Source organism: Dermochelys coriacea, chromosome 20 (assembly GCF_009764565.3).
Source record: "Dermochelys coriacea isolate rDerCor1 chromosome 20, rDerCor1.pri.v4, whole genome shotgun sequence".
NCBI lineage: Eukaryota > Metazoa > Chordata > Testudines > Dermochelyidae > Dermochelys > Dermochelys coriacea.
In genome coordinates, this window is record NC_050087.2 from 10,436,088 (window position 1) to 10,557,983 (window position 121,896).

Sequence of the window (121,896 nt, forward strand, 5' to 3'; positions counted from 1 at the left end):
GTGCAGACGCCATACCACGGCAAGCATGGAACCCGCTCAGCTAACTGTCACCGTATGTCTCCTGGGTGCTGGCGGACATGGTACTGCATTGCTACACAGCAGCAGTTTATTGCCTTTGGCAGCAGACAGTGCAGTATGATGGTTAGCTGTCGTCGACATAGTCCTGGGTGCTCTTTTAACCGGACGCCTGAGCAAACATGGGAGTGACTCAGCCAGGTCATTTCCCTTGTTTCGTCTCATGGTGATTGAGTCCTACCGGCAGTGCGCTGTCTTTTAATCTGCAGCTAGCAGAAGACGATGGCCAGTAGTCATACTGCACTGTCTTCTGCCGAGCACCCAGGAGGTGACGATGGCTAGCGGTCGTACTGCACAGTCTGCTGCCAGCATGATGTATAAAGATAGATGAAGTGGCTCAAAACAAGAAATAGACCAGATTTGTTTTGTATTCATTTTCCCCTCCCTCCCTCTGTGAAATCAACGGCCTGCTAAACCTAGTTTTGAGTTCTGTCCTTGAGGCGGCCATTCAGTTTCTCACAAAGCCACCCCATTTGTTGATTTTAATTCCCTGTAAGCCAACCCTGTAAGCCATGTGATCAGTCGCCCCTCCCTCCGTCAGGGCAACAGCAGATAATCGTTCCGTGCCTTTTTTCTGTGCAGATGTCATACCACGGCAAGCATGGAGCCCACTCAGATCACTTTGGCAATTAGGAGCACATTAAACAACACACGCATTATCCAGCAGTATATGCAGCACCAGAACCTGGCAAAGCGAAACCAAGTGAGTAAGTGATGTCAGCACGGTGACGAGAGTGATGAGGACATGGACACAGACTTCTCCCAAAGCATGGGCCTTGGCAATGTGGGCATCATGGTGCTAATGGGGCAGGTTCATGTGGTGGAACGCTGATTCTGGGCTCGGGAAACAAGCACAGACTGGTGGGACCGCATAGTGTTGCAGGTCTGGGACGATTCCCAGTGGCTCCGAAACTTTTGCATGTGTAAGGACATTTTCATGGAACTTTGTGACTTGCTTTCCCCTGCCCTGAGGCGCAAGAATACCAAGATGAGAGCAGCCCTCACAGTTGAGAAGCGAGTGGCAATAGCCCTGTGGAAGCTTGCAACGTCAGACAGCTACTGGTCAGTCGGGAATCAGTTTGGAGTGGGCAAATCTACTGTGGGGGCTGCTGTGATCAAGTAGCCAACGCAATCAAAGATCTGCTGATAGCAAGGGTAGCGACCGGGGAAATGTGCAGGTCATAGTGGATGGCTTTGCTGCAATGGGATTCCCTAACTGGGTGGGGCCATAGATGGAACCCATATACCTATCTTGGCAACAGAGCACCAAGCCAGTGAGTACATAAACCGCAAGGGGTACTTTTCAATAGTGCTGCAAGCACTGGTGGATCACAAGGGACGTTTCACCAACATCAATGTGGGATGGCTGGGAAAGGTACATGACGCTCGCATCTTCAGGAACTCTGGTCTGTTTCAAAAGCTGCAGGAAGGGACTTTCTTCCCAGACCAGAAAATAACCATTGGGGATGTTGAAATGCCTATAGTTATCCTTGGGGACCCAGCCTACCCCTTAATGCCATGGCTCATGAAGCCATACATAGGCAGCCTGGAGAATAGTCAGGAGCTGTTCAATTACAGGCTGAGCAAGTGCAGAATGGTGGTAGAATGTGTATTTGGATGTTTAAAAGTGAGCTGGTGCAGTTTACTGACTTGATTAGAAACCAATATTCCCACTGTTATTACTGCTTGCTGTGCGCTCCACAATATCTGTGAGAGTAAGGGGGAGACGTTTATGGCAGGATGGGAGATTGAGGCAAATCTTCTGGCTGCTGGTTACGCACAGCCAGACACCAGAGTGCTTAGAAGAGCACAGGAGGGTGTGGTGTGCATCAGAAAAGTTCTGAAAACCAGTTTCAAGACTGGCCAGGCTACAGTGTGAAAGTTCTGTTTGTTTCTCCTTGATGAAAGCCACGGCCCTTGGTTCACTCTACTTCCCTGTAAGCTAACCACCCTCCCCACCACCCTTCGATCACCGCTTGCAGAGGCAATAAAGTCATTGTTGCTTCACATTCATTTATGCATTCTTTATTAATTCATCACACAAATAGGGGGATAATTACCAGAATAGCCCAGGAGGGGTGGTGGAGGAGGGAAGGACAAGGCCACACAGCACTTTAAAAGTTTAAAACTTATTGAATGCCAGCCTTCTGTTACTTGGGCAATCCTCTGTGGTGGAGTGGCTGGGTGGCCAGAGGCCTCCTCACCCCGTTCTTGGGCGTCTGGGTGAGGAGGCTATGGAACTTGGGGAGGAGGGTGGTTGGTACAAAGGGGCTGTAGTGGCGGTCTGTGCTCTTGCTGCCTTTCCTGCAGCTCAACCATACTCTGGAGCATATTAGTTTGATCGTCCAGCAGCCTCAGCATTGAATCCTGCCTCCTCTCATCATGCTGCCGCCACCTTTCAGCTTCAGCCCTCTCTTCAGCCCGCCACCTCTCCTCCTGGTCATTTTGTGCTTTCCTGCACTCTGACATTGTCTGCCTCCATGCATTCATCTGTGCTCTGTCAGTGTGGGAGGACAGCATGAGCTCAGAGAACATTTCATCGCGAGTGTGTTTTTTTCGCCTTCTAATCTTTGCTAGTCTCTGGAAAGGAGAGGATCTTGTGATCCTTGAATCACATGCAGCTGGTGGAGAAAAAAAAAGGGACAGTGGTATTTGAAAAGACACATTTTATAGAACAATGGGTACACTCTTTCACAGTAAACCTTGCTGTTAACATTACATATATAGCACATGTGCTTTCGTTACAAGGTTGCATTTTGCCTCCCCCCACCGCGTGGCTAACAACGGGGAACATTTCTGTTCAGCCATAGGCAAACAGCCCAACAGGAACGGGCACCTCTGAATGTCCCCTTAAGAAAAGCACCCTATTTCAACCAGGTGACCATGAATGATATCACTCTCCTGAGGATAACACAGAGAGATAAAGAACGGATGTTGTTTGAACGCCAGCAAACATATACTGCAATGCTTTGTTCTACAATGATTCCCGAGTACGTGCTACTAGCCTTGAGTGGTAAAGTGTCCTACCATGGTGGATGGAATAAGGCTGCCCTCCCCAGAAACCTTTTGCAAAGGCTTTGAGAGTATATCCAGGAGAGCCACGAATGCCAGAGCAAATTAATCATTAAACATGCTGGCTTTTAAACCTTGTATAGTATTTAAAAGGTACATTCACCAGAGGTCCCTTCTCCGCCTGGTGGGTCCGGGAGGCAACCTTGGGTGAGTTCGGAGGGTACTGGCTCCAGCTACAGGGTGAGAAACAGTTCCTGGCTGTCGGGAAAACTGGTTTCTCTGCTTGTTTGCTGTGAGCTATCTACAACCTCATCATCATCGTCTTCCTCATCCCGAAAACCTGCTTCCGTGTTGCCTCCCTCTCCATTGAAAGAGTCAAACAACACGGCTGGGGTAGTGGTGGCTGAACCCCCTAAAATGGCATGCAGCTCATCATAGAAGCGGCATGTATGGGGCTCTGACCCGGAGGGGCCGTTCACCTCTCTGGTTTTCTGGTAGGCTTGCCTGAGCTCCTTAAGTTTCATGTGGCACTGCTTCGGGTCCCTGTTATGGCCTTTGTCCTTCATGCCCTGGGAGATTTTCATAAATGTTTTGGCATTTTGATAACTGGAACGTAGTTCTGATAGCACGGATTCCTCTCCCCATACAGCAATCAGATCCTGTACCGCCCATTCGGTCCATGCTGGAGCTCTTTTGCGATTCTGGGACTCCATCATGGTCACCTCTGCTGATGAGCTCTGCATGGTCACCTGCAGCTTGCCACCTGACCAAACAGGAAATTGAAATTCAAAAGTTTGCAGGCCTTTTCCTTTCTACCTGGTCAGTGCATCTGAGTTGAGAGTGCTGTCCAGAGCGGTCACAATGGAGCACTCTGGGGTAGCTCCTGGAGGCCAATACCATCTAATTGCGTCCACAGTACCCCAAATTCGACCCAGCAAAACCGATTTCAGCACTAATCCCCTTGTCGGGGGTGGAGTAAGGAAATCGATTTTAAGAGCCCTTTAAGTTGAAAAAAAGGGCTTCATCATGTGGACGGGTGCAGGGTTACATCGATTTCATGCTGCTAAATTCGACCTCAACGCCTAGTGTAGACCAGGGCTTAGAGTAAAGGGGCAGACACCCAGGATAAATTGGTAGATTTAATTTTTCAGAAAAGGGCAACTAAAATGATTAATAGGGGTTTGGAACGGGTCACATATGAGGAGAGATTAAAGAGGCTCGGACTTTTCATCTTGGAAAAGAGGAGACTATGGGGGGGGGATATGATAGAGGTCTATAAAATCATGAGTGATGTGGAGAAAGTGAATAAGGAAAAGTTATTTACTTGTTCCCATAATATAAGAACTAGGGGCCACCAAATGAAATTAATGGGCAGCAGGTTTAAAACAAATAAAAGGAAGTTCTTCTTCACTCAGCACTCAGTCAACCTGTGGAACTCCTTACCTGAGAAGGTTGTGAAGGCTAGGACTATAAAAGGGTTTAAAAGAGAACTGGATAAATTCATGGAGGTTAAGTCCATTAATGGCTATTAGCCAGGATGGGTAAGGAATGGTGTCCCTAGACTCTGTTTGTCAGAGGGTGGAGATGGATGGCAGGAGAGAGATCACTAGATCATTACCTGTTAGGTTCACTCCCTCTGGGTCACCTGGCATTGGCCACTGTCGGTAGGCAGGATACTGGGCTGGATGGACCTTTGGTCTGACCCAGTATGGCCATTCTTATGTTCTTATGTTAATTCTTTGCAGTTGCACTGACGACTGTGTGGGAAAAATGTCCAGGGTAAGTAGAAGCTGCCGCTGAATCAGCTGACTTGTATGTACAGGCAAGACTGTTCAGAGAGAGAAAGCCCAAAAGAGAAGAGCAAAAACATGTCCCCGGTTTGTCCCTGGGAAGATGAAGGGCAGTGGAGAGTACCAGAAAATCATCAACCAGTCTCCTCCTGGTAATCCTTCCCAGACCTCTACCACAGGACAGTCCAAGAAAGTGTTCCTCATGTGACCCCACTGAACAGATTAGAAACAATTGCCCTAAGCAAGGGGAATCCAAGTTCACACTCCATTCCACCCATATTAATGTGCTGTCATAAAATACAGGACCTTCCAAGGTACCTGAGGGGGTCCTGAGGAATTTTGTAAGGACTGACCCATTGGAGGTTGGCAATGAATTTACTAAACTTCCAAGGTGAATGGCAAAGAATTCCAAGGTTGGAGAGACACTGGCATCCAGATTTCTCTGGTCAGGAAAACCGACATGCTCCCTGGGGAAAATGTAAAATGAGTTGAATCACTTTGCCTTTTGCCTAAGTGCAGTTGGAGTGGGAAGATCTAAAAGGCATCTTAAAGGCTGGATAGCACTGCAACAGAGGTGCTAATTAAGACTGATATTCTGACTGTGTCCAAAGCTGATAATATAGTACCTGTCATAAATATAAAGTGAAGGATAAACACGTTTAAATCCCTCCTGGCCAGAGGAAAAACTGTTTCATCTGTAAAGGGTTAAGAAGCTAGGATAACCTCGCTGGCACCTGACTAAAATGACCAATGAGGAGACAAGATACTTTCAAAGCTGGAGCGGGGGGAGAAACAAAGGCTCTCTCTGTCTGTGTGATGCTTTTGCTGGGACCAGAAAAGGAATGGAGTCTTAGAACTTAGTAAGTAATCTAGTTAGATATGCCTTAGATTCTGTTTTGTTTAAATGGCTGATAAAATAAGCTGTGGTGGATGGAATGTATATTCCTGTTTTTGTGTCTTTTTGTAACTTAAGGTTTTGCCTAGAGGGATTCTCTATGTTTTGAATCTGATTACCTTGTAAGGTATTTACCATCCTGATTTTACAGAGGTGATTCTTTTATTTTTTTCTTCAATTAAAATTCTTCTTTTAAGAACCTGAATGCTTTTTCATTGTTCTTAAGATCCAAGGGTTTGGGTTTGTGTTCACCTATGCAAATTGGTGAGGATTTTCATAGATTCATAGATACTAAGGTCAGAAGGGACCATTCTGATCATCTAGTCTGACCTCCTGCACAGTGCAGGCCACAGAATCTCACCCACACACTCCTATGAAAAACCTCACCCATATCTGAGCTATTGAAGTCCTTAAATCATGGTTTAAAGACTTCAAGGAGCAGAGAAGCCTCCCTCAAGTCAACCGTGCCCCATGCTACAGAGGAAGGCGAAAAACCTCCAGGGCCTCTCCAATCTGCCCTGGAGGAAAATTCCTTCCCGACCCCAAATATGGCGATCAGCTAAACCCTGAGCATATGGGCAAGATTCACCAGCCACATACTACAGAAAATTCTTTCCTGGGTAACTCAGATCCCATCCATCTAATATCCCATCTCAGGGGATTTGGCCTATTTACCCTGAATATTTAAAGATCAATTACTTACCAAAATCCCATTATCCCATCATACCATCTCCTCCATAAACTTATCGAGTAGAATCTTAAAACCAGATAGATCTTTTGCCCCCACTGCTTCCCTTGGAAGGCTATTCCAAAACTTCACTCCTCTGATGGTTAAAAACCTTCATCTGATTTCAAGTCTAAACTTCCTGGTGGCCAGTTTATACCCATTTGTTCTTGTGTCCACATTGGTGCTGAGCTGAAATAATTCCTCTCCCTCTCCTGTATTTATCCCTCTGATATATTTATAGAGAGCAATCATATCTCCCCTCAGCCTTCTTTTAGTTAGGCTAAACAAGCCAAGCTCCTTAAGTCTCCTTTCATAAGACAAGTTTTCCATTCCTCGGATCATCCTAGTAGCCCTTCTCTGTACCTGCTCCAGCTTGAATTCATCCTTTTTAAACATGGGAGACCAGAACTGCACACAGTATTCTAGGGGAGGTCTCACCAGTGCCTTGTATAACGGTACTAAAACCTCCTTATCCCTACTGGAAATGCCTCTCCTGATGCATCCCAAAACCGCATTAGCTTTTTTCACAGCCATATCACATTGGCAGCTCATAGTCATCCTATGATCAACCAATACTCCACGGTCCTTCTCCTCTTCCATTACTTCTAATTGATGCGTCCCCAATTTATAACTAAAATTCTTGTTATTAATCCCTAAATGCATAACCTTACACTTCTCACTATTAAATTTCATCCTATTACTATTACTCCAGTTTACAAGGTCATCCAGATCCTCCTGTATAATATCCCGATCCTTCTCCGAATTGGCAATACCTCCCAGCTTTGTATTGTCTGCAAACTTTATTAGCACACTCCCACTTTTTGTGCCAAGGTCAGTAATAAAAAGATTAAATAAGATTGGTCCCAAAACCGATCCCTGAGGAACTCCACTGGTAACCTCCCTCCAACCTGACAGTTCGCCTTTCAGTAGGACCCATTGCAGTCTCCCCTTTAACCAATTCCTTATCCACCTTTTGATGTTCATATTGATCCCCATCATCTCCAATTTAACTAATAATTCCCCATGTGGCACGGTATCAAATGCCTTACTGAAATCTAGGTAAATTAGATCCACTGCATTTCCTTTATCTAAAAAATCTGTTACCTTTTCAAAAAAGGAGATTAGGTTGGTTTGGCATGATCTACCTTTTGTAATACCATGTTGTATTTTGTTCCATTTACCATTGACTTCAATGTCCTTAACTAATTTCTCCTTCAAAGTTTTTTCCAGGACCTTGCATACTACAGATGTCAAACTAACTGGCCTGTAGTTACCCGGATCACTTTTTTTTCCTTTCTTAAAAATAGGAACTATATTAGCAATTCTCCAATCATTCGGTACTACTCCTGAGTTTACAGATTCATTAAAAATTCTTGCTAATGGGCTTGCAATTTCAGGTGCCAATTCCTTTAATATTCTTGGATGAAGATTATCTGGGCCCCCCAATTTAGTCCCATTAAGCTGTTTCAGTTTCGCTTCTACCTCAGATATGGTAATATCTACCTCCATATCCTCATTCCCATTTGTCATGCTACCATTATCCCTAAGATCCTCTTTAGCCTTATTAAAGACTGAGGCAAAGTATTTGTTTAGATATTGGGCCATGCCTAGATTATCTTTAACCTCCACTCCATCCTCAGTGTTAAGCGGCCCCACTTCTTCTTTCTTAGTTTTCTTTTTATTTATATGGCTATAGAACTTTTTACTATTGGTTTTAATTCCCTTTGCAAGGTCCAACTCTACTCGACTTTTAGCCCGTCTCATTTTATCCCTACATGTTCTGACCTCAATTAGGTAGCTTTCCTTGCTGATCCCTCCCATCTTCCACTCCCTGTATGCTTTCTGCTTCTTCTTAATCACCTCTCTAAGATGCTTGCTCATCCAGCTTGGTCTACAACTCCTTCCTATGAATTTTTTCCCCTTTCTTGGGATACAAGCTTCCGATAGCTTCTGCAGCTTTGATTTAAAGTAATCCCAGGCCTCCTCTACCTTTAGTTCCATAAATTCTTCAGTCCAATCCACTTCCCTAACTAATTTCCTTAAGTTTTGAAAGTCAGCCCTTTTGAAATCAAAAACCTTAGTTGCAGATTTATTTTTGTTAATCCTTCCATTTAGTTTGAACTGAATTAGCTCATGATCACTTGAGCCAAGATTGTCCCCTACAACCATTTCTTCTATGAGGTCCTCGCTACTCACCAAAATTAAATCTAAAATGGCATCCCCTCTAGTCGGTTCAGCAACTACTTGATGAAGGAATCCATCAGCTATCGCATCTAGGAAAATCTGAGCCCTATTATTATTACTAGCACTGGTCCTCCAGTCTATATCTGGGAAGTTAAAGTCTCCCATGATCATGCAGTTTCCATTAGTATTTACTTGATTAAAGACATTAAAAAGGGCTCTATCCATATCCAAATTAGATCCCGGAGGTCTATAGCACACCCCAAGCACTATCGTAGGAGAGGCTTTACTAGTTTTCTTCCCCAATATAATTTTTGCCCACACGGACTCTGTCTTATCCATTGCATCGCTTCTTATTTCTTTACATTCTACCTCATCATTGATATACAATGCTACTCCACCACCTTTACCTTTATTTCTGTCTTTCCTAAACAGCACATACCCTTCAATACCTGTAGTCCAGTCATGACTACTATTCCACCATGTTTCTGTTATCCCTATAATATCTGGTTTCACTTCCTGCACCAGTAGCTCTAGTTCCTCCATTTTATTACCTAGGCTTCTCGCATTGGTGTACAAACATCTTAATTTTTGCTGTTTTGCCTCGCTCACATTTTGTACCCTAGTAGGCACAGTCATTCTACAGCCAGTATAACCTATTAGATTAGTATCCACTCCGCCCTCACTCCTTATATACATTCTTCTACCCACAGCTGTATCCTTTCTTACTTCGTCTTCTTCCCTCTCAATGCTAAAATCTGGCGTGGAGATTTCCTGGACATCTCCCATCCATCTCCCCCTAATTCCTAGTTTAAAGCTCTCTTTATCAGTTGTGCCAGCCTCGATCCTAGAAGTCTATTTCCTTCCCTACTCAGATGAAGAGTAGCCTTTCATCAAGCCTTCCCCAGGAAAGGGGGTGTAGGGTTTGGGGAGGATTTTGTGGGGAAAGACGTTTCCAAGCGGGCTCTTTCCCTGTTATATATTTGTTAGACGCTTGGTGGTGGCAGCAATAAAGTCCAAGGGCAAAAGGTAAAATAGTTTGTACCTTGGGGAAGTTTTAACCTAAGCTGGTAAAAGTAAGCTTAGGAGGTTTTCATGCAGGTCCCCACATCTGTACCCTAGAGTTCAGAGTGGGGAAGGAACCTTGACATGGTGGCAGAGCAGTGGGATTAACTTGAAATCATTTTGAGATCAATTTGAGATTTTTTGAACCAGAAGCACAGACTTTTTAAAAGGAAATTTTTTTTTTCCCTTGGGCTGCTGGAAATCAAGTTTTAAGCTGAAAGCAGTTACAGGTGTTTTTGTCTCTGCTTGGGGGCCAGAGCAGAGACAAAAGGGAATTGTCTTTTGTGAGCTGGAGTTTTCTCTACCTAAAGGCAGGGTAGTTAACCTCCTGCAGGGAAATTCACAAGTCTTCACAGACCTGAAGTTGTTTTTTACCTAAGAGCAACTAGAGGGGTTTTCTGTCTATTTGCCTGGAGACAAAGGTGTTAGTTTTTTTTTAAAAAGGATTTTTCTGTAGGCTGACAATCACTATCAGAGAATATAGGTATCATATTACAGCACAGCAAAATTTTACAAGCCAAGGTTTTTTTGTTTATTTGTTTGTTTTATTTCTAACTCTCGGGTGTAAAGTTAGTTAAAAACAGAGAGGCAAACATGACAGAGCCCAAAACAGAAACAGCCAAAGAGGCTGCCCACAGGAGAGCTATGGAGGCAAAGGAAAAAGAAATGGAGGAACAGGAAAAAGCCCAAAAGAGGCTGCCCACAAGAGAGATATGGAGACAAAGGAAAAAGAATGGAAGCATGCTGAAGAGGAAAGGGAGGCTGCCCACAGGAGAGCTATGGAGACAAGGGAAAAAGAAATGAAGCATACACTGGAGATGGAGAAGGCAAAGGCTCAGCAGAATAGAAATCCTTTTCCAGGTACCGCTTCACATCCCAGAAAGTTCCCCACATACAAGGCAGGCAACGATACCGAGGCCTTTGTAGAAAACTTCAAAAGGGCCTGCCCTTGGGTACAGCATCTCTACAGGCCAATATATGGTAGAGCTGAGGCTGCAGCTCAGTGGACCCTTAACTAAGGTGGTGGCTGAAATGCCTAACGAACACATGAACAAGTATGAACTGTTTAAAACCAAGGCAAAAGTCAGAATGGGGCTAACACCCGAGCATTCCTGTCGGCGGTTCAGAGCCCTAAGGTGGAAACCAGACGTGTCATTTACCCGACATGCCTACCACATTGTGAAACATTGGGATGCCTGGATATCAGGAGCAAGTGTTAAATCTCCAGAAGATTTGCCCTTCCTAATGCAAATGGAGCAGTTCTTAGAAGGTGTTCCTGAGGAAATAGAAAGGTACATCCTAGATGAGAAGCCCAAAACTGTAATTGAGGCGGGGGAGGTTGAAGCCAAATGGGTGGAGGTGGCAGAAAAGAAAAAAACTGGTCGTAGTTGGAGCGGATACCAGAAGGGACTACCTCAGACCACACCCTACTACCGGGGGCAGCCCAAGGTCCCAACTACCCCCCAAGGAACCCTCCAGACATCTTATCATCCCGCCACACCATTCTCCAGCAACCCATCTCTCCCCAGTGACCCGTCAGCTGGACGATGTTTTAAATGTAATGAGCCAGGGCATGTGAAGGCCAACTGCCCCAAGAACCCCAACAGATTACAATTCATTGCACCAGAATCACACCAGAGGTCCTCAGGCCCAGATACCTCCCACATACCCTCGGAGTGGAGGAAAACTGTGAGTGTGGGCGGGAAGAAGGTCACCGCGTGGAGGGACACCGGAGCACAAGAGTCAACTATCCATGCTTCCTTAGTGGACCCCAATTTAATTGACCCAGAGATCCAAGTGACAATTCAACCCTTCAAGTCCAACTCTTTCAATTTGCCTACAGCCAAGTTGCCTATCCAGTACAAGGGCTGGTCAGGAACGTGGACTTTTGCAGTCTATTTTGATTATCCCATCCCCATGCTGTTGGGGGAAGACTTGGCCAATCATGTGAAGCTAGCCAAGAGGGTGAGAATGGTCAACCGCAGCCAGGCTAAGCAAGCCGTCACACCTAGCTCTGTTCCGGAAACTTCTACCAGGACCCGGTCAGAGGTGATGGACCTGGACCCCAGGCCAACATCTGCAACAGCAGTAGTGGATCCAGTCCCAGAGACCCAGACAGAGCCAGTCCCAGAACCGGAACTGGAGGCAGCCGATAACCCTACACAAGAGGCTCAGCCAGAGCCTGAACCCCAACATAGTGCACCAGTGGAAAGCGGTTCACAGTCAACAGAAACAGCCCCATCCCCTACATCGCTTCCAGAGGGACCAAGCCTAGGTCTACAATCCAATGAGGAACTGATGTCTCCAGCATCAAGGGAACAGTTCCAGACCGAACAGGAAGCAGATGAAAACCTCCAGAGAGCTTGGACGGCAGCATGGAGCAACCCACTGCCTCTCAAATCTTCTAATCGATACAGGTTTGTTGTAGAAAGAGGACTTTTATACAAGAAAACTCTTTCTGGTGGACACCAGGAAGACTGGCAGCCTCAGAGATAGTTGGTAGTTCTAACTAAGTACCAGGTAAAGCTCTTGGGCTTGGCCACGATCATCCTAGTAGCCATGCTGGGGTGAACAGGAACTAAGACCGGTTGGGGAGGTCATTCCACTGGGAGAGAATGGGCAAGGATGTTTCTACCTATGTCCGGTCTTGTGAGGTATGCCAAAGAGTGGGAAAATCCCAAGACCAGGTCAAAGCCCCTCTCCAGCCACTTGCCATCATTGAAGTTCCATTTCAGCGAGTAGCTGTGGATATTCTGGGTCCTTTTCCAAAAAAGACACCCAGACGGAAGCAGTACATAGTGACTTTCATGGATTTTGCCACCCGATGGCCAGAAGCAGTAGCTCTAAGCAACACCAGGGCTAAAAGTGTGTGCCAGGCACTAGCAGACATTTTTGCCAGGTTAGGTTGGCCCTCTGACATCCTCACAGATACAGGAACTAATTTCCTGGCTGGAACTATGGAAAGCCTTTGGGAAGCTCATGGGGTAAATCACTTGGTTGCCACCCCTTACCATCATCAAACAAATGGCCTGGTGGAGAAATTTAATGGGACTTTTGGTGCCATGAAACGTAAATTCGTAAATGAGCACTCCAATGATTGGGACCTAGTGTTTCAGCAGTTGCTCTTTGCCTACAGAGCTGTATCACATCCCAGTTTAGGGTTTTCACCATTTGAACTTGTATATGGCTGCGAGGTTAAGGGGCCATTACAGTTGGCGAAGCAGCAATGGGAAGGGTTTACACCTTCTCCAGGAACTAACATTCTGGACTTTGTAACCAATCTACAAAACACCCTCCGAATCTCTTTAGCCCTTGCTAAAGAAAACCTAAAGGATGCTCAAAAAGAGCAAAAAGCCTGGTATGATAAACATGCCAGAGAGCGTTCCTTCGAAGTAGGAGACCAGGTCATGGTCTCAAAGGCACTCCAGACCCATAAAATGGAAGCGTCGTGGGAAGGGCCATTCACGGTTCAGGAGCGCCTAGGAGCTGTTAATTATCTCATAGCATTCCCCACCTTCAACCGAAAGCCTAAGGTATACTATATTAATTCTCTAAAGCCCTTTTATTCCAGAGAATTGAAGGTTTGTCAGTTTACAGCCCAGGGAAGAGATGACGCTGAGTGGCCTGAAGGTGTCTACTACGAAGGGAAAAGTGTTGGTGGATTGAAAGAGGTGAACCTCTCCATGACCCTTGGGTGTATGCAGTGACAGCAGATCAAGGAGCTGTGCACTAGCTATGCACCGATGTTCTCAGCCACGCCAGGACTAACTGAATGGGCATACCACTCCATTGACACAGGTAATGCTCAACCAATTAAAGTCCAACCTTACCGGATGTCTCCTCATGCTAAAACTGCTATAGAATGGGAGATCCAGGATATGCTACAGATGGGTGTAATCTGCCCCTCTGGCAGTGCATGGGCATCTCTAGTGGTTCTAGTTCCCAAACCAGATGGGAAGATACGTTTTTGCTTGGACTACCGTAAGATAAATGCTGTAACTCACCCAGACAGCTATCCAACGCCATGCACAGATGAACTATTAGAGAAACGGGGACGGGCCCAGTTCATCTCTACCTTGGACTTAACCAAGGTGTACTGGCAGGTACCGCTAGATGAGTCCGCCAAGGAAAGGTCAGCCTTCACCACACGTCGGGCTGTATGAATTTAATGTACTTCCTTTCGGGCTGTGGAATGCATCCGCCACCTTCCAAAGACTTGTAGATGGTCTCCTAGCGGGATTAGGAGAATATGTCATCGCCTACCTTGACGATGTGGCCATATTTTCGGATTCCTGGGCAGAACACCTGCAACATCTACAAAAAGTCTTTGAGCACATAAGGGAGGCAGGACTAACTGTTAAGGCTAAGAAGTGTCAAATAGGCCTAAACAGAGTGACTTACCTTGGACACCAGGTGGATCAAGGAACTATCAACCCCCTACAGGTCAAAGTAGATGCTATCCAAAAGTGGCCTGTCCCAAAGTCAAAGAAACAGGTCCAATCCTTCTTAGGCTTGGTTGGATATTACAGGCGATTTGTACCGTAATACAGCCAAATCGCCACCCTACTGACAGACCTAACCAAAAAGAAACAGCCAAATGCCATTCAGTGGACCGAAGAGTGTCAAAAGCTTTTAACCAGCTTAAAGCAACACTCATGTCTGACCCTGTGCTAAGGACCCCAGACTTTGACAAACCGTTCCTAGTAACCATAGATGCATCCGAGTGTGGTGTGGGAGCAGTTTTAATGCAGGAAGGACCAGATCAAGAATTCCATCCTGTTGTGTTTCTCAGCAAGAAGTTGTCTGAGAGGGAAAGCCACTAGTCAGTCAGTGAAAAAGAATGTTACGCCATTGTCTACGTTCTGGAAAAGCTACGCCCATATGTTTGGGGACGGTGTTTCCAGCTGCAAACCGACCATGCTGCGCTACAGTGGCTTCATACCGCCACGGGAAAGAACAAAAAACTTATTCGGTGGAGTTTAGCTCTCCAAGATTTTGATTTCGACATACAACACATCTCAGGAGCATCTAACAAAGTGGCTGATGCCCTCTCCCTTGAAAGTTTCCCAGAATCAACTGGTTAAAATCGTCCTTGAGATGTGGAAAATATTGTTAGTCTTTATATACTTGGTAGTATATTTAGAGGTGCATGTGTCTTATTAACGCTGTTTTCCCCTAGAGCTCCAGGAAGAAATCACAGCCAGCGTTTCACCCGATCTGTGATTTGGGGGGCGTGTCATAAATATAAAGGGAAGGGTAAACACCTTTAAATCCCTCTTTTCACCTGTAAAGTGTTAAGAAGCTAGGATAACCTCACTGGCACCTGACTAAAATGACCAATGAGGAGACAAGATACTTTCAAAGCTGGAGCGGGGGGAGAAACAAAGGGTTCTCTCTGTCTGTATGATGCTTTTGCCGGGAACAGAAAAGGAATGGAGTTTTAGAACTTAGTAACTAATCTAGCTAGATATGCGTTAGATTCTGTTTTGTTTAAATGGCTGATAAAATAAGCTGTGCTGAATGGAATGGATATTCCTGTTTTTGTGTCTTTTTGTAACTTAAGGTTTTGCCTAGAGGGATTCTCTATGTTTTGAATCTGATTACCCTGTAAGATATTTACCATCCTGATTTTAGAGAGATGATTCTTTTACTTTTTCTTCAATTAAATTTTTTCTTTTAAGAACCTGATTGCTTTTTCATTGTTCTTAAGATCCAAGGGTTTTGGTCTGTGTTCACTTATGCAAATTGGTGAGGATTTTTATCAAGCCTTCCCCAGGAAAGGGGGTGTCGGGTTTGGGGAGGATTTTGGGGGGAAAGACATTTCCAAGTGGGCTCTTTCCCTGTTATATATTTGTTAGATGCCTGGTGGTGGCAGCAATAAAGTCCAAGGGCAAAAGGTAAAATAGTTTGTACCTTGGGGAAATTTTAATCTAAGCTGGTAAAAATAAGATTAGGGGGTTTTCATGCAGGTCCCCACATCTGTACCCTAGAGTTCAGAGTGGGGAAGGAACCTTGACAGGATCATATGGCTCTTTTGTCCCAGAAGGGGACTGCAAAAACAGAGAATTAGCTGTAGGGGGTGGGGACATTTCTTGCCCAGTTTGGCAAAGAAGTGCAGTATGCCTCCAGAAACGGAGGGGGAGGTGACAGCAGGTAAAACTTTGCAGCAGAACAGAGAGCAGACCCATCCCTAGAAAGCATAAGGGGCATGAATCATCTTCAGCGGTTTAGCAAGTAGGGGAGACTGGGAAAGGTTTGTGGAAGAGGAGGGAAGGATGTACAGAGAAACTCCCATGGGAAAGAAGAATGGGGCTGAGAAGTTTTACAAGTAACTGATTGTGCACCTGTTAAGCATTGTTAGCCCACAACTGTCCTTTTGCAGGTTACTTGGGGTCATGGAGGACATAGGAAAGGTTAAAAGGAATTTTTATTGGCCAGGTATTCAAAATGAGGGAAAGAAACATTGCAGGTCTTGTGACTTAGGTCAGAAGCAGAGCCCACAAAGCTCCCCTACAGCCCTGACCTGTAATCAAGGAGGCATATTTTAGGGTGGCAATGAATATTGTGGGCCTTATGCCCTGGCCAAACCAAAGGGGAAAGTAGTATATTTTGGTGGTAGTGGATTATGCCACCAGATAGCCAGAAGCAGTTTCTCGAGCTAATATAGAGGCTGACACAGTGGCAGAAGGCCCTTTTACTATTCTCAGCTGAGTAGGTTTTCCTAAGATTTTGTCAGATTATGAGTCAAATGTCATGTCCCCGATATTCAGTGAATTATGGAGGATATGTGGTGTCAAACAGCTGAGGGTTGCCCCATGGTTTGGTGGAAAGGCTCCACGGGACACGGAAATCTATGCAGGGAATGTATGCAGACAAAACGGTACGTGGCTGGGATAAAATGTTACCCACAGAAGTTCCTCAGGAGTCCTCAGGATTTGTTCTGACTTGATCTCATGTATGGGAGAAAGGTGAGAGGGCCCCTGGATCACATCAGGGACTCCTTGGAAGCTGGCACAGAGACAGAGTAGGAACCAGTGACTGAAAATGTACAGGAGTTGAGAAAGGAATTGAGGGGGATAATGGAAGTGGCTTAAACTAATCTAATGAAGAGCAAAAACACTCAAAGGCTTGGTCTGATCAAAATGCTTGTGAATTCTCATTTGACGTGGAGACTTGGTGCTTGTGCTACTGCCTGTAAAAAGGCATCAAATGCAAAACTCACGGGAGGGACATTCTGATGGTGTGGAAAGAGAGATTAAGGTCATGTACCAGGTACAGAAACAAGGTTGCCCCACTGACTCTGCACATAAATAGACTTCAAGCTTGCCACAGTCGAGGAACCATTGTGAATATGATTGGTTGTGCTGGGGGGAAAGTGGTCTGGGAGAACGCACTGCCTTGATTTGATGGCTGAATACCAAGTGGTTTTCATCAAGTGAGAGCACTGAGAGATATGTAAAGAGTTAATACAGACCGGAAAGGCAAAGCCACAAGCAGGTATCAGTGCTTTATCTGTGACAGGGCTTGCCAGGGCTCTCCCCTGGCACCTCTGGGCTTGGCAGTTCATAGCCTCAGTGCCTCTGGGCTTGCTGCATCAGTTATGAATGTACCAAAAAATTACTTGAGCCCCGAGAGCTAATTGCTTGAGCCCCAGCACCTCTTTCATTACAAATTAAGCACTGGCTGGTATTCTCTAGCATGTCAGGAAAGACTCATACAATGGCCATAAGATCAACACTGTGGCATGCCAGCCTGCACCAAGCAGGGCATACCGAGCTACTGATAAAGTAAAGGAACAAATTCACAAAGTAATCCAGAGTATGCTGGATATGGGGATAAATAGAGAGGCTGCCTGCTCCTGGGCCTCACTATTGTGTTGCCTCCTAAAAAAAGTAAGACTGTAAAGTTTTGTGATGATTATAGAAAGCTTAATACTGTCACAGTTCCTGCTGCACATCCTACACCTAGACGCAATGACATATTAGTGTGTCGTGCTGTTCAGGACACCCAGAACTGAGAGCTACTGTGTTAACTCTGCTTCAGCAAGAGAGAGCTTTGCTGGAGATTAGACTGTGCGTCAGCTCCCTGACACACCAGCCTGTCTGCCTCACCAGTCAGCTTCTCAAGACTCTGCCATTTTTAGCCTCTCGTCGTAGGGAACCTACATTGCACATTAGTTCCTGAGTTCCCCAGAGATGTCCCCCTGCAGTGTCCAGCCCCCTCCCGGAACACTCACACAAGTTAGTAAGTTTGTTGCTCTATTAAAGAAACAATACACTGCAACCCATTAATTTAACTGGGGGCTGAGTGACAACCCTTCTTATTTCAATCATAGCACTGTGCTGGTTTATATCAAAAGTAATACAAGCTTATTAAAGAAAAAAAGACATAGGGTTAAGTGATACCAAGTACAAAGCATAAAGATAAAAAGGGTTACAAGCCAACCAAAGTAAAAATACACTTCTGAGACTAAGACCTGATTTCAGTCTCTTATTCAAAGATGTGTTTTTCCAGCATGAATGGTTGACCAGACTCTCTGGCCAGGAGCTTTCACAGAACTCAAAGTGCTCAGTTCCTTTGTATCCTCAGGTAAAAGATAACTTAGGAGTTCGCACTCCCTCTCTTAATAGTCCAATGACCCTTTGAAATGTATTCTTCTGAGAGGTAGCCCCAGATAAACTTTCTTTTCCCTGCGGGTGTGAATGCCGGGCTGTCTGGTGCAGCCTCTATGCTATCACAGAATCATAGAAGATTAGAATTGGAAGAGACCTCAGGAGGTATCTAGTCCAACCCCCTGCTCAAAGTAGGACCAACCCCAACTAAATCATCCCAGCCAGGGCTTTGTCAAACCTGACCTTAAAAACCTCTAAGGATGGAGATTCCACCACCTCCCTAGGGAACCATTCCAGTGCTTCACCACCCTCCTAGTGAAAGAGTGTTTCCTAATATCCAACCTAGACCTCCCACACTGCAACTTGAGATCATTGCTCCATGTTCTGTCATCTGCCACCACTGAGAACAGTCTAGCTCCATCCTCATTGGAACCCCCCTTCAGGTAGATGAAGGCACCCCAACACACACAAGCCACCCCCACTGCACAGCACCCAACAAACCCCCCACTGCCTAGCAGTCCAACACACAAACCTCCCCCACTGCCCAGCGCCCCCCATCCCCTCACAGCCCAGCACCCTCCACAGACCTCCCAGAGCCTCACTCCCCATGCCCTGCCCCCCAGCCACACTCACCGGCCCTGCTGACCCAGCACAGAGCAGGGATTCCCCCTCCCAGCACAGTCCTAGGGGGCAGAACAGCTGAAGCCTGGGAGCACAGAGCAGTCCCATCCCCTGGGGCCCCACCCAGCCCTTCCTGCTGGCGCTGGTGCCTGTGGTGGAGAGGAGGTGTTATCCTTGTAGAGGCGGGGCAGCCACCGACATCCCCAGCCCACTACTTCTGCAGAGCGGGCCCTACAGCCCGCCCGGGTGATTTACAATCATTTGGGACCTCCCCAGATCGCCAGGAGTTTTCAAAGATAATGGCCTGTCTTCTCCCTGCTGGTGATTTTTACAATGCAAGTGATCTCTTCCTGTAACCTCTGATATACATGAATAGCCCATTGCATTTGGCCACAACTGTTTTGAAGTCTTGGTCTTTTCTCTTTGTCCAGAGAAAACCTTTAAACAACTCCCCCTAACATGCCTAGTTTAAACACCTTTTAGTCACATATTTCCAGCCCATCTGTAAAGTTCTTTGAGGGTTAACTGTACATACATCATGCAAGAATATTAATGATCAACAACTTATTAGTTTTCCAATGATATCTGACATGCCTTCTTTTGGGTAACTATTATGACAACGAAAAAAGAAAAGGAGTACTTGTGGCAACTTAGAGACTAACAAATTTATTTGAGCGTAAGCTTTCGTGAGCTACAGCTCACTTCATCAGTGACAATGGTGTGCCAGCTGGCATTGGGGTGCTCTTAGGGTCACAGTTAGATATTTTGGGCAAAGCAAAATACCTGAGCATGATAGGCCTGGTTAAAGGTGATTAGCAGGTTCCTTCAGACAGCAATGCACAGAAAAAAATCTTCTTTTATTACTGACGTGGAACAGTATGAGTCAAGATGTTTCCTTTTGGGTTAATTCATACAGGGAGCACTTTTCAGAGGCTCATCAATCAGTTGTTAAACAATTACAAGACTTTGCATGATCTTATATCGATGATATAGCTTTATTTAGCTGCTCTTGGTCAGATCACAAGAAGCACTTGGGAATTGTGTTGACAAACTTTGAGAGGTGCCGATCTTACTGTAAAGGCATCCAAATGCAAAATAGGAGTTGCCAAGGTTCCTTATTTGGGACACTGGATAGGGAGTGGCCAGATCTCTCCTGATCCCTTGCCAGTGGAAGCTATTATCAATTGGCCAAGCAGCAGGTCCCATCTTTCATAGTATTGCTTAGCTATTACCACTGAAAACTGTGCATGGATTCAGTTACTATGATAGGGGTGCTCAGAGGACCATGTACCTAGCTGTTAGCATACCTGACTTCCAACCCCTTGCTTTCCTGGCAGAGGTGCCTGGTTCCTGACCTTAGACCAAGAACCTTCCAGCCTCTACTCACATCTGGGCCTCAACCCTTAAGGGGGACCTGGCCCTCCCTCTCCACTGGGTCCCAGAAACATGGCCCTGTGGGAAGCAACTTGGCTGGGTCCTCCCAACAGGGAGTCTAAGTCCACTGCCCTGGGCTACTTCCTATCCATGTCCCTTCAGTTTGGGGCATGGCCCATTGTGACCGGGTCCCAGGGGGTCCATGCTGAGATTGCTCAATTAGGGCAAACTGCAAAGAATGGGGCAGATAATCCCCAAAGCTGGTGGTTATTCTAATACTTAGATCCACCAAGCTAGCAACAAAACAGCTTTTACAATACCCTGAAGTCAATACACAGTTCCCCTAAAGCAACCCGGCCTTGAGCTCCCACCCAGACAGCCATGTCAAATATGATGAGGATTACTGAAAATCTTGTTCATCATGTAAAAAGTTCTACCAATCCCAAAGGATTGGCAGACACAGTGCGGCCAGAAGGCAGGGGATGGTTCTCTGGAGGGTCTGGGGATGGGGGTGATCTCTGTGTGTTGGGGCACTAGGAAGTGGGGGTTCTGTGTGGGGTGCTAGGCAGTTGTGGTGGGGCTGTGGGCATGGGGGTGCTGGGCAAGGGGGTGGTGTGCAGGGCACTGGGGATTTGTGGCAGGGTCTGGGGGGGCTCTGGCCATAGGGAATCGGGGTGCTGTTCCGATACTGAGTGGGGGATGGGGGTGGCACAGCATGGATCCACCCCTGAGGGAAGGGGCATACTGGCAGCAAAGGGCCAGGCAGGCCATTGTGCATCTGGCTACTGCCAGTTTGTAAATAGTGCCCTCGCACTGGGCTGGGCAGAGCGGGGCCACCCCTGCCATGCCATGCTCCTGGCTGGCTCCTCGCTCTTGGGACCAACCCCCACCTAACACCATGCTCCATTGTCCCCATGGGGGCCCACAAATATGTTTGGCGCCAGACCCACAAAAGGTTAATCCATTCCTGCCCTTTGCACCCAGCTCCACTGATACCACTGGTCCCTGTTTGTGATTGCAGCCACCAAAATCGACCTGGCTCTTTGCAAACATTTACTTTCTGATAGTGTTCCCTGTATCATGGCCCAGCCCTGCATGGGGCAGACACCGCAAAGGGTCCAGCTCAGCAAAGGGTCCAGAGGGGTTTGTCTAGGAGGTAGTTGTGTCACTCTCGCGCCTGCACAGGGGATGGGCTGGGCCTGCCCTGCGCAGGGGAGAGCATAACATGCTTATCTCCCAGCCAAACCCCCTCTGGACCCTTTGCTGAGCTCCACACCCTACTTCTGCATGGCCCCACCCCCACAGTAAGATTATCAGCGGAGTGGGGTAGTGACAGGCTGCCCTGAAGAGTCCTGCGATCCTTCACCTACTGCCCGCTGGCACCTGCAGATGCTTTGAAAAGCCCCTGACCTGGAGCAATCCACAGCAGGCAGAGCTGCCCTGGCAGCATGAAAGCCCGTCTGGGAACTGTTTGCCCCATGAGAACATGGGGTTTGCACCCCCTTTGCTATTTCCAGCCCGTAGATTTTGGCCAGGGGCTGAGACTAGGGTTGCTAACTCTGACTGAAGCTATTCCGAAAGATTATTTTTTTTCCAACATGACATCATGTCATTTTCTTAAAATATCCTATTAAAATCTCCTGGATGGCTTTCAATAGTCATCGGGAGATCAATGCCGATTCCGGGAGACTCCAGGCCAATCCTGAAGGGTTGGCAACCCTAGCTGAGGCTTGGTTAATCAAGACACAAGATTTGTTTCCCAATTAAACAGAATCAGCATGGGGTAGAAGTAGCACTGAGCCTGGGGTTGGGGTGCAATGGCTCCATGTCTGACACCAGAGACTGAACTAGGGACCTCCCCAGCTAAACATGGGAGCTGCTACTGTGAGAGGCAGAGGTCCAGGCTGCCTAGTGGTAACCATAACCCATCTCCTGTGTGGGTCAGGCATGGGGGCCTGTAACACACTAGTGGGTTCCCTAGGCAGCTGGGTGTTGTCTGCATGGCTGCGTCTTGGCATTTCCAAGACCCATGTGCCGGGGCACTCTTTGCTGCTCCAGTGAGAGCAGAGACTCCAAACGCAAGGGGAAGGGCAGGAGGCCAGCAACAGATGCCTTGTCTGTATGGTAACGACTCACCAGCTATACAGCGGCAGGGCCTTTCCATCCTTCACTCTCCTATTCCCAGAGTGCCTCTTGCCACAGCAAAGCCCCCCCCATCTCCATGATCTGACAGACCCGAGTCTCCTACCTCCCCAGCTTGAGGCTGCTGAGAGCATCCTGGTTAGTATTTACCTCTCCACTGTCTCCTTGGCATGACCCATGGTTCAGAGACACAGAAACAGATTGGTTTTGCCAGAAAATGTCTAGTGCCCTGCCATTAGTGCCATCGCTGGGGTAGATTAGCATTAAGCAGGGTTATTACAGTAATACCAAGGGAGCAGCCCCATTGCAACAGGTGCTGCACAGAGAGAGGAGCAGCTAGCTGCTGCCCCCAGGAGTTCATAGCTCACACAGCAGATGGGAGAAAGGAAGGGTCATTGCCCCATTTTCAGGTGGGAAAACGAGGCCCTGAGAGATTGGGTGACTTGCCCATGGTCACATAGGGAGGCTGCAGCAGAACTGGGAGTAGACTTGGCATCCTGGCCCAGCCCCACAAACCCATCCATCCTCAAGATGACTCCCTTCCCTCATGCACAGCATGAGCCAGGCTCCTTGCCTCCTTCCACATGCCCTTGCTCCATAGTTCATAAGGCCTCCCGCTTTCCCTGGATCCCCTAAGGGCCTTGCTTACACGTGCTGCAGCCCTGACCTCTTGCGGCCCATCTGGGCTGGGGAACCAGCCGGCTGTGGGGCCAATTGTGATGACATCCCTGCCCCCAAGGCGATGGATTGAGACCACTGTCTCTTGGCTCAGCAAAGGCTTCCTGGAGCCTGAGCCATGCTGCCCCTCGATGCCTGGAGACTAGGAAAGACTCTGTGCTCTCCCTGCACCCTCCGGGCAGGCAGACCGTGCCGCCCTTGCTGGATCAGGAACTGTTGCGCCCTGCGCTAGGTGGGTGGATGCACTGAGGAGAGCACACCATGCTGCAGGCAGCCAGCCAGCCAGCCAGCTCCCTGGGGGCTGATCTCTGAGAGCAAATGCTCTCCCCCAGCATCAAGCCAGAACCAGCCCGGGAGAGGCCATGCTGCCACAGCACCTGCCTGGCCACCAGAGGGCCCATGTTGTCCCAGGTGGCACTGAGCCATATGAGTGGGAGCTGCCCTGAGCATGGAACTCAGTGACCCTGAGCCCTGGTCTACACTAGGCGTTGAGGTCGAAATTAGCAGCATTAAATCGATGTAACTCTGCACCCGTCCACATGACAAAGCCCTTTTTTTCAACTTAAAGGGCTCTTAAAATCGATTTCCTTACTCCACCCCCGACAAGGGGATTAGAGCTGAAATCGGTTTTGCTGGGTCGAATTTGGGGTACTGTGGATGCAATTAGATGGTATTGGCCTCCGAGAGCTATCCCAGAGTGCTCCGTTGTGACCGCTCTGGACAGCGCTCTCAACTCAGATGCACTGACCAGGTAGAAAGGAAAAGGCCCGCAAACTTTTGAATTTCAATTTCCTGTTTGGCCAGTGTGGCAAGCTGCAGGTGACCATGCAGAGCTCATCAGCAGAGGTGACCATGATGGAGTCCCAGAATCGCAAAAGAGCTCCAGCATGGACCGAACGGGAGGTACGGGATCTGATCACTGTATGGGAGAGGAATCCGTGCTATCAGAACTATGTTCCAGTTTTCAAAATGCCAAAACATTTATGAAAATCTCCCAGGGCATGAATGACAGAGGCCATAACAGGGACCCGAAGCAGTGCCGCATGAAACTTAAGGAGCTCAGGCAAGCCTAAGAGAAAACCAGAGAGGCGAATGACCACTCCGGGTCAGAGCCCCAAACATAGAAAATCATAGAATCATAGAACATCAGGGTTGGAAGGGACCTCAGGAGGTCATCTAGTCCAACCCCCTGCTCAAAGCAGGACCAATCCCCAATTTTTGCCCCAGATCCCTAAATGGCCCCCTCAAGGATTGAACTCACAACCCTGGGTTTAGCAGGCCAATGCTCAAACCACCGAGCTATCCCTCCCCCCATGCCGCTTCTATGATGAGCTGCATGCCATTTTAGGGGGTTCAGCCACCACTACCCCAGCCGTGTTGTTTGACTCCTTCAATGGAGATGGAGGCAACACGGAAGCAGGTTTTGGGGACGAGGAAGATGATGATGATGAGGTTGTAGATAGCTCACAGCAAACAAGCGGAGAAACCAGTTTTCCCGACAGCCAGGAACTGTTTCTCACCCTGGCCCTGGAGCCAGTACCCTCCAAACCCACCCAAGGCTGCCTCCCGGACCCACCAGGCAGAAAAGGGACCTCTGGTGAGTGTACCTTTTAAAATACTATACAAGGTTAAAAGCCAGCATGTTTAAGGATTAATTTGCCCTGGCATTTGTGACTCTCCTGGATATACTCCCAAAACCTTTGCAAAAGGTTTCTGGGGAGGGCAGCCTTATTCCATCCACCATGGTAGGACACTTTACCACTCCAGGCCAGTAGCACATACTCGGGAATCATTGTAGAACAAAGCATTGCAGTGTATGTTTGCTGGCGTTCAAACAACATCCATTCTTTATCTCTGTATTATCCTCAGGAGAATGATATCATTCATGGTCACTTGGTTGAAATAGGGTGCTTTTCTTAAGGGGACATTCAGAGGTGCCCGTTCCTGCTGGGCTGTTTGCCTATGGCTGAACAGAAATGTTCCCTGCTGTTAGCCACACGGTGGGGGGAGGCAAAATGTGACCTTGTAACGAAAGCACATGTGCTATGTATGTAATGTTAACAGCAAGGTTTACCATGAAAGAGTGTACCCATTGTTCTATAAAATGTGTCCTTTCAAATACCACTGTCCCTTTTTTTTTCTCCACCAGCTGCACGTGTTTCAACGATCACAGGATCTTCTCCTTCCCAGAGGCTAGCGAAGATTAGAAGACGAAAAAAACGCACTCGCGATGAAATGTTCTCTGAGCTCATGCTGTCCTCCCACACTGACAGAGCACAGACGAATGCATGGAGGCAGACAATGTCAGAGTGCAGGAAAGCACAAAATGACCGGGAGGAGAGGTGGTGGGCTGAAGAGAGTAAGTGGAGGGCTGAAGAGAGGGCTGAAGCTGAAAGGTGGCGGCAGCATGATGAGAGGAGGCAGGATTCAATGCTGAGGCTGCTGGACGATCAAACTAATATGCTCCAGCGTATGGTAGAGCTGCAGGAAAGGCAGTAGGAGCACAGACCGCCGCTGCAGCCCCTGTGTAACCAACCACCCTCCTCCCCAAGTTCCGTAGCCTCCTCACCCAACGCCCAAAAACACGGTGGGGGGGGGCCTCTGGCCACCCAGCCACTCCACCACAGAGGATTGCCCAAGTAACAGAAGGCTGGCATTCAATAAGTTTTAAACTTTTAAAGTGCTGTGTGGCCTTGTCCTTCCCTCCTCCACCACCCCTCCTGGGCTATTCTGGTAATTATCCCCCTATTTGTGTGATGAATTAATAAAGAATGCATGAATGTGAAGCAACAATGACTTTATTGCGGCTGCAAGTAGTGATCGAAGGGAGGTGGGGTGAGTAGTTAGCTTACAGGGAAGTAGAGTGAAGCAAGGGCCGGGGGGTTTCATCAAGGAGAAACAAACAGAACCTTTACACCATAGCCTGGCCAGTAATGAAACTGGTTTTCAAAGCTTCTCTGCTGCACACCGCACCTCCTGTGCTCTTCTAACCACCCTGGTGTCTGGCTGTACGAAACCAGAAGCCAGGTGATTTGCCTCAACCTCCCATCCCACCATAAACGTCTCCCCCTTACTCTCACAGATACTGTGGAGTGCACAGCAAGCAGTAATAACAGTGGGAATATTGGTTTTGCTGAGGTCTAACCGAGTCAGTAAACTGCGCCAGCGTGCTTTTAAACATCCAAATGCACATTCTACCATCATTCTGCACTTGCTCAGCCTACACTTGAACAGCTCCTGATTACTCACCAGGCTGCCTATGTATGGCTTCATGAGCCATGGCATTAAGGGATAGGCTGGGTCCCCAAGGATAACTATAGGCATTTCAACATCCCCTACGGTTATTTTCTAGTCTGGGAAGAAAGTCCCTTCCTGCAGCTGTTGAAACAGACCAGAGTTCCTGAAGACGCGAGCGTCATGTACCTTTCCCGGCCATCCCACGTTGATGTTGGTGAAACATCCCTTGTGATCTACCAGTGCTTGCAGCACTATTGAAAAGTACCCCTTGCAATTTATGTACTCACTGGCTTGGTGCTCCGGTGCCAAGATAGGGATATGGGTTCCGTTAATGGCCCCACCACAGTTAGGGAATCCCATTGTGGCAAAGCCATCCACTATGACCTGCATATTTCCCAGGGTCGCTACCCTTGCTATCAGCAGATCTTTGATTGCGTTGGCTACTTTTATCACAGCAGCCCCCACAGTAGATTTGCCCACTCCAAATTGATTCCCGACTGACCGGTAGCTGTCTGGCGTTGCAAGCTTCCACAGGGCTATTGCCACTCACTTCTCAACTGTGAGGGCTGCTCTCATCTTGGTATTCTTGCGCTTCAGGACAGGGGAAAGCAAGTCACAAAGTTCCATGAAAGTGCCCTTACGCATGCAAAAGTTTCTCAGCCACTGGGAATCGTCCCATACCTGCAACACTATGCAATCCCACCAGTCTGTGCTTGTTTCCTGGGCCCAGAATCGGTGTTCCACCGCATGAGCCTGCCCCATGAGCACCATAATGACCACATTGGCAGGGCACGTGCTTTGAGAGAAGTCTGTGTCCATGTCCTCATCACTGTCGGCACTGCCAGTAGGACTCATTCGGCATGAGACGAAACAAGGGAAATGACCTGGCTGAGTCATTCCCATGTTTGCTCAGGCGCCCGGTTAAAAGAGCATCCAGGACTATGTCCACGACGGCTACCAATCATACTGCACTGTCTGCTGTCAAAAGGCAATAAACTGCTGCTGTGTAGCAATGCAGTACCACATCCGCCAGCACCCAGGAGACATACGGTGACGCTTAGCTGAGTGGGCTCCATGCTTGCCGTGGTATGGCGTCTGCACAGGTAACTCAAGAAAAAAGGCGCAAAACGATTGTCTGCCCTTGCTTTTATGGAGGGAGGGAGGGAATGGGGCCTGACGATATGTACCCAGAACCACCCGCGACAATGTTTTAGCCCCATCAGGCACTGGGATTTCTACCCAGAATTCAAAAGGGCGGTGGAGACTGTGGGAATTGTGGAATAGCTACCCACAGTGCAAAGCTCCGGAAGTCGACTGTTGCCTCGGTACTGTGGACACAGTCCGCCGACTACATGCACTTAAAGCATTTGTGTGGGGACACACACACTCAACTGTATAAAAACGCTTTCTACAAAACCGACTTCTATAAATTCAACCTAATTTCATAGTGTAGACAGACCCTGAGGGAGGGGAGAGGAGGGGAGGGGAAGAATCTGACAGTTAGGGAATCTCACCCCATCACTGCTCTGCTGTCTTTGGGGTGGGGTTACTCCTTCCTCTGCACACAAGGCCTCCAAGGAGAGCCTAGTGGCTGCTCCCCAGATCTCAAGGGGGCCAGGGAGGGGGATCTCTGGGGGAAGGGCTGCTGCTCTGCCTATGGAGGCATTATAGCTCCCAGAGGAGCAGTGCCAACTTCAGCTGAGTGCACTTGAGGCTCCAAGGAAGCCCCAGGAGAGTGACCCCAGGCAGATCAGAACCGGCTCCACAGATCCCATGAGCTGCGGTGCTGGTGTAGGGTGATTAGCACCCAGTGCCACATCTTGTGTATCTGCAGCTCTCCCTGATGGGAGGTTTGGTCAAGCACAGTAAAGTGCAGAATCGGCCCAACCTGGGAGGGGGACATGGGCCTGGAGGGGAAAAGACTCTTCCTGCTACCAGCCATTAATCACCCCGCCCACCTGACTATACTGGGGCACAGTCAGTAGCTATTATACTGAGGCTCAGTGGAACCAGAGTCCCAGAGCAAAGCTCCCTGCAACCTGGCCAGATCCCCATTTCCTTCCTAGTTCTCCCCAGCATCCTTAGCCCTGGCCCTCAGACTCAGCCCTTTCCAGCACCCCCTTCTCCAGCTGTTTCTCCACAGCTCACCTCTGAGGACACAGGGCCTAGTGACACTTGGAGCTGTAAATCCCAGCTTGAGGAGACATCCCGTGCTGGCTCTGATTAGTGTGCTAAAAACAGTGTGACAAGCACAGCTGCCCAAGGATGTGCCTAGTGCCTCCAAGTGTAGACATACCCATAGGGCCTGCAGTGTGGGTGCAGCCGCTTCCATGACGTGGTGTTTAGATGCTGCTTGTAATTATTAGAACTGGGAGCACTAGCTGTTGGGAGTCTGAAAGGACAGGAAACAGGAACGGGGGGAGGCTGAGTGAGAGCTACTGAGGGTGTGGCAGCATCTTGGTAAAGAGGTTTGCACTTTAAAAATAAAGTCCTGTTGAAGTTTGTTAGTAGAATCATAGAATCATAGAATCATAGAATATCAGGGTTGGAAGGGACCCCAGAAGGTCATCTAGTCCAACCCCCTGCTCAAAGCAGGACCAAGTCCCAGTTAAATCATCCCAGCCAGGGCTTTGTCAAGCCTGACCTTAAAAACCTCTAAGGAAGGAGATTCTACCACCTCCCTAGGTAACGCATTCCAGTGTTTCACCACCCTCTTAGTGAAAAAGTTTTTCCTAATATCCAATCTAAACCTCCCCCATTGCAACTTGAGACCATTACTCCTCGTTCTGTCATCTGCTACCATTGAGAACAGTCTAGAGCCATCCTCTTTGAAACCCCCTTTCAGGTAGTTGAAAGCAGCTATCAAATCCCCCCTCATTCTTCTCTTCTGCAGACTAAACAATCCCAGCTCCCTCAGCCTCTCCTCATAAGTCATGTGCTCTAGACCCCTAATCATTTTTGTTGCCCTTCGCTGTACTCTTTCCAATTTATCCACATCCTTCCTGTAGTGTGGGGCCCAAAACTGGACACAGTACTCCAGATGAGGCCTCACCAGTGTCGAATAGAGGGGAACGATCACGTCCCTTGATCTGCTCGCTATGCCCCTACTTATACATCCCAAAATGCCATTGGCCTTCTTGGCAACAAGGGCACACTGCTGACTCATATCCAGCTTCTCGTCCACTGTCACCCCTAGGTCCTTTTCCGCAGAACTGCTGCCGAGCCATTCGGTCCCTAGTCTGTAGCGGTGCATTGGATTCTTCCATCCTAAGTGCAGGACCCTGCATTTATCCTTATTGAACCTCATTAGATTTCTTTTGGCCCAATCCTCCAATTTGTCTAGGTCCTTCTGTATCCTATCCCTCCCCTCCAGCGTATCTACCACTCCTCCCAGTTTAGTATCATCCGCAAATTTGCTGAGAGTGCAATCCACACCATCCTCCAGATCATTTATGAAGATATTGAACAAAACGGGCCCCAGGACCGACCCCTGGGGCACTCCACTTGACACCGGCTGCCAACTAGACATGGAGCCATTGATCACTACCCGTTGAGCCCGACAATCTAGCCAGCTTTCTACCCACCTTATAGTGCATTCATCCAGCCCATACTTCCTTAACTTGCTGACAAGAATGCTGTGGGAGACCGTGTCAAAAGCTTTGCTAAAGTCAAGAAACAATACATCCACTGCTTTCCCTTCATCCACAGAACCAGTACCTTGCTTGGTTGCTACAACACATGAGTGTAGAGCACTAGGCAGGACTTCAGAGGTGCTGCAGGAGGGTCACTGTTGGCCACGTCCATGAGCCAGGCTCTGATCCCAGAATCACCACACTGAAGGCAGAGCAGCTACCAGAGAGGCACATGTGGGTAACAGACCAGAATCGAGCCCCAGACCCGGCACAGGAAGTTTTGCTACATCTCTGTTTATCTGATCATCCTGTATATTCAGTTGGAGGAGGAAAAGCAGTCTAGAGGTGAGAACGGGGGTCTGGAAGTTAGGCCTCCTGGGTTCTTTTTCCTGCTCTCTCTAGCTAATGCACTGACATCATGGAGCTTTTCTAAATGATCCGTTGTTCCGGAGTACAGTGCCCGGGGCATCCTGCGGAGGGCAAAGATGCAGGCCATGGATCTGCAGAGGCGGCAGGGGGAGGGGAGGACAGGGCCCAGGTTAAAGCGACCCCAGCGTGTCCTGCCCTGAGCTATACATCAGCAGGTGGCAGCCTCATCACATCAGGATCCCTCATTGCAGCTCTCTGAGCGGGCAGGAGACAACGGACTCCTGTTCTCCCTGAGAGAGACACAAACCAAACAGCCCTCCCCACTCCCAGAGCTGCTCAGAATCCTCCCCTTGGCACAGAGCTCTCTCACAGGGGCCTGGCAGAGGCATGGTGGAGGGGTTCTGGGTTATGTGTCCTGCAGCCCTTTCCAGGACTGCTTGGTCCAGGCCAGGACATTGGGCAGCACAAGCTGGGTGGGAGGGTCTGGGGTCTGCAGGATGCATATGGTCCTAGCAGCCTCATGCATTCATCCCCGTTGTTCATCCCTACAAGGGAGTGTAACCCTTCTGCCAGTTGGAACCAGCAGCAACTAGGGCCAGGTTCAATATATAGGGGTTCCTTTTCAACAGTACAACACAGAACCATCTCGAGCCCTCGTCCAGTAACCTGGGACAATTACACACCACCCTGGGCACCTCTGAAAGGCAATACTTCCCCACTCACATGCACAGAGTCTGAGTGTAGAAAAGCACTGGGGACCCCGCTCCCACCTGGCAGCGCCCTGCTGACAGCTCCTGGGACCCTGCTCTCCCGCTGGCAGCACCCGGGTCCCTGTGCCCTGCTGACAGGTCCCGGGACCCTGCTCCCTCCATGACAGTTCCTGGGACCCCACTCCCCTCTGTCCCGCTCCCCACTGACAGGTCCCAGGACCTCACTCCCCACTGACAGCTCCCGGGACCCCGCTCCCCCCTGGCAGCACCTGGGACCCCACTAAGCACCAGCAGCACATAGGACCCCACTTCCTCCCGGCAGCACATGGAACCCTGCCCCCAGCATCTCCCAAGACCCTGCTCCCCGCCAGTAGTGCCTGGGACCCTGCTCCCTGTTCACAACACCTGGGACCCTGCCTTTCCCCCTCAGCAGCTCCCAGGATCCTGCTCCCCACCAGCAGTGCCTGGGACCCTGCTCCCTGCTGTCAGCACCTGGGAGTCGGGACCCTGCTCTCCACCAACTTGCAGCCACTGGAAATTCAACATCTCCCCTCAGACTCTCCTGACTGCAGATGCCAGCAGTCACCTCCCCATGCCCGAGCCCCTGCAGAGGCCGGACCGCCCAGTCACAGACAGCGATGTGGCCTTGCCTTGTGTGTGACTGGGGGGGAATAGGGGGATGAGTCACTCACTTTCCCTCTTCTCAGACTTTGCTGTTCAGGAAGCTGCTGCTATTGCACTGGGGACAGTGAAAGGCTTTGTGAGCCCCCCCACCCCATCTCCTCTCAGGTTACTCACAAGATACTGAGTCATGGGCAGCGGTGTGCTAAAATAGTGTGCCTTGGAAGCAAGTCATCACATCATCTAGCCTGTGCCACAGGGACCCTTCTAGGTGTCTGTCTGTCTGTCTATCCCTGTGGTGTGTGTATAGCACCGAGCGCTGTGATGTCTTGGCACACGTGTAAGCAGAGCCCACACACTGTCTCAGACCCGTGCTTAGTCGTAGAAGCATGGTCGTGAACAACCCCTGTAGCCTTGTCACAGCCAGAGGCCAATGGGCTGGGTGCAGCCTGTCCGGCTCAGGGAATCGGGCTTTGCCCGCCCATCCCACCCCTCTGTGCCATAACCCCTGCCTGTGACCGCTGCCCCTGGACGAAGTGCGGGGTCCCTGTGCTGGGCTAGCTCCATGTCCTCCCCTCTGTGCCATAACCCCTGCCTGTGACTGCTGCCCCTGGATGAAGCGTGGGGTCCCTGTGCTGGGCTAGCTCCGTGCCAGCTGCAATTAGCAGTGGCTGCATTAATAATTAGCCAACCTCCTTTATTCCCCTGCTGTTTGGGGAAGGCTTTCTGTGGCCAAAAGCCAGGAGGGAAGGTGTGTATGTGCAAGGGATGCCCTCCTCTTTGCGTCCCTGCCCCATGGAGCCCAGCCTGGCCTGGACCCTGGCAGGGGCTGCGCCATTACAGACACAAGGGAGTCACATCTGTACTGTGCTGCTACCCACCTCTTCACCCCCTCCCCCTCTGCCATGTGCGCCCCCACCCCCTCCAAGTGCTGCCGACCAGGCTCAGCAGGTGCAGGCTCCTGTGGGTTTCTGGGAGTGAGATAGGAACATGGAGGACTGGGAGGTTCTGGCCCCATCCAGAGGAGCAGAGAGCCCCCCTCTGCGCTCTTCACTCTGCCCCGAACTGTCACCAGCACAACAGCCTAGATGTTCTTCAGCCCCTGGGTGACACTGAGAGGGGGCAAAGACCCCAGAGTGAAGCTGCAGACAGGAGGCCTTTAACACTATGACATGGATTCCAGTAGCAGCTAGGGGCCCAAGCTAAGACCAAAGCCCCATTGCACTGGGTGCTGGACAGACAAACAGTCCCTGCCCCAGAGAGTTCACAGTCCAGACAGACAGATGGTGGTGCTCCAGAGCAGGGAGGGACAATAAAGGGGCAGACCTGTGCCCTGGTGGTTCTGTGCCCCATTATAGCCCATCGAGGCCATTACAACCAGGGCATAAGCCCTTGGGAATGCACTAGCCCTCACTACGGCTGCCCAGCAGAGGCAAGCTGCCTCCACCATCTGTGCCCTGGCGCCAGCGCACAGAGGAAGCTGGCTCACCGTGTGCAGAGTGGCTGGGTGCAGTACCCCATACTAGCCTGCACTGGGCTCAGGATTTAACGCCTGGCAAAGAGGTGTGCCATGGTCTGTCAGAGAGCTTCACGCTCAGACTCACATGCAGTCCTGCGCAGATGTGTGTGAATGGAGAGTCACATGCCGGGGTGGGGAGGTTGTTGCGCTAATACGCTCTTCTCTCTTAACTGGATTAGTATCGGCTTGGATTTTTCCATCCCCTTTTTCCTCAGAGAAAGGCTCCTTTCACCAGCCTGGCTGCTAGTCATCCCACGGCCCTGCCTCGCTCCAGGGGGCCTGGCTCAGTGACTCATTGGGAAGATCCTTTTTTGTGAGCTTAGATGTTTCCTCTCTTCTCAGAAATGCCGATTTCTGCACCTTGATCCAAGGTCAGATCCTGCCTGTGATATGGTCCCATGCGCTACCTGAGTGGCACAAGGAGCTCAGAACTGCACCAATCCACACAGAGGAATCCCAGGCCAATAACCGGCTCCCAGTAGATGGTATGACGTCCTACTTGGGCTACCCAGAACAGTGAACCACTGTGTTACCCCTCCCAGCCTCAGCAAGGGAGAGCTGTGCTGCTTGCTCAGCCATGTGTCAGCTCCCAGATGTGCCAGCTGGCCTGCCCCGCCCCACCAGCAAACTCCCCAGGCCTCTGCCAGTCCAAACCTTGCCTTGCAGGTAACAGGCCCCCATTCCTGAGTTCCCTAGATACGTCTCTCTGCAATGCCCAGTCTCTCTCACTGAACACTCACAGAAGTTTGTTGCCTCCAACGACACAGCTCATGCAACAGCCTGTTCGTTTAGCTGCAGACTTACCTTCATTGTAACACACAGCACTGAGCTGGTTTTGTAATAAAACAAGAATAACAAAAAACAGAGGTTTAAGTGATAACAAGTAAGAAAAAAGAAACAGGTATGGTTACAAGTAAAAAATAACAAATAATATGTGACCTGGCGACTAGCGAAGTTACCACAGACCTAAAGGGGGAAGGAGTACAGATTGGGATAAGTAAAAATCACATCAGAGATCTTCTGGCCAATCTGAAGGAATTCAAATCAGTAGGGCCAGATGCTATTCATCCCAGGATGCTGAAGGAATTAGCTGAAGAAATCTCAGAGCCACTGGCAATAATATTTGGAAACTCATGGAGGACAGGAGAGGTCCCGGAAGACTGGAGAAGGGTTAATGGAGTGCCTATCTTTAAAGCGGGGGAAAGGAGGAGCCGAGGAACTTTAGACCAGTCAGCCTGACCTCGCTACCTGGGAAGCTACTACAGCAATGTATAAAACATTCAGTTTGTGACTACCTGGAGGATGAAGGTGATCACTAGCAGCCAGCCTGAATTTACCAAGAACAAATTATGCCAGACCAGCTTGATTTCCTTTGACAGGGAGCTGATTTGGTGGATGGGGGAATGTGGTGAACATAATATAATATACCTGGAATTCAGCAAGGCTTTGGACAGAGTCCCACATGACATTTTGAGAAGTAAGCTGGAGAAATACAGGCTTGGTGGAACTGCCATTAGCTGGATACATAATTAGTTAAACAACCACAAATTAAGGCCTTGTCTACACTACTGCTTAAGTCGACGTAAGTTACGTCACTCAGGGTGGTAAAAAATCCACCCCCTGAGCGACATAACTTACATTGACTTAACGCAGTGTCTACACTGCTATGTCTGCGGGAGACGCTGTCCTGTCAACATAGCTTCCGCCTCTCACTTAAGTGGATTCATTATGTTGATGGGAGAGCACTTGCCCATCAATTTATTGTGTCTTCACCAGACCAGCTAAATCGATGCTCCTGGAGCACTGTTGTCATAATCTGCTTATGTGCTGCCTGCCAAACACATTTTAAGAACATATGTCCAGCACACATCTGCAATTCTTGGTAGACACCCCAAATGTACATCACACAATGATTTTTGGAACCAGCATGTCACGAGTTTATATAGAATACCTTGTATGACACCTTTTAACTACAGATTACGACAACAGTGTGTTGGGGCAATGAGGATGTCAGGCCTGAGGTGAGTTACAGTATAAGGGGCCCTCTACCAGTTGGTATTGATGGGCTCCCAGGATCACAGATTGGTTTAGCTGTGGGTGTGCCAGGGACTGGAGAGGGTGCTGCTGTTACAAGATGGGCTTGGTTAGGACAGCCCTGTGATTGCTCTATAGACACAAGGGACCTCGGGATCGGGGACATGCAAAGGCAGTCCTCCCCTGGGCCCCTGGACCCCTGCTCCCCAGCCAAAGCCAGGGGTCAGGGTCATTCCATGTCAGTATTTGCCAAATGGTATGGATGCTCAGTCTTCAGCCTGACTGTGGGTCAATCGCAAACTGCATGCTTTGAACATTCATAATTTGTGTTGTGTCACTGGTCACCTAAGCCATGTAGTTCTGTTTCTGCTTCATGACTGGATGGCTGGAAATTTTGGAAACAGGAGAACAGCTGCTGACAGATTCCAAATAGAAACGCCTGGGGAGATGGATTTCACTGGTGTGGGGCTGATTTACATAGCTGGGGAGATATGCACAGCAATGGACAAATCCAATGACATCTGTCAGAGCTGATTCCCCATTCTGGCACTTCGAGTGCAGAAAGTGGGGCCTGCAAGGATTCTAAAAATTAATACTGGCCACTCTAGGCTAGTATTAAACTCACAAGGTTACAGTTTCTCTCTGACCTTGGATTGGTAGATGCTGCCACCACCCAAATGCAAAAAACCCCTTTGAAACCAGAAAGGCACACTTGGGAATTCCTTCCTGTGCAGTACCCTCAAGCCCTTTCACTCCACCTCCGGGGAAGAGCTGAGAAAGAAAAACAATGGAAATCAGCTGTTGCCACCAGCTAATTAAACAACATGCACAAACCTCTTAGGACACCAAAAATCCAATCCTGTTCTTAAAAAAGGTACATTGTATTTAAAAACAAAAAGGAAGAAAATACATCTGGAATTTAGGCTTTTGCTAGATTTAAAAAAACCACTTACAAAATTTAAACATCAGTAATAATCTTCTTGAGGTCCAGCTTAAAAGTTACAAGCAAAACAAAAAGCATTTGGGGTTAGCACAGAGGAGTCCACAAGCCAATAAGAAATAACCCTAATCGAGTCTTTCTAGACATTCCCTGATTACTTACATATTTCGGGTTTCAAATTAATAGGGTTGAGGTATGGTTTGATGCTTTTTCATACCTGGTTTTAAAGCTTTTTACAGCAACCTCTCTCCAGAGTACCACAACACACAGACAAAGGGAAGTTTTTTCCCAATTGTAAATAGTTCTAGCCCTCCCATTGGCTCTTTTGATCAAGTGCCCACTCCTTTCCTTTTACCTGTGGGCTTGTTAACCCTTTACAGGTAAAAGCAAGTAGAGAACTGCTACTAAGAGGAATTTTATAGCTAACTGGCTGGGTGGGTGTCCATAAAAGGGAACTACCCCCGGCCCCCTTCATTTATCACAACATCCTAAAACCCCTGAAGCCCTGGGGCTCACAGATGGACCTAGAGATCCCTGGTGGTGCCCTGAACACTCATGCATAGCAAAGAACATGAGCCTGAGAACTGTAGTGGAACCAAGTGAGCCCAGCCCATTCATGGGGGATACAAACCCCACTTTACCTGGAATCTGACCCCTCTCCCTGTGACTCTTCCTCTTAACAACTCACCCAGCACTCCATCCTTTAGTAGCCATTGCACAGGTCTTACTGGGCATCCTCAGTTCTGTCACAGGCAAATTGACGGAGCCAGAGCCTCAGGTGGTACAAATCAGCAGATCCATGAAATAAGGGGAGCTGCACACGTTCACACCAGCAGAGGAGCTGACCCAGTGTTTATGCACTTTATGGCATGTGGGTAAAGAATCTGACATTCAGGTGTCATTTTTTTGGTGATAGAGTTATCCTTGGTTTTGTCCATTGTTAGATCTGGGACAGATCCCTGGCTGGTGTAAATCAGCCCTGCTCTAGTGATTCCAATGGAGTGGTGCAGGAGACAAAGCATTCAGTTCAGATACTGATCGTCCTTCATCAGTCTTTAACATCACCCTCAATACCTGATGCTGCTTCTTCTTCTCCAGACACGTCTCTGGGCCAGGGACCTTCTAGTATGTATGTGTGCAGCCCCTAGCACATTGTACCCATGACTGGGGTCTGGAGGTGCTACGAATAATAAAGAAGACAAAGTGCATCCGACAAAGTGAGTATTCACCCACGAAAGCTTATGTTCCAATACATCTGTTAATCTATAAGGTGCCACAGGACTCTGCCACTTTTAAAGAAGAGTGATGGTTCATTTCCACTGTGACACTTTTTCAATTGCCACCAGTTGCTGCTAGATCTATTTGGAGGATTCTGGCTTAACTTCCAGTAACCTGCCACAGCCCCAGACATCTGGCGATTAGCAGGAGGCAGTCATTTATCCATTGCAGGTCTTCTGCACCTTCCAAGCTGAAAAGCTGCACTTGGAGCCCAGTCTCTGTTGCCCTTCCCCCCCACTCCCTCCCACCCCCACCCCAGGGCTAGTGTTGGTGGAGCTCAAATCTGAAAATCTGATGAAAGTTTTCTAACGTGGGTACCTGAACTTCGACTGAAATCCTGATCTATGCGTCTGTCACGGAGTCCCTGGGCGATGCTCTGGAACTGCTCCCTACGAAGCCAGTCAGGACTCTGGTGAGGTCTCTTCTCTGTGAGCAGACTGTCTGCAGGGAAAAAAGCTCACACAGCTTCCCCCTTCCAGGGTCTGACCTCGGAGCATTCAGCATCCTCTGCCCCTCCGTGTGCTTACCACAGCGAGTCCACCCAGGCAGGGCTCCTGGGGAAGCCAGAGGGTCCTGCACCCCAACTTCACAGTCAGACAGGACTCTCAGCCAGCCAGTAAAACAGAGGTTTATTAGATGACAGGAACATGGTCTAACACAGAGCTTGTAGGTACAGAGAACAGGACCCTTCAGCCGGGTCCATTTTGGGGGGCAGTGAGCCAGACAACCACGTCTGCACTTCACTCCATGTCCCCTGCCAGCCCCCAACTGACTCATCCTCCAGCCCCTCCTCCTCTGGGCTTTGTCCCTTTCCCGGGCCAGGAGGTCACCTGATTCCTTTATTCTCCAACCCTTTAGCTCTCACCTTGCAGGGGAGAAGGGCCCAGACCATCAGCTGCCAGGAGACAGAGTGTCGGCCATTTATGTACACTGGCTCTTTGCTCTGCAACAATTATACCCCCTTATCCCACCACCTAGAGACTTAAGAAATGCATAGGGGAAACTGAGGCATCCCTACAGTATTCAGAGGAAACATTAAGAACAGTCCCACTTCGTCACAGTGTCTGAATCACTAGTCTGATTTACACCTGATCTGCACCCTCAACCCCCACCGAAGGCAATAGGAGCGGTGGGTGCTCAGCACCTTTAAAAAACAGGCCATTTATTTAGGCTCCCAATAGTGGATTTAGATGTCTGAGTTTGAAAATGTTGATCATAAACCCTACAAAACATCTATCTATCCCCATACACATCTAATCTATCTATCCATCTATCTATCTCAGCGGGAATTGGAGCTATCTTTCTTAGTTGTATAAGCATTTGTACTCTGCTCATATTGTAGTAACTGAGCACCTGTTATCTCTGCACATTACTTTGTATTATGGATAATTCAGCAGTACCTTGGAGTCTGTGAATCCCCTACAAATTTGCTCCAACTGTGAGCTCAGATGTGAAAGTGAGTGAAAGTTCATGGCATGTCACAATAACCTGTAACAACAACTATTCATGGGGAAAGGTGCAAAAACAAGATGGACCGACTGCATTAGTACAAACAAAAAAGACTCCTGATATAACTCATGGACTGTGTTAAGATTATGACTGGCAAAGAAGAGGAGTAGAGGACCAGACACAAAATTGGTGTGTCAGAAATTAGGCCTAATTGGTGGACCAAGTGATGAAGGGATGGGCTATTCCACCCATCACTCCCTTCTGGAGTCCTGAAAGAAAGAGACTGGGAGAAAAATTGGCAGCTGGAGCAAGCTGCCCCTCATCTCCTGGGACCCTGCACCTTCATCATCCTGATCCTGAGAGACGTTCTGATCAGACTGGGCCAGAGAGCTGGAGCCAGATGACATCACCACCTTCCCTAGCTGCAACTGACTCCCAAACCTGGGATGTGACACTGTCTCCTCCCCACGCCCCAAATATGTCCTTTTCCTTCCCCATCTTATTTCTTTTTTTCTCCATTTTGTCTATCTAATAAGACTCTGGCTTAGCCACCAAGACTGCAGATTTTGCAACACTGCTGTGAGCCTGTGACCAGACAAAGGCAGCTGAAAGCAGTGTCCTAAACAGGCCAATGCTGGTGCATGTTTGCCAGGTCTCAGAACAGCTGGTAAGACCATGTGCTGGGCCTGGGTTTTTTCAGCAGTGAGGTTGCAAATGAAAGTCAACTTCAGAGACAGAAGCTGCATTTTCTATCTTTGTTGTTCTTTTCAATCCCCCTTTTGTGTGTGTTTGTGTTGTAGGAACCGGGACTGGACTTGAACAACAGCAGCAATGGCAGCTCCAGCCCAGCTCAATTCATTTCTTCTCTTTTCCCCAAAAAGAACAGTTATTACTCTCTTTGATACCATTTAAGAGACTGTCAGACGAGTTTTATTTTTCCTTTCAAAACTCTCTACAGCTAACTGGGAAAGGAACAAGGGATGTTGTTACAATGAAAAGCTTATTAACACTGCATATTTCAAGGCTTTCACTGTTTTTCTTTCTTTTCTGTAACTTTGGTAAAAGGTTAAAAGGTGTGTTTGTCATGGCATTAAGCAGGCTGAGGTCTCTGTATACCAACCCCTGAACCTTGTTTAACACGCTTAAACATTGAACAGTGTTATATTAACACCTTTCAGAGTAGCAGCCGTGTTAGTCTGTATTCGCAAAAAGAAAAGGAGTACTTGTGGCACCTTAGAGACTAACAAATTTATCTGAGCATAAGCTGATGAAGTGAGCTGTAGCTCACGAAAGCTTATGCTTAAATAAATTTGTTAGTCTCTAAGGTGCCACAAGTACTCCTTTTCTTTTTATTAACACCTTTGACTCTTTGGTCCCATAGATTCCATCTAAATTAATACAACACCTCATGGGCTATGGGGAGAACTAGATTGTCTGCACTGGCCTCAACATGTTTGCAACACTTGCAGCTCTGCATTAGGAAACTCACTACAATCCAGTCTCATGCTTCAGGGATTCAGCCAGTGTCCTGCAGGATGCAGGAAGGAATTTCCTCTCCGTGCACAACTGGTCAGATGTATTCTAGAGTTGGTTTTTTGTTTTCATCTTCCTCAGTCTGAAGCATCAGGGATTGGCCCCAGCTGGAGACGGGACACCAGATGGAATTGACCAGTGCTCTGAGCTGATCCAGACAATCTGCCGTCTAGATGCCTGGCTGTTGGTCTTCCTCATATGCTCAAGGTCACACTGATTTGGGGTCAGGAAGGAATTTTCACCCAGGTCAGATTGGCAGGGACCAGGGAGAGCGGAGGGCACCTTCCTCCACAGCATGGTGCGGTTAACATCTGGGCATATCCCATCTAATCAACTCCTTGCCATTGCAGAGGCCTCAGGCATTGGTGGAACCTCGGACTCTGACTGGGGAGCAGAACAGTTTAATCTCCTGAGGACTGAAATGCTTTAGTCTAACCCAAGTTATTGGGCTCCCTACAGGGGTAACTGGGTGGAATGTAATGGCCTGTGCTACACAGGAGGTCAGACTAGGGATCTAATGGTCCCTTCTGGCCTTAAACTCTATGAAACTATTACATCAAACCCACTGTACAGACAAAGAAATTGAGGCACTGGGAGAAAAAGTGACTGACCCAAGGCCACCCAGTACATCAGTGGCAGAGCTGGGAATATTCAAGGATAATGTATTAACTCTGGCTCTTAAAAGACAACTATATTCCCACTATTCCTACACATGGGGTTGGCTTGTCTCCCCCTCACCACTCTCAGCGGCATGCTGGTTGGGTAATGGAGGAGCCCAGCTAGGGAGTCTGGCTGAATCCCTTACTCTTAGTCTGGTAGGGGCAGGCACAAAGCAGAGGCAGTGTGCTCACCCCCTGTGGGTGGCAGTGTGACCTAGTGCATAGAGCACTGGACTCAGGAGACCTGGATTCTATTCCCAGTTCTGTATCTGATTTGCTGTGTATCTTTGGGCAACGCACTGCCTCCCTCTCTGCCTCAGTTTCCTCATCTGTGAAATGGGAATAAATAATATGATCTCATTTGTAAAGTGTTTGAGATCTGCTGATGACATGTGGCTTATTATGATTATCATTCAGTTCGGGGAGGAAACAACTGCTTTCCATTGCAGAAGAGACCCTCTAGTCCCTCCCCATCTCCCTGGGCAGAGATGAGAGTCCTCCCATTGCAGGGCCTGGCTGGGAGCAGCAGAGCTGGAGATGGGAAGGGTGGAGCAATCCAGAGTGATGAATGAGATGCTAGCCAGGGCCTCCCTGTGGTGAGGAGTGTCACACAGCTGTTTGCCTGGTTCGGGGCACAGCTTATGCTCACAGAGGATCAAAGCAGGGGGAGATCACCAGCACAGCCAGGAGCTGCTTGTCAGAAGTTCCCTTTCATATGCAGTGACTGTTAAGCAGGTCCCCCCGCAATTGGCAGCCTTGTACTACAGGACTTGAATAAAAGTTCAAATTACACTGCATGGGAAAGCTTGTGAGGCTGCAAAGTGTGTGTGTGGGGGTGGGGGGACTGAAGCCAAGGGAAGGACAACCAGAGGATGCTACTTACTGCAAGGGGAGGAAGAGGAAGAGGAGGAGGAGGGGCTTGTGGGTGGGCTCAATCCAGGTTTAATTCCTAGCTCTGCTACAAACTCTGTGTGACCTTGCCCAAGTCAGAGCATCTCTCACTGACGTGCGTAAGGTGGTTATGATCCGTCTCTGCTGACAAGTCCTGAGAGGCAGCTGCAGGGGCCATGTCAGTGTTGCAGGGACTGACTGCACTTATAGAGGCCTGTGCTGGCTTGGTGTCAACCCTGAAGAGATTCTTAAGGGGGACAAAAAAGAAAAGGAGTACTTGTGGCACCTTAGAGACTAACAAATTTATTTGAGCATAAGCTTTCGTGAGCTACAGCTCACTTCATCGGATGCATCCGATGAAGTGAGCTGTAGCTCACGAAAGCTTATGCTCAAATAAATTTGTTAGTCTCTAAGGTGCCACAAGTACTCCTTTTCTTTTTTGCAAATACAGACTAACACGGCTGCTACTCTGAAACCTGTTAAGGGGGACAGGAAGACACCAGCTACTGAAAATGGGACTCCCATGAGGAGGGGGCAAAAAAGAGCCCGAGGAGAAAGGGTGATAATACTATACAGTGGGCCTCCATGATGCAGCAGAAGTGTGGCCTGGAATATCTGTAATGGTCCCTTCTGAGCTACCCTTCCTCCCCCTCACTGGAGGAGATGGAGGCAGTAGACCACTCAGCCATGCTGGTGTTTTTCTCTCCCTCCTTGAGGGGCAGCAGAAAAAAAAGGCAGAGAGAGGCAGCACTTGGATTCCCTACTCACGCAGTAGGATGAGCACTGGGCTCAGATCTGCTGCCAGGTAGAATGATTTGGGGGTATGACAAGCAACCAGCATGCCCACCCACTGACACATACCGCTTTCAAGGAGTCAACAATAAGAAGTGATTATTGCCATCAAAATGGACTTTGGGCATCTCAAGCTGGGTGCCCAAAAACAGAGACACCCAAATCACAGACCACTTTGAGAATACTGAGCCCGGTGTGGGCAGTGCCAAGCACCATCGCTTGCCATGGGGCGGCGGCTCAGCTGAGTACCATTACTGGCCAGAGGACTGAGCAGGGTCAGTGGCCTTCTCAGAAGTAAGGGGGGCAGGGGCCCCTGCCACTCTGTGGCCCTGCCCCCTTACTCCTGAGGCTCCGCCCCTGGACTCCCTGCCCAGGGCAAATGGAGGGTCCATGACTCCCCATAGCTGCAAGTGTGGCTCTTACCCCAATTTGGCTCCAGCCAGGGGGCAGGGCCTTGGAACCACAGCCCAGTGATGGTAAGAGCTGTGCAGGCAGCTCTGAGGACCCTCCACCTGCCCTGGGCAGGAAGCCTGGGGGGCAGGGACACGAGCTGGGGGCTGCTGTCAGACCCCCCCACCCTGGGCAGGCAGCAGATCTCCAGCTCCCTAGAGCTGCCCAGGCTCCAGCTGCCAGCCTGCCAGGAGGTGGGGCCTTGGGGGAAATGGGGGGGGGCAGGGAGGCAAAAAGTGTGTGGGCCAGGAGTACTCATTCCCCTTGGGCACCTGCCTCTCAGCAGCCCAGTCACACCCCACTCAACACCTAGGGAGCTGCCATTGCAGCTGGTACACTCTCCTCACATCCCTGCATGTGCGCTGGGAGTAGGCAGCTGCGGACTCGCTGCTGCCAGCTCCGGAAACCAAGGCCTTGAGAACGGAGCGACCCCTGGGGTTACCATAGTTCAAGTTCTCAAGTTCCACTGCCGGGAGGAGGAGAAGATGGAGGGAGCATTTGGGGGGTGCTGGAGAGGTGTCTGTATACTGGGAGGGATATTTGAGGCGTGCTGGAGGGGGTACCTGCGGCAGAGGTATTCATTGGAGATGGGCTCCTAGTGCTGGGGGGGATGGGCTGGATTAATGGGGGAGCCCCAGCTGCTGCTTCTGCTGAGGGGATGCTGCATGTGCGGCTCCTGCTTCCCCCCATTCCCCTATCCCTTTCTCTTCCCCATGCCCTTTCCCCACTGCTCCATCCCCTTCCTCCCCCAACTCTATCCCCCTGCCCCATTCCCCTATCCCCTTGCCCTATCCCATCCCCCTGCCACTTCCCCCCACCTCATCCCCCTTCCCCCATATCCCCCACCACCACCCCCTTGCCCTGCCCTATCCCCCCGTGGGCTCCACTCACCATTGTACAGAAAACATGATAGGACATGTGCACAACGCACATAGAAAGGGAAGACAAGTAGCACTAGGACCCAGGTGCAGAGGCAGGAGAAACAGCTCCGGACCTCCTCCCATGCTCCATCCTCCAGCAATACCCCCCTCAAACTACACCCATGGACTCTGGCTGACCGGGGGTGGGGGGGCTGATGCCACTAGGCCCGATCTTGCTCTGCCCCATTTTTGCACCCTGCTGGCTCTGTGCACTGGGCAGCTGCCCTTCTCACCCCACCCTAGTTACAGCCCTGCCATATGGTACTGGTGGCTTATTACTGTTTAATTTATCAATTTGTTCCAAAGCCTCCTCTACTCACACCTCAGTGTGGAACAGCTCCTCAGATGTGGTATCTAAAAGGACTGGCTCAGGTCTGGAAATCTCCCTCACAGCCTCTGCAGGGAAGATGGATATAAAGAATTCATTTAGTTTCTCTGCAACAGCCTTGTCTTCTTTCTGTGCTCCTTTAGCACCTCAGTCATGCAGTGGCCCCACTGAGTGTTCTTGCTTCTGATGCACTAAAAAAAATTGCCATTAGTTTTCGTGTCTTATGCTAGTTGCTCTTCTCTTTTGGCCTGCCTAATTATGCTTTTACACTTTGATGTGCCAGAGTTTATGCTCCTTTCTATTTTCCTCAGTAGCATTTGACTTCCAATTTTTCAAGGATGCCTTTTTGCCTCTAATGGCCTCTTTCACTCTGTTGTTTAGCCATGGTGGTATTTTTTTGGTCCCCTTCCTGTTTGTTTTTTATTTGGAGTATACATTTTCTTTCAACCTCTATTACAGTGTTTTAAATAGTTTCCATGCAGCTTGCAGGCATTTCACTCTTGTGACTGTTCCTTTTAGTTTCCATTTAACTAGCTTTCTCATTTTTGTGTTGTTCCTTTTTGACCGTTAGATGCATGCTGGCGGGGGGACTAGAGCCCAGCCCCACCCCTTCTGCCCGAGGCCTCACCCCTTCTACGCACTCTGCCAGAGCCCAGAGTCCCCCCTCACTGCAGCCCCCAGTAGCCCTGCCCCAGGCTAGTGACCCCAGCCCCAGAGCGCCCCCAGCCTCCCCCGCAGCCCCGGAGTGGCAGGAGGGCGGGCTGTGCAACCCCAATCTCCCCTGCCCTGGAGTGCCAGGAGGGTGGGTGGTGCGGCCCAGCCCTGAAGCACTGGGAGGGTGGGCTGCACAGCCCTAGCCTCCCGCGCCCCGGAATGCCAGGAGGGTGGGCTGCGCGGCCCAAGCCCAGACCATCCCGGGAGGCTGGAGCCGCGTGGAGCATAAGCAGGAGGGGGGCACTGGGGGCGAAGCATGGGTGGGGCCACGCCTGGCTGTTTGGGGAGGCACAGCCTCCCCAAACCTGTGATACCCATAGCCCATGATTAGATCCTACTGTGTTGGGTTTCTTTGGTATTTCCTCCCCTACAAGGATGTTATGCTTAATCACATTATGGTCACTATTAGTGAGTGGTTCAGCTACATTCACCTCTTGGCCCAGATCCTGTGCGTCACTTAGGACTAAATCAAGAATTGTCTCTCCCCTTGTGGGTTGCAGAACTAGCTGCTCTAAGAAGCAGTCATTTAATGGTGTCTAGAAACTTTAACTGTTCATCCCATCCTGAAGTGACATGTTCCCAGTCAGTATGGGGATAATTGAAATTCCTCATTATTATTGGGTTTTCCTCTCTAATCTCCCTGAGCATCTAACTGTCACCATCCTGATCAGGTGGTCATAGTATATTCCTACTGCTATACTTTTATTATTCAAGCCTGGAATTTCTATGGTACTGTTTGATTCATTTAAGATTTTTACTCTATTTGACTCTACGCTTTCTTTCACATATAGTGCCGCTCCCCTACCAGCATGATCTACTCTGTCATTCCTATATATTTTGCACCCTGGTATTACCGTGTCCCCATAATTATCATTGTTCCCCCAAGTTTCTGTAATGCCTATTATATCAATATCCTCATTTAGTACTAGGCACTCAAGTTCACCCATCTTATTATTTAGACTTCTAGCATTTGTATACGACACTTATAAAATCTGTCAATATTTAGTTGTCTGCCTTCATGTGATGTAACTGAATGGAACTCATTTTCATTTGACTGTTTCTCTTCAGTTCCTACCTGTACTTTATATTCTTGTATTCTCTCCTCTTTAGTAGGATATAGAGAAACCCCTTTAAGGAATTCCCTTAAGGAATATCTCTGTCCAAATCACGTGCTCCTCCACACCCATTGGCTTTCCCCCAGCCTTTTGTTTAAAAACTCCTCTACAACCTTTTTAATTTTCCATGCCAGCAATCTGGTTCCATTTTGGTTTAGGTGTCTGGAGGAATGAGCCTCATTTGGGCAGCACTGAGCGCCAGCACTGGCCGGAGGACTGAGCCCTGTCTGGGCAGCGCTGAGTGCTGTAGCTGGCTGGAGGACTGAGTCCGGTTTGTGTGGCACCATGCGCCATCACTGGCCAGATTGGTCTAAACCCAAAACCTTCCCAATATTTTAATGACACCAGGGCTGTGTCAGAATGCCTGTTTTCTGCCGGGAAAGTCAGGTTGGATTCTGCTCTCTGTTCTCAGCAAAGAGTGTCAGCCCTGGGCTGAGCAGGCCTCTGATACGTCTTCACGACACTTTTGGCCAGACAGAGCATTCAGTGAAAACCCAGTTAGCTGGGAATGTTCTACTCAGCCCCCTGCGCATGTTGCCTCCACACAGCAGGAAAGGGGCCAGCAGCCGAGCAGGTGTAAAGCGGCAAAGCTCCAGGCCCTCACTAGCCCTGTGCCTGGGTACACCAGCTCTGCACTGCCCCAGGAACTGAATTAAAGCCACTAAAACCCGGGCAGCGCTTTACAAGCTCACTCAAAGGGATGTCGGAATGAATCTAACCCTAACTTCCCAAATTGCCGCCCACAGCTCTCTGCTCCCCCACACTCCACCGGCTCACACGGCCAGGGCTCTGTTGGTGTAAAAAGGCCACAATGGCTTGGGAACTGCCAGCCCAAGAGATGCCCTCTCCCTCTCCGTGATGCCTCCAATGTCCAGACACTCTCACCGGTGTGTGTGAGACAGGAGGCTCTGGATTCCCCCAGCACCACTCTGGGCCTGAAATAGCCCTGTATAGGCAGGCAGCAGAGGCCATCTCTTTGGGCAGGAGGTTGTGGGGAGGGGTTTGGGCAGCAGTATGGGGGGGCACCACACACACACAATTCTGCCCCTGTGGAGGTGGTGAGAGAGAGAAATCACACATGCCATGTGACTAGACTGATGATGGGGGTTGCTCAGGAGCTGGAAGAAGAACAGACTGGCCTGGCCTGGATGGGGTGTCCCAAGATGCTGGGGGGAGTCCTGAATAATTGATGTTTTGGTTTGGTGGCCAAACCAAAACCGTCCAACCTCCCCTCCCCAATCATTTTGTGTTAAAAGGTGAACAGACATTAGGTTAAACAAAAACATTTCATTTGTTTGGGTGGGGGAGGGGGGTTTGGGGCCCTTGTTTTGCTTTTTAAAATAATTTGGGGAAAATATCAGCGAAAGACATTGGCTGAATTCCACCCCAAATGCTGTTTAAAGTATGTGTCTGAAAATGGCACCTGGCTCCTCAGGGCAGTTCTGAGGCTGCTGTCCCCCCAGCTCGGAGGCTGCTGTCCCCCAGCTACGCGGCTGCTGTTTCCCCGGTTCTGGGGCTGCTGTCCCCCAGCTCTTGCACCGCAGCCGGGCCCCGCTCTTCCCTCTGCCACACCGCAGGCTCTGCCGATCCCTTGCGGCTTCTGTATCCCGAGATCATAAGAAGCGGCCGATGAACCGGGTCGAAGTGGGGGCCTGATCCTGCACCCCCGCGCCAGCTTGGAACGGGGGCTGCGCTGTCTGCTGGCGCCAAGCTGCTTACATCGCGCCAGGGCGCCCCGCGCCCGGGTGAGGGACTCCCGAGTCGGGGCTGCTCGGCACCATCTTCCCCACCCATTGCAAGGAGCGGCCCCATCACCTCGGGCGGCTGCCGCGGGCTGGGAGGCGGAGGGTTAACGCTCCGGGAAGCGTGTGTGTGTGTGTGTGTGTGTGTGTGTGTGTGAAGGGGAGGGGGCGGCGGGCTGCGCCCGACCAGCCAATAGGCACCGGCTGCTTCTCCAGCTCCCCGGGCGGAGGCACCGGGACTGAGCGGAGACTGGCAGGGGCAACCTGGGCGAGCGCGGCGCGGGGAGCCGAGCGCAGGGCGCGTCCTTCTCTCCCCGCCGCTGTCTCCGGGAGAGCGGAGCTGGAGCCCGCGGCTCCCCCGGCCATGGAGCCCAACAGCCCCCGGAAGATCCAATTCACCGTCCCGCTGCTGGAGCCGCATCTGGACCCGGAGGCAGCCGAGCAGGTGGGTCTGGAGCGGCGCTTTGCTCTGTGGGGGCCGGTTCCGTGGCGATGCGCCCAGGGGAGCGACCCTGCGGGCCCCGGGGCGCGGCAGGGCAGAGCGGGCAGGGCGCGCACGGAGCCTCCTGCGCCCGGGGCTGCCAGCGCCTTCCGGGCAAGGGGCCAGTGGAGCCGGACAGGGCTGGAGACTCAGGCCGGCCTGTCAGAGCCAAGGAAAGGACCCCCCGCCTGCCCGGCCTGGAGGAGCTGCCCGGCCAGGACCCACGTACCTGCGAGGGGCACAGGAGTGGGACGTCGTGGAGGGCTCCGGGGTTTGAGTCGCGGTGTCTAGTGGGACGTTGTATGTGTTGTGGGGGGCACTGGGGTGGGTCAGAGTGTCATGCAGGATGTGTGGTGGGGGGGTTGTCTGGAGTGTTGTGCCGGGTGGGGGGGGGTGTTGTGCCGGGTGTGATGGGGGGCTGTGTGATGGTGTGGTTTGTCTGGGGTGTTATGCCGGGTAGGGGGGTGTTGTGCGGGGTGTGGTGCCCGGTATGGGGCTGTTGTGCCGGGTGGGGGTGTTGTGCGGGGTGTGGTCTTGGGGTGTGTGATGGTGTGTGGTGGTATGGATTGTCTGGGCTGTTGTGCCGGGTGTGTGTGTGGGGGGGTGTTGTGCCGGGTGTGATGGGGGGCTGTGTGATGGTGTGGTTTGTCTGGGGTGTTATGCCGGGTAGGGGGGTGTTGTGCAGGGTGTGGTGCCCGGTATGGGGGTGTTGGTGTTGTGCGGGGTGTGGTGGTGGGGTGTGTGGTGGTATGGATTGTCTGGGGTATTGTACCGGGTGTGTGTGGGGGTGTGTGTTGTGCCGGGTGTGATGGGGGGCTGTGTGATGGTGTGGGTTGTCTGGGATGTTGTGCCGGGTGGGGGATGTTGTGCGGGGTGTGGTTTGTCTGGGGTGTTATGCCGGGTAGGGGGGTGTTGTGCCGGGTGTGGTGCCCGGTATGGGGGTGTTGTGCCGGGTTGGGGTGTTGTGCGGGGTGTGGTCGGTGGCTGTGTGATGGTGCGGGTTGTCTGGGATGTTATGCCGGGTAGGGGCGTGTTGTGCCGGGTGTGGTGCTCGGTATGGGGGTGTTGTGCTGGGTGGGGGTGTTGTGCGGGGTGTGGTGTGTGATGGTGTGTGGTGGTGTGGATTGTCTGGGCTGTTGTGCCGGGTAGGGGGTGTTGTGTGGGGTGTGGATTGTCTGGGCTGTTGTGCCAGGTGCGGGTGGTGTTCGGAGTGTGGTCGGGGGGTGTTAGGGGCCGCTCCCCGCAAGCGCAGCCTGTGAGCTGTGACTGGCACTCCCCTTCGGCTGCCTCCGCCTGGCCGGACGGTCAGACCCAGCTGTTCCCAGCACCTTCCCGTGCCCCGGGCTGCCCGGACGGAGGCAGGGGAGGGTCTCACTGAAGCCCGAGTGAGCCCAGAGCGGCGCGTGGCTCCGCTGGGAGCAGCACCTGGCCCAGCCCGGCTCAGCCCCATGGCCCGTGCACTGGGAATGCCTGGGGCGCTTCACTGTCCCATGCCGGCCCCTCGCGGCTCGGCTCAGCCATGGGCTAGCTCCGCGCAATGGCATCTGGGGAGCCGAGGGGCAGGGTCCAGACTTGTAACGTGTGGCACGTGGTCCTGCCCCTCCCCCCACGACCCCTGCCCGCTGCGTTGCTGAGGCTCCAGCGCTCCCTCCGTTTTGGCTCCTGCTGGCAGGGATCCAGGGCGAGACCTTGGCCCCGAGACCGGGGACGAGGCAGAGACTCTGGCTCACGTTTTTAATCCATCGTGTCCTTACAACATGCTGAGCAGGGGGCTGGGGGCCCAGTGCCCAGGTCCAGCCCCCTTGGGAGTTCTGGGGGGAACAGAGTGGAGCTGGTGGCACCGGCAGGGCTGGCATGGCATGGCTGTGCAGGCAGGGTCAGCACCCTGGGGCGGAGGGCTCACCTCTAGGGGCCTGGACTCTGGCCCAGTTCACTGGGCTAATGGCATCAGATCAACCTAGCACCCAGCCAGCCTTCATGTGACTGCCTTGCAGTAACGGCCCAGCTCCCTTGGCTGCCAGTCCCTATCTGGGCTGGAACAGCAGCGGGATTATGTGTCAACGGAGACCTCGGGAATGAAATGGCAAAGGTCAGGAGAGGGCGTCCTGGTGCATTAGTAACGCTGGGTGTGGAGAGCCTCGGACTGGGCTAGCAGGGGGCTGTGGGTCAGAACTGAGGGGCACTGGCAGAGCTGGGGGAGAGTCCCGGGGTGGCATAGCAGAGGTTGTGGGTTGGGACTGAGGGGCACTGTGTGTGGGAAGTCCCGGGCTAGAATCGCAGTGAGTTTCTATTCCTCCTGGTTGTGGAGAAAAGCTTGAAAATGTGACCCAAGCACAAGTGAAAGGCTCTGGAACCAGAAGGCAACAAAACAGAAACGAGTAGTCATTAATTTAAAAAACAAACAAACAAACATGATTTTCAAGCCAGTCTCACAATTTGGAGAAGCCTGGGGTTGGCCATACCCAGGTGGGGCTATCTCACCTGGGCAGGGACAGGAGGTGTGGCGCAGAGGGGACTGCTCTGACCCCAGAACTACTGGTCATTTGAGGAGTTGCAAAGGCTGGTCTCAGACAGGCAGGCAGCACAGAGCCCAGCTGAGTGGTAGTTACCACCCTGGGCCCTTCCAGTCCTGCCTGCCGTGAGGACGGAGTGGAGATTTTTCTACAGGAACTCCATGCAGTCCAGTGGCTCTCCTTGTGCAGGGCTGAGCATCTTAATCGGTTCCAGGACTGAAGCTCATGAGTTTTCCTCTTGCTACTGGGGACGGCAGCCCCAGTAGTGCATCTTCGTGGTCTGTGTTCCACCAGCAGGATGATACTGGGGAGCCCAAAGAGGTGAGATTGTGAAACACGGGCCCTCTCAGCACCAACTGTCTTGCAGTCACTTCCCAGAGGAGCTAAACACTGTCAGGCGCCATCTGTGTTGCTGCTGCACAGCTCATTTGCAGAGAGGCTCGGAGGAGCTGCTGTAGCATCTTGCCAGCAGCAGCCGGGGTGGAGGCTGGGGTATGTGTTCCCCAGGTAGGTACTTACACACTCTAATCGAGTCACCCCTTTAAGTAGGTCTAGTGGGTTTGAGTGAGGTAAATGGGAGGCAGGACTCCTGGGTTCTAATCCCAGCTTTGGGAAAGGAGTGAGGTCTAGTGGGTTAGAGCAGGGGGCCTGCGAGCCAGGTCTTGTGGGTTCTATTTCTGGCTTGGTCACTGACTCTTTCTGTGATGCTGGGTGAATCCCCGTCCCCTATCCATGCCACAGTTTTTTCTGTCTGTAGATTGGGTTCAGTGACACCTCACAGGCAGGGATCATAGATGTTTGTAAAGAACTAAGGGCCAGGGTTTCAAGTGTGTGGAGCCCCCAGCAGTTCCCACTGAGAACAGCGGAGACTGCCCCTCTCCCTGCCAAAAGCAATGAGAGCTGCTGGGTGCTAGAGGCCCTGGGGAAGCTGGAGCATTGTCCTTGTCATCACACTTTTCATGATCTGTTCATTCCCCTTTGCAGAGTTTTATTTCTGAGTCAGGAGGTCACTTCTCACTAGGCAATGGGCACCGCTGGGTGGGGAGAGGCCCCCAGCTCCCTAAACTCCCCTCTTTAAACCCAAGGGAGCCCCTGAGCTCAGGCAGCTGGCTGAGCTGGGGGGAGCTGCAGAGTCCCTCTCCTGGGCTGGAGGGGAGCAGGCCATGAGCGGGGGGGTTGGGAGGGTCAGGAGGCAGCCTGTTGGGGGCCAGCAGGTAGGAGGCTTCCCAGGAGTGGGGGAATGGGAGGCTGTTTAGAGAGAGAAGGAGGTGAGCAGGGGGGTTGGGCAGAGCGAGGGGTTAGGCTTGGGCAGAATGAGGCAGGGGCAGCAGGGAGGGGGGCACTGGATAATCCAGGGCCTGTCCAGTTGGTTGATAGGAAACATCTGGAGCTGCTGCCTGTGCCATACCATGGGGGTGTATGTGCTGCGGGCGCGTTCATCTCAGTGCTGCGGGTGGCTGCGGCTGGGCAGTGTGGGCTGACTGGCACCCAATGGGGTCAGCAGTGCCGTGCTAAGTAACCCAGCCTCATGCATTGTGCACGTCTCCCAGGCACCATGCGTTCACGCTGGGAACTGCAGTGTCTGAGAGCATCAGCCGAGGGACACAGGGCAGGGTGGGTGATGAAGCTGGTGTGATGCAGGGAGTCAGGCTCCAAGCAGTCTGACCCCTTGGGTGCATGAATACTGCAGGGGGCCATCCCAGGCCAATTCACAGCACTTTAGGGGGATGTGAAACTCTTCTGGGGGCTGCCATCCCGAGCTTCTCCTCAAACCAGAATGAAGTCTTTAGCCCTTATGGCTACAAGATGCCCTCAGAGGTGTGACCTAAGCATCAGGAATGCAGCGTTGTCTGTCTGAGTCTGCAGAGACCCTGGTATGGTCACACTGTGTGAACTGACCCTGTTCCTTCCAAAGGGTGTTGACTCTGGAGAGAAACGACGATGGTTTAAATGTAAGCACTGGTCACTGCTGATCAAAGCAGCTGGCGAAGTGGGAGGATGATTGTGTTATGGAAGGATGGCCCTGTGCAGGGTTTCATGGGGCATCTTGAGGGGGTGGATCATAGTTTGTGGGTGAAGCCTGGGGCATCACAGCTAGCTTTTTTCCCAGTTTGACCCCTGGTTCTGAACATTCGCAGCAGAGACTTAAATCAGGAGTCTCCCGAGATCTATGAGGAGCAAATCTACCAGGAAAGCCAAAGGCAATGAGTGTGGCAGTGACTCATTGCGGGGAAGGAGCTGGCGCATGCTGGGAGAACCTGGGGTCCGAGTGGGATCTCCCTGCTGCGACGAGGAGTTATTGGGGTTGGCTTTGTCTCCTGCCTGGGCAATGGAGCTATGATGCCTCAGCCAAATTTTTCTCCCAGTCCAGTGGCGCTGAGCCCAGGCACAGCCAAGTTATGCCCCCCCATTGAGCTGCCAGGCCTCTCCCTGCCCAGATGTGGGTCCTTCTCAGGAGCTGGTGCAGGAGGGGATGCCCAAGTGCCAGAGCCTCAGTGCCAGAGCCTCCCTTCTTGCTGCGTAGATGCCAGGGGGTTCATACTGTTTGCTCCATATGTGCTTAAAACAACAGAGGTCCAGGTTTGCTCTGCTGGGACATGGTCGAAATAGGGTTATTGGCCAGAAATCCCCATGGAGGCTGCTGTGCTGTCATCCTCCACCCCAGAGGTGGCTGCATTTCATGGTCGCTCATTTCATAAGGGCTTTGCAATGAGGAATGTGAGGTCCTCTTATAAATGTTTGTTCCTAAAATAAATCTCTCTCTTGGTCTGGATTTTGACTGCCCACTGGCAGAGGGTGGGTTAGTGGAGCTGCCCCTGTTTCCCTCAGTCCCTCCCACTCACAGAGGGATAGGAAAATGACCCCATGCCCCAAGATGGGCCCAGGGCAGTGTTTGGATCCAGCCCCAGGCCTGGCTGCACATTCCAGACCCTCCAGAGGCTAGAGTGGGGTCAGATGGGGCTTTGCTTGAGGCTCAACATACTCAGACCTCCAGACAGCCATGGGGGGTCAGCTCTGTGCAGAGGGAGGAGAGGCCCTGCGTGCCATGGAGCCGCCTCCTTGCTGCCCTGGCTTCTGACTCCACTTGGGTCCATCCTGACCCTGCCTGGAGCGTGGGTGCTCCCCTCCCTCTGGGGCATCAGAGGCTGGCTGCTCCCTTTCTACAGTCCTGCAGCTCCTGAGCCCCCATGGTCCCACCAGGGCTGTTACAGCCTGTATCATGCTTCCCCCACTGCCTTCTGGCTCCTGAGCAAGTAGCAGGGCTAGGGAAGGAAGGGGAAGCCCCAGGGATATGGGAGAGACATGGAACCATCAGCTCCTTCCTGCTTCTCCAGCTCCTTAGGAGGGAGCCTTCCCTGATGTACTGGGGTCCCATTCCTCCCAGCAGCAACCCATAATCCCACAGTCACCTAGTGCTAGCAGCAACATGACCCTAAACAGGTGCAACATCAGCCCAGCTCATCCGTCGGGGGCTTGAGAACATAGGTCACAGTGGAGGGGCACTGGCAGAATTGTGAGAGGGGAGCCCAGGGCTGGGTTAGCAGGGGGCGGCAGGTCAGGACTGAGGGGCACTGGCAGAGCCATGTGCATGGCAGGTGGGGGGCACAGGGCTGGGTTAGCAGGCGGCTCTGAGTTGGGACTGAGGGACATCGGCACAGCTGTCAGGTTAGGGTGGGGGTTAAAAGATGGGAAGCAGGATCCATTATTTGAGCCTATGTGTCATGGAAATCCCAATGTCCGTTTGAAAGTTGATGCTAGAATAATTAGCATTGGATTGCACTGAAACCATAATGTTCAGCCAGCGGAGAGGGAGTGGTGAGTCCAGGGAGTGGCTTGGTTGGAGACAATAGCCCCGTTGGCAGTGATGGTGATGAGAGGGGGTGGGGCCTGCTGTTGGTCGAGGATGAAGAGAGAAGGGGGCTGTGCTGCGTTTGGGGCGCGTCGGTTTGCTGGGATCTGGAACTCTGGGAAGTGACGATGCGTTCCTGTATCATAGGGGCTGAGATGTGGATGCAGTGGGAGCCCCTTACTGGGCTGTCCCTGCTCTGCAGCAAGGGGCTGGCACATCGCATCTCTCAATCTTCAGTCTCCCCAGCGTGGACTCACAAAGAGGTGGTTTTGCTGTAGAGGTGTGAAAGCTGCTGGTCACTGCGGTCATTGTTAAAGCCATTGGTGCCAGGGTAACCAGACTCTACAGTACTAGTTGTGCACCAGGCAAACCACAATTTGCAGGCTCCATTTGCCAGGCCCTGTAAGCGCTAGGCCCAGTGGGTCCCATCAATGTCTCAGCCGTGGCTGAGTGAAGGGCATTGGACTAGAGCTGACAGGGAGGGGAAATCCCCTTGGGCCAGTGGCTTTAAACAGTTATGATTCAAAGTAAAACAACAGTGGTTCCTATTTGGCCCCTGGGTGGGAGGGGATAGTCCAGTAGAGGGCTCCTCAGGCCCTGTACTCAGGGTGCCTCCCAATCTCTTCTAGAGCCAAATAGGAGCTTGCTGGTTTCCAGGCCAGGCTCATGAGTTTGTGTCTCTCACTGGGACCCCTCTGCACAGCCTCTGCCCTGTCTCTGCTCTGCGCAGACTCGGGCCCCTGTTGTGATGTCTACCAGTTACAGTCCCTTCACATGCAGTGCCCTGGCTCCTGCTGCAGCCAGCTGTGCACACCATTCTCTGCAGGGCTCCCCTGCTGCTGCCCATTTGCTATGCATCCCATTCCCCACTCTCTCAGAGCCAGGTGACTTCGTGGGCTAGGTTTCCAGGGGAACATCCCTGCCCCCGAAAACCAAACCAAACCCCCTACCCCAAGCAGAGCTCTGACCTCTGACGGAGGAGCCAGAGACCCCATGATGTCTTCTAGGAACTTGGCTGCTGCTATTGAGCATACATAGAAGGCACCCAGACACTGTGCTGGTGGGCAGCAGTATAAAACCATTAGATAGATTGGGGTGTCTGTGGGGACAGACAGGTAGATTTGCCTGGGGCCCTGAATAACTGCTTTGGCACCAGGCTGTGAGAACCCCAGAGCCAGCCCCACCCCAGGCACCAGTCCCTGCCCTGCATCCAGCGCATTATCCTTTGAGCAATTGAGCCAACATGTGCGGTGTGGGGAGCACAGCCCTGCCCCGGACTCTGCACACCCATGCCAGCAGCCAACCAGCAAGCACATGCTAATGCATGCTAATGTGCTGCTGGTTCAGTGCTGGCGCCTGGCTTACTGCCAAGGTGAATGCTCTGATTTGCAACACAAGCCACTGACCCAGCTTTGCTTTCTCCTAGTGATGAACAGGAAAGGCTGCTGCTGCCACCTTTTGCTTTGGGAACTGTGCTAATTAATGCTGCACTTGGCCCCTTTGCGCCCATTGGTTACTTAGGTGCCAAGCAAATGTTCCCATAGAACCCAGCACCGGTGTGACCTGCTCCTTGGGTGAAGGAGCCTGGAGTCTGAGCGCTATCAGAGCAGAGACAGGCCAGGTGGGAGCACCTACTGCATCCACAGCTCCACTCTGAGCCTCGCCCCGGTGCCAGCGACATGCCCTCTCCCGCTGGGACCCTGAGCTGCGTTCAGCCCACGGCCTCTCTGCCTGTTGGTGCTGGCTGTTGTGATAGAGGGTGTGTGGCAGAACTGGGCTGAGACCTGTCACAACTCACTTCAGGGCACTGAGCAACTGTGGCGGTAAAGAACCTGGGCTGGATTGGAGCCGGTGCTCTAGAGCTGAGAGGCCGCAAGTGGTATAGGTGCTGTCAATTGGCTTTGTGATCTGTTGAGTGTGGGGAATGGCACCGCACCAGCCGGCGCTGGTTTAAAGCAGCCAGAATCCCAGGCTGGCAGCCTTCCTTTAGCACCAGCCATAGCCCCTTGCCCCTGAGCTCTGGTGTGGTACTGCCCCCAGCAGGAAACAAGAGACAAGGCTTGAATGTAATGAACATACAAGGGGTTCTTTATGGAGGCTGCTGGACACAGACACACCTTGTGGGTCTCTCTGGCCCTCCAGCCTGCACTGGCCAGTGCCTGCGCACAAACTCTGCAGTCCACACTAAACACTGACACACTAAGGCTGTTAAAGAGAGCAGAACTGGGGCCTTAACCTGGGGGCCTGGCCAAGGTCCAACATCTCCCCAGATTCAGCATCCGGCGTCATGTCCTGTCCCAGGGCTAAATTCAGGGCTGGTGTAAGTGAATGCAGCTTGTCTGGCTTCATGGGGTGAACTGAGCCCTCTGACACCGTGGCTGAGTTGTGGCTCTATGTGGCTGTTTATGCAGCTGCCACTTTCCACCCCAGAGGTGGCTGCATTTCAGTGCTTGGTGCTGCGATTTCTTTGGGGCAGGAGGCACTATATGGCTGCAGAACCCAATCCCTGTTAGTTCAGCTCCATTCTGGATACCATTTCCCTCTGCCTCTCCCCGGAAAGGATTAATGAGATTTATTTCCTCCCAATGTTTTGCTTTGTTCCCATCTTGTCCTCCCCTCCCCTGCTCAGTTCATTGTTTATGTCCTCCTCCTTTGTGTGTAAGCAAACCTCAGATCTTTCCAGGTCACAGTGAGCTCCGCTCGGCTCCAGCCCAGAGGAACATTGTGCAGGAAATGGAGAGATTCCTGCATAGAGCACTATGCGGGCAGCTTTTCCAGCCAAATGAGGGGACATATCAGTGGAGAAGGGTAGAACAAGGGGAGCAGATGAGCCTTCTCCACTTGCTCTGGCATCAGCATCTTGCAAACACTTATTTCTGAACCCTAGCCATGCTTGGGGCAGCACTGTCCAATGGTTAATGCACCAGGCTGAGAATGGGGAGACCTGGCTTCTGTTCCCAGCTCTGCCACTGCGTGGCTGCGTGACCTCAAGTGAGTCCCTCCTCCTTTACAGCATGGAGAGGATAATACAGTGAAGTGCTTTGAGATTGATAGATGGAAACTCTTCTGCAGGGGCTGAGCTACACAGACAGGAACCATCTGTAATGGATAGCTCCGGGGCTGGGGTTCAAACAGCCACGATTGTGGGTGTTTGGGGTCCAAATAAACCAAAACTGAAAAGGGAGCCCGCCTGTTTAACATCCACTGGAGTTTGGGGTCTCGCTCTCTTCCAGACGTTTTCACAGCCCTTTGCGCTTCCTTCTGCCATTCAGAACCAAGAGTGCAAACCCCAAAACACTGCTCGTTTTCTGCAGTGTTTTGAGCCTGTGTGGGTTCCAGTGTTCCCTCTAATTTTTCCCACTGATGTGCGGAATGAATTTTGTTATGTGCCCCAATTTGGAGGTGATATGTGACACCTCACCTTTCATATTGGGGCACATAACAAAATTCATGTGGCGGCGGTGGGACTGAGGGATTTGGAGTGTGGGAGGGGGCTCTGGGCTGGGGCAGAGGGTTGGGGTGCGGGTGGGTGAGGGCTCTGGGCTGGGGCTGGGATGAGGGGCTCAGGGTTGGGGCAGAGGGTTAAGATGTATGTGTGGGGGGGTGAGGGCTTCGACTGGGATTGTGGGTTCTGAAGTGGGGCTGGGAATAAGGGGTTTGAGGTGTGGGAGGGGGCTCAGGGCTGGGACAGAGGGTTGGTGAGGGCTCCAGCTGGGGGTGAGAGCTCTGGGGTGGGGCCAGGAATGAGGGGTTTGGGATGCAGGAGGGTGCTCTGGAGCTACAGCGGGGAGAGAGAACTCCCCGCAGCTGCGCGGCCACAAAGCTTACAGGGAACTTAGGTGGGTTCTGGGTTCGGCTGCCGGGTAAGATAGGCCCAAGAATGGCCACTCCTGTGTTCAGGGAAGGGAAGCATCTCAAAAACCCTTTCCCCTCTGAGCAGCATCCCTGACCCTGCTCTTGCAGGCCTGTCTAGCATGAGGTGCAAGGTGTTTGGTGCCCAGGAGCTGTCAGGGGCGGACTCACGGCTTTCAGAAGTCTGGTATAAATAAGGCCACACGTCCTCCAACACGTGCTGAACCAGTCACGATAAAGTCCAGGGCACAAGAGCTTAGGTATTGCTCTAGTCCTGCTGGCACCCGTAGGGGGAGTTAAGTGATGTCTAGGCTCCCTGTAGGGATCACCTTGCCCGGCCAATGCACAATAAAGCTATGGCCTGCCCTGGCCACCCTGGGCTTGAAAATGGGTTAGTGAGCAAGTTTTAAAACAGGCCTTTATTGTGTAGACAGGGCCACAGAGGTGATGCAGGTCAGAATTAAGGAGCATCGGCCGAGCTATATGTGGGGATCCCAGGGCTGGGCTGGGCTAGCAGGAGGCTGTGGGATGGGATTGAGGGACACCGGCAGAGCTGGTTGTGTTGGAGGGAAGCCCAGGGCTGGGATAGCTTGGGGCTGTGGGACAGGATTGAGGAGCAGCCACATAGCTCTGTGTGTTTTGGGGAGCCCTGGGCTGGGCTAGCAGGGGGCTGCAGGATGGGATTGAGGGGCACTGGCAGAGCTGGGCGTGGGGAGACCAGGACTGGGCTAGCAGGGGGATGTGGGATGGGATTGAGGGACATTGGCAGAGCCATGTGTGTTGAAGGGGAACCCAGGGCTGGGATAGCTTGGGGCTGCAGGACAGGATTGAGGGGCACCGGCTGAGCTGGGTGTGGGGAGCCCAGGGCTAGGATAACTGGGGCTGTGGGATGGGATTGAGGGGCACAGGCAGAGCTGACTGTGTTGGAAGGGAGCCCTGGGCTGGGCTAGCAGGGTGCTGCAGGGTGGAATTGAGGGGCACTGGCAGAGCTGAGGAGAGCCCCAGGCTGGTATAGCTGGGGCTATGGGTCTGGATTGAGGGGCACTGGCAGAGCTGGGTGTGGGGAGCCCAGGGCTGGGATAGCTGGGGCTGTGGGTGGGGATTGAGGGGCAGCGACAGAGCTGTGTGTGTTTGGGGGAGCCCAGGGCTGGGATAGCTGGAGCTGTGGGTCAGGATTGAGGGGTACTGGCAGAGCTGGGTGTGGGGAGTCCAGGGCTGGACTAGTGGGGGGTTGCGAGTCAGGACTGAGGGCATTGCATGGCTGTGTGTCAGATGTGCCAACATTGCAGTGCCCCTGCCCTTACCCAGCTCTGCTGGCCCCTCTCTTTTGTTGAAATTAAACACAGCAAGAATGAAAAATGAAGAGAATTAGCAGTTTGGACGTGGCTCCGGAGAGCAGCGAGTGGGAATGTTCGCTCATATCCCACAGCCCCCTGCTCTCCCCTCCCCATTCCTGTGCTCCAGGACACCGCACAGCCCCTGGCCACTGCAGGGCTAGGACTGGGGCCTGTGCTGATTGAGCCCAGGATGCAGTCAATGAACAGGCGCCGAGTTTGATTCCATTCGCATGCCTCTGCGCAGATGGGCAAATTACCCAACTCCGCGGAGGAGACATCTCATTTAGCAGGTGCGGCGCTGGGAGCAGACTCGGTGCAGGTGCATGTTTGCCAGTGCGGGGAGCAGGCGCAGTGCCAGCTCCAGCAGCTCCCCTCCCCCAGGAGTATTTTAGTTGCAGGTTTATTTTTATTTCACCTTTTCTGAGTGGATTCACTGCTGAGAAAGAGCCTGAACGGACCAGCCCTGAGCTTCCCCTGGAGCAGAGGCACTGCAGGGTAAAAGCCCCCAGCACCAGCCGGGGCTCTGGCCATCCCTGTGTGCTTGGTGTGATGCAGCCTGTCCAGGCTGTGACAGCTTCTCCAGGGTTCTCTAAAACCCCCACGCCTCTGAACAGCCCCAGTGGGTCCCCCTTGTTTCTCGCAGGGACGCTGACACTTAGGGTACCTTTGCCCCTCCCTGCACTCCTGCCCTGGCCCCCCTCCAGTGTTGCCTCATCAACTGCAGCCCCTTGGCACCAGGGTCCTGCAGGTGCAGCACAGAACTAACCCTGGGCCCATCGCTCCAAACTGACCCCTGCCCACAACCCCAGTCCCAGGATAGGGCACAGGAGCCATTTGCTTATAGGGTTGTCAACTTTCTAATAGCACAAAACCGAACACCCTAGCCCCATCCCTTCCCCAAGGCCCCGCCCCCCTCACTACATTCCCCCTCCTCGGTGCTTCGCTGTGCCCCAAACTCATTCACTTTCACTGGGCTGGGGCAGGGGATTGGGGTGCGGGAGGGGATGAGGGCTCCAGCTGGGGGTGCAGGCTCTGGAGTAGGGCTGGGGGTGCAGGAGGGAGCTTTAGGCTGAGGGTGGGTCTGAGGGATTCAGAGTGTGGGAGGGGGCTGCGGGTTGAGGAAGGGCGCTGGAGTGTGGGAGGGGGTACGGGAGCTGGGCTTGGGGTGCCGGCTCTGGGCTGGGGCAGGAGGTTGGGGCACGGGCTTACCTCGGTCGGCTCCCAGCCCTCACCCTAGAGCCCAGTCCAGCTCCCATGGGAGTCACTGAGGCCTTAGCACCGACTTCACTGGGGCCAGAGCGAGCGCTTCTGGAGGCCTCACTTTGCCCCTCCCCGCGGTCGGTATGGAGTTGGTGAGAAGATGCCCTGCCTGGAGCCGGGGCCCTGCAATCTCAGAGCAGCAGGGCCCCACGGCTCTGCTGGCAGGGAGGGGCAGCCAAGGTGGCCCTGGGTCTCCAGCTCTGTCGGACTCAGACTGTACATCCTGCCCTGGTGTCACGCCTTCCATCCCCGTGTCTCTGGGTCCTTCAGCCCCCTTCCCCTGCAGCTGGGCCCTACCCTTCCCCACCTCGCTGCTGGCTAATGCCCTCCCCTGGTAGCTGGGCCCTTCCCCAGCCCTGGGCTCCTGACCTCCTGTAGCCCTTCCAGTCCTCAGTGCTGACTGGACCCCTCCCTGGTACTGAAGGGTGCCAGCACCTTTCTCTTTGCTACAACAACAGCAGCATCTTATTAATCCCAGCCAGTTAACCCGCTCTCCCGTCCCCCACACCTGAGTGGTGGGGAAAGGCCCTGACCTGCGCTTGTTACAGTTGATGCCAAAATTGCCACCTCTCCCATTGACCTCACCGGCTCAGGAGCAGCTCCAGGCCCTTTCTAAGGGAGGCATTTAACCTGTCCCCTCCCCCACAGCCAGTTGCCTGGCAGCACTTATACCGTAGCCACATGTGCCCCATGGGGAAGGGGCAGCAGAGGCTCTCTCGGGGGGAGGCAGGGTGGAGATGCTCCTCCTGAGCCATGTGCAGGGAGATCAGACTGGCAGAGCAGGGGCTGATGACGGAGGGTTTCTGACTTCATATTGCAAGTTCTGCAGCTCTCCTCGCTGCTGATCCCATGTGCAGCTGGGTCTAGGCTCAGGGCAAAGCCAAATCCTGCCATCACGGCTGGCACTGACCTGGTGCATGGAGCAGCAGTGTGGGGAGCTGACAGCACAGGATCAGCATCACTTCCCATTGCTTTGTTCAGGACCGGTCTCTAGGCACTAGAGCCAGGAGGGGGCACCTCCCCTGGGTTGGAGCTTAGCTGCGTGATCAGAAAGCCGAAGGAGGGCTGGGGAAGGGAGTGCGTAGCTGAGACCACAGCTTGGCCCTGCCACGAGCTACGGGGCAGGTCTGTGTTTCCCAGCTGGCGCCGGTGCTCTGCTCGGGAAGGGCGTTTCAATGTCTCCCGAGAACTGCTGAATAAACAGCCCAGCCTACCCATATTCTGCGTCTCTGGCCACAGCTGCTCTCTGCCTCCATGTGACGTGATGAGAGTGGAGCACAGCAAAGGCCAGATTGGGGGGGTTGGTTTCAAGCAGGCCGGGGGCAGACGAGACTGGCACCAGTGGGTGGGATTTGGGGGGGTCTGTGTGACTTTTGGTTTTCTGCACACTGCCTTTAAATGGCAAAGCGCTTTGCTGTGTGCAGGGCCTGGCAGTCTGCTGGGGGAGGTCAGCGCTCTGTGAGAGGGGACACACGCGGGCCTTGTGCTCCCAAGGAGAATTTCCACTGTTTTGCTGCTTCCTTGCAACAGGACAGAGGTGCCTGTTTGGCTCTTTGGGTGGGAGAAGCAGGAGAAGCCGAAGGCTTGTAACAGTGGGTTAGTCCAGGGGCCCATCTAGCCTGGTATCCCATCTCTGAGCATCCCAACTACCCGCTGCTTCAGAGGGAGATACAAGAAACTCCTGCAGAAGGGAATTATGGGATAACCTGCCCCCAGAGACAGTTCCTGCCCACCCCCCATTAACTAGGGTTTGGCCAATGTTTCCAGGCCTGCCAGGCCTCCAGGTTATGGACACTATTTTCACACTGGATGCCCTTCTTACAGAGAAATGTTGATCCTTTGTAGAGTCCTGCTCAGCTTTTGGCCCCACTGCTGTGCTGTGGCAGTGAGTTCCACAGGCCACGTTGTGTGATTTGGAGAGGAGAACGAAGGGGCTTGCAGAGGATCTGCCATGCACTGAATGACCCTGTCCTGACTGGCAGGGTGGCACCTGCTGTTAGACAGTTTGATCCAGATGCCTACGTGAGTTCTTCAGATTCTAATCAGAGCAGGGGCAAGGTAGGGGCCTCTCCGCAGGGAGAGCGAACGAGGAACCAGGGTCAGGTCGCTCCATCACTGGGTGTGTCTGGTTCCAGAAGCTTCGAGAGGGCAGCACTGCAGTAGGATCAGGCCACCTCTGATCTGGGGCGCTAATGAGCAGATGGAGAGCGTCCTTCCCTGGCAGTGGGGCCAGCCTGGCCACTGAAGCAGGGCCCGCTGCCATAGCTGGGGTTGCTTGGTGCTCTCACTGTTAGGAGTCTCACGTCCCTGGGTGGCTGTCACTCAGCACCATGAGGGCTAACGTTTCTTGTGTGTTCTCCCCCAGCACAGACATGAGCTTGCAGCACTTGTGCCTTCCTGTGGCCATATGTGTCTTACTGTGTCACCTTGTACCCTGTTGGGTATTCAAACTTGCCAGACGGGAATGTGCATGGAGTGCCGGCCATCGCCCGGTGGGTGCTTCCTGCAGCCAAAGGGTCCCCCCCACACACACACTGTCCCATGTGCACACCGTCCCATGCGCACACGCACACTGTCCCACGTGCCCACATGAACACTGTCCCATGCACATACTGTCCCACACACATGCACACTGTCCCACACGCACTCTGTCCCACGTGCCCACACGCACACTGTCCCATGCACACACATGTACTGTCCCATGTGCACAAGTGCACACTGTCCCATGCCCACTGTCCCACATGCCCATGCACACACTGTCCCATGCCCACTGTCCCACATGCCCATGCACACACTGTCCCACACACACTGTCCCACATGCACATGTGCACGCTGTCCCATGCACACTATCCCACGTGCACACATGCACATTATCCCATGCACACACTGTCCCATGCACACACATGCACACTGTTCCATGCACACTGTCCCACACGCACACACGCTTACTGTTCCATGCACACTGTCCCCTGCACACATGTGCAAACTATCCCATGCACACACTGTTCTATGCCACACGCACACTGTCCCATGTGCACTGTCCCATGAACACATGCACACACTGTTTCAGGCACACATACGCATACTGTCCCATGCACTCACACTCACAGTCACACACACAGAGAACATAATCTTTCCCTTTCCTTTCACTCACACAAGCTCACACAGCTTGAGACACATGCATGTTGGCAGTCACACATGTTCATGCAAACAAACATACACGCACACAGACAGACACGCACTCTCAGCATGGTCTGACGTTCCCCTAGTAATTGTTCTCCACGGCAATGGTCAATCGATGGTGGGGATTGATGTAGAAATAGCAAAGAAAGGAAAGCAGCAAAACTTCCAGCACCTCTGGGGCAGGGACCAAAGAGCAGCTGCTCTGCTGATGAAGGGGTGGGTACTGCCTTCAGACGCGAGTGATGGATCTAGTTCTTATGTCCCTCAACCTTTGCCGCCGTATGGGAGATCAGCAGGATGATGTAGGGTCCTTTCCACTTTTCCTGGAGAGGCTCATCTTTCCAGGTGCGAACAAGCACAGAGTCGCCGGGCTGTAAGGAGTGGACTGGAGAGTCCAAGGGAAGAGGCTGGGAGTCTTTAGTATACCTGTGAAGAGACAAGAGAGCAGCAGACAGGGAACACATATACTGAGACAAAAAACCATTACCCAGCTCCCACTCCCCTGACAGAACCGGTGTGACATTCATAGGCCATACCCTCCCAAACATAATTTCAAAGGGACTAAGCCCTAATCTACCCTTTGGGAGAGCACAGATGCAGAGCAGGACGAGGGGTAAGGCATCAGGCCATCTCAGGGAGGCTTCTTGGCACACTTTTGAGAGATGTCGTTTAGGGGTGTGATGGGTACGCTTTACTATGCCGCTGGCTTGTGGTCTCCAGGGCATATGGAGTTTCCAGGGGATCTGCAAGGCATTCAAGATGCTTTGGACAATCTTTGATGTGAAATGTGTCCCGTTGTCAGATTCCATCCACTGGGGAAGTCTGAAGCGAGGAATGACCTCCTTAACAAACTTAAGGGCCACCATCCTGGCAGTGCAATTGCGGCATGGGAAGGCTTCTGGCCATCCGCTGAATCGATCCACTAAGACAAGGAGATATTTGTACCCTTGGGTCCTAGGAAACTCAGTAAAATCTATTTGCCACACCCACCCGGGGCCCGGAGTGGGTTTCAGAGCAGCGGGTGGCCCTGGATGTCCTGGTCGGGGGTTATTCTTTTGGCAGACTAAGCAGTCCGCCTGTACCTGGGTAGCCAGGGATCAGAGTCCAGAAGCTATAAAGTATTTTCCCATCAGTTGGATAAGTGCTTCCCTGCCAGCATGAGTGGTTTGATGTAATTTCTGTAACACTGGCTGGATCAGGCCCTTCAGTAGAAGGACCTTCCCCTCCGGGGAATGGAGCCATCCCTCCTTTTCCTGGAGATCGAGTTTGTCAGTTAGCTGTCTCTCCTCTCCAGAGTACTGGGGGAGTTGGAAGCTCCCCCACGGATGGGATAAGGGCATGCATATGGGCATTCTCAGTCTGAGGGGATATCAGGGTGGCAGCATGCTTAGCCTCTCTATCTGCCTGGGCGTTACCCCTGGCCACATCTTGATCTTCCCTTTGATGGGCTTTACAGTGTACCACCACCACTTCCGAGGGGAGTTGTACGGCTTCTAGGAGCTGGAGGATTTGGGGCCCGTACTTGACTGGGGAACTTTGAGCTGTCAGCCTTCCCCTTTGCTTTCATAAGCCAGCATGAGCATGTAGCACTCCAAAGGCATATTTTAAATTGGTAAAAACATTGACCCGCTTTCCTTTTGACAGTTCAAGCGCAGGGGTGAGGGTGACTAGTTCAGCCAGCTGGGCAGAGGTCCCAGTGGGCAAACCCTTGGCTTCCACAGTGTCATGGAGGGTTACTACAGCATAGCCCGCCCTCCTTTGCCCATTTATCACAATGCTGCTACCATCTGTATACCACTCATGATCTGCATTTAGGAGGGGTATATCTTTTAAGTCTGGACGGCTAAAGTATTGGGCATCTATGCTCTCTAAACAATCATGTTCCCGTTCCTCAGTCTCCAGTAAAAGGGTGGCGGGTTTAAGGGAGGGGCAAGACTGTAAGGTGACTTCAGAGTTCTCTAGAAGTTTAGCCTGGTACTTAGCCATCCGAGCTTGGGTGAGCCAAAGGCCTCCCTTTGCATCCAATAAGGCTCGGACCATACGAGGGGTATATATCTGTATTGTCCCTCCCAAAGTTAGTTTCTCAGCTTCAGCCAGCGTCAGGGCTGTGGCTGCAACTGCCCGCAGGCACACTGGCCATCCCTTTGCCACTTGGTCCAGCTGCTTAGAGAAATAGGCCACGGGACATTTCCATGCTCCCAACAACTGTGTGAGCACTCCTAGGGCCACCTCCTTTCGTTCATGTACATACAACTGAAACGGCTTAATGAGATCCGGGAGGCCCAGAGCCAGAGCTTCCATCAACTTCCTTTTCAAGATTTTAAATGCCCTGTCGGCCTCTGGGGTCCAATAGAAGGGGGTCATGATCTGCTCCTTTTACACAATCATACAGGGGTCTAGCCCACAGTCCAAATTCCGGGATCCATATCCGGCATAACCCCGCCATGCCCAGGAAGGCTCTGAGGCTTTTACGATTAATAGGAACAGGAACCTGGCAGACAGCCTCCTTCCTCTCATTGGAAAGCTGACGCTCCCCCTACCTGTACTTTGAAAGCAGCCAAATCCATAGGGTTAAAGGGCACATGGGTATAGACCTGCATAGTCGTGGCCGGATGCCCTTCCGCACCAGTACGGGAGATCTTAGTTTCAGTAAGTAAAGGATATAAGCCCACTGTAGGGGCCCTGTCAGGCGGGGGCATGGGGGCCGAAGGGGACAACGGACCTGCCATCACAGTGGGGGTGGGGGTCTGGTGACTAAAATTATTCACTACCGAACCAGTCGGAGTCAAATTACATCACTGTAAGACATCTGTTCGATTACACAAAGACAAAAACAAGTGCGCATACAGATGTTCATTCCATTTCCCCGTTTGCTGACAGAACAAAAGTAACTGGAGGATCGTATTGTAATTAATTGACCCTCCTGGTGGCCACCACTCCTGGTCCTCTAGTTGATATTGAGGCCAGTCAACTGTACAGTATCGTTTTAATTTATTCTTAGTCATCGGATCCGATCCAAATACCTTCCAATTTGCTAGGATACACTCTAGGGGCATACACTGTGCCCTCCCTCCCAAGCTCTTTCCCTGTCCCATGCCTACAGGGTAACTCTGGGCGTCCCCAGGTTCAAAACAGAGCAGACAATCCGGATTTCAAAAGGTTCCTACCTTATCCGAAGGACCGGTTCCCCACCGTCGCCCGCGGCGCTTCTCCACTTATCAGGCGCGTTCCACCGTTGTGCCCTACGGGGCCAGCTGGGCTATGCCCTTCCGAGGCCTCCGGGAATCACACCGGTGTGCACTGGGTGTCAGTTGGAGTCCTCACCCACTGGTCCCTGCAAGGGATCCGGGCAAGGCTTGTGTTGTAGCCTCTCGCCCACCCAGTGACTCCAAAAACTTTTGCTGGAACAAAAGCCCGAGGCAACCAACAGCTGGATTCATTTGAATAGAGACTGGGAATGGATGAGTCATTACACAAAGTAAAACTATTTCTCCATGTTATTTCTTGTTAACTGCTGGAAATAGCCTACCTTGCTTGTCACCATGAAAGGTTTTCCTCCTTTCCCTCCCTGCTGCTGGTGATGGCTTATCTTAAGTGATCACTCTCCTTACAGTGTGTATGATAAAACCCATTGTTTCATGTTCTCTGTGTGTGTATATCAATCTCCCCTCTGTTTTTTCCACCAAATGCATCCGATGAAGTGAGCTGTAGCTCACGAAAGCTTATGCTCTAATAAATTTGTTAGTCTCTAAGGTGCCACAAGTACTCCTTTTCTTTTTGCGAATACAGACTAACATGGCTGCTACTCTGAAAATTGCCCGGTGTGCATCGCCCAATAATCACAACGGGGTGGAGAAGTAGAAAAGTTTATTTAAAGCTTCAAGCGGTACAGGGAGACAACAATCTCAAATCCTGCACACCAGTGCAAGCAGTTACACATATTTTATACATTCATTCTTCAGCATACTTATCCAATAGCAAGCTGCCCTGAGTATCCATATAGCCAATCCGGTATACCAGCCAGTTCCCCCTTTTCCTCTTATCATCTATTCCTCCATACATGGAGTTGTTTGTTCAGCACTATCTAACATTCTTGTCCTGCTTGGCCTTGCTCCAGCCAATCTGTGCCTGCAATACACTGTTGCAAACTTCTCAGCGTGACCGCTGTGAGTGTCTCTGGCCAGAAAAGGGAAGGGGGGGGCCATCTGGGCGTAGAGCGAGGGGGCTTCATCGACACTCGTGGTCTTCCATCCCCTTGAGTTACCTAGTGGCCATGCCCAGTGTCCCCAACAATGCCAAGGGCTTTAAGGGGACAGTGAGGCCATGCCCAGTGCTGCTTGGGGCGGAAAGACAGAGTTTGGGAGAGGAGAGGGCGTGATGCTGGTGTGGGGCCCGGAGCCACCATCTCAAACCCCCCAAACTGGAGAGATACCCATGTCGATTCCATCAGCAGCTGCTCTTGGTTCCGCCAGGTGAAAGTTTGTCCCTAGGGCAGAGGAGACCCTGCTTCAGCGTGGCCTGCTTGGCTGCTGTCACCAGAATGACCCCAGGGAGGAGCAGCAGGGACGGGGCCTGCACTTCACCTGGGACATTGCCGTGATGGGGTCGGAGGGGGCTGCCCAGGCCCTGTGCTGCTGTGCTGGCAGAGAGAATGGCAAGGCGAGGAGGGAGAGCCAGGGAAGCTGACCAGTGGGGCACAGGCGGAGAATGGAAGGATGATGGGAGGGGTCAGGGAAGCAGGGCTGATGTAAGGGGTGGGAGGCAGTTTCTGGACATATGGAGGACCAGCTTCATTTGAAAGCTGTGGCCTTAGGATAGTGGGCCTGGTTAGCAATGACATGAAGGCCCACTTGGGCCACGCTGACAACACAAAGGGGCCTGGATGAGGGTGGGAACAGCTTCCTGAGAAACCCCTGTAAGTAGGGTACCCCTCGTGTAGGAACTGGAGCAGGTCAGCATCAGGGGCAGGGCACTTCTGCTCGGCTCTGCTCCCAAGTACCCATAGGAGGCCATGGGAGCAGAATACGAGTTAGAATAGCCCTGAGGTGGCTCTCACTCTCACCAAGAAGGCTGGGAAGGCTGCCCTAGGCTTCAGGAACACAAAAGTGACTCAAAGCTCTCTGCTTTCTGTCTCTGTCTCTGTCTCAACCCCAACTGCAGGAGTGGGAGTATGGACCCGACATGAGTTGCACGACTGGGGCTATGGACCCAGTGTGAGCTCCATGACTGGGGCTACAGACCCAGCGTTAGCTGCACAATTGCGGCTATGGACCCAGAGTGAGCTGCATGATTGGGTATATGGACCCAGTGTGAGCTGAACGTATGGACCAGTGTGAGCTGCACAACTGTGGGTATGGACACAGCGTGAGCTGCATGATCGGGGGTACAGACCTGGCGTAAGCTGCACAATTGGGGGTACGGACCTGGAGTGAGTTGCACGACTGGAGGTACAGACCCAGCCTGAGCTGCAGAACTGGGGTTATGGACATGGCATGAGCTGCGCGACTGGGCGTATGGACACAGCGTGAGCTTCATGACCAGGGGTATGGACTTGGCATTAGCTGCACAATGGGGGGTATGGACCGGCGTAAGCTGCACAATTGGGGGTACGGTCCTGGCATGAGCTGCACAATTGGGGATACAGACCTGGTGTCATGACTGAGGGTATGGACCCAGTGTGAGCTGCATGATTGGAGGGGTGAGGGGTACAGAGCTGGCCTGAGCCATCAGGCAGTTCCACTTGACGCTCCTGCCAAGCTGTCCTGCAATGAAGCATGAGTATCAGCCTCGGGACAGGCTGTTAGAAAGCAGGGCCCAACCCCCAAACTGGCTGCGAGTGTTGTACTGAGATTTCACCAACCAGTCATTCAGTGTAAACTCCTCAGGCATTGTGCCAGCCTTAACATGGAGTCACACTCAGTCCCCCCCATCTATCTCACCACCCAGGTGAGCATCCCCTTGTGACAGATGGGGTCCCTTACACCAGGGATCACAGCAATAGTCAGGTTCCTCCCAGTCACAAAGGACCCTTACCCATGGCACCTTAGATCAAAGACAGCACTTGTAGCCAATCCTATAATAAACTATATACAGATTTATTAACTAGGGAAATGAAACCAGAGAGTTCTTTACAAGGGTGAAGCAGGTAAATAAACACACACACACACACACACACACACACAGAGTCTTAAGTTTCAAAAGGAAATAGAAGCTTCTATAATAAGTAAGCTTTATCAGTCTGTTAGGGCTAACCCAGGATAAGCACTGGGGATCCCTGGCTTATTCCTAGAAACTTTGCCTAGAAACCCAGAGTCCAAGTAGCAGTGAGATACGGTTCCTCTTTGTTAGGGTTTTATTCCCTTCCCTCCTTGTGCTTTGAGTTTTGAGTTGAGCTCTCCCAACGCTCCTGGTACTCCACCTCCACGAGGGGATTAGCTCCCAGCGCTTGGAGCCTGTCTACATGAGTGCTTTAAAGCGCTCTGACTTGCTGTGCACAGGGGGGTGATTTTTCACACCCCTGAGCCAGTAAGTTAGAGTACTATAAAATGTAAGTGTAGACAAGCCCTTAGCTGATGGGACGAATTGATTTGCAAGGTTCATCTTCATGGGTGGGGTGTGTGAAGAAAAAATAACAAAGTCTTTTGTCCTCTTTATGGTTCCACTCTGGAATGTCTGGTGTCGATGGACTTTCTTAGTCAGGCAGGACATGACACCTTCTGTTGGAGACCAGCTTTTCCCACTAGTCAATGTCTCTCTCCTGTCTGGTGATGTACACAGCCCCAGAGGCTCACAATGCAAATGTTCAAATATTACCTTACAATATGGGATCCAGAGGCTCTAAGTGAGATTAATGCTGCAGCAGCTCACAAACATTCAATAGAGTCTAAACATGAAACACATTCTTATACCCAATACCCATTGTAACCACACAGCACACAGGTGAGCCAGACTGAGGCCAGCTGTGCACTTGCCAGCATCCAGCTGAGGCATGGGGACGTGGCATGAGCTGGCACCTGATCTGCCAGCATCACAGCTCCCACATTAGAGGATGGCTGAGGGTTAAACAATGGGAACATGGTGGTGAATAAAACTCCCTTAGCAGTGATGGGAGCAGACTGCATGTGCCTACGGAGGGTGAAGCCATGAGCATCAGAACTGGCTGTCCCGCTCCTAGGGCCTGCAGGCCATTACAGCCTGTCCCTTGCCTCCCCATATGCAGGGAGGGAGGGAGAAGAGATGTGCCCTCTAAGCCAGAGAGCAGGGAGAGCGCAGACGCCCTGCTGGCAGCATGGAGACATTTCCATTACCCCTCTCTCTGCCACCAGTTTAAATCCATGTCTCTTTGAAAAGGGAGATTTGGTTAACGACTCCCCAGCTGTGTTCTTCTCCTGCAGGCCAGGCCCTGGGCAGTTGGGCTGGCATCGCTGGGATGCCCTGCATACCATATATGAGTCATGCTCTCCCCACAGAGCAGCCCCAGAGAATTCAATGAATTACACCAGTGTGAACAAGGCCAGAGGCTGGCCCTGAGTCTCCCTCACACCATCCCTTCTCAGCAGAATAGGAGTCCAGCCCCGCTTGATCTCCCACCCTCCCACCCCATGACTTTCTGCTGAGGGGAGCTGCCAGCCCGAGGTGCCCAATGCAAGCTGAGCTGGTGCGGTGTCTGGCTGCGCAGACCCAGAGCAGGTGCTGTCACTGCCTTTTGTTCTGGGTTTCTTTCCTGTTTTCTCAGTGCCTCTGATCAAACGCCAGGCACCAAGCACGTCACTTTGGGAGCTGCCACGTGCTGCGATGGTGTCTGATGTCATGGCAGGTGCAGCACAGGGAGTGCTAGGATCTGTCAGTGCTGTCAAGCCATCACCCCCCAACCCCACTTCCTCTAGCCAGCAGACAGGCTGGACCAAATTCCTTCCCTGGTGAAACTGCAGCCTTGGAACGGGGGGACCAGGTATGAACTCGGGTCTGTGCAGACTGCTCATGTTGCAACACGCTCAGGTCCCATGGTGAACCTCGGCTCCCATGACATGTAACGTTACTCCAGGCCAACCCTGGGTGCAACCACACTCTCTGCACCAGGGCAGGTTTACGGCCAGATCCTCAGGAGGTGCTAGTTGGCATCGCTTCTTTGGAGTCTTGTTGCGGAGTAGGCCCTTGCAGCCTGTTTCTCCTGCCATCTGCCCAAGCAGAGCAAAGCCAAGGGCACAGGGCCGGGCACAGCTGGGCAGAACTTGCCACTCACAGCTCTCCTGGGGGCAGAAGGGAAAGACGCAGAGGGTGGTGGAGGGTCCCGCAGCACACACTGCCTGCGCCTGCCTCACCGAGGTCCCCTGTCGCAGGCCAGGGCAGTGCAGATCCTGGCTAGCTGACAGAGCAGGCACTGCGCAGTGAGTCTTTGGGGGCTGGGCTGATGCTGGAAGCAGGGCACAGCTGTGGGCTGCAGAGAGAGTTGAGACGCCACTGGGGTCCAGGAAATGAGAGGTGAGCTGTAAAACACATCGCTGCTTACTGCCCCGCCTAGTGCCCAGCCATGTCCTTCCCCCGCCCTACACACCATGCCCTGGTGTCGGGTCAGACCGAGAGGGTACCCACTCTGCAAGGGGCTGCAGTCTGCAGCTGGAGGGAGCAATGTCCTGAAAGGCAGGGTCTCTGATAGTCAGGCAGGCAGGAGTTCCTGTCCTTGTGCATGTCTCCCAGGAGCTATGACAAGTGAGATGGGAGGCAGTTCAGGCCCTGTGAGCCTTGCAGGGCCTGGTCCCCAAAGGGCCAAGGCACTCATCTCCCAGTGAGGTGCTAGGAGCTGTGGGTGCCATTGCCCGACAGGATCAGGCCCAGAGGCCCTGGCTGCTGAGCAGAGAGTGCCAAGAAGGGGGCTAGTTAGCTGATTGGACAGACACGTGCCCACGGCGAGCTGGACTGAGACCTTCCAACCGTGGCTCTCACACATGGTGATGAGCGCTGGGGTCGGCAGGGGGCAAGGGTGGATTCCCCCTCCCAGCCCTCAGCCTGTGCTCTCCATTCACACCATTCCTGTGGGAACAGGGGATAATCGAGTAATTTAATCACCGGGGAAACATCCATTTTTGTATCTTTTTAATCTCTGCTTAAAATTCAGATAGTGGGTTTCTATGGCAACTAGTCTAACAAAGAGAAGAGGCATGAAAGAGCTCCTCCGCCCCCCCCAGCCTAATGGGGAGGCAGGGAGGACTCAGATTATTACTGCATAAGGACCAGATGTTTCCCTCCCCACCCTCTTACTGACCTCCAGCCACCAATCCAGGTCTCATGAGCATCTCCTCAGGGCACTGAAGCATAAATGATTCTACTGGGAATCAGCATTTGGAAAGATTCAGGATTACAAGCGAGCGAGCGAGCGAGCGCAGGCCCAGAGAGCCGGGTGCTTAGCAATTGCAAACAGGAGTTAGCACATGAGGTGGAGAGAAAAGAGGGGTGAGTCGTTCAAGTGATGACCTAGGGCTTGGGAGATCTGCTCTGGCACTGGGGCCCTGGGTGGCACTTGGCAGGTGGCTTAGGGTCAGATTTGTAAGGGTATCTAAGGCCCTTAAAGATGCAGGGAGGTGCCTTGCGGGGAGCTAGTCACATAGCTACATCTTTAGGGGCCTAGATACCTTTAAAAATCCAGCCCTTAAGGTCTGTATGCCTCAGTTCCCCCTCTGTGCTAATGGCCTGGCCCTGCCTCCCAGGGGGTGTGAGGAGACGTGGTGAGGAGGGTAAGATGGTGAGGTGCTGAGATACGCTGGTGATGGGGACCAATGATGTACCCCCTGACAGCGCCTTATGAACAAAGGCAATTCTGCCCCTTACGGGTTTGCAGTTGCTCTCTAGAGTTATTGAGCACAAAGTAGGTTCCTCTCATCTCTCTCTGCTCAGCAGATTCTCCCGGTCTAATGTTTCCTCCCTCTTTCCCTCCCCATCGCTCGCCCTCACAGCCCACCCTGCTCAGTGGGAGAGGCTGCTGCTAGAGGACTGTTTCAGGGAGGATGCTGATATGTGCATAGAGGCCCAGCCCAGTGCAGCGTGTCCAAGATTAGCTGTGAGTAGCCCTTTGGAAAGCCACTGGCAATAACTGCTGCATTATCAAGGAGGCTGGACCACTTCATAGCCCATCCCTGGAGAACCTCTGGGGCAGGGTGAACCCCAGCAGGTTCCCATCTCCACAGGACAGGGTGTTACCCCAGCTGGAGAGGGGCCCTGGCCACCAAATTGGGATTAATCCTTTCCTTGAAGGTCAGACGATATTGGGTCTTGGGGTGGGGGAGAGAGATGATTGTTTGGCCCTTTGGAGAGAGGACTGGGTATGGATCCAAGCTGTCCCAGTGCTGTGACCAGGCGAAATTATAACCAACTGCAAACAGGGTCCTATAATGGGAAATGTCAGGCAGCCTTATCCAGGTGTCCCTGCAAGCTCTGCCTGTAATACCTTTCTGCTCCATGAGCCCAAAGAGAAGGGATAGAGCTAGCTATTCTTTGTATACCTCCAGCCTCATTTTGCCCATCAAGGGGTAATGGCAAACCCACACGGGTGGAGCCTGTGCTTCAGGATCTCTCAGCTCACTGTCCCACTCCCCACCACCTTTAATGGATGCCTGGGCATGGCTACATGCCCAAACAGCAGCACTGCTGAGGAGGATGCGCCAGTCTCTCCTGCTGCTGGATGGGATCTGACAACCTGCCCCAGTCAATGAGGAAGGGTCTGTTGGAGCTGTTGCCTCTGCAGTCTCTCGGAGGCAGATGGTGCTAACAAACCGAACAGAGACCTCCTCAGATGGGCTGCCAGAGCCTGCTGCAGCCAGCTAATGGAGCAAATTGCTAAGTGAATCTCTTTTCCCATCACCCTGACCAGGTTGGGGAGGGAGCAGGGAACTTGTGTCCATGGGGGCTTTGAGGAACCAGATGTTTCCCTGGCTGAGACACAGCATCTGCTCCAGGCCCACGCTGCACAGCCAGGACCGGGAGTCCAGAGGGCACTGAAGATAAGGCTGAGCAGGTTGTGTTTCCTGAGCAAAAGTGCCCCAGGCCTGCCCCGCACCCCAGCATTTGCATCGGACTCACTAGCAACAATTTTAGTTACACCCGCTGCTCTTGTGGCCGGGCGTGTGGTCTCCCTACACCAAACCTCCAGCTTAGCAGGACAGGGCATCTGCCACTGCAATGTCATCCAGCACAGATCTCCTGAACCTTGCTGGAAATCCCCCTGAGCCCTCTGGCCTTGGGATGCAGATTGAGTGTCCTTCCAAAAGACCCACTCTGGCTCAGCTAGCTTTTACTATGCTCGGTACAGGAGCTGCCTGAGGTTCTCTGGCTTGTGTTATACAGGAGCTCAGGTGAGATGATCATAATGTACCCTTCTCACCTATAGATCTGTGACTCTCTAGCGGTGTATGTTCCTGGGTCTGTTGGCCCTGGGCCAAATCCTGCTGGCAGCCCATGACAAGGGTCATTACCTGTCATAGAAATGCCTCCAGTTCCCACTTTAGCTCAGGGCAAAGTATTGTTATGCTAATTATGATCAGATCTCCCTGGTGCTTTGTTTCCCTGTGCCTGACCGAAGGGACCCCTCATCCAGGGCAGAGCTGGCTTTATGCTGCAGAGTGAATTTTGTACCCTTCCTACTCAGGATTATGAGCCCAAGTGAACTCTTGCAGTACCTAGCCCAAGCTGGGGGGATTGTATTGAGGAATCTGTAGCTTTGGCTGGTTGCAACTTAAATATTTTAAGTTGCAGTGCAGGATGAAGGAGGGTGTCATGGGTAGGTGCTGGGCTGGGGCTCAAGATACCTGGCTGCAGTTCCTGGCCTCACCTTGGCCTCAATGTCTCTGGGTCTCAGTTCCCCATCTATTACATGGGACTAAGAAGAGCACTGTCCTGGCTCCCAGGAGTGTGTGGAGATAACGGCATGACAGATGGCGAAGGGGAGAGGTAAGAAGGAGAAGGAGAGAGCACCAACCATATCAAAATGCTGCCCCCGGTAACTTTCTCGGTGGTTTGGGTGTTCTTCCGGTGGCCCAGATTTCCTTTCCTGTGGACACGATCACAGCTTACTAGGCCTTGCAGACCTGGAGTATTGATCCTGGAGACCCTGCTGCCTCAATGTCATTTCCGGTTGAATAATCTCCAGTGGGTCTCATTGGAAAGAGCAACTGGCTCCAGTGCCTCCGATAGTGCCTGACAGGGGATGGAGTCTGATGGGCTCTACGCGGATGAGAGGGATCTCTGGTCAGCCACCTTCATTTTCCAATGGAAATGGACAGTTTGGTTTTGGGTTATATATTGATTTCAATTTCCAAACTAGAATCCGCAGTGAGCAGCAAGCGGCCATGCTCAGGGCAAATCGACAAGGCCAGAGGGTACCTAAGCACCCCTGAGATTCCTCCCCCAGGATGGCTGCAGCATGGCATGCACATCCATCCATCCTAAGGGCAGAAAACCAGCTACTGATAACAGAGCCCTCTGGGGAACCATGTCAGGCAAGAGGTATTCATGGCCAACAGGGGGTTAGTGCCAGGGCACATTCCCATGCAGACCTGCTCAGGAGGGCTGGAGGTTGAAGGGCAATGGAGAAAAGCAGGTCTAGTTGCTTAGGCAGTGGCTTGCAGCTGGGATCCAGCTGCCCAGAGTTTCCCCAGGGCTGGGCGATGACCCAGATTGGCTCTGATCACTGGCAACACGAGCCCAGCTTGTTTTGTTTGCTGAGGAGAGTGAACTCCAGGCTGCTACCCATGATAATCCAAAGGCCCCACCTGGCAGATTGGCTTCAGAGACAGAGGAGTGACAGGCAACACCCCTACCTTGAAAACTGCACAAGGGGCCAAGATGGTGGAGGAGAGAAAATCAGTCCAGCCTGGGCTGCTATCGCTGCCAGTGATGGCCAAGCCCTCCCCCTGTCACCACTGCGCCACATGAGAGAGGACAGGATTTGGGAAGCAGGAAGTGCAGGGATCTCATGGGGGCTGCTGGGGAACAGGCTGTATCATGGCATCGAACAGGGAAGACGATGGTTCTGCTGGGGGAGCAGGAGGGGCAGGAGGAGAAGCAGCCCTGTTAGAGCTAGAATGGTCTATAGCGGAGTCCACACTGCATTCCCCCAACCCTAACCCCAGCCCCTCCCGCCACTTGTGGACCAGCTGGGCCCTGGGCAGATCTGTTGCGAATGATCATCTGAAGCCTTTAGACATCATGGTCCTTTCTTGTTCACATTGACTGTTTGCTATCGAGGTCCGGGGGCGGGATTGGTCACATGACATTCTTCCTGTTCTCTGACAGGAGAACGTTTTTGGGAAGCAGGAGAAAAGTGGATGGGGAATAGTGACCACAGCTCTTTCTGGTTTCACTTTTCACTCTTCGCGTGAACCACTGAGGAGTCATAAATGTTTCTGTGCGTGAACTGGGCGTGTGGGAGTTTCTGGCTCTTTTCTGGGACAAGCTACTGTGACTGCTTTCTAACCCAGCACTGCCTCGCTCTGCCAGGGACTCACTTGGCTACCACCATGTTTCTGGGTTTGCTCGTCGTATGCTGCAGCCTCCTGAGCCACAGCACCATCTCTGTGAGGGCCTCGTGCAGGTCTGAGGGATAGATGGCAGAGGCACCCAGGGTGTGGAAATGGCCCAGAGCAAAGGAGGGGAATCTTCTGCCACTTAAATATTTTCCCCACCTCTCTTGGAAGCAAGAGGGACACAATGTGGCCAAAGGGTGTGTTGTTAATCAGGACTCTGCCCTGCTTGCCAGGCAGACCGTGCTGCAGACAGTTAGCACAGTCTGCCTGGCATCTTTGCAAGTGAGAACCAAACAGGGATGGTAGAAAATCTGCCGGGGATCCCAAAACCCTCAGGGCCCAGAGCAGCTAAAGGCATCTGGGAGATGGAGGGGGTGCCTGTGTGTATTGTATAAATAACACACTGATGGTGCTTTGGGAGCTGCATTGCAGAAGGGCCCAGCTCTACGTTCCCCACAGCACTGATCGATACCATGGCTCCTCCTGGTATTGATGGGAGGCAGGCAGCAAAGTGGTAGTAGTCTGTGAAAGCAGGAGCAGTCTGGGCTGCTCTCTGCAACATAGTCCAGCCCAGCTGGAGGCTCAGGGGAGCGCTATTTGGGTGCAACCTCTGCTCAGTAACTGGTTCAAATCCAGCCTGCTCAGAGCAGCCCTGGCTGGAGGTTTAGTTATTGCCTGACTCTTCCTCCATAAAGTGAGCTCCCTAACGCACAGTGGATCAGTATCCACACAGGCTGTGTGCAGACATCCTCCCGCCTGAGGCTGCTGACAGCTCTCAGTGCCCATGGGTCTCAAAGAGTTTTACAAACGGGCTAAGAACTATCCAAAAGCCAGACAAATTCAAATTGCAGAGAAGGCGCAGATTTGTAACTGGGAGGGAGAGTAACTATTGGAACAACTTGCCAAAGGAAGGGCTGGAGTCGCCACCTCTTGCTGTCTTCAGATCCAGTCCAGAGGCCGTTCTGGAAGGGGCTTCAGATAAACACAAGTTACTGGGCTCAGTACAGGGGTAACTGGGGGACACTGAATGGCCTATGTGACACAGGAGGTCAGACTAGATGATCTGAGAATCCTTTCTGGCTTTAAATCTGACAAGTCACCCCTGTTTTTCAGAAAGGTAAACTGAGAGACAAAGCAGGGGAACTGACTTATGCAGATCCAGACAGCACAAGAGGGAACAGAGCCCAGGAGTCCATTTTGAAGCACTTGGATAAGAGGAAGGTGATCAGGAACTGTCAACATGGATTCACCAAGGGCAAGTCATGCCTGACCAACCTGATCGCCTTCTAGGAGATAACTGGCTCTGTGGATATGGGAAAGCAGTAGCCGTGATATATCTTGATTTTAACAAAGCTTTTGACACGGTCTCTCACAGTATTCTTGCCAGCAAGTTAAAAAAGTATGGATTGGATGAATGGACTATAACGTGGTGTGACAAAGCTCTGACCTTGCCTCAGTGGGTCCCGTGTTTTCTGGCAGATTTCGCTAGCCTCAGAGGCTCACTGTGACCCTCCATGTAATCCTTCTTTCTCTAGAGACAAGGGTCACAGTCTACTGATGCATTTTCATCATAAGCCAGCAAGGGAGATGAGGAGAAGTTATCCTTCTTTGCACGGTCTCTGTTGTCTCCCAGTCTCAGTGATTAATCAGGGGGCAACGGTAGGGGGGGAGCCCGGGCTCATCCTCTACTCTGGGCTCCAGCCCAGGGATCCTAATAGTATCAGCTATGATAGCTGACCTTTTAGAAACATGACGACATGTACAATTCCCTGGGCTACTTCTCCCACAGCAGGGGCCACCTCACTTCCTCAAGCTCCACTTCACCCTTACCTCAGGGCCTCCTTCCTTGTGCCTGATATGGTGTGTACTACTCAGCCTCTCCAACCACGCAACTTCCTCCCACAGCTCCTGACATGCACCCCCACCTGACTAACTGGGAGGCTTTTAACTAGTTTCAGTCAGTCCCTGATTGGCTTCAGGTGTCCCAATCAACCTAGCCTTCTCCCTACCTTCTGGAAAGTTCTTAATAGGCCCCAGGTGTCTTAATTGACCTGGAGCAGCTGCCATTTCACTTATCCTGGTACCAGGGATTTGTTTAGCCTGGATCTAATATTTCTATCTCCCACTACTCTTCCATAGCCATCTGGCCTTGCCCCGTCACAGTGGATAGAAAGCTGGCTAGATTGTCAGGCTCAATGGATGGTGATCAATAGCTTGATGTCTAGTTGGCAGCCAGTATCACGTAGAGTGCCCCAGGGGGCTGTTCTGGGACCAGTTTTGTTCAACATCTTCATTAATGATTTGAATGATGGAATGGTTTGCACCCTCAGCAAGTTTGCGGATGACACTAAGCTGGGGAGAGAGGTAGATAAGTTCAAGGGTAGGGATAGGGTCCAGAGAGACCTAGACAAATTGGAGGATTGGGCCAAAAGAAATCTGATGAGGTTAAACAAGGACAAGTGCAGAGTCCTGCACTTAGGACAGAAGAATCCCATGCAGTGCTAAAGGTGGGGACTGACTGGCTAAGGGGCAGTTCTGCAGAAAAGGACCTGGGGATTACAGTGGACGAGAAGCTGAATATGAGTCAGCAGTGTGCCCTTGTTGACAAGAAGGTTAACAGCATATTGGGCTGCATTAATAGGAGCACTGCCAGCAGATCAAGAGAAGTAATTATTCCCCTCTATTCGGCAATGGTGAGGTCACATCTGGAGTATTGTGTCCAGTTTTGGTTCCCCCACTACAGAAATATGTGGACAAATTGGAAAGAGTCCAGCACAGGGCAACAAAAATGATCCTGGGGCTGGGGCACATGACTTACGAGGAGAGACTGAGGGAACTGGGGTTATTTAGTCTGCAGAAGAGAAGTGGGGGCAGGGATTTGATAGCAGCCTTCAACTACCTGAAGGGGGGTTCCAAAGAGGATGGAGCTCGGCTGTTCTCAGTGGTGGCAGATGACAGAACAAGAAGCAATAGTCTCAAGTTGCAGTGGGGGAGGTCTAGGTTGGATATTAAGAAACACTCTTTCACTAGGAGGGTGGTGAAGCACTGGAATGGTTCCCTAGGGAGGTGGTGGAATCTCCATCTTTAGAGGTTTTTAAGGCCTGGCTTGACAAAGCCCTGGCTGGGATGATTTAGTTGGGGTTGGTCCTGCTTTGAGCAGGTGGTTGGACTAGATACCTCCTGAGGTCTCTTCCAACCCTAATTGTCTATTATTCTATGACGCCTGGCCTGGGGTGTGACTTGCTGGGCCTCCATTGACTGGGGGCGAGATTCTGCATCCCACCATGTCTCTTTACTGCTTCCAGGAGGGGAAAGGCCCTGTATGCAGCTGTGGGAGAGTGGCCCTGGCGCAGGGACTGAATTGACAATCACAGGCCACACCGTGGGGGGGTGCTGGAGCAGGCTGGGGCCAGAGGAAGTAGGTCAGTTGTGAGAGGGGACCAGGGATGTAGGGGACACTGCTATGGCAATTCTGGGGGGTGCTGCTGCCCGCAGGTAACTCGGCCTGGGCTTCCACAGAGCTGCCCATGTTATAACAGGGGCTGTCACAGAGCTGCAGGCCACAAAAGAGGAGAGAGAAAGGTCCCCTCTCCATGGGCAGCACAAGCTCAGCTCATCCTGGCTGTGACTGGCCACCAAAGCCCCACGGTGCTGAGTATGCACCCTGATTGGTTGACCAAAACTTTTTAAACAGGGCACAAGCTGCATCTTTGGGGCAAAGAGCATATGCTTGGTATTGGTGGGTGAAATACACTGTCCCCCTGGGCAGCAGCACCAAGAACAGCCATTCCCACAATGTCCATGCGAACCAAGGCTCCTTTACAAGGTTGTCTGCAGGGGGTGAACCCGGCCAGATGGAAAGCAAAGACACACAGCTGAGGTCAGGGCTCCATATCACTACGGCTGGATGGGTACTTCCTGCCCCAGGGAGCTCACACTCTTAACTAGGCAAGACAGACTAACGTTATATAATTGCCCCATGGTACACATGAGGAGCTGAGGCCCAGAGACACTAAGGCCACAAAGGTATTTAGGCTCCTAAGTTCCATTGAAAGAAGCCCGAAATCAGGGGAAGTTAGGAAACTGAATACTTTACACTATGAAATTAGGTTGAATGTATAGAAGTCAATTTTTAGGAAGCAATTTTATACAGTGTCCCCACTAAGCGCATTAAGTCGGCGGAGTGCGTCCACAGTGCTGTGGCTAGCGTTGACTTTCGGAGCGTTGCACTATGGGTAGCTATCCCACAGTTCCCGCAGTCTCTGCCACCCATTGAAATACTGGGTTGAGATTCCAGTGCCTGATGGGGCAAAAACATTGTCGCGGGTGGTTTTGGGTACATGTTGTCAGTCGCCCCTCCCTCCGTGAAAGCAACGGCAGACAATCGTTTTGCGCCTTTTTTCCTTGCGGACACCATACTGCTTTCAGCAGATGGTGCAGTAGGACTGCTAACCATCATCATCAAACCACCGCTTCTGCTGCAACTCTGCTCTCCTGCTTTCATGAATCCACCTCGCAGGTCCTCTCGTCGTTCTCTATAAATACCACCGCTTCCACTCAACTCTGCACTCCTACTCTCCTGCAGACGCCATACGACGGCAAGCATGGAGCCTGCTCAGATCACCGTGGCAGTTATGAGCATTGTAAACACCTCACACATTATCCTGCAGTATGTTCAGAACCAGAATCTGCAAAAGCAGGCGAGGAGGCGACAGGAGCACGGTAAGGAGAGTGATAAGGACATGGACACAGACTTCTCTCTAAGTATGGGCAATTTGGCCATCCTGGTGGCAATGGGGCAGGCTCATGCCATGAAACGCCGATTCTGGGCCTGGGAAACAAGCACAGACTGGTGGGACCGCATAGTGTTGCAGGTCTGGGATGATTTCCAGTGGCTGTGAAACTTTTGCACTCGTAAGGGCACTTTCATGGAACTTTGTGATTTGCTTTCCCCTGCCCTTAAGCACAAGAATACCAAGATGAGAACAGCCCTCACAAACGAGTGGTGATAGCCCTGTGGAACTTGCAATGCCAGACAGCTACCGATCAGTCGGGAATCAATTTGGAGCGGGCAGATCTACTGTGGGGGCTGCTGTGATCCAAGTAGTCAACGCAATCACTGAGCTGCTGCTATCAAGGGTAGTGACTCTGGGAAATGTGCAGGTCATAGTGGATGGCTTTGCTGCAATGGGATTCCCTAACTGTGGTGGGGTGATTGATGGAATCCATATCTCTATCTTGGGACCGGACCACCTTGGCATCCAGTACATAAACCAAAAGGGGTACTTTTCAATGGTACTGCTAGCACTTGTGAATCACAAGGGACGTTTCACCAACATCAACGTGGGATGGCTGGGAAAAGTACATGATGCTCGCATTTTCAGGAACTCTGGTCTGTTTGAACAGCTGCAGGAAGGGACTTACTTTCCAGACCAGAAAATAACCTTTGGGGATGTTGAAATGCCTATAGTTATCCTTGGGGACCCAGCCTACCCCTTAATGTCATGGCTCATGAAGCCATACACAGGCACCCTGGACAGTAATCAGGAGCTGTTCAAGTATAGGCTGAGCAAGTGCAGAATGGTGGTAGAATGTGCATTTGGCTGTTTAAAAGCGCGCTGGCCCAGTTTACTGGCTTGGTTGGACCTCAGCAAAACCAATATTCCCATCGTTATTACTAATTGCTGTGTGCTCCACAATATCTGTGAGAGTAAGAGGGAGACGTTTATGGCGGGGTGGGAGGTTGAGGCAAATCGCCTGGCCGCTGATTACGTGCAGCCAGACACCAGGGCGGTTAGAAGAGCACAGCAGGGCGCGCTGAGCATCAGAGAAGCTTTGAAAACCAATTTCATGACTGGCCAGACTACGGTGTGTCAGTTCTGTTTGTTTCTCCTTGATGAAAACCCCCGCTCCTTGGTTCACTCTACTTCCCTGTAAGCCAACCGCCCTCCTCCCTTCGATCACCACTTGCAGACGCAATAAAATCATCGTTGTTTCAAATTCATGCATTCTTTATTAATTCATCACACAAATAGAGGGATAACTGCCAAGGTAGCCTGTGAGGGGTGGGGGAGGAGGGAAGCACCGGGTGGGGTGGTGGAGGAGGGGAGGAGGGAAGGACAAGGCCACACTGCACTTCAAAACTTATTGAATGTCAGCCTTCTGTTGCTTGAGCAGTCCTCTGGGGTGGAGTGGCTGGGTGCCCGGAGGGCCCCTCCACCCCCTGCATTCTTGGGCATCTGGGTGAGGAGGCTATGGAACTTGGGGAAGAGGGTGGTTGGTTACATAGGGCTGCAGTGGCAGTCTGTGCTCCTGCTTCCTTTCCTGCAGCTCAACCATACGCTGAAGCATATCTGTTTGATCCTCCAGTAGCCTCAGCATTGCGTCCTGTCTCCTCTCATCACGCTAACGCCACCTCTCCTCTCGCTCATCCCTCCTCTCCTCGTGTTCATTTTGTGCTTTCCTGAACTCTGACATTGCTTACCTCCACACATTCTGCTGAGCTCTTTCAGTGCGGGAAGACTGCATGAGCTCAGAGAACATTTCATCGCGAATGCGTTTTTTTCACCTTCTTATCCGCGCTAGCCTCTGGGACGGAGATGTTAGGGGGAGCGTTGAAACATTTGCTGCTGCAGGAGGAAAAAAAGGGAGAGTAGTATTTTAAAAGACACATTTTAGAGAACAATGGGTAGACTCTTTCATGGTGAACCAAGCTGTTAACATTACATAGCACATGTGCTTTTGGTATAAGGTTCCCCCCACCCCCGACCCAATTCTGTGGGATGATCGCTTCACCCCTCCCCACACCGCGTGGCTAACAGCGGGGATGATTTCTTTTCAGCCACAGGCAAACAGCTCAGCAGGAACGGCCACCTCTGAATGTCCCCTTAAGAAAAGCACCCTATTTCAACCAGTTTCCAGAGTAGCAGCCGTGTTAGTCTGTATTCGCAAAAAAGAAAAGGAGTACTTGTGGCACCTTAGAGACTGACAAATTTATTTGAGCATAAGCTTTCGTGAGCAACAGCTCACTTCATCAGATGCATTCAGTGGGAAATACAGTGGGGAGATTTATATACACACACAGAGAACATGAAACAATGGGTTTTATCATACACACTGTAAGAAGAGTGATCACTTAAGATGAGCTATTACCAGCAGGAAGGAGGGGGGGGAAGGAGGAAAACCTTTTGTGGTGATAATCAAGGTGCGCCATTTCCAGCAGTTAACAAGAACGTCTGAGGAACAGTGGGGGCTGGGGGTGGGGTGCGGGGAGAAATAACATGGGGAAATAGTTTTACTTTATGTAATGACTCATCCACTCCCAGTCTCTATTCAGGCCTAAGTTAATTGTATCCAGTTTGCAAATTAATTCCAATTCAGCAGTCTCTCATTGGAGTCTGTTTTTGAAGTTTTTTTGTTGAAGGATAGCCACTCTCAGGTCTGTCATCGTGTGACCGGAGAGATTGAAGTGTTCTCTGACGGGTTTTTGAATGTTATAATTCTTGACGTCTGATTTGTGTCCATTTATTCTTTTACGTAGAGACTATCCAGTTTGACCAATGTACATGGCAGAGGGGCATTGCTGGTACATGATGGTATATATCACATTGGTAGATGTGCAGGTGAACAAGCCTCTGATAGTGTGGCTGATATGATTAGGCCCCATGATGGTGTCCCCTGAATAGATATGTGGACAGAGTTGGCAACGGGCTTTGTTGCAAGGATAGGTTCCTGGGTTAGTGGTTCTGTTGTGTGGTGTGTGGTTGCTGGTGAGTATTTGCTTCAGGTTGGGGGGGCTGTCTGTAAGCAAGGACTGGCCTGTCTCCCAAGATCTGTGAGAGTGATGGGTCGTCCTTCAGGATAGGTTGTAGATCCTTGATGATGCGTTGGAGAGGTTTTAGTTGGGGGCTGAAGGTGATGGTTAGTGGCATTCTGATATTTTCTTTGTTGGGCCTGTCCTGTAGTAGGTGACTTCTGGGTACTCTTCTGGCTCTGTCAATCTGTTTCTTCGCTTCAGCAGGTGGGTATTGTACTTGTAAAAACGCTTCATAGAGATCTTGTAGGTGTTTGTCTCTGTCTGAGGGGTTGGAGCAAATGCGGTTATATCGTAGAGCTTGGCTGTAGACAATGGATCGTGTGGTGTGATCTGGATGAAAGCTAGAGGCATGTAGGTAGGAATAGCGGTCAGTAGGTTTCCGATATAGGGTGGTGTTTATGTGAACATCGCTTATTAGCACCGTAGTGTCCAGGAAGTGGCTTTCTTGTGTGGACTGGTCCAGGCTGAGGTTGATGGTGGGATGGAAATTGTTGAAATCCTGGTGGAATTCCTCAAGGGCTTCTTTTTCATGGGTTCAGATGATGAAGATGTCATCAAAGTAGCGCAAGTAGAGTAGGGGCATTAGGGGACGAGAGCTGAGGAAGCGTTGTTCTAAGTCAGTCATAAAAATGTTGGCATACTGTGGGGCCATGCAGGTACCCATCGCAGTGCCGCTGATTTGAAGGTATACATTGTCCCCAAATGTGAAATAGTTATGGGTGAGGACAAAGTCACAAAGTTCAACCACCAGGTTAGCTGTGACATTATTGGGGATACTGTTCCTGACGGCTTGTAGTCCATCTTTGTGTGGAATGTTGGTGTAGAGGCTTCTACATCCATAGTGGCTAGGATGGTGTTTTTAGGAAGATCACTGATGGATTGTAGTTTCCTCAGGAAGTCAGTGGTGTCTCACAGATAGCTGGGAGTGCTGGTAGCGTAGGGCCTGAGGAGGGAGTCTACATGGCCAGACAATCCTGCTGTCAGGGTGCCAATGCCTGAGATGATGGGGCATCCAGTATTTCCAGGTTTGTGGATCTTGGGTAGCACATAGAATACCCCAGGTCAGGGTTCCAGGGGTGTGTCTGTGCGGATTTGTTCTTGTGCTTTTTCAGGGAGTTTCTTGAGCAAATGATGTAGTTTCTTTTGGTAACCCTCAGTGGGATCAGAGGGTAATGGCTTGTAGAAAGTGCTGTTGGGGAGCTGCCTAGTAGCCTCTTGTTCATATTCCGATCTATTCATGATGACGACAGCACCTCCTTTGTCAGCCTTTTTGATTATGATGTCAGAGTTGTTTCTGAGGCTGTGGATGGCATTGTGTTCTCCACGGCTGAGGTTATGGGGCAAGTGATGCTGCTTTTCCACAATTTCAGCCTGTGCACGTCGGTGGAAGCACTCTATGTAGAAGTCCAGTCTGTTATTTCGACCTTCAGGAGGAGTCCACCTAGAATCCTTCTTTTTGTAGTGTTGGTAGGAAGGTCCCTGTGGGTTAATACATTGGTTAGAGGTGTGTTGGAAATATTTCTTGAGTTGGAGACGTCAAAAATAGGATTCTAGGTCACCACAGAACTGTATCATGTTCATGGGGGTGGAGGAGCAAAAGGAGAGGCCCCGAGATAGGACAGATTCTTCTTCTGGGCTAAGAGTATAGTTGGACAGATTAACAATATTGCTGGGTGGGTTAAGGGAACCACTGTTGTGGCCCTTTGTGGCATGTAGTAGTTTTGAGAGTTTAGTGTCCTTTTTCTTTTGTAGAGAAGCAAAGTGTGTGTTGTATATGGCTTGTCTAGTTTTTGTAAAGTCCAGCCACGAGGAAGTTTGTGTGGAAGGTTGGTTCTTTATGAGAGTATCCAGTTTTGAGAGCTCATCCTTAATCTTTCCCTGTTTGCTGTAGAGGATGTTGATCAGGTGGTTCTGCAGTTTCTTTGAGAGTGTGTGGCACAAGCTGTCAGCATAGTCTGTGTGGTATGTAGATTGTAATGGATTGTTTACCTTCAGTCCTTTTGGTATGATGTCCATCTGTTTGCATTTGGAGAGGAAGATGATGTCTGTCTGTATCTGTACGAGTTTTTTCATGAAGTTGATAGATTTCCACTCCATACGGCTAAATTCAGTGCCTTGCATAATAACAGGTTTCAGAGTAGCAGCCGTGTTAGTCTGTATTCGCAAAAAAGAAAAGGAGTACTTGTGGCACCTTAGAGACTAACAAATTTATTTGAGCATAAGCTTTTGTGAGTTACAGCTCACTTCATCGGATGCTTTCGGTGGAAAATACAGTGAGGAGATTTATATACACACACCGAGAACATGAAACAATGGGTTTTATCATACACACTGTAAGGAGAGTTTTTCAACCAGGTGACCATGAATGATATCACTCTCCTGAGGATAACACAGAGAGATAAAGAACGGATGTTGCTTGAATGCCAGCAAGCACTGGGATCATACGCTGCCATGCTTTGTTCTGCAATGATTCCAGACTATGTGCTACTTGCCTGGCGTGGTAAAGTGTCCTACCATGGAGGATGGAATAAGGCTGCCCTCCCCATAAACCTTTTGCAAAGGCTTTGGGAGTACCTCCAGGAGAGCTTCATTGAGATGTCCCTGGAGGATTTCCGCTCCATCCCCAGACATGTTAACAGACTTTTCCAGTAGCTGTACTGGCCATGAATGTATCTCAAGTCTTCAGGGCAAATTAATCATTAAACACGCTTGCTTTTAAACCATGTGTTGTATTTACAAAGGTACACTCACCAGAGGCGCCTTCTCCACCTTCAAGGTCCGAGAGCCCGCCTTGGGAGGGTATTGGCTCCAGGGTGATAAACAGTTCCTGGCTGTCGGGGAGAACGGTTTCATCCTCCTCATCATCATCTTCCTCATCCCCAAAATCCTCATCCCTGTTGCGTGAGACTACCCCTTTGCAGGAGTCGACGTACAGGGGTGGGGTAGTGGTAGGGGCACCACCTAGAATGGCATGCAGCTCCTCACAGAAGCTGCATGTCTGGGGGTCTGACCCGGAGCGGCTGTTTTCCTCTTTGGTGTTTTGGTAGCCTTGCTTGAGCTCCTTAATTTTCATGTGGCACTGCTGCGGTTCCTTGTTATAGCCTCTGTACTTCATGCCCTTGGAGATTTTTTCAAATATTTTGGCATTTCGTCTTTTGGAACTGAGTTCTGCCAGCATGGATTCAGCTCCCCATACAGCGATCAGATCCCGTACCTCCCGTTCGGTCCATGCTGGAGCTCTTTTGCGATTCTGGGACTGCGTGGTCATCTGTGCTGATGACCTCACCATGCTAGCCAAACAGGAAATGAAAATCAAAAGTTCCTGGTGTTTTTCCTGTGTACCTGGCTAGTGCATCTGAGTTGAAAATGCTGTCTAGAGTGGTCACAATGGAGCACTCTGGGATAGCTCCCAGAGGCCAATGCTGTTGAATTGCATCCACACTACCCCAAATTCGACCCGGCGATGTCGATTTCAGCGCTAATCCCCTCATCGGGGAGGAGTACAAATATCGATTTTAAGAGCCCTTTAAGTCAACAAAAATGGCTTCGTCATGTGGACAGGTGCAGGGTTAAATCGATCTAATGCTGCTAAATTTGACCTAAACTCGTAATGTAGACCAAGGCTAAGGGATTTCCCCAGGGTCACACAAAGCACCTGTGGCAGAGCCAGGAATTGCACCCAGAATTTCTGAGTCTCAGTACAACACCTTAAGTACAAGGCTATAATTCTATCCTGGTCAGCTGCCTCCCCCAGCTGTCATGGGACCCCGCCCCGTGGCTAGTCAGGCTTCACTCTTGATTCATCTCCATCCAGCCACCTGTCAGCCAAACTAAACAAATGTAAATGATTGAACAGTGCAGGTGGGCTCCACTCTCTGTACTGAGCAACGGGCAGCACACAGCTTTGGTGTGATCACTTTGTTAAATGTGCCCTGGTGGTTAATGGCTGTACCGTGCTTTGAACACAGCAAGCGCTCAGATTAAATGATTAATTAATTACCCTTGTTGAAGTGCTTTGGCGATGAAGAGCACTATTAATAAGAGACAGCCTCGTTGGAGGAGGAAGAGTGGAGCTAAACAGGACCACAAAACAGTCCAGCCATTGCCAAGTGTTTATCAGCACTGGGTATAATTAGCCCACGCACCTTATTATAGTCAGTATTTTCGATGTTTGTCAGGAACTGTTTAAGGCATTGATTTTAAAGGACATCTGCATCCTGCTGAGCATGCTGGAAGCTGCCTAAGCTCCAATCCACCCAGCCATGGAGAAACTTATGGCACAACAGAGAGGCGTCAGGGAGCAGCTCCTTTGCTGGAGCTGTGCTGATTTACACCCTTGCCTCCAGCTACATCCTCTCAAGACTCATTCCTGTTTGCACTCCCATCGCACCCAAGTGCTGGGTACTGTCCAAACACATCACCTGCCCCAAGAGCTCACAACCTAGCAGGCATGCCAGAGGAGGGGAGAAGGGAGGGATTATGTGATTAACTCAAGGTCACACCAGAAGGCTGTGGCAAAGCTGGGAATTGAGCCCTCATTACCACAGTCCCAACAACCTGCCTACAAGTCCAGTCTTCCTCCTATCCAGTGTTGCCTCCTGAGCCAGATTTTTGAAAGACCTCAGCTCCCATTTAGATGCCAAGAGAAGTGGGCCAGATGTTCAAAAGAGTAACACATAGATCCTAAACTCTAGAAAGTAGAAATCCCTAGCTCATGTCTAGCGCTTTTCATCAGTAGATCGCAAAGCGCTTTATAGGGAGGTCAGGATCATTATCCCTGTTTTACAGATGGGGACACTGAGGCACAGAGCAAGGAAGTTGACTTTCCCCAGGTCACCGAACAGGCCAGGTGCAGCACTATCCACTGGGTGCCACTACCTCATTATTTCAGTAAGCCAATGGATCTGCAAGTTCCCTGCCCTGGGCTGATGCTATGATTGTATCAGTTATAAACAATGTATGGCTCCCTCGTCACTTTTTGCAGCTTTTTCATCTTTCATTGTCTGTGTCCTGTCTACACTACAAACATATGTTGGTATGTCAGTCAGGACCCTTGAGTGACACAGTTACACTGTCCTAGCTCCTGGTGCAGACAGTGCAGTCAACAGGAGGACTTCTCCTGTACACATAGCAACCACCTCTCATGGAGGTGGAGTACCTACACTGATGGGAGAAGCTCTCCCGTGGGTGTAGGTAGTTCCTTCAGTAAGTCCTGCAGCTCTGTAAGCACAGACAAATCCCGTGTTACATATGGGAATAGCAGAGCTCGTTGGGCAATCATTTCCCCCCGTGAAAAGTTTAGCCATTCTGCTGCAATTTTCCTTTGAAAAACAGTTTTGTTTCTGGTGAAAAACTGGAAAAAATGGATTTAAACCAAAATATCTCAGCTTTTGGGGTTTTGTATTTTTGAGAAAAACCCAATTTTCAATGGAAATGGAAATTATTTTTTGAAAATTTCCATTTGGTCCAAAAGCCATTTTCCATCCAAAAATATTAATGGAAATTTTTGGACAACTCTAGTCAATATTGCTGCATGTTGCCATGTTAGATACACTAACGGAGGAGCAAGACTGGGCTTGTGGTTCAAGACAGGAGACCTGGATTCTATACTCATGTTTGCCATCAATTTTATGTGTGACCGTGGGCCTCTCTCATGCCTCAATTTTCCCATCTATAAAGTGGTGACAACATTCTTTCTCTACCTGCCCAGGGGAGGAGTCATTTATATTTGTACGGTGCTTTGGGATCCTCAGCTGGGAGGTGATACAGAATCAGAATCCCAGAGTGAACTCCCACCTCCTTGCAACTTTATGGGTGTATGAAATCCTCCTCCAGATGCAGATTTTGGGGCTTGAGCCATCTCTAATTAATGCTGTGCTAAATATCAGCCCACCTGCAGCTGCTGTACAAGAGACACATGGCCAGGGTGCAATAAATACCTACAGACAGGCAGCACCAGGCCAAACTCTGCTCTCAGCAATGTGCTGCTCACCCTGCCGTCGCCTTGGATATAGAGGGAGGGCGGGATCAGGCCTGCTGTGCACAGCATTGCCTCTGATGGATGAAATAATGCAGCGGCCAGTTGCAAACGACTTGCTGCACCCGGGCAGTGGCAGGCTAACACTGCGTGTTGGCTCAGTCTCTGGGGTGCTGCCGTATTATATTGCTTTGTCTCCTGTTGCATGGCTGATGTGTAGAGATTATTTTTGTCCCCTCTCTCTGTCTAGATCCGGAGGCGCCGGCCAACTCCTGCCACCCTGGTTCTGAGCAGTGACCAGTCATCCCCAGGTGAGATCTGTAGCCAGCAGATGATTTGCAGGAATCAGTCTCTCTTCCAGAGACCCTGGGAAAACAGTTTCCTTTCTCAGGCCTGGCCCTGGGTCTGGGTGGAACTTGCAGAGTCCAGGCCCTTATGCCAGGGACCTCTCCAGGCACACCAACCCCACTCCCTCCCCTACCGCTCCAAAACCTGCTCCCCATTAATGAGGGGCCCAGCCCCTGGACAGCCAGTGGGCCTGGGCAAGGGAACGTGGTTGTAAGGTCCTCACGTCCGGAACAGCAGTCCTGGGTTCTGGCCATGCGCCAGTGGTGAATTTGTAGGCACCACTGCTCGAGTACTGCCCCTCCGCGCATGCCCCCAGACTCAGAGGGAGGGGAGACTTGCTCCCTCATCAGAGGGGGATCTCCCCCTCACTTTCCCTCCTGGCTGTTTCCCCACCCCCACCAGCGCCACCTTGCTCCAGTCCAGGCTGCGCTTCCTGTTCTGCTCCCAGGGCTGGAGCAGTCAGAGAGTCCCAGGGCGCTCAGCCCCTGCCTCATCCTGTCAATCTTCCGTCTCCCTTGGAAACAGCTGCCTCTGGCATCAGCGAGGCCTGGCCTGCACTGTCCCATCCCAGGAGTCCTTTGGCAGCTTCTTCCCGCCCCAGGCAGCAGCTGCCTGGCTGAACTACGTGTCCCTGGGATCTGTTTGTCTGTCTCTCTGTCTGTCTAGGGAGATGTCAAGGCGGCCGCCTTCCCTCTGCTTGCAAGGGCTGCATCTGACCTGCAACGTGATGTGTAGACTCTGACAGCAGCCATGGGGCTCCCAGCCTCTGGGTTGGGGGGCAGGGATGTGGCTGGCTACTGTGCTACCCTCCCCCTCCTTGAATCTCTTCAGCTTCCCTCGTCTCCCTCTCCCTCCTTCTCTCTCCAGCTCTCTCCCTCGCTCTTCTCTTCTGGTTTTCGCTGTGCCTCCCTCCCAGCCGCACGCCCGGCCCATGCAGGCCGTGCCCAGGGCCTGTCAGGCGGGGGGTAGGGGGGGTGTTTCCTCTGGGCATGGGGTGATTGTGTGCACCAGACATGGGGAGCGAGTTAGCAGAGAGGTTGGCATGAGCCATGCGAGTGGGTAAAAAGCAGCAGGACTCAGACTGCACTGCAGAGACCAATGACAGCGATTTCCAATGTCGACCCCACAGTCTGGTCCTGAATCCCGTATTGAGGCTCTGAAATACATGGCCTGATTGTTCTTACTTCCAACTTCCCAGTTCTTGTTGACTCGAGGGGGAGGAGGGTGATCAGCATCTTTGATATCAGGCCACTGATTTTGAAGGGGCTTGTGTTAAGGCATTTTGTGACCTGCATGTGTTCAGATGTTTGTGGTGGCTGTATCGGCAACTCTAAAAGGAGGGAAGGATAGTTCAGTGGTTTGAGCCTTGGCTTGCTAAACCCAGGGTTGTGAGCTCAATCCTTGAGGGGGCCATTTAGGGATCTGGGGAAAAAATTGGGGAATTGGTCCTTGAGCAGAGGGTTGGACTAAGTGATCTCCTGAGATACCTTCCAACCCTGATATTCTAAGTTTACAGCTCATGAGCCTGTCTGAAAAATCATGTATTTTACTTTGTTTTGTTTTGATCCAGGGACTTCCCCCCACACACACACACACCTCCCCCCATGGTTACGGTGCTGTCAACTCTACCACAGTCATCACAAGTAAGGCAGGTTTGGCCCCTGCTGCTGGAGCTCTCGGTAGAGGTCCCAGCTGAGTACAGAGCCCGGTCACACAGGGCACTGTACAGACAGGTGTGAGACAATCCCTGCCCCCAGCAGTTCACTGTCTCACATGCAGCACAGTGGCATGTGTAGTGTAGAAGTTGGAATGGAGATTCGCCAAACTCATTTCATGTCAGCAGGGCCGGATTAACTTTTTGTGGGCCCAGTGCCAAACATATCTGTAGGGAATGATTGTAAAAGGGGCCAGGGGCAAAAGCACAGTGGGGTGGGAGCTAGGGTTGGTTCCTGGAGCAAGGGAGGGGCCATGGGTAAACTGCAAGCGCAGCAGGGCTGGGGAGGGGGTAAACAGGATCCCGCTCCCGCCCCTACCCACATAGAGAGGGTACCTACCTGGTTCTAGCCCAGTCTCTTCGTCTCTCTCTGCACTGAGCTGCCCCCCTCCTGCAGCAGCAGGACAGATTCTCTTCCAGCTCTCTGGGGTGGGTGTTGGGAGTGGGAGGAATGGAGGCTAATGTGGTTCCTCCGATAACCGGATTTTTAGTTTCCACTCAGCACTGCTAACCGGACACTCAGGTCCCATTTTCTACTGGAGTTTTCAGTCTGAAACTGGATATCTGGCAATAGGGCTGCCAGAAAAGCCTGAGGGGTGAGGGGGGAGCAAACAATCATTTTTAAGCAGTGGGGGGGAAGCAAGTGGTGGGTGGGCTAGGGAGTGGAGAGGAGCTAGTGGGCAGGGCCATGTCTGCTGTACTGCTTCCCAGGTCGGTTGGAGACTGGGGGGATCAGTCGACACCGTATCCCCAGCCCAGGTGACGTGACAGCCAGTGGTGGATTTAGACAGGTTTCAGAGTAACAGTACAGTAGTCTGTATTCGCAAAAAGAAAAGGAGGACTTGTGGCACCTTAGAGACTAACAAATTTATCTAAGCATAAGCTTTCATGAGTTACAGCTCACTTCATCGAAAGCTTATGCTCAAATAAATTTGTTAGTCTCTAAGGTGCCACAAGTCCTCCTTTTCTTTTTGGTGGATTTAGAGTTAGTGCTCCCCCCCCCCAGCCCTGTGCTCAGCTTCATTTTTGGGGCACGTCCTTGGGAACCCACCAAGAAATAGAACATTCTCTCTTCTCTCTCCTCACCCCCGTTTTTCATTCTTTTTTTCTTCATCCTCCTCCTATAAGTAATAGTAAGTAAATGAAAATAAAGTGAGGTATCTTGATTGTTTTTGTAGTCTAACTTATTTTTCCACAGATCACTTAAAAATTGCAGAGGGTCTCGACGGACACTTAATGATCTTTACAAATATTGTTTGTGTCGTTAGCTAGCTATTCTAAAGAGCTTTGGATAAGAGTGCTTTATACAAAAAAATGTAAAACAACGTTGGGGTGCAGGGTCTGGCCAGGAGCTAGGGTGAAGGAGAGGGCCCAGGGTTGGTGCAGGAGGTTGGGGTGTGGAGTGCTTACCTGGGGAAGCTCCTGTTTGGTGCGAGGGGTGCAAGTGGGAATGGGAGAGGGGTGCAGGAGCTCCCGTTTGGTGCTCAAGGTGGGGGTGGGTATGTGTGGGGGGTGCAGGAGTCAGGACAGGGGCTGGGGAGGTGTGAGGAGGGTGCAGGAGTCAGGGCAGGGGGCTGGGTGTGTGTATGTGGGGTGCAGAAGTTGGGCAGGGGGTTGGGGAGGTGTGAGGGGGTGCAGGAGTTGGGGCTGGGGATGTGGGCTGGGGTCATGGGGCTGCTCACGGCAGGGGCTGGAGGGGGTAGCCCTGATTCCAGCCCCTTCCCCAAGGTCCCCCTGCCCCCGGAGCAGCCAGCATGCTGAGGCTCCGCTCTTCCCCCTCCCTCCTGCAGGCAAACAGCTGATTGGTGGCAGGGAGACGGGGAGGAGAGGGAATGCAGCATGCTAGGAGAAGCGGGGGAGGAGCTTGGCTGCTGGCAGAGCCTGCCCTGCTGCAACAGGAGCCAGCAGCATCAAGCTTCTGCCCCCACAGGAGAGAGCAGGGGACAGAGAAGAGCAGGCCAGGCCAGAGCCCCTTTGGACTGTGGGCCTGGCACCATGGCGCCACTGGTACCATGGTAAATCCAGTACTGCATGTCAGGGCCACCTAATTTGAGGGGAACAAATTTCAGACAGTGCTTGAGTCCTAAAAAAGGAGTGCCAGAGCCCCTAGTCTCAGCTCCCTACTCTGGAGGAGGAATGACCAGTACTGTTCTGGAGCAGGGAGCTGGTCAGAAATGCTGTTCTGGAGCCTTTTGGCATGATTGAATTGCTAGTTCTAAGCCCAGCTACACTGGGATTCAAAGCAGTGACCAACAGGCAAAAGGCTCATTAGTGACACTCCAAGCTGCTTTCTGAAAAGATACATTTATTAAATTCCTGGTGCCCATGGAGTAACCCTGCCCCTGAATTGGTTCTAGCTAGAGAGAGTTGGACAAGGAGCAAACTCTCAGCGGTTAGCAACAGCTCCCCCAAAGAAACTATATTGCAAAGCTAACAACAATAGAGCATTTCTTCGAAGGCTGGATGCTGCTCACTCACAGGGAAAAGAACTTGTAAGACTGTATGTAATAGCACTACCTGGTGACTCCCACTAACAACACAGAACTAGAGCTGGGTGAACTTTTTCAGACAATAATTCAGGGGTGGCCAAACTTACTGGCCCGCCGAGGCACATACTACAATCTTCAGAAGTTCAAGAGCTGGGGCACACCCTCTGGAAGCCATGGGTTGGGGCTTCAGCCCTGCTCCTGCTGAAGCCCCTAGCCCTGGTAGATGCATCCTGCAGAACTGATGCCCCAAGACTCCACTCCCTTCTGCACAGAAGCCCCGAGACCCCAGTCCCTGCTGGGCAGACACCCGTACCACCCGACCCCACTGCAAGGCAGAGGTCCCAAACTCCCCCCTCTCCCAGTCTAGTAGGTGGAGAATGGGAGGACTCTGCGAGCCACAGTTTGGCCACCCCGCAATAGTTTATTCAACAAAATATTCAGTTTTAGGTTGACTGAAGCTATTCATGAATTCAGGCTGAATTCAGCAAATAATTTCTGCCGTTAAAAAAAAAATGTTTAATTGAAGCTTTTGACACTTTCAAAATGAAACATTTTGACTTTTACTTTTAAAACGATGTTCTGTTTCATAATGTAGCTAGAGTAATTTAAAAAGCAAAACAAAAGAGGAAAAATCACCCAAAAACAAAAAAACTGAACATTTTCTGTTTCGGATCAGCACAAACCAAACAGAAATTCTGATTTTTTGGTTCAACCAGTGACTGAAAAAATCAGTTATTCATCCAGCTCTATAGAGATTGCATTGTTACAGTGTCTCCTGGATGCCTGCCATAAATTTTCAGGCTGGTCAATTCCATCAAATTATTTTTGATGGAAAATTGGATTTTTGACTAAATAATAGCAGACCAAAGAGTCTGCTTTCAGAGAAAAAACACATTTTTTGTCAAAAAAACAAACGCCTGAAAACAGAAATATTTCAATTCAGAGAGCCTGCTGCAGTGCCTCATGGGAGTTGTGGTTTGTTTCCTCCTCTCCCCAATCTCCTCTATGAGCTGGGCTGGACTATGTCTGCCAAGATACACAAGGACTTCATGATGCAACTGCCTCCCCTCACCAGCTGGGAGATGCTGTCAGACCAGAGCTTGGCCTATAGAGGGGAATGGGAGTTTGGAGCACTCAGACTACAGATCTCATGAGACATTTCCAAATTGAAATACTTTGTTTCCCACCAAAAAGTTGAAATTTTCTGCCCCCCAAAAAGCCCATTTTCCAATTATGTCTCCTAGATTTTTCTTTTCAGAACTTGGTGCCACCGTTCCTAGCGCTCACCCCTCCTCACATCCCTGGGCCTGTCCCTGCTGGATAGCTTCCTCCCTTCTGATACGTGCAAACCATTAGCTGGTCTCCCTTCATGTTAGTTGGTTCAGGTGAGAGTGTTTTCTGTTGTAGGCCAAGATAGTACAACTCCTTTTGGCTTGCTTTTTGTGCCCAGCTCTAGGGAAGGAGTCACTGCTTGCTAATTCCTATGGCAGAACAGCCAGGGTCACTCTCACACTCATGTATTCCATTAAAATGGCAGCTGTTGCTTGGATTTGGGTTGCAATCCCTCCCAGTGCAATGCTCTGCTCTGTTCTACACCTCTAGGGGCCAGGAAAGGCCTCGCCTCTTTCTGGGAGCAGCACTGCTGGCAGGATTTAGCTGCTGTTCCAACTAAGGCCCCAGCTCCCTCCACTCCACAGACAAATGAGCTGTGACACGCTGCTGAGACCCACAGAGGGTTGCAGTCTTTTAAAAACACTCCTGGGCGATCAAATATGAATGAGCTCGCAATGCCACAGCCACTCACTTCCTCACTCTCCGAGGGGCTGAGCAGAGCCTCCTGCAGATGGAGGGAAAGCAGCTAGGGACCAGTGGCAGGCAGATTTTCAAATGCCAAGTCCGTCACTCCGGCTGGAGCCATTGATTTGGATCCAGGTTTCAAACATCCCAAAAGCCCGTGGCATTTGGATCTGGGGGTTTGGTTCGGCCCAATAAAAAATGCCAGAGCCAGCGAGGTTCCTAGAGCTGCAAAAATTAAGTCTCTGCAAACAAAAATGAATTGAATGCATGGAGCTGAGAGGAGCTGGGAGGTGGATCAAGCTCATTTGTGCTGTAATTGGTCTGTCTTTCCTGCTAACCCCTTTGCAGCCCTGATACCCTCTGATGCACACAATGCAGGTATTCTCCTTGCAGCGAGATTGCAGGGAGAAGGTTCCACGCTCTGTCTCTTACCATGAAAGGAGCTGGCAGACATGCTCCATCAGCCAGAGTGAACTCTCCCTCTCGGAGAGATGGAAAGTGACAGCAGGAACGAAATGTTAATGATGGGAGATTTAGCATAGCCAGAGCCACACCAGGCCCTGGCTGCCCTCCGTGATCCAATGCACGGGTTGTGCAGGGCTCAGGCATCCTTGCAGCCTGCCACACAACTGTAGAGAGAGGGAGTGGCATCCACAGGACTCTTGCATTGGGCTGCGTGAGCCACCATTGTGCCAGTCTCTTTCTGTGATGATTGCCTCCTTGTTCTCCAGAATCTCAGTTTTCATTAAAAATATACTAAGGGCCAGATCCTCAGCTGATGCAACCTGAGCACAGCACCAGTGCAGTCAGTTATCAGAGAGTGTAACAAATGCAGTGATATTCACTTGAGTGTGCACAGACTGGAGCAGTGGCTGTAAGAGGAGTGAACTGCCCCCATTCATCTCAATGGGTGTTGACTCTGAAGCCTATTAATGACATTTAAAAGGAGCAGGACTATCTTATTATGAGGCTGTGTGCGCTGGGTCTTCTTTTGGTGTGTCAATGGGGCAGCCTGGGGGAGTCAATGGGGGAGCCTGGGACCATCTTAGGTGACAGCTTCTTATTACAGTGATCACTCAAGAACCCTTGTCTGTTGGTTGTGTCTCATCCTATACTTAGACAGTGACCTGCATATAGCATTCAAGACTGGGGCCTCTAGGCATGACCACATTTAAATAACAAATAATAATAAAACATTAATAAGAAATTATTTTTCCATTTCACCTGTGCTGCATGATGGGATCATGGAGGCTCATTTTGATGGAGAGTAGGCTCATCCGTTTTATTCGGGTTAGCTGCTGCTGAGGGAATTGTGTTCTCTCTAGTGGCTGGCTAAGCCCTGTCTTTACGAGAGAGTTACATCCATTGTACTTTATCTCACTGTTGTTATCTTGACAGTTATTAGCACAAGCCAGTGCCTTCACACTCAGCAGGCACACGTGTGGCAATTGGCGTGCTCCTGGAGAGACACGGGTTGGTCACAGAGCTTCCTTCTGAGCAAGATACACACTAGATGGGAGCACTGTAAGATCCTTTAATACTTTGCCAGGTATGACAGAGGTTAACTTAACTAAGGTATAAAGAAAAGCAGTACTTGTGGCACCTTAGAGACTAACAAATTTATTAGAGCACTTTGTGACTGTCTTCAGTAAAGTCAAAGGATTTGCCAGCTGCCCAATAGCATAAACAAAGAAAATACCTGAATATCATCAGGCTCACTGTGGAACTTGGTAGCAATGCAAAAACTTGCAAAATATTGTGTTCAGTCTGTCCATTCTGAAGGTTTGTCAAAGCTGAAGTTCTCTGGGGCACTGAAGAGTGACACTTTGATGAGATCCTGCAACCTTTGTTGCTTTGTTCCTTCTGTTTCCAACTTTTGTTGCTGTTTCCCCTCTGTTTCTGTTCTTAGTTTATTTCTGATGCCATGTCATGCTCCTGTACCAGACACGGTCTGGTCACAGAGTTTCCTTCTGAGCAAGATACACAACCAGATGTGTGCACTATTAGTCTATTCAAGGCTCCTGGTTGTATGGCTGAGGTTAGGTTAAATAAGTTAGGTTATACACAGTACCACCTAGTGGCTGAACAGTATAATACAGTTTAGGATTCCGTTACAGTAATGGACTTGCTATTACATCCCAGGCTGCACTCAGTCATGTTAATCCCAGAATCCCCAGCACTGCTCCAAACAGCAATTCATTGTGGGTTAATTCACCTGGCCTTCCGGGCAGGTGCCCAAGTAACAGGCGACCAGACAACTAACAAAGTTACCATGGACAATAAAAGGGAAGGGGTGCAGATCAGGATAAGGAAAGAACAAATCCGAGATCTTCTGACCAGTTTGAATCAATTCAAATCAGCTGGGCCAGATGCTGTTCAGCCCAGGGTACTGAAGGAATTAGCTGAAGCCACTGGCAATAATATTTACAAACTCATGGATGACAGGAGAGGTCCCAGATGACTGGAGAAGGGCTAACCTAGTGCCTATCTTTAAAAGGGGGGAAAGGAGGAACCGGGGAACTATAGACCAGTCAGTCTATAATGTTACCTGGGAAGCTACTACAGCAATGTATAAATAAGGTCCTACCAATTTACAGCCATGAAAAATGCATCACAGACCGTGAAATCTGGTCTCCCCTGGTGAAATCTGGTCTTTTGTGTGCTTTTATCCTATACTATACAGATTTCATGGGGGAGACCAGCATTTCTCAAATTGGGGGGCCTGACTCAAAAGGGAATTGAAGTGGGGTTGCAAGGTTATTTTAGGGGGATTGTGGTATTGCCACCCTTATTTATGCGCTGCCTTCAGAGCTGGTTGGCTGGAGAGAGCCGGCTATTGGCCGGGTGCCCAGCTCTGAAGGGAGTGCTCCAGTGCCAGCAGTGCAGAAGTAAGGGTGGCAATACTGTACCATGCCACCTTTACTTCTGCACTGCTGCCTTCAGAGCTGGGCAGCTGGAGAGTGGTGACTGCTGACTGAGAGCCCAGCTCTGCAGGCAGCAGTGCAGAAGGAAGAGTGGCAATACCATACCATGCCATCCTTCTGCACTGCTTCTGAAGCCTGCTCTGCCTTCAGAGCTGGGCTCCCGACCAGCAGTCATCGCTTTCCAGCTGCCCAGTTCTGAAGGCAGTGCCACCACCAGCAGCAGTACAGAAGTAAGAGTAGCAGTACTGCGACCCCCTTATAATAACCTTGTGACCACCCCACAACTCCTTCTTGGGTCAGGACTTCTGTAATTACAACACTGTGAAATTTCAGGTTTAAATAGTTGAAATCATGACATTTATGATTTTTCAAATCCTATGACTGTGAAATTGACTAAAATGGACTGTGAATTTGGTAGGGCCCTATGTATAAAACATTCAATTTGCAAATACCTGGATGATGAAGGGGTAATCTCTAGCAGCAAGCATGGATTTACCCAAAACAAATCATGCCAAACCAGCATGATTTCCTTCTTTGACAGAGTAACTGGTTTGATAGATCATACCTGGACTTCAGCAAGGCTTTGGACAAAGCCCCTCATGACATTCTGATAAGTAAGCTGGAGAAACGCAGGCTCAACAGAACTACCATTAAGTGGATACATAATTAGTTGAACAACCACAAACAAAGAGTAACTATGATGTCAGATTAGAGGGAGGTCTCAAGTGGGGTTCCACAGGATCTGTTCTGGGTCTGGTGTTGTTTAACATCTTTATTAATGACCCAGTTGTAGCTATAGAGAGCATACTGATCAAGTCTGCAGATGACACAAAGTTGCAGGGGAGGGGGTTCCCTGGGGTTCAACCTGGAACTGGAGTATCGCTGTGCCCCCTTAACTCTCCAGCCTGGGCTGTCTCACACAATGCATTAAGAAAAGGAGTACTTGTGGCACCTTAGAGACTAACAAATTTATTAGAGCATAAGCTTTCGTGAGCTACAGCTCACTTCATCGGATGCATAGCTCACGAAAGCTTATGCTCTAATAAATTTGTTAGTCTCTAAGGTGCCACAAGTACTCCTTTTCTTTTTGCGAATACAGACTAACACGGCTGCTACTCTGAAACCTGACACAATGCATTGCTAGTGACAAGCAGCAAACCCCTCCAGGTGTTGTTATCACTCAGCTCAACAGCAGGTGTAGCCCCACACCCAGCTAGATGGCATGAAGGCACCCAAAGCCTCTCATCAATCATACAGAGAAAAGCACCAGCCATTTCCCCCCAGCTCCCTGACCTTGCATTCCTAAGCTGTACCGGCCTTGCCTGGATCAGAAGCCAGTGTAAATGCAACACTCTGTTTTGTTTCCCAGGCAACTCAGCTGCTACTGGTCGAGTACCCATTGCTGAGTGGGGAAGTGTTTAAACCCAGGGGATTTTTTTAGTCTGTTGGAGCAGAAATTGTCATGGCGACAGCATCCCAGCTCAGTGCTGGTGGGAGGTGGAGAGACACAGGCAGAGAACCCATGGAATCTCACACATTTACACCCTCCCCTGCTGTGCAGCTACATGCTCTCTGTGACGCAGCAGGGAGGGGGGAGTGTTGACCTGGGAATGTGGCAGGGGAGTTTCATTGGGGATGGGAGACCTGAGAGCCTGTAACCTGAGCCAGGAGGGGGAGGGGGGAGTTAACATCTCTGCCTGGGAAACTGGACAAAGGCTGCAGGAGAAAAGGAGGACTTGTGGCACCTTAGAGACTAACAAATTTATTAGAGCATAAGCTTTCGTGAGCTACAGCTCACTTCATCGGATGCATTTGGTGGAGAGCCTGCTGGGGGGGGGGGGTTGTTTTCAGTTTGGTGCTGGGTGGTGGAACGCAGGGAACCCCAGGGCTGGGCTCTAAGCTCCCTGCCCCCCAGAAGGACTTGACTGAGGGGTCCTGGTTGTACCCACAAGCTCTGTTTTAGACTGCGTTCCTACTGGCCAATAAACCTTCATTTTTACTGGCTGGCTGAGAGTCACGGTGAATCCCAGGAAGAGGGGTGCAGTCCCCGGACTCCCCCACACTCCATGACACTCTCCCCACACACTCTGTACGCACCCCACACAGACGATCACCCACAAATACACCCATTCCATAGGCACTCTGTACAAAGATAGGGTCTCACACACACACACACACACACACATGCTCTGGGAGGCTCATCCTGTCCCTTTGCCTGGGAGGAGAGGGGGCTACTCACCCAGGCTACCCAGCAGGGACTCGGCTTTTCAGGCAAAACCCACCTCTCCAGGGAAAACTGGGAACAAATAAACTGAGCAGGCTGGGCCTGATCCTGATCTTAGCAACACTGCTGCAAATAGTCAGCAAGTGAAGCTGCTTCAGGGTGAGTCCGGCAGTGTGAGGAAGGCTGTGCCATGTGTCCCACGCCAGCATTGACTGTGGTGCCCTGGCACAGAGACTCCATTGCTGGGCGCTAGGAGCCAGCATGCTCCCTGGGACTGAGCCAATGCATTTCAACAGCAATAAAGTGAGACTCTTGGCCAGGGACTGACCCGCTGCTGCCCAGCCCAGTTCTCAGTGGGGCAGACGACAGAACAAGGAGCAATGGTCTCAAGTTGCAGTGGGGGAGGTCTAGGTTGGATAGTAGGAATCACTGTTTCACTAGGAGGGTGGTGAAGCACTGGAATGGGTTACCTGGGGAGGTGGTGGAAATTCCATCCTTAGAGGTTTTTAAGGCCCGGCTTGACAAAGTCCTTTTCTTGGATGATTTAGTTGGGGATTGGTCCTGCTTTGAGCAGGGGGTTGGACTAGATACCTCCTGAGATCCCTTCCAACCCTAATATTCTACGATTCTATAATTTTAAGTGGGCAAAAAGTGCTGCCGTGCTGATTGAGTGGCATTTTGCACCCACTTTGCGGTGGTGGGAATGACACATGAAGGGTGTGGTCAGTTGGGCCCAGTCTCTGGCTGCTTGATGGGGCAGGAAGAGTGTCTGAGAAAATAGCCCAGCTGTTTCCCACTTTGTAGACCAGGGCTGAGCCCCCTGACCTGCCCCTCTCTTGCTGGGATGCTGCGATGAAGTTAATCCATATTTCTGCAGTGTTTTGAGATCCCCAGCTGAGGACACTATGGAAATGCAAAGGATTCGTATGGTCGGCGGGGAGAGGGTTAGTGGTTTGAATGCAGTGTGTTATAAAGCAGCTGCTGAAGATCCCGAGGGCTGGATCTGCCCCTGAGCATCCACCTGGGTGTGACTAGCTCCTGGAGTCTTCTCTCTATTAACCTATTGCTCCTCTTCTCCCCCACCCTCCATTCTTTTTCTCCCCATTTTCACGTGCCCCCTCCGCCCCACAGAAATCGACGAGGACCGGCTCCCCAACCCATTGCTGAAGGTATGTGCCTCCTTGTCTCACGCATCCTCCTCTGGTGGTTTGGAAGGGGCTGGCAGTCCTGCACATGGGCGCCCGTCAGAGGAGCCCAGCATGGTAGGACTCCGCATGCCTTGCATTTCCTAGCAGGAACATGCCTGAGTCTCACGTTCCTGGTCAGCCCAGAGCAGCAGGGCAGAGCGGTTATGTCAGTGGGGTCAGCCTAGCCTGATCCCTGGGCCAAGCAGGCCACAAGGCTGCCATTCTTGGAGAACAGTGGTGTAGGGAGTGCGGACGAGGAGAGGCCATTGGGCTGCTCCCAGGACCCAGCTCCCCCGGGCGACTCCAGACCTGAGCTAGCAGGCAGGAGAGACTGTGTGCGGGAGCAGGAGCAGGGGTAAACGAAGTGGTGGAGTCTGCATGTGGTGTGTGAATGTGCACGTGCCTAGCTGTGGGGAAGTGGGCATGTGGGGTGGGTGGGAGAGGCTCTCTGAGGGTGGGGGGTGGGCAAGTGGGGGCTGGGGATGGGTGAGGGCCGTGGAAGCAGACAGACTGTGTGCATGGGTGTCGGGAAGGAATCTCGGTTCTCTCTGAGCTCCAGGAAGGATCCATGAAATCTGTAACCAGTCCCCCGTACGTCCCAGCTGTGACAGTGAAATGAGCCACACCCAGGAGGTATCCCCATCAGCCCCCAGTCCCAACCGCAAGCAGCCCCCCGCCCGGCTAGCCATTCCACAGGCTCCCTCACCAAAGCTCTTCCAAAGGGGCATGGGTGGGGGGGAAGTGAGAGTGCATGTGCACCTCTGGATGCAGTGGGTTGTGGGGTGTCTGGGGGTGCAGTTGGGGATGGAGGAGGGGGACATACAGGATAACAGCACTGCACTTGAGTTAGTGTAATCAGCCGATGTCTGGAGCCCCTTAGCTATAGCAGGGCTGCCAGCCGTGAGCCAGGGCTCCATTGGGATCCAGGTGGTGAGACCTCACTGCCTGCACACCCCTCTCCCTGTGCCGCCCTCCCAGGCTGAACATGAGAATATGGGCAGGTCCCAGCAGGCATTGCTGCACCCTGACCAAAAGCACCCTGGGACCTGTGCTGTCGAGGGCGGGGGGGGAGCAGTGTGCCCTATTCCGTGCCTGCTGGATGCCAGCCCCACTCCCCAGCAAACTACCAATGCAGCCATTGGCGCCTCCGGCTCTGGTTGCTCTAGTACCGTGCAGGATCCTGTTGTGACCTGGCCTTCCCTCTCTTTGCAGCCGGGTCTGTCCATGTCTCCCAGACAGAGGAAGAAGGCCCCCCGCATGACCCCCACCATGAAAGGTACCGTGGCACGCCCTCCGCTTCACGCTGCTGTTGGGAGGCACAAGGACATGCAGCGGGCACATCTCACGCCCAGTTCTCTCTGGGAAATGCTTCTGTTTTCTCCTGCTTCCTTCATCCACCCGGTCTTCCATCTGACATTCCCTCCCTCTCCCTCTGAGCCTTGCTCCATCTCCCTGCCAACTGCCCCCTTTGTCCTCCCCAGTCTTGTCCCATGTTCCGACCTGCCAACATCTGGCACTAGGGGCCTCTGGAGAGACTCTCTGAGCTGGGGGAGCAGAGGATAGGCACTTGTGCTACAGTATTCATTCTGCACACAGCGAAAGAACAGCTCTGTTCCCCTCCTGACATTTACCAGCCAGCGAGCAGTTGGCGTTATATAATGCAGGGGAGTCCTGCCCATTTCACTCCAGGCTGCTATTCTGTTCACAGGCCAGCGTGCCTTCCCCCATTCTAAAGACAGGGTCACTTGCAAGTCTGGGAAGTGGCTGTGGGTTTGGGTATCCAGGGCATCGCACATCCCCGCCAGCTTGAGGGGTGTGGAGCTGTGAGTTGGGCATGGACCCATTTCGAACACTTAGTAAGCACACTGGGTTGCTAAACTGAGCAGCCATGTGGCTTGACGGTGTGTCCCAGTTCCACTCCGAAAAGAAGGCAGTGAGCTAGGTATGTGCTCTGAACTTGCAAGGTAAACAGTACTAGGCATAGCTGGATCTCAGATGGTGACCAAGACGAGCTCAGGTGCTGCAGGAAGTAGGGTTGGTGATGCCATAGTGGGCGCTCTGTCCTCTGAACCAGTGTTGGTGGCGGGTGCAGATACCCTGGTGTCATTCTCGGGGGGGTGAAGCTCTGGAGTCTCGCCTCAAACACGGCTACAATAAATCCACCCTCCGGCTTTTGTTCTTCACCTCCTTCCTACATGGTTGTGTCACATTGCAGTAAGGTTGTTGAACAGCTGCTGTGCTCCACCCCAAAGGTGGCTGCATTTCAATGTGTGGAGGGCAGAGGGGAGTGAACTGATTCCTGTGAGGATCTCCAGGTGAAAGATGCTGTAGAAAGGATAAGTCAATAAGGAACTTGCAGAGCCTGGAGCCTTCCCTGAATCAGACCCTCCCAGTCCATCTGCAGTGAGCACCTCACCAATTGCAGCCAGTGGAGCAGCAGGGGATCTGCATGGCCCCATCTCCACCCCTCACCACCAGGTCATGGACTTTGCTCCCTTCAGCACCTTGGCTGTCACAGCTGCCTCCAGTGTCCTCCCTGCTGCCTCCCAGCACGTGGGGCCCCAGCACCTCTTCCATGTCCATCTCAGGACTCGGCTGTCGTCTTTGTTTCTAACACCCCCCTACTTTGCCCTCCCTCCCCAGAGGCCCTGGGGTTAGAACCTCTGTCACTTTTCACCACTTCTTTCCCTCTACTGCCTGCCCTCCCATCACCGGGAATCGGCCTTCCTCTGTTCCTTGGCAGGGCCCAGCCAAGCACCTTTTCCACAGCTCTGCCCCTTGCCTCTCTCCACCTAATGCCCTGTCCCTCTCATCTTCACCTCTGCTGAAAACCTGGCTGTGCACTGGCCTCACCAGGGCTGGCCTTACCATGAGGCGAACTGAGGCGGCCACCTCAGGTGCCAGACTAGGGGAGTGGGGGCGCACTAGGACCCAGAGTGTAGAAAATTGTGTCTGCTGCTGGTGCATATGTATTCGCTCTGCTCTAGATGCACAGAGATGGTGGAGTGCGGTGCTGGAGGAAGGAGGGCACAAGAGACATAACTGGCAGGCAGGAGAAAAGGGGAGAGGGAATAACAGAAAGCAGCTGGAGCTGCAGGGAGAGAGAGGAGGAGGAGCCTCTTATGTACCTCCTAGCACCCCCAGGAGCCTGCACTGATTAACACCAGCTTCTCAGGGAGCTTCCTGTTTCCTGCTGCTTCCCTGAACCCACTTGAGGAGAACAGGCAGCCAACTGAAGTAGTAGGAGCCAGTTAGGACCTTAAGACGCTGATATCTTCCCTCACTCAGGCTCTGCTACCAGTCTGCTTATTTGTCCCCTTCAACTGAGTGGTGAGAGCCACTCTAGCTGGCACAGAACAGCAGCCATGAGTGAAAGAAGAAAACGCCCCTTTGGGGCAGCATTCAGAAAAAGAAAGAAAGCAAAGGAAGCTTTTCTATCTGAGCAGGAAGGAGCTCTCCTGAGATACATAGACACAAACATTCATGGTGAGCCTTCCGGTCCCAGTGAGGATGTGAGTGGTGAGGAGATGCCTGATCTTCCAGTTAGTCAGAGTGTGGGTGACCTGGCAGCTACTGCAGCATCCATATCTCCATCTCAAATGGATGTAACCATGCACGTTCCTGAAGAAAAGTGTAGATCAGAAAAGAATGTGGTGGAGGCACAAGAAACAGCTGCTGCTGAGTTTAGTTCCTTAAGTCTAGATGATCCAGGACTGTGGATCCACTTGAGCAATAGCCTGAGGGACTTCCTTATACTGCATGGGCCACAGCAAGTGAAAAACGGCATATTCCCCAAAAACAATGAAAATAGAAGTGTCCATCCAACACATTACTGGCGTGAAATCCCCAATTGTGACAAAGTGGAGAGACCATGGCTTATGTACTCAAAAACACAGAATGCTGCATACTGGTTTTGTTGCAAACTCTTCCAGTCTAATGTTCCAGACATATTGGGTTCTACAGAAACAAAGGACTGGAAAAATCTGGCTAGAAATCTGGCACGCCAGGAGAAGGCAGCAAATTACGAGAGAGCATTCCATAGGTGGAAAGAGTTTGAGATGAGACTAAGCTTAAAGGCCACCATAGATGATCAGCATCAAGAGAAGATTGCATCAGAGTCTCTTTACTGGCAAAATGTTCTGAAAAGGCTCATTGCCATTGTGAAAATGCTTGCTACCCAAAACCTAGCATTGTGTGGCACTTCAGATCAGCAGTATGTGCCAAACAATGGAAACTTCCTTAAAATTGTGGAGCTGATGGCTGAGTTTGATGCTGTACTCCAGGAACATCTAAGAAGAGTCACCACCCAAGAAATGTACACACACCGCTACCTTGGAAAAACTATTCAAAATGAGATCATACAGTTACTGGCAACAAAAGTCAAACAGAAGATTGTGGCAGATATGAAGTCAGCAAGATATTACTCTATTATTCTGGACTACACACCTGACATCAGCCACATGGAATAAATGACTTTAATGGTGTGTTTTGTAACAACAACAGAACCTAGTGAAAATGTCCCTGCAATGGTGACTGTCAGAGAGCATTTTCTAGAATTTATTGATTTTGATGATACTACAGGAGCTGGTATGACAAATGTGCTTCTTAAAAAGCTGGAAGATACAGGAATTGCGATGAGCGGTCATGAGAGGTCATGACATGAGAGGTCAGGGCTACGATAATGGTGCCAACATGAGAAGAAAGAACAGAGGAGAGCAGACACGGATCCAAGAGTTAAACCCTCAAGCTTTTTTTGTCCCATGCAGTTCTTATTCTTTGAATTTGGTGGTCAGTGATGCAGCATCAGCTTCTAGTGAAGCTGCTGAATTTTTTAATGTCATTCAAAGCATCTATGTATTTTTCTCTGCATCAACTTATTGATGGCAAATTTTGAAGCAACATCTGGGAACGTCCTCTCTGACACTGAAACCACTGAGTGCCACATGATGGAAAAGTTGAGCGGAGGCGATAAAGCTTATCAAACACCAAACTGGGAAGATAGATGATGCCATAGTTGCCATTATGGAGGATAAGGCTATGACAGGAACTGTTCGTGGGAGAACAGTGATAGAGGGAAATGGAATCACCAGAAACATACATCACTTCAAATTTCTGTGTGGCTTAGTGTTGTGGCATGACAGACTGTTTGAAATAAAAGTTGTAAGCAAGAGACTCCAAGGTATTGACCTTGATATATCTGGACCAAGGGAACAACTGGACAAAGCAAAGTCATACCTACAATCTTACCGATTGTATGAGGGATTTCAAAACATTCTGACAAGTGCACAGAAGTTGGCAAAGGAACTTCACAGTGAAGCTATTTTCCCACCCATTCAAAAATACAAGAGTCATGGAAGAAGACAATATTTTGATTACAAGACACGGGATAATCCCATAAGAGACCCCAAACAACAATTCAAAATTGAATTATTTAACCAGGTGCTAGATTGTGCTATACAGTCAGTTGAAGGATGTTTCATGCAGCTCAAGGAACACAGTAGTATATTTGGGATGTTGTATGACATTCCAAAACTCCCCACTATACCTGAAGAAGACCTACACCAGCAACGCAGGGCACTAGAGACAGTGTTGACATATGATGACATGCGCGATATTGATGTGAATGATTTAGGTGATGAACTGAAAGCCCTTTCAAGATACATTTCACCAGAATCAACTCCAAAGGCTGTTCTGGACTCTATATGCACAAATAAGATGACCACCTTCTTTCCAAATGCTTTAGTTGCTCTGCACATACTTCTAACACTTCCTGTAATAGTTGCCAGTGGAGAACGCAGCTTCTCCAAGCTGAAGTTAATAAAAACATATCTACGCTCCACAATGACACAGGAGAGGCTGGTTGGCCTTGCAACCATCTCAATAGAACACGAGCTGGCCCAGACTGTGGACCTTCAGCAGGAAGCAGTTCAAATCTTTGCAACCAAGAAGGCACGGAAAGCACCACTTTCATTTTCTGCGGAAAAGGACCTAGGGGTGACAGTGGACGAGAAGCTGGATATGAGTCAGCAGTGTGCCCTTGTTGCCAAGAAGGCCAATGGCATTTTGGGATGTATAAGTAGGGGCATAGCGAGCAGATCGAGGGACGTGATCGTTCCCCTCTATTCGACACTGGTGAGGCCTCATCTGGAGTACTGTGTCCAGTTTTGGGCCCCACACTACAAGAAGGATGTGGATAAATTGGAAAGAGTACAGCGAAGGGCAACAAAAATGATTAGGGGTCTAGAGCACATGACTTACGAGGAGAGGCTGAGGGAGCTGGGATTGTTTAGTCTGCAGAAGAGAAGAATGAGGGGGGATTTGATAGCTGCTTTCAACTACCTGAAAGGGGGTTTCAAAGAGGATGGCTCTAGACTGTTCTCAATGGTAGCAGATGACAGAACGAGGAGTAATGGTCTCAAGTTGCAATGGGGGAGGTTTAGATTGGATATTAGGAAAAACTTTTTCACTAAGAGGGTGGTGAAACACTGGAATGCGTTACCTAGGGAGGTGGTAGAATCTCCTACCTTAGAGGTTTTTAAGGTCAGGCTTGACCAAGCCCTGGCTAGGATGATTTAACTGGGACTTGGTCCTGCTTTGAGCAGGGGGTTGGACTAGATGACCTTCTGGGGTCCCTTCCAACCCTGATATTCTATGATTCTATGATTATTCAAACAGATAAAAATGTCAGTGTTTACTATGCAGACAAGAAAAGATACATTTGCTGTTCAGGCGTTTGAAAGTTAAGTGTTACTTAAAATTTTTGTACAAGGCATTTTAAGTTAATTCTCCTTTATTGAGTTAGGTAGCAGAGCAGTACCATGAGAGGAGTAGAAGAGGAAGAAGGCAGAATTGAGATTTTTCAAAGTTTTGGCCCAAGTGAGGAGGCATGGGGGCATCATTTGACCTCCCTGCCTCAGGTGCTAAAATGTTGTGGGCCGGCCCTGGGCCTCACCCTTCTGTCTCTCCCTCTGCTGGGCTGGGCTGGGCTGGCTGACCCTCTACGTGTTCTGGGCCATGGTCCCACTGGGGCCTAGACTCCTGGACCATGGAGCTACTGCCACTGTCCTGATAGACAGGACATAGGGGTTAAAACCATCTTGTCATCTCACCCTGCTCACACCAAGTCGCCACCAGGGGATCCGCACCAGGTCTTACCTGGGGCAACTCAGTGCTAGGAATGGGCACCGGGCGGAGGGAGAAGATCAGCACTGAGAATGGGCAAAGAGTGACTCAGTGCTGGGAATGGGTGTGAGGTGACTCAGTGCTGGAGACAAGCCCTGACAGATCATCACCAGGTCTGACCGGGGTGGCTTAGCACTGGGGGCAGACCTGGGGACTATCAGGATCAGGTCTGACCTGGAGTGACCCAGCGCAGGGTGTACTGTGGCCCCCATTGGAGAGACACTGGGCATGTGTCCACATGTCTGATTACCCACATAGGCCAGGAGTTCCCCCTTCAGCCCCAAACCCCCAAGCGTTGCTCATCCTTGGCCTTTCTCTCTCCTGCAGAGCTCCAGATGATGGTGGAGCACCACCTGTGCAAGCAGCAGGGGGAGGAGGAGGATGCCAGTGTGGAGAGCCAGGAGCCACACAGCCCCAGATGCTGCCACCACGGTAACACAGCCCCCAGCCACAGCCCCGGGGGGACCTGCCCCCTTGCTCAGGCCAAGTCCAGGCTGGAGTCTCAGGAGGGCAACCGTGCTGGACCAGACAGGAGTGAGTATAACATGGACATGTGGGAAGGATATTAGAATGCCTGCAGTGATGTCCTCGGTTGGACAGAGTCCTTCCCTGGGCAGTCAGCACCTGCCCCCTCTGTCTTCCCTGCTCTGCGCCAGGCCCTTGGCCCCCCTTCTCCGTTATCTGGCACCTAGTGACTCACTCGCACCAGAGCAAGGCAGGTGTAACACGCAGCCTGCTGCGCACCCGCTGGTGTCAGCACCGCTGCCACAAACAGGTCAGCGGGAGCTGAGCCCCAAGGCAGAACTTGCAGCTTATCCGGCCTCCAAGCTCAACCCAGGGCTTCTCCAGGTTCTGGGGCAGGCGGCGGCCTCCGGCTTTGGGGAATTTGGATCCCAGCCTGGCTGCTCATTCCCATGTCTGCTCCCAGTTCCCAGGAAGTTCGGGCCCACGGGTGATTAAATGCGGCACTGAGCTTTGCTTTGTGTCCCTGGGCCTGCATGTCCCTCTCTGTCTCAGGTACCATCACCGTGGTATCTGGGTGCGTCACCTTCTTTAATGCATTTACCCTCCCAGCCCCCTGGGGAGATCGGCAAGGCTATCTGCCCCAGGGTACAGGAGGGGACCTGTGGTTTTAGCTCCCCATGAGATACCCCCTCAGCCCCGGCCATGGGGTCAGTTCAGCTGGGACCATCCCCTCCCCTCTGACCCAAGAATTGGAAACCTCCTGTCCTGTACAGCAAAGGGGCATTTACCATAAATGCCCTCATAAAGCTCACATACAAAGCAAACAATATTCAGCCAGGCTGAGCCCTCAAAGCCCTGGGAAGGAGCCGCTGAGGGAGTAGAAACATAGTGCCTGTTACCCAGACAGCAGCTTTCGTTTAGCACCAGGGCTTTAGGTGTGGAAATTCACATGACATATCTCAGTAATAACCTTAGCTCTGACCCACAAGCCCCCAATTTCCCCGTGCCCTGCGCTGGTGCCATGTAGGGCAAACCCCCTTTCCTCTGCCCCTGCCCCCTGCTAGCATCTTCCTGTGGTGCCCCCCACTTCCATGCTCCTCCTGACACCTTCAGTGTGTCCTGCTTCCCCGCCCTGGTGGGCTAAGTGAAGCCACGTCTTCGAGAGGCTGTGGGAACGAGCGGGAGGGCAAAGGCCTTGGGTCCGATAGCGATGAGGAAGGATCTGCAGCAGCAGTGGGTACACTGGCCTCCAGTGGTCACAGGGAAAAGCTGCAGCTATCCATTGATGCCAACAGCCATTGAACAGGCTGAGTGATGGACCCGGGTCACAAGGCAAGAGGCTCAGGAGTGTCTTGCCCAGATCAGCACTGTTGGTGAGCACATGGAAGAGCAGCTGGGGCTCTGGGTGTTCCAAGGGGCCATGATGCAGCTGGGGAAAATGCTTTGATCTCTTCCTTCCCTGATGAATCAGTCACTGGAGCAGCATTTTAACAAATTCCTCCAAAACCCTCATCAAATATTTACCATGAAATTCTGTCCTCCTGCTGGCAGCCTGCAAAGCAGGACACACACGTCACTGACTGCAGAGCAACTGATGCAGCCAAACGAGAACCAGCTCCCTAGTTTCTCACTCGCTTTCTGATTTTTGCTACTTCGCCTAAGTGCAGGAAAGATGCACAGAACACCACAGACTCTTCTGCAATTTCTGGGGCAGAGGGGATGCTTCTGGAGTTGTAGATAGAAAGCCTGGGTTCTATCCCTGGCTTTGCGTGACTTTGAGCAGATATCATCCCCTCTCTGTGCCTCAGTTTCCCCTTCTGTATTGCAGGAAGATGATCACTCCCTGCTTGACATGGGGCTGAAAGCAAATATCTGCAAAGAACTTTGAGCTCTGCACAGGGCTCTTTTTCTCTCTCTGTGCTATCCTTACCTAGCTACTCTTCCATCAACAGCATGGCTACCCCATGATGGCATCATCGCTCTATGGTGGCATGTCCGTTAGCCATTTCATTGTCCCCAGGTTCCCCCATCCTTCAGGGACATGTGATGGGGAAGCAAACAGACACACAGGCTTTGCCAAGGAGTCTAAATCCAGTTGTTCTTTACTGTAGATAGCACAAGAATTAACCAGAGCTAGACAAACTAACAACACATCTGGACGCATTTCCCTGCTTCAATTTCCTCATCATTGTGGAGCATTCTCTGGACTCCTCTAAGGAGCCCAAATACCTCCTCCTATGCATGGCTTCTCCTCCAGAACTTGAAGTCTTCTCTTATTCCTACAGCCAGCTTCCTTCTGCGTCTTGTCTCCTCTCTGTCTGTCTGTCTGTCTGTCTCTCTCTCTTTTTCAAATGGCCAGTGAAAGACCTTTTCTCTTATAACCCTTCGCCCCATTTGTCAGATGACCTCCCAATCAGCCTCATCTGGTGTGTCTTGGGCAGCAGCCATCTCTTTGTTCACAGGCGCTCCATTTGAATGGAAAATCATCAAAGTTTAATTATTCTCCTTCGTTAGCCCTGTGCGAGGACATGAATTTCTCCAGTCAACTCCTGTGCATTTTAGCTCCATATGGAGACAAATGGCACCACAGAAGGCAAATAAGCCCAACATTCAAAGTGGAGTCTGCAGTGTGTTACAGATATCCATAAAGTTCCGAAATCAAACAAAATTCATAAGCTGTACACAGAGAGACAAAGTAAATTATTTTATTGCACCAACTTCTGTTGGTGAGAGAGAAGCTTTCAAGCTGCACAGAGCTCTTCTTCAGGGCTGGGAATGTGCTCAGAGTGTCACAGATAAATACAAGATGGAACAGATTGTTTAGTAAAAGTAAATACATATTTCAAGGGACTATTCAAGGTGAAGTGACATGGGGTGAAGTCATGGGGGGAAGGACGGGGCAGGAGGCAGCTTGGGTGGGGGGGTTTTTAGTTGGTTACAGATTGTTGTAATCAGCCATAAATCCAGTGTCTCTCTTCAGTCCATGGTATTTAGTGTCTAGCAAAGTTATGAATTTAAGCTCCCAGGTTCATCTTTTGAAGGGGTTGTGCAGGTTTCCTTGGAGGATGAGGACTGAGAGGTCAGGTAGAGAGTGATCATTTTGTATAAAGTGCTCACCCTCAAGTGATGTGATGTTTTTCTCTTTCATGATTTTCCTGTGTGAGTTTGTTCGAGAGCGTAATGATTGTCTGGTTACACCCACATCATTCACATGCATGTGATCATGCATCACATGCATCCGATGAAGTGAGCTGTAGCTCATGAAAGCTTATGCTCTAATAAATTTGTTAGTCTCTAAGGTGCCACAAGTACTCCTTTTCTTTTTACCCACATCATTGTTACTGTGGCATTTAGTGCACTGGATGAAGTGCCCCACATGTTGCAATAGACATGTGCTGGGACCTATGGATGTTGAAATGTGTTTTGTGGGGGGTATTATCATCATAGCAATTAAGATATGTCTACAGGTTTTGCAACTTGTTCGGGCAGGGTCTGGTGCTGCTTTGAATTGGTGGGTGGGGAGCTTGCTTCTGATGATGGGTTGGGAGAGGCTGAGGGGTTGTGTGAAGGCCAGAAGAAGGCAGGAAAGATTTCTTTCAGGACATGGTCCACATCAAGTATGGGTTATAATTGTTTAATGATGCCCCATATGGGTTCTAGTGTGGGATGGGAGGTGACAGCTTGGGGTGTGTGTATGGAACGAGTTTTATTTCCATATTGAAGCAGGTTCTCTTTAGGGTATCTGGGTGGCCCGTTCCAGGATGTCGTCTACTTCTTTGATGGTGTGTCCTTGTTTGGTGAAGGCAGTTTTAAATACACCACAAAACCAATGATATTCCTGACACACAGCGATGATATTTTCATCCTCTAGACCGATGACCTAAACTCCGTCATAGATTTCCACCACAACTTCAACAACCACCACCCATCCATTAAACTCTCTCTAGAAAACTCCCACACCAGCACCAACTTTCTGGATATCACGCTCTGCTTCAGCAATGGAACCCTACAGGCAACTAAATACTAGCAACCCATAGATCACCACGCTTTGTCTACACTACAAATTACTTCGATATAACTTCGGAATAATCCACATCCCTGAGCAACGTAAATTACACCGACTTAAGAGCCAGCGTAGACAGTGCTATGTTGGTGGGAGAGCTTCTCCTGCCAATAGAGCTGCCGCCGCTTGTGGGAGGTGGCGTAATTAAGCCAATAGAAGAGCTCTCTCCTATCAGCTTAAAGTGTCTGTACTTATGAGTCACTGTAACTGATGTAATGTAGAAGTAGCCTTACCTTCACAGATGCAGTAATCACCCCAAGCACACCAAGAAATCTGTTATCTACAGCCAGGCACTCAGATACCAAGAATATGCTCCAAGGAGAAAGTCCGGGATTCACAGCTTAACACACTTAAAACTGCCTTTACCAAACATTGTATCAAGTCAATTGCATCATGGAAAACCTGTAGACATATCTCCACTGCTAAGATGATCAACATCCCCCATAACACACCTTTCAAGATCCATGGATCCGACACTGACCTATCATAACGTGGGGCAGCTCATCGCGTGCACTAAATGCCACAGTAACAATGATGTGGGTGTAACCAGATAATCACTGCGCTCTCGAACAAACTCACACAGGAAAATGATAAAAGACAAGAACACCCTATCACCTGTGGATGAACACTTTTCACAACATGATCACTCTCTATCTGACCTGTCAGTAGGGTTGCCATCTGTTCGGCTTTTACCCAGACACTCCGGTTGTGGGCTTCTGTGTCTGGGTGCCATTTAGGGATGCCAGGTGCCCGGTTTTCAACTGGAAAGTCTGGTTGAAAAGGGGACCTGACAACTCTAAATGGCACCTTAACTAAAAGTCCAGTTACCGCAGGGCGAGGGGAGTGCCAGGCCATTAATCCACACCAGCCCCTGCTCAACCATGGCTGCCTCCTATCTGCAGGCAGACTCCTTGAGAGGATCCAGCGAGCAATGGGGGGAGGAAGGGAGAGGAGCGAGCGATGGGGGCGGGGCCTTGGGGGAAGCAGTGGGGCACGGGCGGGGCCTTGGGAGTCAAGTTACAGGAAATTAGAAAGATGGCAACGCTACCTCTGAGTCCTCATCCTCAAAAGAAACCTGCACAACCCCTTCAAAAGATGAGTTTAAAGACAAGTCGGAGTTTAAATTCCTAACTTTGCTAGACACTAAAAATCATGGACTGAAGAGAGACACTGGATTTATGGCTTCTGACAACAGTCTGTAACCCACTAACCATGCCCCACAGCTGCCTTCCCTGCTATGACTGGAGAGGTGTTAACAGGCCATTTCACCTTGAATGGTCCCTTGAAATGTGTGTTAACTACTTGTGCTAACAATCTGTTCCACCTTGTATTTAAGCTGTGACCCCCCTGAGTAAGTTTCCCAACCCTGAAGAAGAGCTCTGTGTGGCTGGAAAGCTTGTCTCTCTTACCAACAGAAATTGGTCCAACAAAAGATATTACCTGCCCTACCTTGTCTCGCTAATATCCTGAGAACAACAGAGCTACAAAAAACACTGCATATTAGCTATACATAGACAGCTTCTCTAAATCATCCCACCTGAATTTGGTCCTGGCATTCCTGCTCCCCCATTGGTCACCATTGAGGTCTGGACCTGGGATTCAAAAGTACTAAAAGCCTGGGCCCCACTTCAGCTAACAGGCTAATGGCCCCTAGTTTGAAGTGGTAGTAGATTTTTATCCTCTTAAATGAATCAGACACTAGAGGGGGGACCCAGAACACTGGGCTGGGGGACTGGGCTGTAGTGGCTCTGACTGGGTACTTGCACCCTCCCTCTGATTCTGAAAAGCCCTATCAGGTCTCTGAACAAGGGAGCCACTTAGGGCAGTACTGAAGGGTTCCCAGAGCCTATGTTAGGGCCTATGCTGGATAGAGGAGGCACAAGCCCCTGGCCCTATGTCTTGGCATCAGTGCCCACCGGGGGGGAATCTGGCTCAAAGCGCTTTGTGCAGGGCAGCCAAAATCCCTTGCTATTCATGAGAACAGTGTCCAGCCCACATAAAGTCACGTCCCAGGGACCTCCTCTCAGTCACCTCTCCGTGGCGGCTTCTGTCTGCAAGGGAAGGAGGTGGCACTCTAGGGCAGGGCAAAGATCCCTGGGGCAGGGGCAGGGGCAGGGTGAAGATCCCTGGGGCAGGCCGTGTCAGGCACATCCTGCAGGGCGAAGATCCCTGGGGCAGGCCGTGTCAGGCACATCCTGCAGGGCGAAGATCCCTGGGGCAGGCCATGTTGGGCACATCCTGCAGGGCGAAGATCCCTGGAGCAGGCCACATTGGGCACGTCCTATGGGGGGTGGGGTTGCACCGTGGGGCAGGCCATGTTGAACCCCGTGCTCATGCTCTTTGGGCCTGTTTTGTGCAGAGGAAGAATCGACAGGAGCTTGTGCAAAAAGCGAAGACAATGGAAGGCCAGGACTGTCCTCAGAGAAGCAGAGTGATCATATACTCCCAACGGACTCCTCAGGCAAGCAGGCTCCTGCAAGTGACTAGGTAGGAACCCATGGGAGGCTAGAGCAGGAATCATTGAATCACAGAATCTCAGGGTTGGAAGGGACCTCAGGAGATATCTAGTCCAACCCCCTGCTCAAAGCAGGACCAATCCTCTACTAAATCTAACCTGAACAGACCTCAGCTAGAATAGTGCATGGTGCTGCCATATGACAGAGCAGGGAGAGAGAGGGTGTGTTTGGAGATAAATTGATCAACAAACTGATGAGAATGCCAAGAAGAGGACACGGATACTGGGGCTGGCAGGATAGGCAGAGGGGAGAAAAGTTAAAAGCTGCTAGGTCTGGCTTGGCTCTGCCATCACTGGGTGGAGGGTGTGACCAGGTGCCGGGAGCGGAATTGCTCAGGGTGGAACACAGGGTAATGAGGAGGAAAGGGCTAATATTTGGAAAGGGACTGAGCATGAGGAACAGCTTCATGAGCATGGGAATCCCGTGGGCTGTGAGTTTGTGTGCCGAGGGACGTGGTAACAGGTGTGGGGCTCGACTGACCTCTCTGGGCTTGGCTCACAGCTCTCCTGTTGGCTGATGCTCCCGAGTGGCCCATTCATAATGCATGTGGTCACCAGGGCATGCTGCTGCACTGCCCTACGAGTGTGCCCTGAGATCCACTTTTTAAATCCACAAGGTTCTTCTTTGGCTCATCTCAGCTGCCCCCGAACTCCGGCTCCATGTGGTGTCTATGAGATAAAGTGGGGACAGGTGCCCATTCCACATGCCACCACCACGGTTATCGCTATTGGCCCCCTCCTGGGCAGCCCCAGCAGCCATGCCAAGAAGCAGATGAGCCCTGGAGTCTGAACCTGACGTCAGTCTGGGTCTTGTTTCTCACCCTCTGGGCTCTAAGGGGAGGCATTATTTGACTCAGACTGGACACCTCCCTACCACCCATGGCAGCCTTAACTCTGCCTCTAGTAATGCCACCCTGCCCTCACCCGTTCTGCTCTTAGCTATGCACTGAATTACCCTACTAGCACAGCCAGTGGCTGTGCCAACCCTAGTGCTTGGGGACCATTGTCTGGGGAATAGGCATGTGCACACTGAGGAAAGGGGAAGAGTTAAGGTTACAGGGCATGGCCTGTGGTGTTCAGTAGCTGTGGCACTGGGAGGGCATGTGCCTGTAGGTGGAGGAGCAGCAGGATGAACTGGGCGGCAGCTTGGCTTTTCATTGGATTTCTTTTGTGGGTTCGTAGTGTGGGTCCCAACCCCAATGTTTTTTGTTTTAATACCCTCCTGTAGGTGGCGCTCTGGTCCAGGTGTGAGTGGTGTTTCGAGGACAGAGGCAGGGCAACATGGCGGGGAGGAAGGAAGAAGGAAGATCACTGGGTTCGGGGGTGGAGGCAATTAATGATTGTTTTCTAAGATTTCAATGGCTGTTTGGGTGTTTGTGATTTTTTTTTACTGCCATAGAGAAGACGCTCTGGAGTGGGACAGTGAAGGCTGAAATCTGGCCCCACCAGCCCTTCCTGGCTCGCAGTGGATGGGGCAGCCCGGCACAAGTGGGGCATTTCACAGCAAATACAATGATCCTGGGCGGGATTGACAGTGCCAAGTGTGGACATGCAATTCCAGGCAGAGTCCAGAGAGGGTGAGATCCCCCCTTGCACTGCCCAGCCCAGGACCTCACACCCTCCATGAGACCAGAGCAGGAGTGTAGGAATGGCTGGGCCTTGTGCCAGGCCACCCCTGGCTCTCCCCTCACCCAGCTGACACGTGGTGAAGCTATGACCTGCCCTGTCCACACTAAGGGTTTGAAGCATGTTGTCAATCATGGTTTAAACACACCTTTGTGCTAGTGTGGACAAGCCCCGAGGAGCGCAGCACGTAGGGGGACACCCCTTTCTCCCCAGCCACACGGGACACCCCAGTGCTTCTCCCTCGCCCTTGGTCTGACCAGGGTATCTAACCCTACAAGGCTCCTGCCACCCCAGCCAGGTCCCAGGACAGGGCAAGTGTAGGATGTGACCCCAGGTCAAGTGTGGGATGTGAGCATGCAGCGTGCCTCGAGCCTGGCAGTGCCACACATCTGGCTGCCCTTGCCCCTCTCCAGAGGTGCAGGAGGCTGAACCCTGCCCGGTGTGTCTGTCGTCGCCTGCACTCAGCCCTCTACAAGCCCCCATCGTCACCGCAGCTTTGGCTGTCCAGAGCACCAAGCCTGTCATGTCAATCAATAAACTGATCTCATGTTAGCGCCTGCTGCTCATTGCACCTCTGTGCTGGGGTTGGCATGTGGGAGGGAACAATAGGCTCTGCCAGATGGGATCAGCCCAGTCTTCCAGCACTAGAGGCTGCAAAAGAAGGGGTAAGAACCCCGCTGGAGCAGACGGATGATAATCTGCCCCCCCACCCCCACCCAGGGAAGGTCTCACCCTGCTCTTTAATGGTCAGCGATCGGCTTAGTTCTGGAAGCAGGTTTAATAACCCTTCCCAAAGGTTTGGTCTCATTATTTATTTATAGTAAGTCTGGCTTTTCTTCTGATCCACATAAATGTCCAATCCCTCTAGTTTCTCGGATTCCAAGGCCAGCAGGGACCACTGTCTCTTGATCTCGGTGACATCCTGTTGCAGGGAGTTCCACAGGCCGAGCACATGCTGGGTAGTGAAGTATTTCCTTTAATCAGTTTTGAAATTCCTGCCTTTAGTTCGTGGGAAGGAAAGTGAAGAAAATAAAACCCAGGTAAGCAAAGTCAGGCTCAGAGCTGCAAGAACCACTCCAAGCCACTGTGATCCTGGCAACTGCCCCTTCCCTGGCCTCAGAGGCTGTTTGCAAACACGGGGGATAAGTGCTCAGTCTTAGAGACTCTCCAGCTCCTCAGCAGATAGATTCCTATTGGGGGTGGGATACAGGAGGATCTGATGGCCAACTGGGGGCCCCCTCCAGTGCAGCGACTCTGGCAGGGAGGCCTGGAGCCCCCAGCTCAGAGCAGCGTCTCCGCCTGCCACCCCTGCACACACTCCAGCTTGCTGGCTGGGGGGCTGTGGGGCCAGCCAGCCTGAGATGGGCTCAAACAGTGAGTGATGGAGAAGCACCAGGCACCTTAGGGGATGAGGCATGGGGCAGTGCAGGAACAACTGCATAGTCCATTGGCTGAGAGGGACAGTCCAGGTAGC

At 51.3% G+C, this 121,896-nt stretch overlaps 1 protein-coding gene across 3 annotated transcripts; it reads left to right on the forward strand.

The window, feature by feature from the left end:
- The first annotated feature begins 48,222 nt into the window (after positions 1-48,222).
- Positions 48,223-120,976, forward strand: PPP1R1A (protein phosphatase 1 regulatory inhibitor subunit 1A). Of its 3 annotated transcripts, none has more exons than XM_038379445.2 (7): positions 48,223-48,550; positions 92,139-92,199; positions 104,516-104,553; positions 105,784-105,847; positions 112,081-112,287; positions 118,641-118,742; positions 120,025-120,976. In XM_038379445.2, exons 1-7 carry the CDS (start codon positions 48,470-48,472, stop codon positions 120,045-120,047), a joined length of 576 nt encoding a protein of 191 aa, XP_038235373.1. In that variant the 5' UTR covers positions 48,223-48,469; the 3' UTR covers positions 120,048-120,976. The 3 variants fall into 3 exon arrangements, with proteins under 3 accessions (XP_038235373.1, XP_038235374.1, XP_038235371.1); XM_038379443.2 differs by having other exon boundaries at positions 48,267-48,550; positions 118,641-118,768; XM_038379446.2 differs by lacking the exons at positions 104,516-104,553; positions 105,784-105,847 and having other exon boundaries at positions 48,261-48,550; positions 118,641-118,768.
- The last annotated feature ends 920 nt before the right edge of the window (positions 120,977-121,896 follow it).

Coding starts and splice junctions, on each gene's coding strand:
- PPP1R1A (XM_038379443.2), top strand. CDS start 48,470: ATGGAGCCCAACAGCCCCCGGAAGATCCAATTCACCGTCCCGCTGCTG. Junction 104,554..105,783: donor TCCCCAACCCATTGCTGAAG/GTATGTGCCTCC, acceptor CTCTCTTTGCAG/CCGGGTCTGTCCATGTCTCC. Junction 112,288..118,640: donor CCGTGCTGGACCAGACAGGA/GTGAGTATAACA, acceptor TGTTTTGTGCAG/AGGAAGAATCGACAGGAGCT.